Raw genomic sequence first — 115,277 nt, 5'->3', positions numbered from 1 at the left:
ATAATTAGTTGTTTTGAATCAATGAAGTCTCTAAAAATCATATTTATAAGTCTTTGGAATACAGCAGGTGCATTTTTTAATCCAAATGGCATTCTTAAATACTCATATTGCCCATTCGGCGTTACTAAAGCAGTATATTGAACAGATTCTGGAGACATTTTGACTTGATGAAATCCACTTTTTAAGTCTAATACTGTAAATATATTTTTCCCTTCTAAATATTCAATGCAGTCATCTATTAAAGGTAGCGGGTAATTATCCCTTACTGTTAATTTATTTAAACCTCTGTAATCTATACACATTCGCATTTTACCTTTTCTTTTAACTAAAACTATTGCTGAAGCATATGGTGAGTTACTAGGTCTAATAATCCTTTCCTTCATCAGCTCATCAATAGTAGTTTGTATCTCATTTTTTTCTAAAGCTGGAGACATTGGTGCTTTATCGGCAACCGTATCGGTAACCTTATAACAGCTGATTCGACCAATCTTATGAAAATCAATGCAATCGATTATTGGAGCCGCTAAAGTCGTAACCGTATCGTAGCCAACCAATTGGGTTTTGGTTTACCGTCGTAACGATAAACAGCTGATTACGTTAGGGATACGGATACAGCGATACGACATACGGCACCAATGACTCCGGCTTAAGTAAGATAAGCGTCGCGGGGTGCAATAAAACGGGGTTTCGGTCGTCAAATGAATTTTCATTTCATAATCGAGTGGGCGAACAGTTATATCCTTTGGTTTAAGGTAGGATTTTGTTATTATATCATGCAAAATTAATTTATTAGTTTTATCTAATTTAAGATTCACATCTGGTTCTGGAAAATCGGAAAAAATATCAATGCAAAATATATCATTAGTATCTGCACTTTCATTATGACATCCGTTTATTAGAGATAAAGTAGGCTTCGGACTATCATTGATTGATCTTAAAAGATCGTATCTTCTGACATTATGAGTTAAATTTTTTTCATTTACAATACCACAAATTTTCCTTATTTGTATTAATTTTTCTTTGGAATATTTTAGTTTAAGTTTTTTTAAACAAATATTAAATTTAGACAGGAAATCTCGACCTAAACTTACTGGCATGAGCAAACATTCATCCGATAGTATGAAAAACTTAATTGTTTTTATTTCATTTTTAAAATTTACTAAACAATCTAACTCATTTTTAATTGATAATTTATTTCCTCCAACACCAATAAAATTTGAATTTAATGGACGTCTGCTTGCTCTTGTCAGCTCAACTGGAACATCAGATTCACGAATCAAACTAACCGGACTACCGGTGTCAAAGAGAGAAATATACTTATTAAAAACTGCCTTTTCATTATTATGGAACTTAATACATACTTCATTAAAAGCGTCTAATACTTCATAATGGTCTACATCTTCGAAATCGTTAATTGCAGCTACTTGTTGCTTAACTAGCGTGTGTAAAATTTTCTGGGGATTTGGACATGAACGATACTCATGGCCCATTTCCCAGCATCGGAAACAAGATCCGTTTAGTCTCATAGGGTATGGACAGTTGCGCTTTATATGTCCTGTTTGTGAGCAATTAAAACAGATATTTGTATGCACTTTATTTTCAACTTTGCTTCCCTTGAACGGCTCAAATATTTCCTTTCATACCGGGACACCAACATCTTTAACTCATTGATTGTTCGAGTACTTAAAAGAAGGGTTATATTGTAAACATTATTCTCCAAACCATCAATAATAAATTCAATCACTTCTGATTCAGTGATATCAGAACGTCTTGCAATTGATTGCATGCACAGAATATAGCAATGAAGAGATTCATTCTTCTTCTGTCAACGTCGTTGACGCAACATCTTATATACATCCTGGCGGCTAACACTTTTGTCAAATTCATTTATGTATAAGTTGTTCACGAAGCTGTGCATAAGTTGTTGCAGATGTTGTAGAAAGAAATACCCTTGCTGTGTCAGTAAGAGAACGACGTAAAGTCAACAATCGAAAGTGGTCATCAGCGTTTATCGTATTCATTATTTCTTCAAAATCTTTTAACAAAAATCTAACAGGATATGTAATATCATCGCCACTGAATTTTGTAAGGGCATGTTCGATATCCCAAAAACTATTTTTATTATTAGCAGGCATTGCTATGGCTTGTTCTAATTCACCCAAACGTTTTTTTTTAAGTGCGTGGATGTTGGTTTTATTTTTTGTTTTATTTGAATTTTAGTTTTCCACGTTGTCGACGCTTTTCTCCTCTACTCGGAAGTGCTCCGCCATCCTCTTCTCTATTAGTATTTGGTGTTGCCAATATTTACAGAACATGTTGTGCTTATAGGGTTACCCTTTACTAACCTTATACTACGTTTACAATCTAACCTTATTATACGTTCACAATCTAATCTTAAACAATGTTTACAACTCGGCCATTCCTGACCATGGATCGCCCTCGATGCTATGTATAAATATATTAATGACAATTAAGCTAAAGGATCAGTCACTGCATCCTCTCTACCAATGTCGCAGTTATCGGCTTTACTCACCCATCATCGAATGCGATGGACTTCAATGACCCCATCATATGGAAGCTGGGTCAGTTGACAATTCTCAATGTCACGAATGACATAGCGATCATTCCCTAATACCTTGTGCACTACGTAAGGTCCTTTATACTGAGGCAAACATTTCTTATTGACACCTACGGACGTATCAACATTTTTTATGACTACATAGTCTCCTACTTCATAGGTTTTTCATTTTGTACCAGACGCGGAAAGCCGTTTTGAATCATATTCTTGCCTATTATTAATTTCTTTGGAGGCCTTTTCCCGTATAGTGACCAAGTCTCGATTTGCATCGGAATATAGTTTGTCCTGAAAGTATTCCGTGAATTCATCAATTAAAGTTCCATTTTGCTCCACCCCAAAAGCAGCCGACTGGGTGTGTTACGGCAGGTGCTATGAACCGAATTATTTATAGCGTATTCAACCTCCAGCAGCTTTTTACACCAGTCGGCATGGTTTATTGGATCCGTTAATTTCCCTATCATTGTTTTAATAATCCTATTTATGCGTTCAACTTGCCCGTTGGCTTGTGGAGAGGTGACAGCAACCTTAACATGGTATATATTTCGTTTGGAAACAAAATCGGCAAATTCCAAAGATGTAAAACTTGTTCCTCTATCAATATTAATTCTTCTAGGGCGACTTTTCAAGTGCGGCATTAACTTCTCGAGTGCTAGTGGAATTTGTTGGATACAACTTAACAAATTTAGTAAAGGCATCAACTACCACTAATATGTGCTTCCTCTTTGAAATTATAGATGATAATGGACCAAAATTATCAATATGCAATGTATCAAACGGAAATGGAACTTTTGGTATTGCATGAAAATTTCTCTCCTTGGCCCTGGGTTGAGTTGCGTACATTAAGCATTTGAAACAGTTTCTAACAAACATTTCTACCTTTGCTTTCATATTTGGAAACCAATAATACATGTCTAGCTTACTAACTGTCTTATCAACGGATTGATGTCCCAATTTTTCGTGAACCACTCGTAAGACATTTGTTTCCATTACGGAGGGTACATACAACCTCCTTTTTTGTCGTGCTTAATCTTATATATCAAACCATCTATTAGATCAAACCCTTCAACAGCGCTTTCGGTGAGACGGTTTCTCAAGGAAGCAATAGTCTCATCCCTCTCCTGTGCTATTTGAATCTGAAATTCTACGTCGTTAGTATCTATAATTAATGCTATATCTGCCCTACTTAAAGCATCAACATGTCCCATTGAGGCTCCTTTCCTATGTTGTATTTTATAATTGTAGTTCTCTAGTTCAAGCGCCCACCTAGCAATTCTTGAGTACAGCTGCTTCCCTTCTAAAGTCATGGCTAATGAGTTGCAGTCCGTGATTATTTTAAAAGGCATACCTTCCAAGTAAGTTCTGAATCTTAAGGCGTAAATAATCGCTAAAGTTTCGAGTTGGAAACTATGGTACCTGGGTTCAGCGCTTGACGTAGTCTTTGAGAAATAAGAAACTTGATGAAATTTTTTGTCGTCTTGCCTCTGTAGTAAGACAGCACCAAATCCAATTGTACTAGCATCACAGTGCAATTCTGTTTCTCTATCACGGTTGTATATTGCAAGTACTGGACTGTTGGACAGTTGAGATTTTAGTCCATTAAAGGCATTGAGGCAATTCCCATCGAAATTGAAATCAGAGTTTCTCTTAAGAAGGTTTTGGAGTGGCTTGGCTATTTGCGAAAAAGACTGAACAAAACGATGAAAATATGAAAAAAGTCCTAAACAATATTGTAGTTGTTTCTGATTGACGGGTATTTGGTCTGATACCTAATTGTGATACTTCATAGCTCAAGTAGTCTATTTCCCAATATCCAAATTTCGATTTAACAAGATTGAGTTTTAGTCCTCGCATAGACAACCGTTCCAAAACAGTCTTAAGTGCATCTTTGTGCTTTTCAAAATCCTGGCTGGCAAAAAGAATGTCGTCCATTTAGACTGTAAGCGTCATATTTTCAATCAAGTCAGGAAATACGCTGTTAATAAAGCGTTGAAAGACAGCGGGGGCATTTTTTAATCCGAATGGCATTTTAAGGTGCTCGTATTCACCATTCGATGTTACGAAAGCAGTATACGGAATCGAACCAGGTTCCATTTGTATTTGGTGGAAACAACTATTCAAATATAATAACGAAAAAAAAAATTTTTTTTCAAGGAACTCAATGCAGTCATCAATTAGAGTTAAGGGGTGGTTATCCCTAACTGTTATCTTGTTCAGGGCCCTATAGTCAATGTACAAACGAGTATTACCATTTTTCTTTTTCACCAGCACGATTGCAGAGGCATACGGAGGGTTACTAGGCCTAATTATATTTTCCTCTAACAGCTCGTCTACCATTGATTGAACCTCGCTTCGTTCTGAATAAGAAAGTCGTCTGGGATTACAATGAAATGGGACATCAGTTGTGAGATGTATCTTCATTTCATACTTATACGGTTCTACCTTAATAGTGGTATTTAAATAAGTCTCGTAAATAATTTGTTTTATCTCTAACTGGCGACTTTTCAATAACTTTATATCTACGTCGATATCTTTATGGGACGCTATGTCTATACCGAAAACATCTGGTATGTCAGTATCATCATTTGCATAATTTGGAAATATTTTTGGCTCATTTTCGGCTTCGATAACTGCGGCATGGTTTTCAATCACACTTACAAAATTAGTTATTTCCTCGGCATTTGGTTTCATCTCAAATTCTCTCTTAACCGGTCAATCGAACTTAACTTTGACCAATTTTATGTTAAACAATTCTAAAAAGTCACGTTCCAAAATAACTGTCAAAGACATATATTCATCTGATACTATTTTAAGTTCAACAGCTTTTATTTTATTTTTAAATTTTATAGGAAGTATAATAATTCCAAGAAAATTCAATTTGTTTCCTCCGATCGCCGTGTATTTAGACACTGTTTCCCTCATTATTCCCTTTGTCAGATGTTTTGGGACGTCTGACTTCCGAATGAAGCTAACCGGACTACCTGTATCAAAAACAACAACCACTGAATTAGATACTACTTTACTACCTATTTTATATTCTATGCTTACATAATTATAAGTGTCCACTTCAGTAAAGTCTTCGGCTCTTTCATCAAATACGGCAGCGACCTGGTCCTTACGCTTTAGCACTTTCTTCGATTTGAGCAAGCGGGATGATCGTGTCCTGTTTTCCAGCACTTGAAACACGACCCATCTGGTCTCAGTGGAAATGGGCAATTTGGCTTAATATGCCCATACTGAGAGCAATTATAACAGTGCGGTTTCACTTCTGGTTTTTGCTAGTTAGCTTGCTGTGCTCTCTGGCTCACTGCAACTGGTGAATTTCCGAACATGAAATATTTATTTTGCTATCGACATATAAGCATTTTAAGTTCGTCAATAGTACGCGCTGATAGTAGTAAATGAGCATTTGGTACGGCATTTCCTATACCATCAATCACAAAATCAATAACCTCTGCCTCTGTTATATTAGCTCGCTTCGCGATTGCTTGCATATGCAAAACATAACGATGTAAAGTTTCGTCTTTCTTTTTCCATTTACGCTCTGCTAACATCTTGAAAAATTTCCCGCCGGGACACCTCAAAGTCAAATTCTTTAATAATGGTTTTTTTCAAATCATTTTAGTTTAATGCTTTTGTAGAATTTAAAAATACCCGTGCTGTGCCAGTTAAGCAGCGGCGAAGAGCGAGAAGCTTAAAATGGTTGTTAGCACCTGTTGACTCCAAAATTTCATCAAAATCTCGCATAAAATGGTGAACCGGGTAGGTAACATCATCTCCGCTAAATTTTGGCAATGCTTGCTCAATTTCACCAAAGTCCAAGCGGCGTTGATTTCCATCAAATTTACGGTTTTCAAGCTGCTCAATTTCTTGCATCAACTGCATCATTTCTAGGCGTTTTCGAAGGGCCAAACCTCTTGGTCAATGTTAGCTAATGATCGCGGAACACGTTCGGTGACGGCAACGGCGGTGTGGGCAGTATAGGCCATAGTACAGGTTTACAAGTATGATATGTATGAGAAGGAAGCAATTCCTTTCCTTTTCTAACACATTGCAGTTTGACACTTCGGTCAGTGTCAAACTATTGTGGAACTCAGTGGAACCTGCGTGGAACATGCGTTTGACACTGAACGAAGTGTCAAAATTACCGGGGTTGCTGTCGTTGGAAGCGACGGAGGGCAACAAAAAAAGGAGCGGAATATCAGATATGGGTTGCTGTGATTGTAAATTTTTTGAACGAATTTAGTATGAAAATGTAGTGCAACTATATGGGTCCTACAGAAAATTATACAAAAGTCTTGAATTTGGATATCTGAGGACGCGTATTTATTCCAGTATTAAGATTACAAACACGGGTGCTAAGTTTTTCTACCCGTTCAAAAGTTCTCCGCAAAAAACCGTTTGAAACCGAGGTTGACTGCAATAACCCGTCCAAAAATGTGGAAAGAGAAATGAAGAGACGAGTTTTGTCTTCTTATCAATAGTTCAAAGGCGAAAAAGTATTCGAATTATTGGATGCGAGGAAAAAACGCGTCTATTAATACCTCCCCGACGGTTTTGGTCGTGTTTTAGCAATCGTCTCCGGTAATAAAGTATCACAATTTGTTAATTAAAATTGTCCAAAACATATGGATTTTAAAGAAAGTTGTAATTAAATGCTCGTTTGAAAGTAAATAAGGATATTTCTTTGTAATTTTGCAATAAAAATCTTACGCAGTTTTCGTTAGCAGCTACTACACTTTTCTTGGACCTAAGAAGTACAACAGTGCCAAATAGCATCCACAAAAAAAAACGAACAAGAACAAGCATTTTACCAGGTGAGCGTGGGTGTGTATGTGCGTGCTGCTACATATCCTACTTGTAGACCTTTACAATGGCCTATACCATTGTATTGTGTACTTTATTACCGGAGACGATTGCTAAAACACGACCAAAACCGTCGGGGGAGGTATTAATAGACGCGTTTTTGCCTCGCTTCCAATAATTCGAATACTTTTTCGCCTTTGAACTATTGATAAGAGGACAAAACTCGTCTTTTCATTTCTCTTTCCACATTTTTGGACGGGTTATTGCAGTCAACCTCGGTTTCAAACGGTTTTTTGCGGAGAACTTTTGAACGGGTAGAAAAACTTAGCACCCGTGTTTGTAATCTTAATACTGGAATAACTACGCGTCCTCAGATATCCCAATTCAAGACTTTTGTATAATTTTCTGTAGGACCCATATAGTTGCACTACATTTTCATACTAAATTCGTTCAAAAAATTTACCATCACAGCAACCAATATCTGATATTCCGCTCCTTTTTTTGTTTCCCTGCGTCGCTTCCAACGACAGCAACCCCGGTAATTTTGACACTTCGTTCAGTGTCAAACGCATGTTCCACGCAGGTTCCGCTGAGTTCCCCAATAGTTTGACACTGACCGAAGTGTCAAACTGCAATGTGTTAGAAAAGGAAAGGAATTGCTTCCTTCTCATACATATCATACTTGTAAACCTGTACTATGGTATAGGCATTTGTGGCAGCTGCATTTGCGGTAGCGGTAGTATCAGCATTCTCAAGATTTACAATAGCGGCAGTATCGGCATTTGCAGTAGCGGCAGTATCTGCATTCTCGATATTTAAAATAGCGGCAGTATCGGCATTTGTGGCAGCGGCAGTGTCGGCATTCTCGGAATTTACAATAGCGGCAGCGTCGGCACATGTGGCAGCATTTTCATCTAACCTTTTTTATTTGATTTGATACATGAACTACCGGCGCAGTTCGATTTTGACATTTGTCCATCGAATTCACAAGTACTTGGAATTTTTTTTGTTTGTAGGTATGTCACCATGTTCCCACCTTATATCGTTCCGCCATGATTGTCTGTCTCATCCTTCATACTAATCGAGCAGTTACTTCTGTGTGAAAGTATAATACTGTTTTCACACAGAAACTTAATGATCTCATTTCACCTGCTAATGAAATCGTAATTTTTTTGCTTTCACACAGAAGTAACTGCTCGTTTAGTATGAAGGATGAGACAGACAATCATGGCGGAACGATACAAGGTGGGAACATGGTGACATACCTACAAACAAAAAAAATTCCATGTACTTGTGAATTCGATGGACAAATGTCAAAATGGAACTGCGCCGGTAGTTGATGTATCAAATCATATAAAAAAGGTTATAATCAGCTGTTCGATGCGGCCACCTTGTATCGTTCCGCCATGCAGACAATGACATTTGCTTTGACAAATGACATTTTTAAGCACTGAACACACCAAAAACCAAGAAGCGGAAACGTAACGCTGCCAACAGAGTTGCATTGTGCTTTTGACTTCATTAGGCATTCGATTAGCTACTAATGAAATAATAATAGATTCGAATTTTGTAGGGAAGATTGAGCTCAATAAGTGTCTTAATGTAGAAAACTGCCTTTATTATTCAATAAGCCGTCTGTGTGAAAACAGTATCAGGCTGTTTCCACAAATGCATAACATGCTAACCTAATATAAACGCACGCAAGTCATTTTCTGTCAAAAATGTCTCATGCACATTAAACTTGTATGAGAGCAAACCAAATTGAATTTGCTGCGTGAAAACCTAACTCGATTTCCAATTTTTGTTCTGCGTGACATTTAGGTTTGACTTTTGCACACATGCTTTACATTGTCGCAACGCATGCTTATTTGGGTTAGGGCAAAAAACGCCGGTTGTATGCGTGCGCTAAAAAAACGCAGTGCGGTTTTATTAGGTTGGCATGTAAGGGCAAAATTATATAAACGCTTTGTTCGCTTTAAAGCAAAGATAACGTACAGCGTTTCATTGTTTTTCGTATGGCGTTGTCAAAGCGTAAGCACGCAACCAAAGCATTTATGTAAATTTTTCGATACTTCGCCCGACAGATGAATTAATGAATGCAACACAACCTAAGCGTCTGTGTAAATCAGCCTTAATTTTTATAGCTGTGAAAGTCTCCTGCAAATAAAATGGTGCTGTAAGTGCAAACAAATCAAACTCCTATATGACATTACTTTATTTTCTATGTAGTTTTCTTGTATTTTCTCTTATATTTTCTGTCGAGGGAGCCAATAAGGTTTCAATACCGGTGTAAGTGTGTGAACTATATTTAAAAAAACTAACGAAATACAAGAAAAATACAAAGTAGTTCATTAAAAACAAACAAGCCAGTTTGTATTTTGATAGGGTTTTTTGACAATAGGCCGTTTTTTCTTTATTTTTTCTGACAAATGAAAATTTTGTTTTTAGTTTCAAAATTTTGTGCATAAAAACACAACTAAATTCAAAGTGTAAATTGTGTGTGCAAATGAGTTTTCAATAAGTGTACATTTTTCAGTTTTTCATAGTTAAGGAATTGACCTCCAGATTCTTGTGTTACACAAATATAGTGAATTTGGGTACAGAAATTCAAATTAAAAAGTTTTTCACAATAATTTGAAAAACTCTACGTTTTCTCTGCTTTTTGCACTTAAAGGAGTAACCCTCCGTAATAAATTAAACTTCTAATAAAAATCAATAACTCTGAACTTAACACTTTTCGCCATGATATAAAATTAAAACACTGTGGAACAGGAGCAACACTTTTGGGACTACATAAACCCTGTTTCAATCTTTTACGTCTCTGCACAGAACCCTAATTGACCGTTTTCAACCGAAACAACAATGGCAACCCAGATTTCCTCGTTATGCTCACTTAAGCGAGTGCCTGTCAGAAAGAAGTCAACACACTTGTACTTGTACACTATGGTGTATATTGTGGTTTACACATGCATTATCATTGTTTACTATATAGTTTTACAGCTTAAATTGAGGTTATGTTGCGAATAGAGTGGAAGGCACTCGAATTCAGTGAAAGAGGACACTCGAATGGGGTGGAATGAAGAACAGCAGAAAGAGCAGAGTTGCATTGGATCAATATACCTTCAATCATAGTATCAATATTAAAGATAAATTTAGAAAAAATAATTAAATACTTGAGTATAAGCAAACATTTTCTTTCAATTACTGCAATTAAGGTGTCCTAGATGCTATATATTCCAAAATTATAACATTTTATTTCTGTTTAAAAATTTGACTTGAATTTCCATAAAGATTTCCGTAATATGGCCATTAGTGACGTTTGTGTGTGTGTGCTCATTTTGAGCGATCAGCTGTTAGTTGCGCTACTTGGTAAAGTTTACAATGTGCATTATATACATTATAAGAAGCTTCAAAAACGAACTTTTTACCATTTAAAGTGCAAAAATAGTAATAAAAAGTTGTTGTCCCGATTTATTTTTCCAGGCTAAACCTGGAATGGTTCAGTTTTTCGCAGAATAGACAAACTGGCCGAATACAATTTATTGCAAAAGAATAACATTTAACTATTATTGTTATAGGGTGCACCAAGCCAAGAAACACATTGAAGTACTGCTGAATAATGGATTTGATATTTGTCCCTATTATTTTTTCCAACACTGTATTTTCTGCCCATTTTGATTAAACAACATTAAATTGTTCCTACTATAACTGTAAGATTTCTCGTGTTCCAATGGTACATGAACCAGATACGCAAAGAAACCGAGTGCAGTCATCCAGTGAGTTTTACAGCTCCGGCTCACGCTCAATTCTCACGGGAATGCTCTGGATCACTGAGAGACTTGAGAAGCACATGTCGTGATATTTTCGCACACTTGAAATTTGATAGGTCGCTGCTGTTTTTCATTTAGTTCATTGCCGTCTTCCAGTGAGGTTTACAGCTCCGGCTCACGCTCAATTCTCACGGGAATGCTCTGGATCGTTGAGAGACTTGAGAAGCAAATGTCTGCGCCTTAGCGCCCTCCCCCCGCTACTTTCCAGCAGCCCTATACTCAGCAAGCCACAACAAGTACAAGTACCCGCTGTTGCTCCCGCGCCACGGCGCCACCAACTCACACGGCTGCTCCCACTCATACCTACAATCTCCGCAGTAGAGTTGGGAGCAATGCCGATGCATCAGCCCCTGCCCCGCCTTCTTCCCCCTCTTTTCCGCCAGCAATCGTGTAGGTCAGGGAAACAGACTCTTAGTCCCTACCTCCCTTTGCACCGTTTGCCAGCACAGAATATATACGCTTGCAACATCCGCCCAATGCAGCTCCTGCCATGGACGGTGCCACTTTCATAGATGTTCTGGTCTCCGCGACGGCAACCCCCCGACGGGTTTCACTGCGCCATGTTGCCAGGCCGCATACCCAAATACACCGGGTACCCCAATGCCTACCCAAGGACGTCTAGTCCCAGGGCCTCAACAGCAATCGCGTTCTGGCCTTCCACAACCCAGGCGTAGTCACCTGTCCCTTACTCCCAGAGTGACGAAGTCTCCCCCTAGTCGACTTCATGAAGCGGCACAACATCCGCATTGCTGCGATTCAAGAAACTAAACTCACTGCAAGATCTGCATTGCGGACCTGTTCTGGGTATAATGTCCACAGAAAAGATCGCGAGAGCGGAAATGGAGGCGCCCTCGCGTTTATCATACACCACACTGTGCAATATCATATATTTGATCCCGACATCGACCGCAGGGACAGTGTCTGAGAACGTCAAGGATTATCTGTCCGGTCGGGCGATGCAAATCTAGAAATCATCAACATCTACATCCCTCCTGTCACCTGTTGCCCCAGTTGATACCGCCCTGATATCAGCGGCGTACTCACTGGAAACAATCGCATTATCTTAGGCGATTTCAATGCCCATCACGATTTCTGGCATTCAAAATTGCGGGTGGACAGTAGGGGTGAGATGTTGGCGGGTCAAATAGAAGAAACGACGTTCTGCACTATAAACGGAGATGCCCCCACACGTATGGTAGGAAGCTGTCACAGTTCACCGGATATTTCAATCGTGAGCGCAGATCTCGTAAACTGCGTCAACTGGCAGCCGATGGTAACATTGGCATCCGACCACCTGCCTATACTATTTCGCCGACTTCATAGTCGCAGAAAAACGCACTTTCATTAACTTTAAAAAAGGAAAGTGGGACGAATACAAATCCTTTACAGACAGCCGCTTTGCTGCCCTCCCTATCCCAACTGATGCCCGCCAAGGAGAGCTTGGTGTCCGCAAGTTCATTGAATCCGCATCGGCTCGTTTCATTCCCGCCGGTAGAATTCCCGAAATTCGGGCCCACTTCCCGGCAGAGGCCGCAAGTTTAGCGAGAGAACGTGACCTTATAAGACAGCTCGATCCCGGCGACCCCCAAATAAGGGATATAAACCAACGCATCAGATTGCTTGTGGATGAACACAAGCGGGCGAAATGGGAGGAGCACCTAAGCGGTTGTAACCTCTCTGCCGGTGTAGGTAAACTTTGGTCCACTGTAAAGTCCCTATCGAATCCGTCTAGGCACAATGACAAAGTTTCCATCGCCTTTGGCGACAAAGTGCCGTCGGATGCGAAAAAATGCGCGAGCGTTTTCTGCCGACAATACATAATGCATTCTTCGGTCGACAAAAATAGACGGAAGGCCAACAGACACGCACGTAAACAAAAGTCAGCACGTCACCAATTACCATCACCGCCAAAGAGGTTGAGGAGGCCATCGGTCATGCTAAACCATCCAAAGCAGTGGGCCCAGACGGCATAGCCATGCCGATGCTTAAAAGCCTAGGGAAAGAGGGTTTCAAATATTTAGCACATGTCTTCAACCTGTCTCTATCCACCTTTGTCATACCCGAAAAATGGAAAATGGCCAAGGTGGTCCCGCTACTAAAGCCTGGGAAACCAGCTAACATAGGAGAGTCATAACGCCTGATATCTCTCCTATCGCCATTAGCCAAGACCTTGAAGCCATTTTGCTACCCCACTTCAAAGCAAATTTGCAGCTAGCCTGTCATCAGCATGGCTTTAGAAAACTACATAGCACCACCACCGCGCTAAATGCCATTAGCACCCAGATAAATTGTGGTTTAAATCAGAAGCCCCACCATAGAACAGTACTCGTAGCGCTAGACCTATCAAAAGCTTTTGATACGGTCAACCATGGCACGTCACTGCAAGACTTGGAAGGGTCTACCCTTCCCCCATGACTTAAAAGGTGGACCGCAAATTATCTGGGTGGTCGGCAGGCATGGGTGCAATTCAGAAACGAAATATCAAAGCCAAGAAGAATTAAACAAGGGGTGCCTAATGGTGGTGTCCTATCCCCACTTTTGTTTAATTTTTACATATCAAAACTACCTTCGCCACTAGAAGGAGTTACTATCGTTTCTTACGCCGATGACTGCACAATAATGGCCACAGGCCCGGGCTCAAAGACCGATGAGCTTTGCAACAGAATAACCGGCTAACTCCCTGATCTATTCAGTTTTTTGCCTCGCGAAACCTGGCATTATCACCAACTAAATCATCCGCCACCGTGTTTACAACTTGGACGTCCCAAATGTCGACTATTTTGAACATCCACGTCGATGGCAATACGCTACCGACTGTCCTACACCCCAAAATCTTAAGTGTGACGTTTGATCAGGATCTATATTTTGGTGAGCACGCAGCCGCAATTGTTCCGAAAATCTAGAGCCGTAATAAAATCCTCAAATCCCTTGCTGGTAGTACTTGGGGAAAGACAAAGAAACGCTCATTACCACATACAAAGCAATTGGCCAGCCGTTTGCGTGCTACGCGTCTCCTATATGGTCGCCAAGCCTAAAAACTACCCACTGGAAGAAGCTACAGGCCTGTCAAAATACTGTGGTCAGAACCACCACGGGCTGTCTTCTTATGTCCCCAGAACACCATCTACATAATGAGGCGAGAATACTCCCCATCAGGGAGAGAAATGAGATGCTAACCAAACAGTTCCTGTTGAATACCCAGAAACCTGGGCATCCCAACAGACATCTGATTGATGAGCCAGCACCGCGTAGGGACTTAAGGAGTTATCTCCGTAAGCATTTTGAAGAAATACGGCACATGAGAACTCAGCCGTATGAAGCAAAAAAACACAAGCAGGTCCGGTTAATCCAGTACTCGGGGAGCAGTACCCAAAACTTGCGGAAGAGGAACGTATACTCCCCAGGGAAACGCCAGTCACTTTGGCTCAACTTCTTTCTGGATACTGTAACAGGTTAAACTCTTACATATCCAGAATCAACCCCGACATACAAAATATATGCCCCGCTTGCAATGTGTCCCCACATGACACCAACCATCTCTGTAATTGTAATGTGGAACCAACGCTTCTAACAGCCCTTTCATTATGGTCCACCCCTGTCGAAACAGCAAGTTTCCTTGGACTCCCGTTAGAGGATATTGATGACAATTTGTGATCGGTTGCAGCTATTAGGTAGGGCGAAACATTGCTACAACAGAAACAGATGTAAAATTTTCGCACACGTGAAATGTGATAGGCAGACGTCGCCGCTGTTTTTCATCTAACTCATACGGCGAAAGGCTAAGCAGCGACATCTATTTTTCAAAAAGCAAGTTTATTAAAGGCCGCGTTGCCAACCTAAAAAGATGTAATTAAGGTAATAGTGCAGTTTACGGTACCCACCGAAATTTGGGCCGAGTGAGGTATCAACAGACGCGTATTCACGTCTAGATCAAGAATCCGAAAGCGGAAGTTAACTTTTTTTACCCGTTCAAAAGATATTAACGAAAAACCGAAAAAAGCTCCGCGGGTCCCTCCGAAACCGGGGGTGGGATCCATAGTATTTTTGCGCAGAACACCTTTCTGCGTTGGCGGCCTTCGGCCGCGCTTATAAAAAATAACTCTGGGCTATTCCATGCCAAGTCCAGGTGTGTGGTATAACCGTGGCTACCGCCACGGCGATGCACAATTTTTTTTGTGGGTAAAAACACAACAACAACCACACGAAAATCGCCAACTTCAACTGCAAATATCTCAGGACAGAGATACAATTTTTCTTTTCCGCCTTCGGATTATTGTTCTCGAGATTAATACGCGTCTTTTGATACCTCACTCGAAAATCTTGGCCCAACTTTAGGGTGGGTACCGTAAACTGCATTACTACCGTAATTAACAAATTATCTGGCTCACAAATTGAACCAGACTTCTATCTGGATTTCCCTTCAAAAAACGCGAGTACTCCATGAAAAATGTAAGGAATACTCCTTTGGGAGTATAGGAGTGTTCCAAAACAAATCTGTATTCATACAAAAAATGTGCTCCAATTAACATTGCGATGTCCTAGGAGAGGAGTAGGTGATCCCACTCTCGCTTTGGTTGTGAGTATTCCATAGTAGAGTATATACGTGAGAGTACTTTCCAAAGTACTTTCACTGTTGTACTCCATGGATCACCCAAAGAGGATCATATGCCAATGTACTAAAGAGGAATTGTGTCGGAAAGAATTATCGGAGTGAATTTAATTTAAAATGAAAGTAAATGAAGAGGGGCAATACAACTTTTATATTTTATACTACGAATATTCTTATGTTATTTAGCAATTGCGTGAATAAAGAAACTAATATTTCTCTATACTATAAGCTGGAGTCATTGGTGCCGTATGTCGTATCGCTGTATCCGTATCCCTAACGTAATCAGCTGTTTATCGTTACGACGGTAAACCAAAACCCAATTGGTTGGCTACGATAGGGTTACGACTTTAGCGGCACCAATAATCGATTGCATGGATTCTCATAAGGTTGGTCGAATCAGCTGTTAAAAGGTTACCGATACGCTTACCGATAAAGCACCAATGTCTCCAGCTATAGTATGTATACATAAAACCAGTGCGCTGTTGCATTTTATCAGAGTTGCCATAGTAAAATTTTATCATCACTTATTTGTATGCAATATTTTACTTTTGGCAACTCTGTTCGAACGTCATCGTGTTGTGATCACGGTCGTTAAAAACGAGCAATGATTGGCTGATGGTGTTCCGTAAACGCATTGCAAAGGAGTATTGTTAGAGTACGCCAACATGGAAAAAATGGAACACGTAATCCAACAATTTTGCAGGGTTATCTGGCTCAAATCGTTGTTGTTGCATTTACATGCAAAATTATTTATCTAGCTCAGGATCTTGCCACCGGATGATGGCTGATGATTATCAAAACTTCGAAGGCTAAAGAAATCGAAAGATTCTAGAAAAAAATCAACTCTTCATTCTTCGAAAAAAGATCGATTAAATAGATTAAAAATCGCATCGAAATCCAGCTCTATTTGGTTGTTGTGTTTCATTTGCTGCAACTGTTTTCTAGCTTAACGTACACAAAAAAATTTTCAACTAGCATGGACATGGATGAAGAGTTCACATTTCGAGATTATACTTCACTGAAACGTTGCAAGTTTGATGATGAACGAATATCAACAACAACATCTCGCGAACAGGTGAGTCCATGTGGTCACATTGGCCTTGTTCGCTATTACTTGCTTCTTTTAAACACCTCTTATATAGCAAAAAACTGAAAACTCAATCGAAAAATGTTACAACCGCTTCCAACAAATGCAGTACCTGGATCCAAAGGTGGCGAAATTTCATCGCGAAGAACACCAACGTTATTTAGAGTCAATGTTGCGCCGGTTACCAACAAATTACGAATGCCTAGACAGTAGCCGGCCATGGAATGTATATTGGATTTTACAGGCAGCACATTTGTTAAGCTTTACCTTCGAAGAGGAGACGCTAGAACATGTGGTGCAGTTCCTTACAAGGTACTTAGCTAAAGGTATAAACCATTCAACTTTATTTATATAAGTCTTATATTCACAGGTGTCGTCACCCAAATGGCGGTTTTGCTGGCGGCCCGGGACAATATCCACACTTAGCCCCAACATATGCTGCGGTTAATAGTCTTTGCATTATTGGCACTTTAAGTGCTTATCGGGCAGTTGAACGTGATTCATTAATTAAATTTTTATTTTCGGTTCGTGAACCAGATGGTTCGTTTCGATTGCACGATGATGGTGAGACAGACGTAAGAGGTGCTTATTGTGCAATCTCCTGTGCCAAGCTAACAAATATGCCTGCAGAAGTTTTAGAGAAACTATTTGATAAAACAGGTGATTGGATAGCTAGTTGTCAAACATATGAAGGTGGTTTTGGTGGTGCGCCAGATTTAGAGGCGCATGGCGGTTATACTTTTTGTGGTATTGCTGCACTCGCCCTGTTAGATGAGGGACACAAATGTGACACACAACAATTGCTGGTAAATATTACTTAAGAACTTTATACTTAAAATTAGTTAATATATAGGTATGGAGTGACTACCCAAATCGAACACTGCCGCAATATGTGGCAACTTCATAAAACAGCTGAGTTTTAGCAACTACAGCCAACGTGTAGTAATACTTTGAATTTCAACGTATATATAATTTTATGATTTTCCTTTTGAAGATAAGACATTGTTCTTTTTAGTTTAAGCTTGAGTTTTATTGAATTAAATATTATAGAATAAACATTAAAATTCTATAATTGGTGGCCCCGACGACAACAGAATAGTACAACCAAGCATTACTGAGGCATTTGCCACATCATGGCCAACGAGAACGAAGAAACATTTCACGAGTCAGTAGCTTCATTACAAGTGGCACCGTTGGCAGTAAAACCGCCACCGCTGTGGAAACCAGATCCGCGTTTATGGTTTGCGCAGGTGGAGGCTCAATTTGCACGAGCGGGAATTACTACAGACTGTCATCAGCATGGCTTTAGAAAACTCCATAGCACCACCACCGCGCTAAATGCCATTAGCACCCAAATAAATTGTGGTCTAAATCAGAAGCCCCACCATAGAACAGTACTCGTAGCGCTAGACCTATCAAAAGCTTTTGATATGGTCAACCTTGGCACGTTACTGCAAGACTTGGATGGGTCTACCCTTCCCCCATGTCTTAAAAGGTGGACCGCAAATTATCTGGGTGGTCGGCAGGCATCGGTGCAATTCAGAAACGAAATATCAAAGCCAAGAAGAATTAAACAAGGGGTGCCTCAGGGTGGTGTCCTATCCCCACTTTTGTTTAATTTTTACATATCAAAACTACCTTCGCCACCAGGAGTTACTATCGTTTCTTACGCCGATGACTGCACAATAATGGCCACAGGCCCGGCCCAAAGATCGATGAGCTTTGCAACAGAATAAACGGCTACCTCCCTGATCTCTCCAGTTTTTTCGTCTCGCGAAACTTGGCATTATCACCGACTAAATCATCCGCGACCCTATTTAAAACTTGGACGTCCCAAATGTCGACCATTTTGAACATCCACGTCGATGGCACTACGCTACCGACTGTCCTACACCCCAAAATCTTGAGTGTGACGCTTGATCGGGATCTACATTTTGGTGAGCTCGCAGCCGCAATTGTTCCGAAAATCCAGAGCCGTAATAAAATCCTCAAATCCCTTGTTGGCAGTACTTGGGGAAAAGACAAAAAAACACTCATTACCACATGCAAAGCAATTGGCCAGCCGTTTGCGTGTTACGCGTCCCCTAAATGGTCGCCAAGCCTAAAAACTACCCACTGGAAGAAGCTACAGGCCTGCCAAAATACTACGCGCAGAACCGCCACGGGCTGTTTTCTTATGTCCCCAGAACACCATCTACATAATGAGGCGAGAATACTCCCCATCAGGGAGAGAAATGAGATGCTAACCAAACAGTTCCTGTTGAATACCCAGAAACCTGGGCATCCCAACAGACATCTGATTGATGAGCCAGCACCGCCTAGGGACTTAAGGAGTCATCTCCGTAAGCAGCCGTATGAAGCAAAAAAACACATGCAGGTCCTTGGTGAACTCCACAAACAGGCCTCGGACATTTATGCCGGGAATTGCCCGGTGTATCCAGTACTCGGGGAACAGTACCCAAAACTTGCGGAAGAGGAACGCAAACTCCCCAGGGAAACGCGAGTCACTCTGGTTCAACTTCGTTCTGGATACTGTAACAGGTTAAACTCTTACATATCCAGAATCAACCCCGACACACAAAATGTATGCCCCGCTTGCAATGTGTATCCACATGACACCAACCATCTCTTTAATTGCAATGTGGAACCAACGCCTCTAACACCCCTTTCATTATGGTCCACCCTGTCGAAACAGCAAGTTTCCTTGGACTCCCGTTAGAGGATATTGATGAGAATTTGTGATCGGTCGCAGCTATTAGATGGGGCGAAACATTGCTACAACAACAACAACAATTACAGACGATACCAAATATTTTACGGTCGTTGCCGAAATCGATTCAGCTGTACTGGCACATGCCAGCGACATTATTTCCTTGCCACCCACTGCAAACAAGTTTCACTTACTGTCTCACATGTGTGGACCGGTTTTCAAGGTGGTTGGAAGTGATTCCTTTGACGGACATGACAGCGGAGACGGTTGCCAGAGAGTTTCTCAATGGTTGGATAAGCCGGTTCGGTACCACAGATCAGGGACGCCAATTTGAAAGCGCTTTGTTTAGGGAGTTGACCAAACTTTTAGGAGTCAAGCATATATATACCACCAGCTACCATCCACAAGCAAACGGTATGGTGGAAAGATGGCACCGAGTTGTAAAGGCAGCCCTTAGATGTCATGCAGCGGATGCAAACTGGGTGGAAGTCCTGCCTCTCGTCCTGCTGGGGTTAAGAACAGCTGTTAAGGAAGACTTGGGAGTATCTGTGGCAGAGATGATTTATGGCCAACCTATTCGTCTTCTTAGTGACGTAATGGACTCGGTGGAGGAGGGTCCTCCCCCAGCGGGTAAGGGGGTAAGAATATACCCGCGGTAGGTATGCCTGTCGTAAGAGGCGACTAAAATACCAGATTCAAGGGGTGTGTAGCGCAACCCTTCAGGTTGCCAGCGCAATATATAGCTTCTCCAAACCTAATTGTCAACCTCACCTATCCGCGACGAATCCTGTTTCACTAACAGACGAGGCTCTGGCGACCCCAAGCTCCTCATGGAACTTGTGGGTGGGGAGGGATGGGATGGCCTGAAGGTTTAATGTCGCCACATAAATCGTTCCCGAGATGGTCGGGCTAGCACTTTAATGGTGCTGTGTTACCGGAGCGTACCGGATCTGTATCCGGCAAAGGACCATCACATCGATAACACTCCCCAAAGCCTTCGGGGAGCAACCTTATCGCTACAACAACAACAACAGGAGGAGGGTCCCGTGGCTCAACATAATTTTTTACGAGAAAAAGGACGGCATTTCGAGACTGTTCGACCAATACAAACGTCACAGCATGGTAAACCTGCGGTATTTGTTCCCAAGGATCTGCGCTTTTGTAGTCATGTTTTTCTACGCGAAAGCGTAGCCGTTGAAAGCACCTTACGACGGGCCATATCTGGTTGTTAACATATACTCAAGACATACACGATAATGATTGGTTCGAGGCCGGTAACCGTATTAATCGATAGACTTAAACCAGCTCATTTCCCTAGAGATGAATTAGCAGCAATAACACAAGCTACAAGTATTGATGCCAGCACATCGGCGGATTTTCTGGAAAGGGGGTGGTGTATTGACTACCCAAATCGAACACTGCCCAATATGTGGCAACATCATAGAACAGCTGAGTTTTATCAACTACAGCCAACGTGAAGTAATACTTTGAATTTCAACGTATATATATTATTTTGGTGATTTTCCTTTTGAAGATAAGACATTGTTCTTTTTAGTTTAAAAAGTTTTAGTTTTATTGAATTAAATATTATAGAATAAACATTAAAATTCTATACGTATATATGTAAATTTGTTTTAGAAATGGAATTTGCAACGTCAAATGCCATACGAGGGTGGCTTTCAAGGGCGTACAAATAAACTAGTCGATGGGTGTTATTCATTTTGGGTTGGCGCTACAATACCAATAACTCAAGCCATTATTTGCCAAGAAGGTATGTAAAATAAGTTTTTCATTCATACAAGAGATGGGATTCAAGGGGTTGATAAGCGCAATACAAAGCTTCAAAGCTTACGCAACCCAATTGTCAATCTCACCTACGCGAGGAGAATCCTGCTACAAATATAAGTGTCACACACCTATTTAGCATGCGAGGCTCTATCGAACCCATGTTCCTGTGGAGGAGGGAGGGATGGGCTGAAGGTTTAATATGGCCATATAAATCGTTCCCGAGATGGTCGGGCTAGCACCTTAAAGGTGCTGTGTAACCGGAGCGTACCGGATCTGTATCCGGCAAAGGACCATCACATCGATAACACTCCCCAAAGCCTTCGGGAGAAACCTTATCGCTACAACAACACCAACACTCCCCGTTTTGGGGGTTTTGGAGAGCGTTATCGATGTTGATGGTCCTTTGCCGGATATAGATCCGGTATGTTCCGGTAACATGCACCATTAAGGGACAGCAACAACAACATTAAGGGAATGTACCATCTCGGAAATATGACCGATCCGATTTTGAAACTAAGCGTACCATCAATATCTTTAATAGTCCGTATAGTCCATTCAACAATAGATTAACTACTTATTGGTAGCAAGAATATAAGAAAATGAAGTCAGTTTTTCGAGTTTTCTAAGCATCGTGCTTTTGATTGAACAAATTGCAATTTAGATCTCGTATATATTTAACCTTAATTAATTTCATTTCAGGTGAATCTTTGAAGCATATTTTATTCGATAATGGCGTGTTACAGGAGTACATTTTACTATGCTGCCAAAAAGCGAATGGTGGTTTGATTGACAAACCTGGCAAGTAAGTTTTTTCTTATGCTCAAAATTACAATCACAACTCACAATTGAGGAATCCGAAGAGATTTTCAGGCATGTGCTCAAACTTACATACTTTCGATGTAATTGAGTGTTGAGCCTATTTTAATTTGCCTAATACAGCAAGCAAATTCAAGTGAAAGTGAGAGCATAGTGAGGCATAGTTCTTCACTTCAGATAGTTCTGTTCCATAAGAGACTATCGCTCTGAAGACTCCACCAAAAAAAAAAAACAAATTATAATCTGTCATTGTTGTTGTAGCAATGCTTCGCCCCACCTAACAGCCGCGACCGATCACAATTTGTCATCAATATCCTCTAACGGGAGTCCAAGGAAACTTGCCGTTTCAACAGGGGTGGACCATAAGGAAAGGGGTGTTAGCGGCGTTGGTTCCACATTACAATTAAAGAGATGGTTGGTGTCATGTGGGGACACATTGCAAGCGGGGCATACATTTTGTATGTCGGGGTTGATTCTGGATAGGTAAGAGTTTAACCTGTTACAGTATCCAGAACGAAGTTGAGCAAACCTAAACGGGGTCGCTCCTCGGCAGGTGATGGTCATCTGGATTTTTTAACTATCAGTCTAAACCAGAGGTGCACAACGCTGGCAGAGCTTCCAATACAAATGCAGATTTTGTGTGTGTGTACAAGGAGAATGTTTGAGCATGGAAATTACGTATTAGATGTTAACAGTTTCAAGTACAAGGGAGAACTGTTCTACTGATTACTTTGCTGAATCTGTCGCTGCGCTCACACGACGTATAGGTGAACCCCGAATAGTTTTCCGAAGCTCTCGAGGGCACCAAAGGTCTAAACCCAATATTTGGGTATACATATATTTAACAAAAAAGAAATTATATTTGCAGAAACAGATCATACTCTGGTATCCTGTATCCTAAATTATTAAATTGCAACGGAGGGGGGAAATTATGTACATACATATGTATGTAGGTGTAGACTATAATCAACGATCAGGAAATACATGGCGATGTAATAAAGCAGGAAGTTCTTTTTTGCATAATTGAACTTAGTTTTTAGACCTACAATATCGTCATTCCAATTCAGGATATCCTCTACATCTTATATTTTTTCTCTTTGAACACAATAGACCACAAGACCTTTATCACACCTGTTACACACTGAGTGGTGTATCTATTGCCCAGCACTCGGAATCATCACTCAATCCACAAGTCTTAGGAGATCCTGTAAATGAGCTTCTGCCAACACATCCGCTCTTCAATGTACCACCACGTGCTGTGGCCTTATCGCTAGCTCACTTTGAGCAGCTTAATATTAAATCGAAAGTAGGTACACGTTCACCTAGTAGCAAGTACGAATCAACTCCTAGTGACGATGAAGATAGTATTGACCAGGAAATTACATCGAGTGCAAGCCCTATGGAAGCGGAGGATGGATTAAATGGCACTGAAGGTGAAGACGATGTACCCATTTCATCCGTAAGCTCATCAATATCAAACTGATTCAACAATGTGTAAAGGCAATTTTGAAGCAAAGATTAAAAGGTCTTTGTAACTAAATCTCGTGTGTATTAAAATGACCAACCAAATCAATGCCGGCAATCTTGGTAAATTTATGTGTTATAATTTTATTGCATTCTAAGAAAAAATGTAAGTTTATAAATAATAAAATGTGCATGTAAAAATTAATAAATTATAAATTGTAAAATGTAATCAAATTCTTACCCTTACTTCACAGTGGTCCTGTATAAATTATTATCATGTATAGTGCTCGTTGCAGTTTATTATTTTTTCTTTTTTGATATAAAAGATATATTTTTTTCTATTTCTGTAGTGAAAAAATTCGGAAATAAATGTCAAGTTTGTAAATACTTAAAAAAACTTACTTAGTGCTTACAAACTTACAAAGTGCTTAACGGGGCTCTATTCAGATAGTATATTAAATAAAAGTTTAATGCCGTATGTTATATTGATCAGATGTTTGTGGCTTCCCATGTCAGCCGGTTCTATGTACCGGAACGAGTCGGGATTTTTTTTCACGACTAAGGCATCAATATCCTCTAACGGTAGTCCAAGGAAACTTGCTTTTTCAACAGGGGGGACCATAATGAAAGGGCTGTTGGAGGCGTTGGTTCCACATTACAATTGAAGAAATGGTTGGTGTCATGTGGGGACACATTGCAAGCAGAGCATACATTTTGTATGTGGGGGTGATTCTGGATAGGTAAGAGTTTAACCTGTTACAGTATCCAGATCGAAGTTGAGCTAGAGTAACTCGCGTTTCCCTAGGGAGTGTGCGTTCCTATTCTGTAAGTTAAGGGTATTGTTATCGATGTTGATGGTCCTTTGACGGATATAGATCCGATACAAAGCATCATTAAAATACTAGTGCGACCATCTCTGGAACGATTAATATGAATACATCAAACGTTCTAGGTCATCCCGCCCCTAGTTCCTCATGCTAATATGTGTATGATACATTCATATTTGTTACAGGATTCCCCTCGCGTAGATGAGGTTGCCAATTGGGTTGTGGAAGCTTTGAAATTATACAGCTTTGTATTGCGCTTATCAACCCCTGTTGTTGTTGTTGTGGCAATAAGGAAACTCCCCGAAAGGCTTGGGTAGTGTTATCGATGTTGATGGTCCTTTGAAATATTTAGATCCGGTACGTTCCGGTAACAATCATCATCAGGGTACTAGCCCGACCATCTCGGGAACGATTAAGTATTACCACATGAAACTTCGGCGCTCCTATCGGTGATAGAGAGACAAGTTGACAAAAATTTTACTGCTTTCCTGACTCTTCTCGACCATTCAAAAGCGTTTGACTCGGTCGACCACACCGTTCTCTGCAAGAAGCTGGACAACCTATTTAATTTCTCCAACTGTGCAACAGCCCTAATCAGATCGTATTTGGCCGACCGAACTCAGGCAGTAAGTGTTGGTAGCAGAAAGTCCGACTTCGTCAGTGTTTTAAGAGGAGTCCCACAAGGCTCAATCCTTGGTCCCCTGTTATTTGTTTTGTATATAAACGATTTGCCTGGTGTTCTCAAGTATTGTAATATTCACATTTATGCTGACGACGTACAATTATATATGTGCTGTCCTAGTGATCGTACCAGTTCATGTATTAATAACCTAAATTACGATTTGTGTCAAATTGGTACGTGGGCTTCTATGAACGGCTTATGTCTTAACCCTACGAAGTCGAAATGTATAGTCATTCATAGAAGGTCACTAGATAAAAGTGGAATGGAAAATTTAATTTTAGACAACACTATTATAGAATACGTTGACACGGCAAAAAATCTAGGTATAGTTTTTAACAAAACCCTGACATGGAAAGATCACATCTTCCGCATAGTGGGAAAAGTGTATGGGATGCTTCGTACACTCTGGCTTACACAATATTTTACTCCGTTACATATTCGTCTACTAATAGCAAAAGCGTACTTAATACCTACGCTCCTTTATGGATGTGAGGTTTACTCCAATTGTGACTATGTATGTAATAGGAAACTTAATGTTGTGTATAACAACATTGCTAGATACGTCTATGGGTTGAAAAGACTTGACCACGTCTCTCAACATGCTTACAGGTTGCTAAACATTTCTTTCGATAACCTTATTAAACTTAAAACGCTCACCACGCTACATAAATTAATATATATGAAGGAACCTGACTATCTGTATCGGAGGCTAAATTTTCTCCAGTCGTCTAGATCTGTTCTCCTTACCCACTTCAGACATCGTATGCTAATATCTGATCGCCAGTTCTTCATTAATTCCATACGTCTTTGGAACTCGCTCCCTTCTAGACTTAGGCTTATAAGCAATGCTCTGCTCTTCAATAAAGAATTAACAAGTTTCTATAATAACCTAGACAATTAAAATACTGATTCCTTCTAAGCAAATGTACTCTATCATTCCTTTATTTATCTATTTACTATTTATTAAATATATTATTTGTTGTAACCTTTTCTTAGCCATAGTCATTAGCTTTAAGTTTCAAGATTAGATTGTTCCTATTTTATGCCTTTTACCGACTAGCACTGTAAAATAATTTTTGTCAAATTGTTGTGCTGGGATGAATTGCCTAATAGATACAAATACAAATACACATACTTCAAGGCCATACCGCCCTCCCACCCCTAGATCCAAGAGGAACTTGGGAATGCCAGAGCCTAGGCTGCTGGAAAAACCAGGATTCGCCCGGGTAGGTGAGGTTGACAATTGGGTTGGAGAAGCTATATATTGTCATCCGCGAAGCAGCTGGGCTGCTCCATACCCTCCTGCTCCGGTATTTAACCTAACCCCGGTCCGGCGCACTCGTTTCACCGTACACAAGAACGGACACCAGGTACTCCAGCAGCAAGGGGTATTCACCTATCTCTAACTTCCAGAATGACGACCCGCCAAAACCTTAGAAAGTCAACCATCCGGTGATGTTGACCTAAAAATAAGTAACATCTATATCCCTTCTGCCACCTGCTGTCCAAGTGGCTATCGCCCTGATATCAGCACACTACTCTGGCGATTTCAACGCTCATCACTACCTCTGGCATTCCAGCTTGCCAGTCGACACCAGAGGCAGGCAGCTATCAAAGCAATTAGAAATACACCTTTCTGCATGAAAAACTGCAATGCCCCCACTCGATCTGCAGGTAACTGGCACAGCTCGACAGATATTTCCATCGTTAGCGCAGGGCTCATAAACTGCGCATACCCCTTTCAATACAGCGACCTGCTCATTTTATCACCTCTGAAAAGTGGACTTTTATTAATATCAAAAAAGCTAACTGAGAAGGCTATACAACCTTCACAAATAAAACTGTTGCTGCTCTTCTCATTCCGATTGATGTCCGGCAAGGCGAGCGCGCGTTCCGCAAGGTCATCACTTCAGCTTTCTGCACGCTTTATTCCGGCCGGTAGAATACCAGAAATCATACCGAATTTCCCGGCTGAAACTTCAAACTTAGCAAGAGACGAGACAAATTGGCTAGTAATTGAACACAAATGGGAGGAGCATCTAAAGAACTGCAACCTCTCTGCGGGTGTGTTCAACCGTCAACTCCTTGTCCAATCCAACAAAACACAATGATAAACTATCCATCGCTTTCGGCGATAAAACTTTATCGGATTTGAAGAAATGCGCGAGCGCCTTTTGCCGCCAATTTATAATACATCCTTCAGTATACAAGGCCAGACGTCGTGCAAACGGATGGGCACATAAACATAAACACGACGTGTTACCCATTACCAGAGGCTGAAGAAGCCACCCAAAAGGCCAAGCGCTCTGAATCAATAGGCCCAGACGGCATAGCCATACCAATACTAAAAAACCTTGGCGATGAGGGAATAAACTACATAACGCACGTTTTCAACCTGTTGGTGATGTCTTTTGCCATTCTCGCACAATGGAAAATAACAAAGATAATTCCACTACTAAGGCCTGGTAAACCAGCTAACGAAGGAGAGTCATATCGACCGATATCGCTCCTTTTGCCAGTAGCGTTGACATTAGAAAGCGTCGAGCTCCGCACTTAACCCCACAAGCACGGACTAAATCAGGAAAAATCACGACATAGAAGACTCACACCTTATCCCTTATCTAAAAAGATGGACCGCAAATTATCTGAATGGTCGGCAAGCGTCGGTTCAATTTAGGAACGAAATCGCAAAACCTAGGAGAATTAAACAGAGAGTACCACAGGAGGGTGTCCTATCCCCGCTTCTGTTTAATGATATTGTTAGGGTCTGCTGCTACGGTCTACGGTTACGGTCCACTTGGTAGCGTGTTCGCGCGAGCACACCTGGTGATGGGGCGAAAGTTGCGATAAAAAGTATCGAAAAACAAGGAAAAAAAACAGACCGGCCATCACTAGCGAAAAAAGCCACGAGTTTCCGGCAAGAAAACAAAGGAGGAAGGTTGGTAAATTGCTTGAGCAAAATTTTTGGCGGCCCTGCAATTATATATAAGGGATCATATAACACCTAGGGACACAACTTCAACAGCAAAGGCGTCAAGCTCAGTTAATATACTGCTTCAGTAACTTTATTGCTCACTTCAACTGCGCTTCCCCAACGATACTCAACTAATCACAAAACACCCTCGCCGGCTGTGCGCGTAAACAGGTAAATGCCCAGAAACTAGGAAGGAGTCGATAGCGCAAAGTACCGAAACCGTTCATTCCGACAAACCTCGCTTCTACGCGTCTAATTTTGGGTGGTAATAAACCTTACACCAAAATACAAATACAAATACCGGTTGTGTTGTGTTGACCCAAGATCCAGTTGAAGTAGATCGATGTTCACAGTCACACCTAGTGAGATAAACCCCTTCCTCTACGTTTACGAAGAACACTACCACCTGCGGAAAAGCGTCCGACACCACCTCCGCCTCCAGGGCCAGCAGTACGCTACCGCGTAATACAACTAACGTCGAAATGGCCAAGTCATCCGGCTCGTAAAGGCCAGCACGAAGCTTTATCGCCACCCGGGTCATTCGGTTACCTCGGACCAAAGCGCCAACCACCACCAACGGCGCTTACTATTACCACGGGCATCACCATCGGTAGTACCTCCCCTAACCCCTTCATTTGCACAACCACGAGCGCAACAACCACTAGACGTACCGCCACACCAGTTGCAACGCACGTAGCGGGGCCGCGAACATAGGCCTGCGGCCACTAATGTTAACACCAACAACAGGCGGTACCACCGACAACAATACTAGCCGCAACCTTATCAGCTACGACCTTACCGGCTACAACAATACTAGCCGCAACCTTATCAGCCACGACCATACGGGCTACAACAATACCAGCTACAACGACAACCGCAGGGCAGCGAACATAGGCCTGCGGCCATCCCGATTACGACAACGAATATCAGCGGTTAAAGCGGTGAGTTCGTTCCGATACCGACTAAATATACGTATTTGTAGCCTCTACCTTGTTCTTTCATTTTTTTTATGACTCTGCAACAACATATAGTACTAATATACAAACATGTTCAAATTTAAGGCTACAACCCTAGTATAGAATCTTAACATGTAATACATACATACATGCATATACCTAAGTTAAAGAGAGCAAGCAGCATCCACTTGTAGTAAAGTTAAAAAAGTAGACGTAACGTAAAGTTAAGTTAAAGAGGTTTAATTAACTTAGAAGCAAGAAAAAAAAGCAAAACAATACCAGCACTGACTGGTAAATGCAAAACAGTTTACGTTTTACTTGAACATGTAAAACGATTTCGTTAATTTTACTATAAATTTGAAAGTTCACGTTTTACTTGAACATGTAAAACGATTTGGTTAATTTTACTATAAATTTAAAAGTTCACGTTTTACCTGAGCATGTAAAACGAGTTCGTTAATTTTACTATAAATTTAAAAGTTTACATTTTACTCGAATATGTAAAACGATTTCGTTGACGAGTATGATTTACTATGAATTTAAATTTTACGTTTTACTTGAATATGTGAAACGATTTCTTCGAGGAGTATTATTTACCCCAAATTTAATCTTAATTGCTTTTATAACAAATTTTCGTAGTACACATTACATATTAGTGTCATTATACTATGCGTTATACCAATTTGATATTTTGTTAAACTCAAAATAAGTTCTACTACAACAACATAATAATTTTGTAAGGGGGCCCCAATTATCGGAATTTGTATCCAAACTTTATAGCCCTGAAATATGTTTTGTGAATAACAAAAAAAAAAAGGGCATTAAACCAAATTTTTACTTTGTATGTAGTATATTTACTATCCATAAGCACATTTAATTACATTTTTTTTCTCACACCAAGCGTTTATATCCCTTATCAAAAAAAAGGGGGTGACATAAATATAGGTATAGCTTGAAATATTACGAGCAAAAGTAAGAGAAAAGAAATGAACCCCCAACAGGACAAACTTACCCCGACTTAAATATTCATATTAGATTTCGTTTTCAATTTCAGCCCAATAAAGTGGGAAACTGTTGGATCATTTTTTTTCTCTCCCTTTATATGCTACACGCACTTACATACATTTTCATAGCGTAAATAGCTGCTCGTAGTTCAACATTTTTTTTTTGTTCTGAAGTTGTCTTGGGACGATGCTATAAGCAGCGTTGTTTTGGCTTTGGAGCCTAGGCGGTAGCCCTGGTTAAGAAACCTGTACTACCGTAAAATTTTTTTTTGTAGCATACATACGTTAATAATAATGAAATTTGAATAAACTTTGTAATTAAAATGGGAATGCTGGTGTTCTGGCTCATTTAGAAGGCACGTAGGGTTACCAGGTAAGGGGCCACCGAAATTCAGGTGCGTCGGTGGCCATGGATTTTGAGGGTGGGATATGCGCCGGGCGTCGCAAAAACACCCGCGGCGCCCACTATATATATTCGGCCCTTTTGTTTATTTCCCTTTTACTCGTATTTTTATTTTTGAGCCGTTTTTTTTAGTTTGATTTTCAACGTTGGTTATTTTTTTTTGCGCTTAGTTTTTTTTGAAGTTTCTTTTTTTTGAATTTTAAATTTTTGAATGTTTAACGGTCTGTCCGTGACATCCGGTTCGACCGGATATTGTTTTAGTTTGAATTTATAAGCGTTTTGAGTCGGTCTCTGCGCTTCTGTCAGGGTTTTTGATTTTGACAGCTTTCAGTTTTGATAGGCATGATAGGAACTTTTTTCTGTTTATGGCGCAGGAACAGTAAGGTTGGCAAGGACCCGCCCCAGCCGACAATGACTAGCCACTGTGCACCACCACATCATGCAGACCGCCTTCCTTACTGCTTCCATTGTAGATGCGATTCCATAACAGATGGCGCCCAACGTGGCGCCTGAGGCGCTGGCCGCGGGGGTCAGTCGGGTCAACCTGTGAAGTTGACCATCCCACCAGTCCGAGTGAGCAGCCACAGGAGCTGCCACCTACGTTGCGGTGGGATGGTTGGACGGATCAGGTTGTCCGGGCTGGTCATCGGGGGCAGTGGCCGAAGGAGCCACGGGACTGAACGTCGTGTCCTCCGGACTTTTGTATTCACCCGATGAGGCAGTGCTGAACGCACTTAGTTTTTTTGTAGATTTGGGGTTTTTATGCTGCCGGTTGTTGTCCGTTAGTCGGCTTGGAATAATTTTGTCCGCTAAATTGGGTTTTTTTGTGTAATGTTTAAATTTTTATAGTTTTTGTTCTCTTTTTCTCAGCCGAATTTTTGTTGTTAGAGTGAGTGTGTGTGTGTATGTGGTGAAAAAATCCCAGCTCATCCCACGTCCCAGGTGGTAAAGTAGAATACCACCTGGACTGTGACGGGTTGAGCTGGGATTCAGAGTGGCACTCCTTCCTGTCCCACCAGACTGGGGAGCGGTTTCGAAACCGGTCCACCTATTGCGGCGGAGGCAGGAGGGGTGTCCAGTAAGAATGGACGGGAGGACTCAACACCCCCAACCAGTCCCAGGGGCGAGCCCCTGGAGACTGCCTCTGCGTTGCGGCTTGGCGTGTTGAGACCAACCCATGTGTGCCTGGAGTGACCCTAGTGGCCCCAACCCGTCTCGGAGGGGGGCCTTAAGACCCCCTCGCATTGCGGTTGGGAGCACTAGGGACAAGAATGAATGGATTTGTGGTGTTTTTTTTTTGAGTTAAATTTTTTTTTTGCCTGTAGCCCGAGTGCCTTCGGGAAAGGGATGCCAGCATTCCCATTGATTATATAAAACATATATGTATCTAATCATTTTTTTTGCAGCTGATTTTTTTTTTGTAGGGCTATCTATTGGGTAATTATTATTTGCGAGTTTTTTTTTTGTATTTCCTCGCGCACCTTTTTTATATATATAAATAATTTTTTTTTAATCAATCATCGTTCGGTATACTAGGTGAAGGGGGTGGACTTTAACTTTTTTTTCTTCCCCCCCAATCCCTAACTGCCTTACGTGGCAAAAATTTTTCTTGACCTACGATTGGACCATTTCTTTTTTTGATATGTCGCGCGATCAGTCTTTCGGGCGACCGGGCCGGAATACTCCGTTCGGGAGTGCGGGGAATTTCCGGGGAAACCAGAACCGGGCGGTAATAATAAGGGGGCTTTCTCCATGGCCAGGCGTCCCTTGGTGGTGCACACCCCAGTAGGGGGACAATACGGAGATCCCGCGGTAATGAACATGGGCTCGGATCTGAATGACCCTTGCGATAAAATGGACAGACCTGTAAGCACCAGTAACCTTAATGCGCCCCTGTTAAACACGCATGATATCTCGGGGCTATTTACCAATGTGTCGACCTATGCACCTGATGGAGCTGGTGCCTTACCATTACACCAAGGAGTTGGAAACTCTGGAGAAGCTGCCGGTGATCGGACGAATACCCCAGGAATGCAGGACGAAGCTACTCGTGGAGGCTCGTGGGTGGACGTGCTACACCAGCTGTTCCAGGCTTCGCAGGAGGAAATGCGGAGGGAGATGGGTTCAATCAGAAACAATATGGACCAGCTCAACGCCGCTCTCGAATCTGCGCAGCAATCAATCCATCAGAACCGAAAAGCAAATAGGATGGACCGTAACCCACTTCCAACAGTAATACCGCCAATATACCCTGCTCCGAGCAGCATAGTAGTGAAGCCGCAGGAGTGGAAAATCTCGTTCGACGGCACTGGGAGCGTAGCCGATTTCCTTTTTAAACTGAACACCTTTTGTGAGCGCAACCAATGCACGGACGAACAAATCATGGCTAGTTTCCACCTGTTTCTTTCCGGGCCGGCCGAAGAATGGTACTGGCTATTCACAAAACAAAACCCTAATGCGACATATGCCTTTTTATGCTACTCATTGAAAAGAGAGTTTGGCACTTTGAAAACTGACCACGAGATCATGATGGAGATCTCCATGCGAAAGCAAAAAGCAAGTGAGTGCTATGACGTGTTCCCCACGGACATAATTTCCTTGAACGCGCGCTTAAGAGAACCCATGTCGGAGCTTCTACTGATTGACATAATAAAAAGAAACGTCAACAGTAGCCTTAAGCTGATGCTTTTTAACGCAGATGTAAGGACCCTTCATGATCTACGCGATGTAGCACGCAGAGGTGAACAAGTTCTGAAAGAAAGCAAGCTGTTGGGAGCCACTTACCCAGGACGGCATGTAAACGAAGCACGCGTGACAGCCCCGGACAGAAGGATGGAAGGCGAGGACGGTATAAACAAATAAGACATACCATCTTCGAACAATACCCGGTATCGGACAATATTTTGAAGTGTAGGAAGAGATACCACAGGAGAGTACAGGAGCGAAGACTGCTGCAAGCCACCACGTTAGCGCTTACAGAGGATGAAAGGCCTCTCGTAAAGGCCAAAATTAAAGATAGTTTTCTTGTAGGGCTGTTGGACTCGGGAGCCAACGTCTCCATCTTAGGGAAAAATGGATTAGAATTCCTAGAGGATAACGGCTTCGAATATCAGCCCCTACATGCGTTCGTATATACCGCGGGCGGCAACAAGCAACACATTTTAGGCTCAGTATCCCTACCAGTCACCTTCAAAAATATCACAAAGGTTATTCGTTTTTACCTTGTTCCCTCATTGCTCCAAGAAGCGTATTTCGGGGTAGATTTTTAGAAATATTCCCAAGCGTAGAGTGCATAGAGATTAGACTTGAAAAGGAAGAGGAACTTAACCTCCATGAATTGTCACCAGACCGGAAATTAGAATTACAAAAGGTCATCGAGACGTTTCCTTCGTACGAGAAGTTAGGCCTAGGGCAAACTAAATTAGTGGAGCATCACATCGACACCGGTGATTCCGTTCCCATAAAAAGCAAACATTTCCCTCTTTCGCCACCGAGGCAAGCCGAAGCTTTTAGCGAACTAGACATTAAATTAATTTGTCAAATATTGTAACGCATTTAACTCACAGTGAAAACCATATATTCTTTTCAAATTCCAGTAAATCGGACCTATGATATAATAGTTAACATCATTTAAAGGATAGGGCTTATCTTACATGTCTGACGTTCCAGGTTCTGTGATCAAAATGGACTGGTTGCATCGGGACTTCATATTTACAAAACCTGTTTTTAGTGATAACTTTTGAATGAGAAATAATATTTACCCTCCGCCTTCGAACTAATAATATTTACACTAGAACAAGTATTTTTATCTTTTTTACCATAATTGTTGAAGGCATTTCTACAGTTGTAGGTCAAACTAAAGTTTACCGAAATTTTTGGCCCGTTTTTCGTTTTAGCTGGCACATTTTTTGTTCTGGCACCCGCTTCAGCTGGCGCGAGGGATTTATCTGTGATTGTTGCCAGCACAAATTTGAGATAAATCCCTCGTGAGAGCGCAAAAACTGAGTGAGTTTCGTATGAAGTCATCTTTGAATTAGTGTTCTGTGCAGGGAAGGGACGTAAAAATTGAAACAGGGTGGGCTAATTAATGGTGACTTATCCATAACCAGATAGAACAGCTGATCGAACCTACCTTATTGTTGTTCGCTGTAAAAAATGAACCAATTTCTACTCGAAGGTAGGAATTTCCATCATCCGGTGGCAAAATCCTGAGCCAGATAAATAATTTTGCATGTATGTAAATGCAACAACAACGATTTGAGCCAGATAAATGCAGATAGAAGTCTGGTTCAATTTGTGAGCCAGATAATTTGTTAATTCTTTTTAGTTTAGCAACGCTGCCCTTTAATAAACCTACTTTTTCAAAAATAGATGTCGCTGCTTAGCCTTTCGCCGTATAAGTTAAATGAAACACAGCGGCGGCATCTGCCTATCACATTTCACGTGTGCGAAAATTGCACGACATCTGCTTCTCAAGTCTCTCAATGATCCAGAGCATTCCCGTGAGATTTGAGCGTGAGCCGGAGCTGTAAAACTCACTGGAAGGCGGCAATAGACATATATTTCAGTTACATCTGAGGATAATGCGTTGTTGTTGTTGTTGTTGTTGTAGCGATTAGGTTACTCCCCGAAGGCTTTGGGGAGTGTTATCGATGTGATGGTCATTTGTCGGATACAGATCCGATACGCTCCGGTAACACAGCACCATTAAGGTGCTGCCACGACCATCTCGGGAACGATTTATATGGCCACATTAAACCTTCAGGCCATCCCTCCCTCCCCACCCCCAAGTTCCATGAGGAGCTTGGGGTCGCCAGAGCCTCGCCTGTTAGTGAAACGGGATTCGCCGCTCGAAGGTGAGGTTGACAATTGGGTTGGAGAAGCTATATATTGCGCTACACAACCCCTTGAATCCCGAGGATAATGCGTATTGAAATTTAGTAGTACAAATTTTATGCACAGCAATTTCAGAAGTGTTTGACGCTTAAAGGCGGAGTCATTGGTGCCGTATGTCGTATCGCTGTATCCGTATCCCTAACGTAATCAGCTGTTTATCGTTACGACGGTAACCAAAACCCAATTGGTTGGCTACGATACGGGTTCGACCTTAGCGGCACCAATAATCGATTGCAATCATTCTCATAAGGTTGGTCGAATCAGCTTTTAAAAGGTTACCGTATCGTAGCCAACCAATTGGGTTTTGGTTACCGTCGTAACGATAAACAGCTGATTACGTTAGGGATACGGATACAGCGATACGACATATGGCACCAATGACTCCGGCTTTAGTAGTCCACATAAAGTTTAAGCCATTGTTTACTATAGTCATAGTGTACAAGTACAAGTGTGTTGTTGTTTCGGTTGAAAACGGTCAATTGGGGTTCTGTGCAGAGACGTAAAAGATTGAAACAGGGTTTATGTAGTCACAAAGGTGGTGGTCCTGTTCCACAGCATTTTAATTTTATATCATGGCAAAAAGTGTTCAGTTCAGAGTTATTGATTTTCATTAAAAGTTTAAATTATTAGGGAGGGTTACTCCTTTCAGTGTAAAAAGCAGAAAAAAACGTAGTTTTTCAAATTATTGTGAAAAACTTTTTAATTTGAAAGTCTGTACCAAAGTTCACTATATTTGTGTAACACAAGAATCTGGAGGTCAATCCCTTAACTATGAAAAACTGAAAAATGTACACTTGTTGAAAAGTCATTTGTACACACAATGTAAACTTTGAATTTAGTTGTGTTTTTATGCACAAAATTTTGAAACTAAAAACAAAATATTCATTTTTCAGAAAAAATGAAGAAAAAACGGCCTAATGTCAAAAAACCCTATCGAAATACAAACTGTGGCTTGTTTGTTTTTAATGAACTACGTTGTATTTTTCTTGTATTTCGTTAGTTTTTTAAATGTAGTTCACACACTTACACCAATACTGAAACCTTATTGGCTCCCTCGACAAAAAATATAAGAGAAAATACAAGAAAAATACACAGAAAATAAAGTAGTGTCATATAGGAGTTTGATTTGTTTGCACTTACAGCACCATTTTATTTGCAGGAGACTTTCACAGCTACAAAAATTAAGGCGGATTTACACAGACGCTTAGGTTGTTGTGTTGCATTCATTAATTCATCTGTCGGGCGAAGTATCGAAAAATTTACATAAATGCTTTGGTTGCGTGCCTACGCTTTGACAACGCCATACGAAAAACAATGAAACGCTGTACGTTATCTTTGCTTTGAAGCGACCAAAACGTTTATATAATTTTGCCCTTACAAGCCAACCTAATAAAACCGCACTGCGTTTTTTTAGCGCACGCAAACAACCGGCGCTTTTTGTCCTAACCCAAATAAGCATGCGTTGCGACAATGTAAAGCATGTGTGCAAACGTCAAATCTAAATGCCACGCAGAATAAAAATTGGAAATCGAGTTAGGTTTTCACGCAGCAAAATCAATTTGGGTTGCTCTCATACAAGTTGTATGTGCATGAGACATTTTTGACAGAAAATGACTTGCGTGCGTTTATATTAGGTTGGCTTGTTATGCATTTGTGTAAACAGCCTTAGAAGTGAAATTTTTCCATGTTACACGCGTGGCGCTTTATATTTTGACTCTAATTTAAATAAATTTTGCTTTCTGTATGTTTCCGCATTGTTGCGGGCTACAAATCTTCTAGTATTCTTATTTCCGCGGAAATATATGCAACTATTTCATCTGTAAATACTAAAAAAGTTTTATTAAACTATCAAATGCAACTCAGCTTGAAGTACTCTTACGTACCAAAAATGCAACTCTAGACCTGAGATTTGCATCAGGTGAGCGAGGCTGTTTGTAGTTTTGACGTTTATCGCTTAGCTGACACACTTGTATAGGTACACTATGACTATAGTTTAAGCGTAAACATCTGTAGCGGGGAGTTGTATACACATATTTTAAATTTTCCTATTTGGATTAGTGATGGACGATATGGCGATTTTGAGCTATCAGCGAAAATAGATATGGCTATTTTTGAATATCGGCTATTTTTTATAGCTATAGCGATCGATTTATTTCAACAAGCGATTCCATACAGAAGAGCGATTTTGAGCTATCAGTGAATATAGGTATGGCTATTTTTTACAGCTATGGCTATTTTTTACAGCTATGGCGATCGCTTTAATTTATCTTTAATAAGCGAATCTGCAATTATTTGTATACTTGTATATAAAAAATGAATGTTTAACTCTTTTTACCAGAGTAGTTTGAATGTTATACATTAATTTATACTAAATTAAATTTTATTAGAATATATGAACCAAAATTGGAATAAAAAGAAAAAAGTATGTACCTTTAATTGTAAACTAATGTAATGTGAAATTCTAATTTTCTGAGATGTTATGATATATATTATTAACTAGCTGACGACTATATGTTCAGACTCGTATTACACTCAATGAGATGAAACTAGCTGAAATAAATGTATATGCATCTTTGTTTTATAATTTTGTTAATTGAAAATGCTTTGATTTTTAAATGTAAGATGAATCAACCCGAAATAAATCTGTATATGTAACACCATAAAAACATGATTTATTTACTATATTATACTACACCGATGTATTCAGAAATACTCCGTATGAATTTATTCTGAAAGTTGTATTTGGCTGCATAAATTTGTACAGTAAAGTGAATCAATTTTTAATTAAAAATACAGAGGAAAAATATAGCAAATTCTTCAAACTATTATAAAAATATTCTTTAGCAGAAAATTAGCCACCCACTGCAGTGCCCTAGAAATTAGCCGGAGCATTCAACCATATACAAACCATATGACAAATCTTGAATTGCATTCTCCCAAAAACCTTAAATTTTGAGTTAATCTGTTTACAATAAGACGAGTGATATATGTTTCTATAATTCTTTTATTTTACCATCAAAAACACAAATTTTATAAAACTGTTAACGGCTACTGCCTAGAAGTATGAACTTATGAATAACACAGGCAATCAATCTTAGGCCAAGTCTAATGACCCATGTCTATTTGGCGTCACATAGTGTAATTAAAAACAAAAAAATTCAGTCATTCCATTTCTTTTATACATTTCATGAAATTAAAGTTTAAACTTATATTGCTTGTTTAATATTTTGACAAATATTAATTATTTTATTATAAATACTTAAATATAAAATCAAAATATAACGAATTTTATATTTTATGATTGGCGTTTAAAAAGATAAGGATTTTAGCCTTTTCATCATCTAAGCGCATTCTTCTCTCGCTTAAAATAAGGCCGGCTTGAGAAAAAAGTCTTTCACAGGGAACCGATGTTCCTAAACACCACAACTTTTCGCGAGCTATAGGAGATAGATTGGGATACTTGTAATTGTTTTTCTGCCACCATAAAAAAGGATCAACTTTTCGTGCAATTACAGTTTCTTCTATATACCTCTGCACTTCGATAATTGCTTTTGAATGAGTTGTGCCTTGCGGTCTCTTTGATCTTTGCGTTGATTATTTTTGAGTTCGATCTTTCGCTTGTCTGTAAAAATTACCCAAACCACGTGGCTGCTTTTCTAGCCGACTTCACAATGTCGTCGTTCTAGTTGTTGCACAAGTTTGCTTTGTTCCGTTCGCTGTTTCGGAAAGGAAAGCACACAGATGAGCAATGATGAACGATATCTCCCTATCGATGATTGCATCGCTGCTATTAGTATTAGAATTTCATGCTGAAGGAAAATCGCCAATCGCTATAATCGCTATTGGCGATATTCTGCCAGAGGTGATTGTCATTCAAAAGAATCGAATGAAGGAAAATAGCCAATCACTGATATATTTGGATTGCAATAGCTATAGCTATTAGCGATTTGTCAATAGCGGCGATGCAATCACCAATAGCGAAACATCGAGCCATCACTAATTTGGATACAATACGTTTAAAATTTGGAAAAGGATGGAATAGTGTATAATTCCATCACTCAGGCTACAATAGCAACCCTGTTTATCATTCGCATCATTGTACAGGTTTACAAGTATGATATGTATGAGAGGGAAACAATTTCTTTCCCTTTCTAACACACGGCAGTTTGACACTTCGGTCAGTGTCAAACTAGCGTGGAACCCAGTGGAACCTGCGTGGAACATGAGTTTTGACACTGAACGAAGTGTCAAAATTACCGGGGTTGCTTCGTCGAAAGCGACGCAGGGAAGCAAAAAAGGGATCGGATTTTTAAGATATGGGTTGCTGTGATGGTAAATTTCTTTTAACGAATTTAGTAGGAAATTTTAAGTGCACCCATGTGGGTCCTTCAGAAAATTATAAAAAAGTCTTCAATTGGGGTATCTGAGGACGCGTAGTTATTTCAGTATTAAGAATACAAACACGGGAGTTAAGTTTTTCTACCCGTTCAAAAGTTCTCCGCGAAAAACAGTTTGAAACCGAGGTCGACTGCAATAACCCGTCCAAAAAAGCGGAAAGAAAATTGAATAGACGCGTTTTGTCCTGTTGTCAATTGTCCGAAGAGAAAAAGTATTCGAATTATTGGAAGCGAGGCAAAATCGCGTATATTAATACCTCCCCCGACGGTTTTGGTCGTGTTTTAGCAATCGTCCCCGTAAAAAAGTATCACAATTTGTTAATTAAAATTGTCCAAAATATATGGTTATTAAAGAGAGATGTAATTAAGTGCTCGTTTGAAAGTAAATAAGTATATTTCTTTGTAATATAAGACAAAAAAATTTTAAGCAGTTTTCGATAGCAGCTACTAAACTTTGTTTGGTCCTAAGAAGTACAACAGTGCCAAATAGCATCCACAAAAAAAACGAACAAGAACAAGCATTTTATCAGGTGAGCGTGGCTGTGTATGTGCGTGCTGCTACATCTCCTACTTGTAGACCTGTACAATGGTAGGAGATGTAGCAGCACGCACATACACAGCCACGCTCACCTGATAAAATGCTTGTTCTTGTTCGTTTTTTTTTTGTGGATGCTATTTGGCACTGTTGTACTTCTTAGGACCAAACAAAGTTTAGTAGCTGCTATCGAAAACTGCTTAAAATTTTTTTGTCTTATATTACAAAGAAATATACTTATTTACTTTCAAACGAGCACTTAATTACATCTCTCTTTAATAACCATATATTTTGGACAATTTTAATTAACAAATTGTGATACTTTTTTTACGGGGACGATTGCTAAAACACGACCAAAACCGTCGGGGGAGGTATTAATATACGCGATTTTGCCTCGCTTCCAATAATTCGAATACTTTTTCTCTTCGGACAATTGACAACAGGACAAAACGCGTCTATTCAATTTTCTTTCCGCTTTTTTGGACGGGTTATTGCAGTCGACCTCGGTTTCAAACTGTTTTTCGCGGAGAACTTTTGAACGGGTAGAAAAACTTAACTCCCGTGTTTGTATTCTTAATACTGAAATAACTACGCGTCCTCAGATACCCCAATTGAAGACTTTTTTATAATTTTCTGAAGGACCCACATGGGTGCACTTAAAATTTCCTACTAAATTCGTTAAAAGAAATTTACCATCACAGCAACCCATATCTGATATTCCGATCCCTTTTTTGCTTCCCTGCGTCGCTTTCGACGAAGCAACCCCGGTAATTTTGACACTTCGTTCAGTGTCAAAACTCATGTTCCACGCAGGTTCCACTGGGTTGCACGCTAGTTTGACACTGACCGAAGTGTCAAACTGCCGTGTGTTAGAAAGGGAAAGAAATTGTTTCCCTCTCATACTTGTAAACCTGTACAATGTCTCCTACTTGTAGACCTGTACAATGCATTCGCATTAGTGTTGGGAACTATCGAATGAATTCAACTATCGATAGTTAGTTACTGATTGATTTTAACTATCGAACGAATATCTTCATTCATTCATTCATTCTTTTAATTTGTTCTTTAGCTTGCCAGAAGCCAAAAGAACAATTTCTGGATTGTTTTAGTTACCCCTCGGGGTAGCTAAAGAACAAACCTATATAAGACAAAAAACGTCGTGTTCCAATGAAACGAGATCCAGATACGGCTAGAGATTTAACATGCAAATGCGACAACAATGTGAACCATATGGATCAATTTGTTGTTGCATTTGTATGTTAAATTTCTATCCGTATCTGGATCACGCTACATTGGAACGTAACAAAAACGTTAAATATGACTAAAATGGTGTAAATTGTGCTTCAAGTAAATAATGAAAATATTCAATTTAAATGCCTTTGTTACATGTTATGCAAAGCGTATGAATGATATGCAAATGACCTTGGTTCGCAACCCACAGTTTTTTGGGCTCCCCAAATCTGTGGGGAGATTTCATGCCTCTACAACAACAACAACAACAACAGGAAATAAGGTTACTTAAAATGGATTTTCATCTGTATTATTCAAATCTGTTTCAGAGGCATTATTGATTGCCTTAACTTATACATAAGCTACTGTTTTTTTTTTTTTTTTTCAAAATTCAGGTCACGTTTAATTAATATAAAAATTGCACATTAAATTTCACTTATAAAAGAAACATAAAACAAATATTTCAAGCACTTAAATACTAAAAGTCGCTATGGTTGTTCTAGCCAAAATCGGATAGTGCATGAGGGTCTATATTAAATTTTCGCCGCAGAGATGGCAACTGATTGTGTTATTAAACCCCTAAAAAAATTGATTGTAAAGTAAATAATACAAGTATGTACATTGAGTTGACATGAAAAATACCTTCAATGTTTAAATTGCTGTTCAAAAATATTATCATATCTAGTTTATCTCGAGAAAACTCGTTCTGACGGAACCGATGTTGCGGGTATACATAAATATTTTTTCGAAAGCATATATAGTTCCGGAAATGTTGGCTGGCTACGATTCCAATAGTCTAGGGGATTATTTGAGCGATCAACAAAATTTTGCCTTAGATATTGCTCCAACTGAATATTTGCATTGACATTGGGCGCGTTTTGACAAATTGTTTTTGCTTCAGCAACTTTTTCATCGAGAAGGTCCCAGAGGGATACTTCGCTTTTATCGACCGATACTTCTCTTGGCGGCCACCGTGGTGTGATGGTAGCGTGCTCCGCCTATCACTCCGTATGCCCTGGGTTCAACTCCCAGGCAAAGCAACATCAAAATTTTAGAAATAAGATTTTTCAATTAGAAGAAAAATTTTCTAAGCGGGGTCGCCCCTCGGCAGTGTCTGGCAAGCGCTCCGATTGTATTTCTGCCATGAAAAGCTCTCAGTGAAAACTCATCTGCCTTGCAGATGCCGTTCGGAGTCGGCATAAAACATATAGGTCCCGTCCGGCCAATTTGTAGGGAAAAATCAAGAGGAGCACGACGCAAATTGGAAGAGAAGCTCGGCCTTAGATCTCTTCGGAGGTTATCGCGCCTTACATTTATTTTTTTTTTTATTTATTTACTTCTCTTGGGGTGTTGGTAGAAACACTTGTGTTTTGTTGCCGGATTAGGGAAGTTACTTCTTCCACTAGCCATTTTGTTGTATTATTTGCATTAATTTCGTTACCGAACGCAATTTTTTTAAACCAAGGATCTAGGAATGTTGATTTGGCGAACATTTTGTTAGACTCCAACTGCCCTAATCATCTCCAAACTACCTCTAACAATCTGCTCTTCAAACTTTCTCCCTCTACAGTTTTCATTTTGCGATTTCGTACTGCGTATTGAAGCCTCTGATTAGGGGCACTACCAGTGACATCGTGGGATAATTTTCTCCTGACAATTCGGATGTCATGGCCTCTACGGGCTTGAAAAGATTAGTGTAGTCCAACAATGTTTCCCATTCTGATGAATTGAGGAAATCAGGGGCATTTGGTAAAGAAGTTATTATGGCAGAGAGTGGTTCTTTTACCAAGCATATGCGCTCCATCATTATAAGGGTGGAATTCCACCGGGTAGGGACATCTTGTTTTAACCTCAGTTCAGTAACGCCCATTTGCTTTTGCATATTTTTTAATTTTTCCGTCGCTTGAGAACTATGGTTAAAGTAAGTGACTATGGCACGACACTTGTTTATGAGCACAGTAACTTGTGGAACAGCTTTGATGGCATCAATTACACATAAATTTAATGTATGCGCTACACATGGGTGGTGGTGCTTCTGTAGCATTTCAATTATATCCTTTTTAATATTAGCCCCGTTATCACATACTACAGTAACTATTTTGTCAAAAACGGACCACTCATCAAATATTAACTTCAATTCTGTAGCTATATTTTGGGAGGTATGATTTCCTAAGATTTCCTTTGTTGATAAAACTGTAGAAATCATTTTGTTATCTCGAACGAAATGACTAGTAACTGACAAAAAAGATTTTTGACTATCAGAAGTCCACATATCAGTTGTAACTGAAATATGTGTTACAATGTTGAGCAAGTCATGCAGTTTCTTTCTTACTTCATTGTATTTAAAAGGTAGCATTGTATTTGATAAAACTTTTCTGTTTGGCAAGTAATATAATGGCTGAAGCTTTTTTGTATATTCTACAAATCCTACATTGTCAACGATGGACAGCGGCTGCAAGTCTTTTGTAATCATCTTTAAAAGAGATTCATCAATATTATTTTTTTCTGGCTCTGAGAGCTCAGAACGTGTGCTGGTAACAAATAATTTTGTTTGAACAGTCCTTCTCAAACATCCACTATTGGAAATGTCTTCGGTAGGTACTGTTAACGAACTGCGCGCTGCACTCCCTGCAGTAGTTGACGAAAGAGAAGTGGAACTACGTTCCTCTTCTGAAATTACTGGCGCTATTTCTCCTGAAGTTAGATTCCTATGTTCTGAGGAAGACTGATGCTTACGGCGTAGATGGTCATTTAAATTTGATGTGTTGCCAGAAAATTTAAAAATTTTTTTGCATATATGGCATTTAACTTCATTGCCATTTTTGGTAAAAAACTCCCAAACAGAAGATCTCTTCAATCCAGGCCGCATTATAAATATCTACACAAATTAAATTGTTAAAATCACTTCCTCAGTTAAAAATATTTAACAATTACCACGCTTAAAACGTTTGTCGATTAGGTTGACGTATGCTAAATTTATTTTAATATCTTTTTAACACTGATATATGCACAGCAAAAATTTAAATAGAACGAATGATTCGAAGAAATAGTAATGAGCGAATCATTCATACCAAAAACTAGTAGTTCGATAAAATAGTAATGAACGAATCATTCATACATAAAACTAGTAATTCGAAAAAATAGTAGTGAACGAATCATTCATGCCTAAAACTAGTAATTCGAAAAAATAGTAATGAACGAATCATTCATACCTAAAACGAGTAACTCGAAAAAATAGTAGAGAACGAATCTTTCATACCTAAAACTAGTAATTCGAAAAAATAGTAATGAACGAATCATTCATACCTATAACTAGTAACTCGAAAAAATAGTAGTGAACGAATCATTCATACCTAAAACTAGTAATTCGAAAAAATAGTAATGAACGAATTTCAAATGACTATCGAATGAATGAAAATTATTGAACTATCGAATAACTCGATAGTTTTCATTCGATAGTTCCCAACACTAATTCGCATTCCGCGCGCATTCAATCCAATTTGTTGTCATATCCTTCTGTGCACGATTTACTTGCAAATATTTTGTTTGCGGAATAGACTGTCGCTAGATTTTATTTTTTCTCAAAAAAAAAAACAACAAAAAGTAAACCATCACCATGGGATTATTAGATTTATGTGACGAATATTTTGGCGAACGGGATATATATAAGCTGCTCGAACTGGAAAAATCTGCATTACCCAAAGATATAAAAAAGGCCTACTACAAATTATCGCTTCAAGTGCATCCCGATCGTGTTAAGGATGAGGAGAAATCCACTGCAACAGAAAAATTCAAAGTTCTATCAAAGGTATATCAAGTACTTTCGGATAAACAAAAACGTGATTTATATGACGAACAAGGCGTCATAGACGACGAAGATGATATGGAGGGTAAACTGAACTCGTGGTTGGAATTATGGCGTCAAATATTTAAGCCGCTCACTGTAGAGGACATTTCGAATTATCAAAAATCATACATAGACTCCGAATTGGAACGAAATGATATGAAAAAAGCATATTTAAATGGCAAAGGTTGCATAAATCATATGATGAATGAAGTGCCATTCCTTAATGTGGAAAATGAGCCGCGCATGCAAAAAATCATTCGCGAAATGATTGATGCCGGGGAAGTGCCAGAATTTAAAATATTTACCGATGAGCCAACTCATAAACGCCGTCGCAGGCACAAGAAATATGCACGTGAATCTGAAGAAGCAGAAGAGATTAAGAAAAAAATGCAAAACAATAATAATCTAGAAAGGCAAATTATGGAACGTAATAAGTCGCGAGCGTCTAACTTTGATTCGTTCATGGAAAAATATGGTCGCGAAGATGCTGAGGACGACTCAGAGGTGTTCGATATTTGCGGTAAAGTTAAGTTAAAGAAATCATCTTCAAAAAAGAAACCAAAGGGTACACCTAAAACGAATGGCGTATAAAAAGGCAGGGTTCAAAAAAATCGCAAGTAGACTTGGTATAAAATTTATAGATTTGTATTTAAGGATAAGCGATTCACTGGTCACTCAATTATAGTTTGTAAAATACCTATAAACATAATAAAACAAATTACATATATAAGATGTCAGACACACTAATGGTGGAGGATGGAGAAATTTCAGAAGTTATAATATATATGTGTGCCTATGTGTATGCATTTGAGGTGCGCAGCACCAGTGGAAGTCAGCCGTGCCTCACAGTGTTCCAAACCACATCGGATATAATTAGGTAAATCACCGGCCCACCATCTGTGCGCACCGTTAGTACCAAATATTGCATTGGGTGAGAAATACAATCTACCTTGGTGTGGTGCGAGGCCAACCTTGAACTTCTGTAATTTTTTGGATAATGAAATTCGGTTGCCAGCAACTCCGCCGTGAGTTTCAATACCCATTCATAGCCACTCTTAAATTGTCGCTGCATCTTAATCTGACCCTGGCCATCGTAATTAAGATACAAATTCACAATTACAATAATTGTACTAACGGATGTCTACACAAGATGATGCCAGGGACTAGAGTCTTTGGACCCAGATCCAAAATATCAGTGCCTCTGGGAGTACACCCGAGCATATTTGAAGCGGAAGTGTTCGCCATAAGTGCGCTGAGGTGAATCTTCAACACGTATACTCCGACGAAACACTTCCCACACTCAGTGACAGTCAAACCACACTCAAGGCAATTTCGGAGATCGAAATAAAGTGAGCACTGGTCCTTGAATGTGTGGAAAAGCTAAATAAATTAGTAGCACACAATGTAGTTCTGCTGGCCTGGGTCCCGGCCACAGGGGAGTGTAGGGCAATGAGCAGACAGACAGCTTGGCTAGAGATTCAGCGACTTCACAACCGATTGGTCCTGAGCCGCTTCTTCCAGTTAGCCCACAGGAAACTAGGCGTCAACATTGTAGACAACAGCCATATGCCGAGATTGGGCTACAAGACGTAAGGCTAAGTTTTTGGGCTCACCATGCCCAGAGCATTATCACATTCAATCCCTCAAGCCTAGAGAACTACTAGGCTTCATCAAGGAAATCGGCTTTGATGAGGTGCTGTAAAGGAGATTAGGGCACAATAGACCAATGGTCGCGGTGCAATCCTCAATAATTATCTATATAAGGGACGTGAACAATCTTTTCTGAAAACCGCAGTACGAATGAAATGTTTACTAGCCTGATCACAATTACGAGTTGTGAATACAACTTTTCCTAGCATCAGAATAGTATGAAAGTGTCTCCATCATTGTATGCTATGGTCTCCACTTGTAGTTCTTGTTGTATTAACAGTGCTGCGCCCCATTCAATGAGCACGACCACTCACAACTTGTTGTTGTTGTTGTTGTAGCAGTGCTTCGCACCATCCAATAGGTGTGACCGATCACAACTTGTCATCAAAGTCCTCTAACGGGAGTCCAGGGAAACTGGCTGTTTCAACAGGATCAGCCCATAGGGAGATAGGTGTTAGAGGCGTAGGTTCTATATTACAATTGAAAAGATGGTTGGTGTCAAGAGGGGACACATCGCATGCAGGACATACATTACGTATGTCGGGGTTGATTCTGGACAAGTGAGAGTTTAACCTGTTACTCTATCTAGGGCGAAGTTGGGCCAGGGTGAGCCGTGTCTCCCTTGGTTGTTGGTGTAGTGTGCTTTCTTCTTCTGCAAGGGTAGAATATTGCATATTAATAACGGGGTTCACCGGGCGCGTCCTGGCAAAAGCGTTTACCGATTCAGTGTGGCTTTGGCTTAGGGCCTACTTATGTTTGTCTGGATCAAAGGATGTGTTGGCAGGTGCCGAATCTTCTCATAGTACTTATGGAGGTGTTCCCTTAACCCGCGTGGAGACGGTGCTAGATCAAGCAGTTGTTTGTAGGATGTCCTGTTTGTGACAATTTAGAAAAAACTGCTTGTTCAGCATTTCGTTGTGCTCTTTCATATTGAGCTCTTTCCTGCAGCCTTTTCCAGTATGTGTTTTTAAGACCAGGCGACCAAACTGGTGACGCGTAGCTCATGAGCGGCCGGCCAATTGCTTTGTACGTGGTCAGCAACGTTTCTTTATCTTTTCCCCAGGTGCTGCTGGCAAACGACTTGAGAATTTTGTTGCGGCTTTATATATAATTTCGGCGGCATGCGCCTTGAAGGTTTGAGTAAGATCGAACGTTACCCCTAAGATCTTTAGTTGACTTACAGTCGGTAGTGTCCCGCGAGGACAGGCACCTTGTAGTGGTGCATGGACTTACGCCAATCGTAAATTGTTGCGAGCCGGCCGGATGGGGGCAGCCTGGCTACCCACTCCGGCTAATTCGCCGCGCATGAGAGTGGTAACCAGGAACTGTTACCTCCTAATCCAGGGTGTTATGCGACACCATTGGACTAGTTTGCGACCAGGAGGTTTACAACACCGGCTATATTATAACGGCACCTCCCTGATACCGGGCCGCCTTCGGGAGTAACTATGGCCTTACCGCGTCAAGGGACTCTGCCGCGGTGGACGAACCGAGTTTCCCTATATATTAAAATAGATCACTACGTTTGCCATGTCAAGCATGTCATCGTAAGAACAAGATGATGAATACAAACACAAATACAAAGAACAAAAATAAACCGCAGGGTGGGAAAGCAAGCTAAATGCCAAGAGCGGCGGTAACAACAAACGCCGAAGGGAAAAACAGGGCGAGAGAACCTACCCCTGAGCCATCTAAACTTGACGGCGTAAGAACTTGCCATTTTTGAGGAGCATGCCAGGGACGACGATGACCAAACGTCCGGGAGCGAGACGGTCAAAAAATCAAAAAATGGGCACTGCAGTCAAAATCCAGCACCAGAGTGGGCAGAGCACCACCAAGACGGTTAGCGAGGATAAACAACACAACGGTGGGTCAACCACCACCGTCGGGAACAATATGGCCAGCAAAATTCAACAGCACAGTGGGCAAAGTACCACAAAAACAGAGCAGCATCAAACCACACAATGGTGGGTTAATCACCACCAGTTGGCCAAGCCGAGGAGAGGCTAGGAAAAGCGACAAGAGCCCAGGAAAGGGGCACCCATCCACCCAAGGAACGGAAAAAAGCGCAGCCAGAGACAGCCCTTGCGAAAACTGGCAAAGAAGACCCCGAGGGGATATGGAAGAGCGGCGGGAGAGTCGCAAACGCTCACCCTCAAGAGAGAGGCATCGACACAGCCAGGGCCGTAGAGAGAAAATCCAGGCCCGGGACTAAACAATTTACGGGCCCTATAAAAAATCCACTAATACATTTGATTAACTTGAATTAATGACGTCTCATTCATGAACCATTATTCATGGATTACATCAAAACAAAATTTTGCAACATCAACTAAATGATTTTTGGACTAAGAGCTGAAAATAAAATAATCACAAAATATTTACTATTTATACTATTTTATTGTAACGTAGAAATAAAATTCTCTTTTAACAGCCACGTATTGTTTTAAATAATCTTTTCTAGTTATTTGGTAACATTATAGGGTAATTGTTTACTTTAGCTCACAACTGCTAAAACCCGACCAAAAATATCGGGAGAGGTGTCAAAAGACGCGTTTCGATCCCAGGACCACGAATCCGAAACGGAAATTCAAAATTTTATTTCGTTTCGGAGATATTTGCAAACAAAATTTAAAAATTTCATGTGGTTGTTGTTTTGCTGATTTTGTAGTACCACACACAAGAAAAACTGTGGGTAAAAGTGTTTTGCGCGGATATAGTTTTGGTCTCCAAACCGGTGTTGGACCCACCCAGGGTAATTTTTTATAAGCGCGACCGAAGGCCGCCAATGCAGAAAGGTGTTCTGTGCAAAAATACTATGGATCCCATCCCCGGTTTCGGAGCGTTCCGGGCCATTTTTCGGTTTTTTGGAAATAAATTTTGACAGAAATAAAAGTTTGAATTTCCGCTCTCGGATACGTGGTCCTGGGATCAACACGTCTCCCGATATTTTTGGTCAGGTTTTAGCAGTTGTGAGCTAAAGTAAACAATTACCCATTATAGTACATTTCTGATAAATATATAATGATGATATTAATATAATGTTTTAATTATTCAATATAGAAGGTGTGACGGACTTATTTCTGCTGAGGTATGCCCAGTCCATCCAGGGTTCCTATGGTTGGTGGGAGAACCTATTCCGATTGAAATAAGTAAACAAAGGAGTTCCGAAAACGGTATAAGATTTATTTAAACATTCAATGTCCTTAATAGCTACTCCTATTCTGTGGCCCTGTCTCGTTAAGAGTAGCTGAGGTAGAACCCCTCTGCTAAGCTCCCCGTCAGTTGGAGAGTAGAAACCTCCTACTGAATATAAAACTAATCACGAAATGAAGAAACCTTCAGGTCGTGTTTTGGTCAGTGTGGTAGAAGTCCACTGACTCATATGCCTATCTCAAAGCTTCTGGCCTTACAAGCTAATTTGTCGCCCTTATATACGATTTCGTACGCCGGCGGACGGTTATTTCCTAAAAACAATTCATTAGTAACAATTCCAACGTTATAAAATTATGTAGGACTGCGCGCAGGCAGTCAGTAATTTTACAATAACAATTATGAAAAGTAGAAATGCAAAAATCGAATACTAGTCCAACGCTACTTTCGCTGCATTCTATTAGTATATCCATACGCTTACATGCTAACATACGTGTTCCCTTCCTCCATTATCATGCCTATGGTTTGTATGGCTACAGGACCATTGTACAGGTTTACAAGTATGATATGTAATGGAGGGAAACAATTTCTTTCCCTTTCTAACACACGGCAGTTTGACATTTCGGTCAGTGTCAAACTAGCGTGGAACCCAGTGGAACCTGCGTGGAACATGAGTTTTGACACTGAACGAAGTGTCAAAATTACCCGGGTTGCTTCGTCGAAAGCGACACAGGGAAACAAAAAAGGGATCGGAATATCAGATATGGGTTGCTGTGATGGTAAATTTTTTTGAACGAATTTAGTAGGAAATTCTAAGTGCACCCATATGGGTCCTTCAGAAAATTATAAAAAGTCTTCAATTTGGGTTATCTGAGGACGCGTAGTTATTCCAGTATTAAGAATACAAAGACGGGAGTTAAGTTTTTCTACCCGTTCAAAAGTTCTCCGCGAAAAACAGTTTGAAACCGAGGTCGACTGCAATAACCCGTCCAAAAAAGCGAAAAGAAAAATGAAAAGACGCGTTTTGTCCTGTTATCAATAGTCCAAAAGCGGAAAAGTATTCGAATTATTGGAAGCGAGGCAAAAACGCGTCTATTAATACCTCCCCCGACGGTTTTGGTCGTATTTTGGCAATCGTCCCCGGTAATAAAGTATCACAATTTGTTAATTAAAATTGTCCAAAACATATGTATTTTAAAGAGAGAAGTAATTAAGCGCTCGTTCGAAAGTAAATAAGGATATTTCTTTGTAATTTTACAATAAAAATTTTACGCAGTTTTCGTTAGCAGCTACTACACTTTTCTTGTACCTAAGAAGTACAACAGTGCAAAATAGCATCCACACAAAAAACGAATAAGAACAAGCATTTTATCAGGTGAGCGTGGCTGTGTATGTGCGTGCTTCTACATATCCTACTTGTAGACCTTTACAATGTACAGGACCTGGCCCTTCAGTTGATGTACTGGTTTCTAAAATAAACAGCTATCTTCCCGATCTTTCCGGTTTCTTCACCTCGCGTAAAGCGCCAAATACACGACACGAACATTTCCGCGAACATTCCCGTTATGTCATGTTTCTGCGACCTTTTCTGTCGTGTATGGTGGTGTTTGCCAGTTCCCGCAAATGTTCGCCAAAAATCAAAATATTTTAATTTTTGGCGAACATTTGCGCGAACTGTTCGTGCGTGTATGGCGAAATAGCTCATAATCGTAGTAATTTCTGAACGGAACAGACGTGCGCGGGAAAGTAAAATGGACAATAAAAAATTTCTGAGTGAATTTATTGAAATGTATAAATTTATTTTACGCTTAATTGCCACAGCGCGCAATATTGCTGCAGCACAATTGTTGTCCGTATTCATCGCTGTCTGAAAGAGAACTAATGTTCGGCCAAAAGTTCGTATGGTGTATGGCCAAAGCTGCGAACAAGGTTGCGGAATGTTCGCGGAAATGTTCGTGTCGTGTATTTGGCGCTTAACTTTATCTGAATAACGAGAAAATCTTGGTTGCCATTGTTGTTTCGGTTAAAAACGGTCAATTAGGCATAGATTGTTACGGTCTGCTGCTACGGTCTACGGCTACGATCCACTTGGGAGCGTATTCGCGCATGGTTCAATTATGTACAGGTTGGCTCATCTCATCAGCTGATTTTATTTATGTCATTGCATGGGCGAAGGGATTGTCAAAAGGAGATGGCAAACTCAAAATAAAACCAACACATTGGCAACATTTTACTTACACATACAAAAACTGCTAAGTTTTATGTTTCCATTCCATACCATTCGCACCAACACCAGTACACAGATTTTGACAATTTGAACAGACATGTTTTGTTGCTTTACAGATGAGCCAACCTGTATATAGTTGAACCATGGTATTCGCACGAACACACCTAGTGATGGGGCGAAAATTGCGATAAAAAGTATAGAAAAACAAGGAAAAAAAACAGACGGGCCATCACTAGCAAAAATTGCCATGAGTTTTCCGGCAAAAAGAAAAAGAGGAAAGGTGAAAAATTGCGTGAGCGAAATTTTGGCGACCCTACAATTATACAAACGGGATATATAACATCTAGGGGCATAACTTCAGCAGCAAAGGCGTCAAGTTCCGCCAATATAGTGCTTTAGTAACCTTATTGCTCATTTCGCATCCCCAACGATACTCAACTATACTGCTTTGGTAACCTTATTGCTCACTGCGCATCCCCAACGATACTCAACTAATCACAAAACGTCCTCGCCGGCTGTGCGCGTAAGCAGGTGATTGTCCAGAAACTAGGAAATAGTCGATAGCGCAAAGCACCGAAACCGTTCTTTCCGACAAATCTCGTTTCTACGCGTCTATTTTGGGTGGTAATAAACCTTGCACCGGTTGTGTTGCGTGGACACAAGATCCAGTTGAAGTAGGTCGGCGTTCGCAGTCACACCTTGTGAGATAAACCACTTCCTCTACGTTTACGAAGAACCCTACCATCTGCGGAAAAGCGTCCGACACCACCTCTGCCTCCAGGGCCAGCAGTACGCTGCCGCGTAATACAATCAACGTCAAAGAGCCAAGTCATCCGGCTCGTAAAGGGTAGCACGAAGCTTTATCGCCACCCGGTTTACTCGGTTACCTCGACCCAAAGCGCCAACCATCACCAACGGCGCCTACTATTATCACGGGCACCACCGACAACAATATTAGCCGCAACCTTATCAGCTACGACCATAACGGCTACAACAATACTAGCCGCATCCTTATCAGCTACGACTATACCGGCTATGACAATGCTAGCGCAACCCTATCAGCTACGACCATAACGGCTACAACGATACTAGCCGCATCCTTATCAGCTACGACTATACCGGCTATAACAATTCAAGCGCAACCGTATCAGCTACGACCGTACGGACTACAACAATACCAGCTACAATAACAACCACAGGGCAGCGAATACAGGCCTGCGGCCATACCAATTGCGACAACGAATATCAGCGGTTATAGCGGTGAGTTCGTTCCAATACTGAACTAAATATACGTATTTGTAGTCTCAACCTTGTTATTTATTTTTTTTTTGACTCTGCAACAACATATATTGTTAATATACAGACATATTCAAATTCAAGGCTATCACCCTAGTATAGAATCTTAACACGTAATACATACATACCTGCATATACCCAAGTTAAAGAGAGCAAGCTGCATCCACTTGTAGTAAAGTTAACTTATTATATCATGCAAAAAAAAAAGTAGACGTAACGTAAAGTTAAGTAGATTGGTTTAATTAACTTAGAAGCAAGAAAAAAAAAACAATACCAGCACTGACTGGTAAATGCAAAACAGTTTACGTTTTACCTCAACACGTAAAACGATTTCGTTAATTTTACCATAAATTTAAAAGTTCACGTTTTACCTGAACATGTAAACGATTTCGTAAATTTTTCGATGAATTTAAAAGTACGCGTTTTACCTGAACATGTAAAACGATTCCGTTGATTTTCCTATAAATTTAAAAATTATGTTTTACTTGAATATGTGAAACAATTTCTTAGAGGAGTATGATTTACCCCAAATTTAATCTTAATTGCGTTTATAACAAATTTTCTTAGTACATATTACATATTAGTGTCATTATACTATGCGTTATACCGAATTGATATTTTGTTAAACTCAAAAATAAGTTCTACTACAACAACATATTAATTTTGTAAGGGGGCCCCAATTATCGGAATTTGTATCCAAACTGTATAGCCCTAGAATAGGTTTGTGAATGAAACGAAAACGGGCATTTAACCAAATTTTTAATTTGTATGTAATATATCTACTATTCATAAGCACATTTATTTACAATTTTTTTTTTTCACACCAAGCGCTTATAACCCTTGTCAAGAAAAAAGGGGGGTGACATAAATATAGGTATAGCTTTAAATATTTCTTTTATAGCATACATACGTTAGTAAAAATGAAATTTGAATAAACTTGTAAATAATATGGGAATGCTGGCGTCGCCATTTATTTAGAAAGCACGTAGGGTTACCAGGTAAGGGGACACCGAAATACAGGTGCGTCGGTGGCCATGGTTTTTGAGGGTGGTATCAGCACCGGGCGTCGCAACACCACCCGCGGCGCCCCCTATATATATTCGGCCCTTTTCCTTTTTGCATTTTAATTTTCAGCGGTTTTTTCCATTTTCAGGGTTAGTAACCGGCCATGTCCGGTTCGGTAACATTTTTTGCGTTAGTTTTTTTGAATTTTTAAGTTTTGAATTTAACGGTCTGTCCGTGGCATCCGGTTCGACCGGATGTCGTTTATTTTGTATTGATAAACGTTTTGAGTCGGTCTCTCCGCTTCTGGCAGGTTTTTTTTTTTTTAATTTGACAGCTTTTAGTTTTGATAGGCATGATAGGAATTTTTTTTCTGTTTATGGCGCAGGAACAGTAAGGTTGGCAGGGACCCGCCCCAGCCGGCAATGGCTAGCCACTGTGCACCACCACATCATGCCGACCGCCTTCCTTACTGCTTCCACCGTAAATGCGATTCCATAACAGATGGCGCCCAACGTGGTTCCTGAGGCGCCGGGTGCGAGGGTCACTCCAGGTCAACTTGTGAAGTTGACCATCCCACCAGTCCGAGTGAACAGCCACAGGAGCTGCCACCTACGTTGCGGTAGGATGGTTAGACGGATCAGGGTGTCCGGAGTGATCATCGTCTCCGGTAGCTGAGGGATCCACGGGACTTCACGTCAGTCCTCCGAATTTTTGTATTCACCCGGTGAGGCAGTGCTGCACGCACTTTATTTTTTTTGTAGTTGGGTTTTTTTTTTGTTGCCGGAATGTTGTCCGTAGTCGGCGTTGGTAAATTTTGTCCGCTAAATGGGTTTTTTTTTGTAACGTCTAATTTTTATAACTTTTTACCTACCGAATTTGTGTTGTCATGTGTGAGTGAGTGGGTGAATTGTAAGGACCCCAGCTCATCCCACGTCTCAGGTGGCAACACCTAGTGCCACCTGGATTGTGACGGGTTGAGCTGGGATTCAAAGTGGCACTCCTTCCTGTCCCACCAGACTGGGGGAGCGGTTCCGAAACCGCTCCACCCATTGCGGCGGAGGCAGGAGGGGTGTCCAGTGAGAATGGACGGGAGGCCTCAACACCCCCAACCAGTCCCAGGGGCAAGCCCCTGGAGACTGCCCCTGCGTTGCGGCTGGGCGTGTTGAGATCAACCCGTGTGTGCCTGGAGTGACCCTAGTGGCACCAACCAGTCTCGGAGGGGGGCCTTAAGACCCCCTCGCATTTCGGTTGGGAGCACTAGGGACAAGTATGAATGGATTTGTGATTTTTTGTTTTTGCCTGTGGCCCGAGTGCCTTCGGGAAGGGGATGCCAGCATTCCCATTGATTATATAACTAATCATTTTTTTCTTGCAGCTTGACTTTTTTTTTGTACGGCTATCAATCGTAGCAATTATTATTTGCGAGCTTTTTGTATTTCCTCGCGCACCTGTAGATATATATATAAAAATTTTTTTTATCAATCATCGTTAGGTATACGAAGTGAAGGGGTGGAATTAAACTTTTTTTCTCCCTCCAATCCCTAACTGCCTTACGTGGCAACAATTTTTTTTTTAATCTACGTTTTGACCTTTTTTTTTGAATATGTCGCGCGACCAGTCTTTCGGGCAAGCGGGCCGGAATACTCCGTTCGGGAGTGCGGGGAATTTCCGGGGAAACCAGAACCGGGGCGGTAATAATAGAGGGGCTTTCTCCAAGGCCAGGCGTCCCTTGGTGGTGCACACCCCAGTAGGGGGACAATACGGAGATCCCACGGTAATGAACGTGGGCTCGGACCTGAATGACCCTCGCGATAAAATGGACAGACCTGTAAGCGCCAGTAACCTTAATGCGCCCTTATTAAACACGCATGATATTTCGGGGCTAATGACCAATGTGTCGACCTATGCACCGGATGGAGCTGGTGCCTTACCATTACACCAAGGAGTTGGAAACTCTGGAGAAGCTGCAGGGGATCGGGCGAATACCCTAGGAATGCAGGATGAAGCTACTCGTGGAGGCTCGTGGGTGGACGTGCTACACCAGCTGTTCCAGGCTTCGCAGGAGGAAATGCGGAGAGACCATGGACCAGCTCAACGCCGATCTCGAATCCGCGCAGCAATCAATTCATCAAAACCGGAACGCAAATAGGATGGACCGTAACCCACTTCCAACAATAGTACCACCAATGTACCCGACTCCGAGCAGCATAGTAGTGAAACCGCAGGAGTGGAAAATCTCATTCGACGGCACTGGGAGCGTAGCCGATTTCCTTTTTAAGCTGAACACCTTGTGTGAGCGCACTCAATGCACGGACGAACAAATTATGGCTAGTTTCCACCTGTTTCTTTCCGGGCGGGCCGAAGAATGGTACTGGCTGTTCACAAAACAAAACCCTAATGCGACCTATGCCTTTTTATGCTACTCATTGAAAAGAGATTTTGGCACCTTGAAAACTGATCACGAGATCATGATGGAGATCTCCATGCGCAAGCAGAAAGCAAGTGGGTGCTATGACGTGTTCCACACGGACATAATCTCCTTGAACGCACGCTTAAGAGAACCCATGTCGGAGCTTCTACTGATTGACATAATAAAAAGAAACGTCAACAGTAGCCTTAAGCTGATGCTTTTTAACGCAGATGTAAGGACCCTTCATGATATACGCGATGTAGCACGCAGAGGTGAACAAGTGCTGAAATAAAGCAAGCTGTGACAGCCCCGGACATAAGGATGGAAGGAGAGGACGGCGAAATGGATCCACAGATAGAGGCGCTGGAATATCGACGCAACAGGAGGCCAGACTATTCGGGAATCCAATGCTGGAATTGCCAGGCAATGGGCCACTCATACATATACTGCGAGGAACCCATTAGGAATCCTTTTTGTTTTAAATGCGGCCATAGGGGAGTATTAACTCCAAAATGCCCTAGGGACCATCGCAGGCAGGGAAACCAGTACCCGAGCGAGAAGGCGGGGGATCCTCGTTCGGCTTCATAGCTCCCACACTAGCCGGTGCTCGAAGTGTCGTCCCGTGCACCGAACCAGAGGGTGAATCTCTGCATGGAGGTGGTGAGCTTCCGAGGTGCAGTAGTACCCTGGCAAAGGAACACCCAAACGTGATAATAACTTACCCTGACAGTACGGACAATTCGAATAGTTCTGAATCCGAGAGTCAAACATCCTCATCAGCGATGGGAGAGCCGACCAGAATTCTGCAACGCCAGCATAGGGATGTCGCTTGCCAAACGCATTTTTCACCAAACCTTGAAGAAAGGGAACATAGGTACGAACAAATAAGACATACCATTTTTGAACAATACCCGGTATCGGACAATATTTTGAAGTTTTGGAAGAGATACCACAGGAGAGTACAGGAGCGTAGACTGCTGCAAGCCACCACGTTAACGCTTACAGAGGATGAAAGGCCTCTCGTAAAGGCTAAAATTAAGGATAGTTTTCTCGTAGGGTTGTTGGACTCGGGAGCCAACGTTTCCATCTTAGGGAAAAATGGATTAGAATTCCTAGAGGATAACGGCTTCGAATATCAGCCCCTATATGCGTTCGTATATACCGCGGGCGTTTTTACCTTGTTCCCTCATTGCTCCAAGAAGCGTATTTCGGGGTAGATTTTTGGAGAGCATTTGCGTTAGCTCCCGAAATATTCCCAAGCGTAGAGTGCATAGAGATTAGACTTGAAAAGGAAGAGGAACTTAACCTCCATGAATTGTCACCAGACCGGAAATTAGAATTGCAAAAGGTCATCGAGACGTTTCCTTCGTACGAGAAATTAGGCCTAGGCCAAACTAAATTAGTGGAGCATCACATTGACACCGGTGATGCCGTTCCCATAAAAAGCAAACATTTCCCTCTTTCGCCACCGAGGCAAGCCGAAGCTTTTAGCGAACTAGACAGGTTACTCGAGTTAGGAGTTATAGAAGAATCAAACTCCCCGTGGTGTAGTCCTGTAGTACTGGTCCGGAAACCAGGTAAAGTTAGGCTGTGCATAGATTCCAGGAAGGTCAACGCGGTGACTAAGAAGGACTCATACCCTCTTCCTCATATCAACGGCTTATTGAGCAGACTAAAGGATACGCATTTTATTAGTGGCATTGATCTGAAGGACGCGTTCTTCCAGATCAAATTTACAGAGTCCTCCAAGGAAAAAACAGTATTCGCAGTTCCGGGGAGGCCTCTGTACCACTTCAAAGTAATGCCATTTGGTCTGTGCAATGGACCGCAGACTATGAGTAGGCTGATGGACAAGGCAATCCCTTCGCGTTTGCGAGAGAACGTCTTTGTCTATCTGGACGACCTGATGGTATGCAGCACTAATTTTGAAGACCACCTGAAATTGCTAGCGGAAGTGGCCCAATGTTTGAGAGACTCAGGGCTGACAATAAACGTGAAGAAAAGTAAATTTTGTCAGAAGGAAATACGCTACTTAGGGTACTTGATAGGCAGCGGGTGTCTGAAAGTGGATCTGGGAAAAATAGAAGCAATGCAAAACTTCCCGATCCCTAAATCCCCTCGGCAAGTGCGTAGGTTTGTGGGCATGGCGAATTGGTACAGGGCGTTTATTACCAACTTTGCTGACTTGGCAGGTCCCTTGACCGATTGTCTCCGTAAGTCAGCAGGCCCGTTCAAGCTTACCTCTGAAGCTATAGAGGCCTTCGAAAAGCTAAAAGTAGCTTTGAGTTCCGCCCCTGTCTTGGCCCAACCAGACTTTTCAAAGGAATTTGTAATACAATGCGACGCTTCCAAAATAGGTGTTGGCGGAGTGTTGTTCCAGGTCGATGACGAGGGCGCTGAGCATCCGATCGCGTTTGTGTCGAAAAAACTGAATAATGCTCAACACAATTACACGGTAACCGAGCTGGAATGTCTCGCCGCCATAATCAGCATGAAGCGTTTTCGACCCTATGTTGAAGGATTACCGTTTCGTATCATCACGGACCACTCTAGTCGTAAGTGGTTAATGACATAAAAGGACTTGAGCGGGAGCTTGGCGAGGTGGTCGCTCTTACTGCAAAGATACGACTTTAAAATGGAACATCGTAAGGGCACCCTGAATGTAGTACCAGATGCGCTGTCGCGGTTTGTTGCCGATGAGTTGACTTTCACTACCACACCCGGGAAAATAGATTTAGCCTCTCCCGAATTTAGCAGCAACGAATATTTGGACTTGATTCGGACCGTCACCGAAAACGAGGAATCGCTTCCGGATTTACGAGTGGTGGACGGGGTAATTTTCAAACGAGTTAAATTTCGTAAGGGGGTGGAAGGGGAAGAAGACTCACTGTGGCGATTATGGTTGCCGAAAGGGTTGACTGAGGAAGCAGTGAGATTAGCACATGACGCTAACCGGAGTTACCATGGCGGGTGGCAGAAAACCTTAGAACGTGTTAGGCAGAAGTACTTCTGGCCGCAGCAGGCTAAGGACGTCAGGGACTACGTCCAGCGTTGTGATACCTGCAAATCAGTAAAACCTACTAATCAGCAGTCGAGACCGCCTATAGAAAATACCTTTGTATCCGAGAGGCCATTTCAGCGATTATATTGCGATTTCTTAGGCCGTATCCGAGATCTAAGCGGCGAAATCAATTTCTTTTCACGGTCTACGGCTACGATCCACTTGGGAGCGTATTCGCGCATGGTTCAATTATGTACAGGTTGGCTCATCTCATCAGCTGATTTTATTTATGTCATTGCATGGTCGAAGGGATTGTCAAAAGGAGATGGCAAACTCAAAATAAAACCAACACATTGGCAACATTTTACTTACACATACAAAAACTGCTAAGTTTTATGTTTCCATTCCATACCATTCGCACCAACACCAATACACAGATTTTGACAATTTGAACAGACATGTTTTGTTGCTTCACAGATGAGCCAACCTGTATATAGTTGAACCATGGTATTCGCGCGAACACACCTAGTGATGGGGCGAAAATTGCGATAAAAAGTATCGAAAAACAAGAAAAAAAACAGACGGGCCATCACTAGCGAAAATTGCCATGAGTTTTCCGGCAAAAAGAAAAAGAGGAAAGGTGAAAAATTGTGTGAGCGAAATTTTGGCGACCATACAATTATACAAACGGGATATATAACATCTAGGGGCATAACTTCAGCAGCAAAGGCGTCAAGTTCCGCCAATATACTGCTTTAGTAACCTTATTGCTCACTTCGCATCCCCAACGATATTCAACTATACTGCTTTGGTAACCTTATTGCTCACTGCGCATCCCCAACGATACTCAACTAATCACAAAACATCCTCGCCGGCTGTGCGCGTAAGCAGGTGATTGTCCAGAAACTAGGAAAGAGTCGATAGCGCAAAGCACCGAAACCGTTCTTTCCGACAAATCTCGTTTCTACGCGTCTATTTTGGGTGGTAATAAACCTTGCACCGGTTGTGTTGCGTGGACACAAGATCCAGTTGAAGTAGGTCGGCGTTCGCAGTCACACCTAGTGATATAAACCACTTCCTCTACGTTTACGAAGAACCCTACCATCTGCGGAAAAGCGTCCGACACCACCTCTGCCTCCAGGGCTAGCAGTACGCTGCCGCGTAATACAATCAACGTCAAAGAGCCAAGTCATCCGGCTCGTAAAGGGTAGCACGAAGCTTTATCGCCACCCGGTTCACTCGGTTACCTCGACCCAAAGCGCCAACCACCACCAACGGCGCCTACTATTATCACGGGCACCACCGACAACAATATTAGCCGCAACCTTATCAGCTACGACCATAACGGCTACAACAATACTAGCCGCATCCTTATCAGCTACGACTATACCGGCTATGACAATGCTAGCGCAACCCTATCAGCTACGACCATAACGGCTACAACAATACTAGCCGCATCCTTATCAGCTACGACTATACTGGCTATAACAATGCTAGCGCAACCGTATCAGCTACGACCATACGGCTACAACAATACCAGCTACAATAACAACCACAGGGCAGCGAACACAGGCCTGCGGCCATCCCAATTGAGACAACGAATATCAGCGGTTAAAGCGGTGAGTTCGTTCCAATACTGAACTAAATATACGTGTTTGTAGTCTCAACTTGTTCTTTATTTTTTTTGACTCTGCAACAACATATATTGTTAATATACAGACATATTCAAATTCAAGGCTATCACCCTAGTATAGAATCTTAGCACGTAATACATACATACCTGCATATACCCAAGTTAAAGAGAGCAAGCTGCATCCACTTGTAGTAAAGTTAACTTATTATATCATGCAAAAAAAAAGTAGACGTAACGTAAAGTTAAGTAGATAGGTTTAATTAACTTAGAAGCAAGAAAAAAAACAATACCAGCACTGACTGGTAAATGCAAAACAGTTTACGTTTTACCTGAACATGTAAAACGATTTCGTTAATTTTACCATAAATTTAAAAGTTCACGTTTTACCTGAACATGTAAACGATTTCGTTAATTTTTCGATGAATTTAAAAGTACGCGTTTTACCTGAACATGTAAAACGATTCCGTTGATTTTCCTATAAATTTAAAAATTATGTTTTACTTGAATATGTGAAACAATTTCTTCGAGGAGTATGATTTACCCCAAATTTAATCTTAATTGCGTTTATAACAAATTTTCTTAGTACATATTACATATTAGTATCATTATACTATGCGTTATACCGAATTGATATTTTGTTAAACTCAAAAATAAGTTCTACTACAACAACATATTAATTTTGTAAGGGGGCCCCAATTATCGGAATTTGTATCCAAACTGTATAGCCCTAGAAGAGGTTTGTGAATGAAACGAAAACGGGCATTAAACCAAATTTTTACTTTGTATGTAATATATCTACTATTCATAAGCACATTTATTTACAATTTTTTTGTTTTCACACCAAGCGCTTATAACCCTTGTCAAGAAAAAAGGGGGTGACATAAATATAGGTATAGCTTTAAATATTTCTTTTATAGCATACATACGTTAGTAAAAATGAAATTTGAATAAACTTGTAAATAATATGGGAATGCTGGCGTCGCCATTTATTTAGAAAGCACGTAGGGTTACCAGGTAAGGGGCCACAGAAATACAGGTGCGTCGGTGGCCATGGTTGAGGGTTGAGGCGCCCCCTATATATATTCGGCCCTTTTCCTTTTTGCATTTTAATTTTCAGCGTTTTTTCCCATTTTCAGCGTTAGTAACCGGCCATGTCCGGTTCGGTAACATTTTTTTGCGTTAGTTTTTTTTTTTAATTTTTAAGTTTTGAATTTAACGGTCTGTCCGTGGCATCCGGTTCGACCGGATGTCGTTTACTTTGTATTGATAAGCGTTTTGAGTCGGTCTCTGCGCTTCTGTCAGGTTTTTTTTTTAATTTGACAGCTTTTAGTTTTGATAGGCATGATAGGAACTTTTTTTCTGTTTATGGCGCAGGAACAGTAAGGTTGGCAAGGACCCGTCCCAGCCGACAATGACACTGTGCACCACCACATCATGCCGACCGCCTTCCTTACTGCTTCCACCGTAAATGCGATTCCATAACAAGATGAATTATTGTTCTGTGCAGGTAAGGGACGTAAATATTGAAACAGAGTGGGCCAATTAATGGTGACTTATCCATAACCAGATAGAACAGCTGATCGAACCTACCTTATTATTGTTCGCTGTAAAAAATGAACCAATTTCTACTCCAAGGTAGGAATTGCCATCATCCGGTGGCAAAATCCTGATAAATAATTTTGCATATAAATGCTACAACAACGATTTGAGCCAGATAAATCCAGATAGAAGTCTGGTTCAATTTGTGAGCCAGATAATTTGTTAATTACTTCTTTTTAGTTTAGCAACGCTGCAACGTTAAATGAAAAAAGGCAGCGGCATCTGCCTATCACATTTCCCGTGTGCGAAAATTTCACGATATCTGCTTCTCAAGTCTCTCAATGATCCAGAGCATTCCCGTGAGAATTGAGTGTGAGCCGGAGCTGTAAAACTCACTGGAAGACGGCAATAGACACATATTTCAGTTACATCTGCGGATAATGCTTTGTTGTTGTTGTTGTTGTTGTAGCGATTAGGTTACTCCCCGAAGGCTTTTGGGAGTGTTATCGATGTGATGGTCCTTTGTCGGATACAGATCCGATACGCTCCGGTAACACAGCACCATTAAGGTGCTGGCCCGACCATCTCGGGAACGATTTATATGGCCACATTAAACCTTCAGGCCATCCCTCCCTCCCCACCCCCAAGTTCCATGAGGAGCTTGGGGTCGCCAGAGCCTCGTCTGTTAGTGAAACGGGATTCGCCGCTCGAAAGTGAGGTTGACAATTGGGTTGGAGAAGCTATATATTGCGCTACACAACCCCTTGAATCCCGAGGATAATGCGTATTGAAATTTAGTAGTACAAATTTTATGCACAGCAATTTCAGAGGTGTTTGACGCTTAATCTGGAGACATTGGTGCTTTATCGGTAACCGTATCGGTAACCTTATAACAGCTGATTCGACCAACCTTATGAGAATGAATGCAATCGATTATTGGTGCCGCTAAGGTCGTACCCGTATCGTAGCCAACCAATTGGGTTTTGGTTACCGTCGTAACGATAAACAGCTGATTACGTTAGGGATACGGATACAGCGATACGACATACGGCACCAATGACTCCGGCTTTAGTAGTCCACATAAAGTTTAAGCCATTGTTTACTATAGTCATAGTGTACAAGTACAAGTGTGTTGTTGTTTCGGTTGAAAACGGTCAATTGGGGTTCTGTGCAGAGACGTAAAAGATTGAAACAGGGTTTATGTAGTCACAAAGGTGGTGGTCCTGTTCCACAGCATTTTAATTTTATATCATGGCAAAAAGTGTTCAGTTCAGAGTTATTGATTTTCATTAAAAGTTTAAATTATTAGGGAGGGTTACTCCTTTCAGTGTAAAAAGCAGAAAAAACGTAGTTTTTCAAATTATTGTGAAAAACTTTTTAATTTGAAAGTCTGTACCAAAGTTCACTATATTTGTGTAACACAAGAATCTGGAGGTCAATCCCTTAACTATGAAAAACTGAAAAATGTACACTTGTTGAAAAGTCATTTGTACACACAATGTACACTGTGAATTTAGTTGTGTTTTTATGCACAAAATTTTGAAACTAAAAACAAAATATTCATTTGTCAGAAAAAATGAAGAAAAAACGGCCTAATGTCAAAAAACCCTATCGAAATACAAAATGTGGCTTGTTTGTTTTTAATGAACTACGTTGTATTTTTCTTGTATTTCGTTAGTTTTTTAAATATAGTTCACACACTTACACCAATACTGAAACCTTATTGGCTTCCTCGACAAAAAATATAAGAGAAAATAAAAGAAAAATACATAGAAAATAAAGTAGTGTCATATAGGAGTTTGATTTGTTTGCACTTACAGCACCATTTTATTTGCAGGAGACTTTCACAGCTACAAAAATTAAGGCGGATTTACACAGACGCTTTGGTTGTTGTGTTGCATTCATTAATTCATCTGTCGGGCGAAGTATCGAAAAATTTACATAAATGCTTTGGTTGCGTGCCTACGCTTTGACAACGCCATACGAAAAACAATGAAACGCTGTACGTTATCTTTGCTTTAAAGCGAACAAAGCGTTTATATAATTTTGCCCTTACAAGCCAACCTAATAAAACCGCACTGCGTTTTTTTAGCGCACGCAAACAACCGGCGCTTTTTGTCCTAACCCAAATAAGCATGCGTTGCGACAATGTAAAGCATGTGTGCAAACGTCAAATCTAAATGCCACGCAGAATAAAAATTGGAAATCGAGTTAGGTTTTCACGCAGCAAAATCAATTTGGGTTGCTCTCATACAAGTTGTATGTGCATGAGACATTTTTGACAGAAAATGACTTGCGTGCGTTTATATTAGGTTGGCTTGTTATGCATTTGTGTAAACAGCCTTAGAAGTGAAATTTTTCCATGTTACACGCGTGGCGCTTTATATTTTGACTCTAATTTAAATAAATTTTGCTTTCCGTATGTTTCCGCATTGTTGCGGGCTACAAATCTTCTAGTATTCTTATTTCCGCGGAAATATATGCAACTATTTCATCTGTAAATACTACAAAGTTTTATTAAACTATCAAATGCAACTCAGCTTGAAGTACTCTTACGTACCAAAAATGCAACTCTAGACCTGAGATTTGCATCAGGTGAGCGAGGCTGTTTGTAGTTTTGACGTTTATCGCTTAGCTGACACACTTGTATAGGTACACTATGACTATAGTTTAAGGCCCGATTAATGGTGACTTATAACCATAAAACCATAACCAGATAAAACAGCTGCTCTTACCTCCTGAAATATATTACTCGATGTGATTTTGAAACGCTACTGCACCATCGGTCATAAAGTATTTGGTAAGGTATTCCCGATACTCGTATGTACTATTTCGGCCCCTTCTTCGAAATGAGTGTACTGTCCGCAGCGGACCTCCACAAGTTCTTAGTTCGTTCCTCCATTCTGCACTCGCCCATTCTCCGTCAGTGTAGTTTTCTGGGTAATACCATCGACTAGTATCGTGGAACATAATGAAATTATGCAGCACACATGCGAGACTATTTTTTCTGCAATTTCAGGATAAAACTCCATTTTGGTTTTCAATACTCTCCATCGCGCAGTCAAAATCCCAAATGCGTTTTCTATAACGCGGTGGGCCCGCGACAGTCTGTGATTAAAAACTCGCTGTTCCCTTGTCGTATTCATTCCACTATATGCTTTCATTAGATTGTTTTTTAAGGGAAATGCACAATCTCCAACGAAGAAATGCGGAAAGGGTTGTGACGATAATGGAAGAGGAGTATCTGGTGGAAGTGTTAATCGATTTTCCAACAGATCTTCCCCAAACCTTGTTGCATGAAAAATGCCTCCATCGCTTTGACTTCCATAAGCTCCTACGCTTACAGCGGTAAACTGGTATTTAGCATCGCATGCTGCGAACAATACGATGCTGAAAAACTGTTTATAATTAAAAAAACAGTGATCTTGACTTCGGAGGGCATTTTATAGCAACGTGCTTTCCATCAATAGCACCTTCACAATTTGGCATGTTCCTCATTTGGGAAAAAGTCAGTTGTTATATCTTTTTATTGCTGCTCTGTGGGTTCACTTAAATATATTGGGGAAAGCGTTTGCCAGATAGCCTCGCAAGTCTCCAACACAATTATCCTCACAGTGCTCTTTCCAATTTTGTGGCTCCAAGCTATTTTTTGAAAGGAATACCATGTGCCAAGTACCTAAAAATCATACTAATTAATACAATATACGATGCTAATATCTGGAAATTTTTTACTGAAGTGTAATTGATAAACGTTCTTCCACACCAAATTGTTGTTTGAAGCTGGTTAGTGATGGAGTCATTAGTTTTAGCAAAGTTTCATAAACCGGCAGGGACATTCTTGTATGCGCAAAAAACTCGCTTTCGTCCATATCCTTAATTCTTAAGAAAGTCTTTGGTGATATCCGGCTTGAGCCCTATTAGCATTAATGGGGCGGGCATGCCATCGTCTTTTTTGTCTTAATTTCCTTCTTTCAGCATATAACGCCATTATGCTGAGGAACAAGTTGTCAATTTCTTCGTCACTGCTCATGTTAGCTTAAACAGGAATAGATATATATGTTTTATTTACTTCTTTTCTTAATTATCCATTATATATAGTGCGGTTCATAGATGCGATAGCAAGGAATCGCCGGCAGACGAAACCCCAACCCAGGAGATAAGAAAATTATTGCTCTCAATGCCGAGATCAAGCAATTGGTCGACCAACAGACAAAACGGTAAGAGCACCTCAGGATATGCAACCGCTTTGCTGGTGTTGGTATATATGGTCAACCGTCAATCCCTAACAGACCCTACCAAATATAACGACAGAGTATTAATGCACTTCAAATATATATAAATCTTCGCCTATATGTAGTGATATATTTAATTAAATCTGTAAGAATACAGAAATATTTATTCATTTGTTAAACTTTTAATATGTGAACAGCTTACATTGAGATACTTGTAGATATGGGGCTTTATTCACCACCTAATTGTTTCACTATGTAGATATGCACTCAATTTGTTGCAATATTAATAAAAATACTATTAAAAATGTTTTCTTTTACTTTATTTTGATTACAAATTACCAAATTTTGCAATCACTTTACACAATCACTTTTTATAAACAACATTCCCAGCTCGCGACAGCAATGGTCAGCTGTTTACGGTTATGGCACCATTAATCGATCACAATAGAGATGGTTATGGATATGGGTATGGTTACGACTATGGCGTTAGGGTTAAGGAAGTTTGGCTTTTAAGCATTGTTTACTATATAGTTTGGCAGCTTAATTCGAGGTTATGTTGCGAATAGAGTGGAAGGCAATCGCAGGCCGTGAAAATAGGCACTCGAATGGAGTGGAATGAAGAACAGTAGGAAGACCAGAGTTGCATTGGATCAATCATTGCATCAATATTAAAGATAAATTTAGAAAAAATAATTAAATACTTGAGTATAAGCAAACATTTTCTTTCAATTACTGCAATTAAGGTGTCCTAGATGCTATATATTCCAAAATTATAACATTTTATGTCTGTTTAAAAATTTAACTTCAATTTCCCTAAGATTTCCGTAATATGGCCACTAGTGATGTTTGTGTGTGTGTGCAAATTTTTAGCGATCAGCTGTTAGTTGCGCTACTTGGTAAAGTTTACAATGGTTTAAGCGTAAACATCTATAGCGGGGAGTTTTGTACACATATTTTAAATTTTCCTATTTGGATACAATACGTTTAAAATTTGGAAAAGGATGGAATAGTGTATAATTCCATCACTCAGGCTACAATAGCAACCCTTTTTATCATTCGCATTCCGCGCGCATTCAATCCAATTTGGTGTCATTTCCTTCTGTGCACGATTTAATTGCAAATATTTTGTTTGCAGAATAGACTGTTGCTAGATTTTATTTTTTCTCAAAAAAAAAAAACAAAAAGTAAACCATCACAATGGGATTATTAGATTTATGTGACGAATATTTTGGCGAACGGGATATATATAAGCTGCTCGAACTGGAAAAATCTGCATTACCCAAAGATATAAAAAAGGCCTACTACAAATTATCGCTTCAAGTGCATCCCGATCGTGTTAAGGATGAGGAGAAATCCACTGCAACAGAAAAATTCAAAGTTCTATCAAAGGTATATCAAGTACTTTCGGATAAACAAAAACGTGATTTATATGACGAACAAGGCGTCATAGACGACGAAGATGATATGGAGGGTAAACTGAACTCGTGGTTGGAATTATGGCGTCAAATATTTAAGCCGCTCACTGTAGAGGACATTTCGAATTATCAAAAATCATACATAGACTCCGAATTGGAACGAAATGATATGAAAAAAGCATATTTAAATGGCAAAGGTTGCATAAATCATATGATGAATGAAGTGCCATTCCTTAATGTGGAAAATGAGCCGCGCATGCAAAAAATCATTCGCGAAATGATTGATGCCGGGGAAGTGCCAGAATTTAAAATATTTACCGATGAGCCAACTAATAAACGCCGTCGCAGGCACAAGAAATATGCACGTGAATCTGAAGAAGCAGAAGAGATTAAGAAAAAAATGCAAAACGATAATAATAGTCTGGAAAGGCAAATTATGGAACGTAATAAGTCGCGAGAGTCTAACTTTGATTCGTTCATGGATAAATTAATGGAAAAATATGGTGGCGAAGATGCTGAGGACGACTCAGAGGTGTTCGATATTTGCGGTAAAGTTAAGTCGAAGAAATCATCTTCAAGAAAGAAACCAAAGGGTACACCTAAGACGAATGGCGTAAAAAAAGGCAGGGTTCAAAAAAATCGCAAGTAGACTTGATGGTATAAATTTATAGATTTGTATTTAAGGATAAGCGATTCACTGTTCACTCAATTATAGTTTGTAAAATACCTATAAACATAATAAAATAAATTAGTTGTAGATTTATAAAAAAAATTGGTAATTAATTACACACATTATGTATATATATAACATGTCATGGAGGGTGGAGAAATTTCAGAAGTTATAATACATATGTGTACCGATGTGTATGAATTTGAGGTGCGCAGCGCCGGTGGAAGTCAGCCGTGCCTCACAGTGTTCCAAACCACATCGGATCTAATTAGGTAAATCACCGGCCCACCATCTGTGCGCACCGTTGGTACCAAATATTGCATTGGGTGAGAAATACAATCTACCTTGGTGTGGTGCGAGGCCAACCTTGAACTTCTGTTATTTTTTGGATAATGAAATTCGGTTGCCGGGAACTCCACCGTGAGTTTCAATACCCCTTCAAAGCCACTCTTAAATTGTCGCTGCATCTTAATATGACCCTGGCCATCGTAATTAAGATACAAATACACAATTACAATAATTGTACTAGCGGATGTCTACACAAGATCGTTTGGTACACAGATGTTTCGAAGATGCCAGGGACTAGAGTCTTTGGACCCAGATCCAAAATATCAGTGCCTCTGGGAGTACACCCGAGCATATTTGAAGCAGAAGTGTTCGCCATAAGTGCGCTGAGGTGAATCTTCAACACGTATACTCCGACGAAACACTTCCCACACTCTGTGGCAGTCAAACCACACTCAAGGCAATTTCGGAGATCGAAATAAAGTGAGCACTGGTCCTTGAATGTGTGGAAAAACTAAATAAATTAGTAGCACACAATGTAGTTCTGCTGGCCTGGGTCCCGGCCACAGGGGAGAGTAGGGCAATGAGCAGACAGACAGCTTGGCTAGAGATTCAGCGACTGCACAACCGATTGGTCCTGAGCCGCTTCTTCCAGGTAGCCCACAGGAAATAAGGCGTCACTTATTATAAAAAAAAGAGGGAAAGGAGACAATCGAAGTTACTCGTAGGAGGTTATAGTACAAATCACAATGACAGCCCTTTCGAAAAATAACCTAAGAATTCAAACAACTATTCTTACAGGACATTGTAGACAACAGCCATATGCAGAGATTGGGCTTAAAAGACGTAAGGCTAAGTTTTTGGGCTCACCATGACCAGAGCATTATCACATTCAATCCCTCAAGCCTAGAGAACTACTAGGCTTCATCAAGGAAAGCGACTTGGATCAGGTGCAGTAAAGGAGATTAGGGCACAATAGACCAATGGTCGCAGTGCAGTCCTCAATAATTATCAATCTAAGGGACGTGAACAATCTTCTGAAAACCGCAGTACGAATGAAATGTTTACTAGCCTGATCACAATTACGAGATGTGAATACAACTTTTCCTAGCATCAGAATAGTATGAAACTGTCTCCTTCATTTTATGCTTTGGTCTCCACTTATAGTTCTTGTTGTATTAACAGTGCTGCGCCCCATTCAATGAGCACGACCATTCACAACTTGTTGTTGTTGTTGTTGTTGTAGCAGCAGTGCTTCGCCACATCCAATAGATGCGACCGATCACAAATTGTCATCACAACTTATTGTTGTTGTTGTTGTAGCAGTGCTTCGCCCCACCTAACAGCCACGACCGATCACAAATTGTCATCAATATCCTCTAACGGGAGTCCAAGGAAACTTGCTGTTTCAACAGGGGTGGACCATAATGAAAGGGGTGTTAGAGGCGTTGGTTCCACGTTACAATTAAAGAGATGGTTGGTGTCATGTGGGGACACATTGCAAGCGGGGCATACATTTTGTATGTCGGGGTTGATTCTGGATAGGTAGAGTTTAACCTGTTACAGTATCCAGAACGAAGTTGAGCAAGAGTGACACGCGTTTCCCTTGGGAGTATGCGTTCCTCTTCCACAAGTTTTGGGTACTTTTCTTTGAGTACTGGATTCACCGGGCAATTCCCGGCATAAAGGTCCAACGCCTGTTTGTGGAGTTCTCCAAGGACCTGCTTGTGTTTTTTTGCTTCATACGGCTGGATTCTCAGGTGCCGTATTTCCTCAAAATGCTTACGGAGATGACTCCTTAAGTCCCTAGGCGGTGTTGGCTCATCAATCAGATGTCTCTTGGGATGCCCAGCTTTCTGGGTATACAACAAGAACTGTTTGGTTAGCATCTCATTTCTCTCCCTGATGGGGAGTATTCTCGCCTCATTATGTAGATGGTGTTCTGGGGACATAAGAAGACAGTCCGTGGCGATTCTGAGAGCAGTATTTTGGCAGGCCTGTAGCTTCTTCCAGTGGGTATTTTTTAGGCTAGGCGACCATATAGGTGACGCGTAGCACGTAAACGGCTGGCCAATTGCTTTGTATGTAGTTGTTGTAGCGACAAGGTTGCTCCCTGAAGGCTTTGGGGAGTGTTATCGATGTGATGGTCCTTTGCCGGATACAAATCCGGTACGCTCCGGTACCATAGCACCATTAAGGTGCTAGCGCGACCATCTCGGGAACGATTTATGTGGCCACATTAAACCTTCAGGCCATTCCCTCCCTCCCTACCCCCAAGTTCCATGAGGAGCTAACGAGTAACGAGCCATGGTTGACCGTATCAAAAGCTTTTGATAGGTCTAGCGCTACGAGTACTGTTCTATGGTGGGGGTTTTGATTTAAACCGCATTTATCTGGGTGCTGATGCCATTTAGCGCGGTGGTGGTGCTATGGAGTTTTCTGAAGCCATGCTGATGACAGGCTAGCTGCAAATTTGCTTGGAACTAGGGGAGCAAAATGGCTTCAAGCGTCTTTGCTACTGGCGATAGGAGAGATATCGGACGATACGACTCTCCTATGTTAGCTGGTTTCCCAGGCTTTAGTAGCGGGACCACCTTGGCCATTTTCCATTTTTCGGGTATGAAAAAGGTGGAAAGAGACAGGTTGAAGGCATGTGCTAAGTATTTGAAACCCTCTTTCCCTAGGCTTTTAAGCATCGGCATGGCTATGCCGTCAGGGCCCACTGCTTTGGATGGTTTAGCGTGACCAATGGCCTCTTCAACCTCTCTGGCGGTGATGGTATTTGGTGACACCCTGAATTTATGTTTATGTGCGTGTCTGTTGGCCCGCCGTCTATCTTTGTCGACCGTAGAATGCATTACATATTGACGGCAGAAAGCGCTCGCGCATTTTTTCCAATCCGACAGCACTTTATCGCCGAAGGCGATGGAAACTTTGTCATTGTGCTCAGACGGATTCGATAGTGACTTTACGGTGGACCAAAGTTTACCCACACCGGCAGAGAGGTTACAACCTCTTAGGTGCTCCTCCCATTTCGCCCTCTTGTGTTCATCCACAAGCAATCTGATGCGTTGGTTTATATTCCTTATTTGGGGGTCGCCTGGATCGAGCTGTCTTATAAGGTCACGTTCTCTCGCTAAATTTGCGGCCTCCGCCGGGAAGTGGGGCCAAATTTCGGGAATTCTCCCGGCGGGAATGAAACGTGCCGAGGCGGATTCAATGACCTTGCGGAAAGCACGCTCCCCTTGACGGGCATCAGTCGGGATAGGGAGGGCAGCAAAGAGGTTGTCTGTAAAAGATTTGTATTCGTCCCACTTTGCTTTTTTAAAGTTTACGAAAGTGCGTTTTTCTGTGACGATGAAGTCGGTGGTACGCTCGAACGAAATAAGTTTAGGCAGGTGGTCGGATGCCAATGTTACCATCGGCTGCCAGTTGGCGCAGTTTACGAGTTCTGCGCTCACGATTGAGATATCCGGCGAACTGTGACAGCTTCCTACCATACGTGTGGGGGCGTCACCGTTTATTGTGCAGAACGTCGTTTCTTCTATTCTATTATCCGCCAACATCTCACCCCTACTGTCCGCCCGCAAGTTTGAATGCCATAGATCGTGATGGACATTGAAGTCGCCTAAGATAATGCGATTGTTGCCAGTGAGTAAGGCGCTAATGTTAGGGCGGTATCCACTGGGGCAACAGGTGGCAGGAGGGATGTAGATGTTGAGGATTTCTAGGTTTGCATCGCCTGACCGGACAGATAGGCCTTGACGTTCTAAGACATTGTCCCTGTGGTCGATGCCAGGATCAAATATATGATATTGTACAGAGTTGTGTATGATAAACGCGAGGCCGCCTCCATTTCCGCTCATGCGATCTTTTCTGTGGACATTATATCCAAAACAGGTTTGCAGTGCAGATCTTGCTGTGAGTTTAGTCCCTTGAATCGTCCATTACGGTTTAACTTCAGAATTCTAAAGTGTATAGGGGGAGACGTCGCCACTCTTGGAGTAAGTGACGGGTGGCTACGCCTGGGTTGAGGAAGGCCAGGACGCAACTGCTGTTGTGGCCCTGGGACTGGGCGTCCTTTGGCAAGCATTGGAGTACACGGTAGATTGGGGTTTGCGACCTGGCAACATGGCGCAATGAAACCCGTCGGGGGGTTGCCGTCGCGGAGACCAGAACATCTAGGAAAGTGGCGCCGCCCAAGGCAGGAGCTGCATTGGGCGGATGTCGCAAACATATATATTCTGTGCTGGCAAACGGTGTAAACGGAGGTAGTGACTAAGGTCTGTTTCCCTGACCTACACGATTGCTGCCGGAAAAGAGGGGGGAGAAGACGGGGGCAGGGGCTGATGCTCAGCATTGCTACCGACTACTTCGGAGATAGTAGTTATGAGTGGTAGCAGCTGTTTGAGTTGTTGGCGCCGTGGGGCGCGAGCAGCAGCGGGTACTAGTTGTAGTGGGGCTGCTGGATGGTAGTGGGGGGGGGGGGGGGGGCGCTAAGGTGTAAACTACGGGACGTCCTTGGACGTGAACAGCAGGGAGTCACAAAAGATTTATAAAAGTTACGTGGACGTCGGGTTTTGGGATCAAGTCCAGAACAACCTGTCCAATGCAACCATCCCTTACACGAGACACACTGAACCGAGTATGACCGTCCTAAAAAGATTCTTTTCCGGCAGATGCAGCAAAACCATTTCTCAGGACCGGGGTCAGGAGACGGACCCGGATTGGATTCGATACCTTCCTGGAGCAAGAGAATATGGAGCAGACCCGCTGCAAGGAGCTGCTGGGTGGATGACAATTTGTGGGAGGGACGCAGCAAATTAAATGGGGTTACACTGAAATGACAGTCCTTGGTCGGGAAAAATCCCGAGTCGCTCCGGTACATAGAACCGACTGCCTTGGGAAGCGTCATCTTGTCATCAAAGTCCTCTAACGGGTGTCCAGGGAAACTGGCTGTTTCAACAGGATCGAACAATAGGGAGATAGGTGAAAAGATGGTTGGTGTCAAGTGAGACACATCGCAGGACATACATTACGTAATTCGGGGTTGATTCTGGACAAGTAAGAGTTTAACCTGTTACAGTATCTAGAGCGCAGTTGGGCCAGGGTGGGCCGTGTCTCCCTTGGTTGTTGTTGTTGTAGTGTGCTTTCTTCTGCAAGGGTAGGGTATTGCATATTAATAACGGGGTTCACCGGGCGCGTCCTGGCAAAAGCGTTTACCGATTCAGTGTGGCTTTGGCTTAGGGCCTGCTTATGTTTTTCTGGATCAAAGGCTGTGTTGGCAGGTGCCGAATCTCCTCATAGTACTTAGGGAGATGTTCCCTTAACCCGCGTGGAGGCGGTGCTAGATCAAGCAGTTGTTTGCTAGGATGTCCTGGTTTGTGACAATTTAGAAAAAACTGCCTGTTCAGCATTTCGTTGTGCTCTTTAATATTAAGCTCTTTGGCCTCACTATGTAGGTGGTGTTCGGGGGTCATAAGGAGACATCCGGTGGCATTTCTGATTGTAGCATTTTGACAGGCCTGCAGCCTTTTCCAGTATGTGTTTTTAAGACCAGGCAACCAAACTGATGACGCGTAGCTCATGAGCGGCCGGCCAATTGCTTTGTACGTGGTCAGCAACGTTTCTTTATCTTTTCCCCAGGTGCTGCTGGCAAACGACTTGAGAATTTTGTTGCGGCTTTATATACAATTTCGGTGGCATGCGCCTTGAAGATTTGAGTAAGATCGGACGTTACCCCTAAGATCTTTAGTTGACTTATAGTCGGTAGTGTCCCGCGAGGACAGACACCTTGTAGTGGTGCATGGACTTACGCCAATCGTAAATTGTTGCGAGCCGGCCGGATGGGGGCAGCCTGGCTACCCACATCCGGCTAATTCGCCGCGCATGCGAGTGGTAACCAGGAACTGTTACCTCCTAATCCAGGGTGTTATGCGACATCGTGCCCATTGGGCTAGTATGCGGCCAGGAGGTTTACAACACCGGCTATATTATAACGGCACCTTACTGATACCGGGCCGCCTTCGGGAGTAAATATGGCCTTACCGCGTCAAGGGACTCTGCCGCGGTGGACGAACCGAGTTTCCCTATATATTAAAATAGATCACTACGTTTGCCATGTCAAGCATGTGATCGTAAGAACAAGATGATGAATACAAACACAAATACAAAGAACAAAAACAAACCGCAGGGTGGGAAAGCAAGCTAAATGCCAAGAGCGGCGGTAACAACAAACGCCGCAGGGAAGAACAGGGCGAGAGAACCTACTCCCTGAGCCATCTAAACTTGACGGCGGAAGAACTTGCCATTTTTGAGGAGCATGCCAGGGACGACGATGACCAAACGTCCGGGAGCGAGACGGTCAAAAAATCAAAAAATTGACACGGCAGTCAAAATCCAGCACCAGAGTGGGCAGAGCACCACCAAGACGGTTAGCGAGGATAAACAACACAACGGTGGGTCAACCACCACCGTCGGGAACAATATGGCCAGCAAAATTCAACAGCACGGTGGGCAAAGTACCACAAAAACAGAGCAGCGTCAAACCACACAATGGTGGGTTTATCACCACCAGTTGGCCAAGCCGAGGAGAGGCTAGGAAAAGCGACAAGAGCCCAGGAAAGGGGCACCCATCCCCCCAAGGAACGGAAAAAAGCGCAGCCAGAGACAGCCCTTGCGAAAACTGGCAAAGAAGACCCCGAGGGGATATGGAAGAGCGGCGGGAGAGTCGCAAACGCTCACCCTCAAGAGAGAGGCATCGACACAGCCAGGGCCGTAGAGAGAAAATCCAGGCCCGGGACTAAACAATTTACGGGCCCCTATAAAAAATCCACTAATACATTTGATTAAGTTGAATTAATGACGTCTCATTCATGAATCATTATTCATGGATTCCATCAAAACAAAATTTTGCAACATCAACTAAATGATTTTTGGACTAAGAGCTGAAAATAAAATTATCACAAAATATTTACTATTTATACTATTTTATTGTAACGTAGAAATAAAATTCTCTTTTAACAGCCACGTATTGTTTTAAATAATCTTTTCTAGTTATTTGGTAACATTATAGGGTAATTGTTTAAATGATGTATATTGGAACGATTTTCCGTCATCCCTTGTCAAATTTGGTTTTGAGACAAACCGGTTTCGGCGTTGTGCCATCATCAGTGTCGATTTTCGTTCTGGTCTGTTGTTGTCATTTGTCCTGTATTTATAGTTCGTAGGTATATGAGCAGGTATTGTCAAATTGATGCTTGTGTATATTTAGTTATGTGTATGTGCTGTGTGTTCGTTCAGAACCGAGGGTGGTTTACTAATCGATTTGTGTGGCTGACTGGGGTAGGTAGAAATCTGTGATTTTAGTCGTTTGACCTTCTTTGTCGGTTTTTTGTTTTGGTGTGTTAATTGTTTTGTGTTTATTTGTTGTTGTGCGTTTGTCTGTTGTACCTGTGTGATTAAGTTGTTTCCTGTAAACAAGTTTTAAAGGCTCGAATATTGTGTCAGAAATGGTGTTTATCTGTTCGTTTATTATTCTACCGTCGAATGTTTTCTGTTTGTAGATTTCCATGTTTTCGAGTACGTTGAGACGTCGGCCCTTTTCTTGTATGTGAAGAACCCTAACTGTTTTATTGATGTTTGCTGGGGAACATTCATTCTCGACCATGTGATTCGCGAAGTTAGACTCGGGTATAATGTTTGGATTCCGTATTTTTTTGTTGTAATCTCTAATATGTTCTCTGAACCTCGTTCTTATTTGCCGTCCTGTTTGTCCTATGTAACTATGCTGGCATCCGCAGGTAAGCTTGTATACGCCGTGGCTGCTAAACGGATCCTCTGAGTTAATGTTAGTTCTTAGTTTTCGCCCTAGATTGTTCGATGTTTTGAATGCTGTGTTAATGTTGTATTTTTTAAAGAAATTTGCCAATTTATATGTCGCTTTTCCAGTATATGTCATAGTCGTCCAGCTATTATTTTCTTTTTCATTATTTCTTTTTGGTTCTCCATTTGTCCTTCTGAGCTTATCTACTAGTGCTTTTTTATATCCGTTGTTTGCAGCGATATTATATATGACCTCAAGTTCTCTCTTATATGCCTCTTGTGTAAGAGGTGTTCTTTCAAGTCTATGTACCAAGTGCCTTAATGCTGCATTTTTATGATGTTGAGGGTGATTTGAGGTATTGTGTATTATTGTGTCGGTGGCCGTTGACTTTCTATATATGACATAGTTAAATCTTTTGGCTTCTTTATCAATATTTATCGTGAGGTCTAGATAGTTGATTCCTCCGTCTTTTTCGGTTTCCATTGTAAATTTTATATTGCCGTGCTGTTTGTTGAGGTACTCCAGTACGAGCTCTTCGTTATTAGTAGTTAAAACGCATATTATGTCATCCACGTATCTAGCATAAAATGACACGCCTAATTTGGACTTCAGCTCCTGTATGTACTTTTCTTCCAGATTTTGCATGAACACTTCCATAAGAATTGCTGATGTGGGGCTTCCCATTCCAAGACCGTTTGTTTGTCTATATATTTTATTGTTGAATTTAAAATAGTTTTGACGTAAAGTGGTTCTTAGCGTATTTGTGATTTGCATACTTTTTACTTTGTTTTTTGTGTTATGAACTATTGTTGAGCTAACTATGTCCAAAGTCTCCGATAGTGGTATAGATGGGTATAGATCTTTTATGTCAAAAGATACCAATTTGCTGTTTCTTGTTAGCTCTACGGTCTCGAGTCTCTCTATTAGTTCTGTTGTGTTAGCTATTGCATATTCGTTCCTTAGCTCCAGAGTGTCTATCAATATCGTTTTTAAATATTTGGACAGTTTGTAACATGGTGCCGATTTAAAATTAATGATGGGCCTCATTGGCGTGTCCGGCTTGTGGATTTTTGGTAGCGCAACCAGTGGAGGAGCCGAAGGGTTCATTTGGACCAATCTATGTGCCATGTTAGAATCTACTATATTTGTTGCATTTTTTTATAGCAACTTTGATTTGTTTTTGGTATTCATCTGTGAGATCCTCTCTCATTCTACGACATTTCATTTCCTCTATGAGATCCTCGGTTTTGGATATATATTTCTCTTTTTCGATTAGCACAGTGGTGTTTCCTTTGTCCGCTTTAGTTGTGACAATATTGTTTTTCCTTAGTTTATGCCGTAGATTCTTTATTGTTTTCTCCTCTGTATTCGGTTTTTGTCCTTCCTGTGCTTTCACCTCCTTTCTTATGATTTCTCTGCACATGTGTCTTGCGTGCTCCTGTTCTTCCTGTGGTATCAATGATATTGCGATCTCCGCATCTACAATCGCTTGCTCCGTTTTTCTTACTGTATTCTGGTCCATGATATTGTGCTTCAGGCCCTTTTCGAGAAGTTGTGCCTCTTCCTTGGTAATGGCCACTGTTGTGAGGTTAACGAACTTGTCATGAAACTGGTGAGTGTTTTGGTTTTGGTTACCCTCTCGTCGTCCTGCCAGCTTGTCCAATTTTCGGTTCAGCGACCTGTATTTTTGTTGTAGTTCCTGATCGACCTCTGTCTTAATGCGGTCGAAGCATTCCATTAATACAGTCGTAGGTAGTTGTTCTGCCAATCTTAAATGGATAGATAATAACTCGGCATTTATCTCATCCTTCTTCGAGTATAAGCTTTCCAACTCATATTTTAAAAAATCCTTTTCCGCTTTTCTAACTGTTTTCCTGCTAGATTTGGTATTTGCCTTTATTGTTATTTTTGCGAATTTCGGAGTAACATTCAATTCCAGGCATTGTTTGTTGAACCAAATGCTCGCCTTTGCTTTATATATTTTCAGTAGGCGTCGCTTGTAAATTGTTAGTAGTCCGTTCGCGTTCAAGTTAAAAGCCTGACAAGCAATAACTGACTTATCTTGTTTGGTTGATTTTCCGACAGGGTGGATAAATGATGTATATTGGAACGATTTTCCGTCATCCCTTGTCAAATTTGGTTTTGAGACAAACCGGTTTCGGCATTGTGCCATCATCAGTGTCGATTTTCGTTCTGGTCTGTTGTTGTCATTTGTCCTGTATTTATAGTTCGTAGGTATATGAGCAGGTATTGTCAAATTGATGCTTGTGTATATTTAGTTATGTGTATGTGCTGTGTGTTCGTTCAGAACCGAGGGTGGTTTACTAATCGATTTGTGTGGCTGACTGGGGTAGGTAGAAATCTGTGATTTTAGTCGTTTGACCTTCTTTGTCGGTTTTTTGTTTTGGTGTGTTAATTGTTTTGTGTTTATTTGTTGTTGTGCGTTTGTCTGTTGTACCTGTGTGATTAAGTTGTTTCCTGTAAACAAGTTTTAAAGGCTCGAATATTGTGTCAGAAATGGTGTTTATCTGTTCGTTTATTATTCTACCGTCGAATGTTTTCTGTTTGTAGATTTCCATGTTTTCGAGTACGTTGAGACGTCGGCCCTTTTCTTGTATGTGAAGAACCCTAACTGTTTTATTGATGTTTGCTGGGGAACATTCATTCTCGACCATGTGATTCGCGAAGTTAGACTCGGGTATAATGTTTGGATTCCGTATTTTTTTGTTGTAATCTCTAATATGTTCTCTGAACCTCGTTCTTATTTGCCGTCCTGTTTGTCCTATGTAACTATGCTGGCATCCGCAGGTAAGCTTGTATACGCCGTGGCTGCTAAACGGATCCTCTGAGTTAATGTTAGTTCTTAGTTTTCGCCCTAGATTGTTCGATGTTTTGAATGCTGTGTTAATGTTGTATTTTTTAAAGAAATTTGCCAATTTATATGTCGCTTTTCCAGTATATGTCATAGTCGTCCAGCTATTATTTTCTTTTTCATTATTTCTTTTTGGTTCTCCATTTGTCCTTCTGAGCTTATCTACTAGTGCTTTTTTATATCCGTTGTTTGCAGCGATATTATATATGACCTCAAGTTCTCTCTTATATGCCTCTTGTGTAAGAGGTGTTCTTTCAAGTCTATGTACCAAGTGCCTTAATGCTGCATTTTTATGATGTTGAGGGTGATTTGAGGTATTGTGTATTATTGTGTCGGTGGCCGTTGACTTTCTATATATGTCATAGTTAAATCTTTTGGCTTCTTTATCAATATTTATCGTGAGGTCTAGATAGTTGATTCCTCCGTCTTTTTCGGTTTCCATTGTAAATTTTATATTGCCGTGCTGTTTGTTGAGGTACTCCAGTACGAGCTCTTCGTTATTAGTAGTTAAAACGCATATTATGTCATCCACGTATCTAGCATAAAATGACACGCCTAATTTGGACTTCAGCTCCTGTATGTACTTTTCTTCCAGATTTTGCATGAACACTTCTATAAGAATTGCTGATGTGGGGCTTCCCATTCCAAGACCGTTTGTTTGTCTATATATTTTATTGTTGAATTTAAAATAGTTTTGACGTAAAGTGGTTCTTAGCGTATTTGTGATTTGCATACTTTTTACTTTGTTTTTTGTGTTATGAACTATTGTTGAGCTAACTATGTCCAAAGTTTCCGATAGTGGTATAGATGGGTATAGATCTTTTATGTCAAAAGATACCAATTTGCTGTTTCTTGTTAGCTCTACGGTCTCGAGTCTCTCTATTAGTTCTGTTGTGTTAGCTATTGCATATTCGTTCCTTAGCTCCAGAGTGTCTATCAATATCGTTTTTAAATATTTGGACAGTTTGTAACATGGTGCCGATTTAAAATTAATGATGGGCCTCATTGGCGTGTCCGGCTTGTGGATTTTTGGTAGCGCAACCAGTGGAGGAGCCGAAGGGTTCATTTGGACAAATCTATGTGCCATGTTAGAATCTACTATATTTGTTGCATTTTTTATAGCAACTTTGATTTGTTTTTGGTATTCATCTGTGGGATCCTCTCTCATTCTACGACATTTCATTTCCTCTATGAGATCCTCGGTTTTTGGTATATATTTCTCTTTTTCGATTAGCACAGTGGTGTTTCCTTTGTCCGCTTTAGTTGTGACAATATTGTTTTTCCTTAGTTTATGCCGTAGATTCTTTATTGTTTTCTCCTCTGTATTCGGTTTTTGTCCTTCCTGTGCTTTCACCTCCTTTCTTATGATTTCTCTGCACATGTGTCTTGCGTGCTCCTGTTCTTCCTGTGGTATCAATGATATTGCGATCTCCGCATCTACAATCGCTTGCTCCGTTTTTCTTACTGTATTCTGGTCCATGATATTGTGCTTCAGGCCCTTTTCGAGAAGTTGTGCCTCTTCCTTGGTAATGGCCACTGTTGTGAGGTTAACGAACTTGTCATGAAACTGGTGAGTGTTTTGGTTTTGGTTACCCTCTCGTCGTCCTGCCAGCTTGTCCAATTTTCGGTTCAGCGACCTGTATTTTTGTTGTAGTTCCTGATCGACCTCTGTCTTAATGCGGTCGAAGCATTCCATTAATACAGTCGTAGGTAGTTGTTCTGCCAATCTTAAATGGATAGATAATAACTCGGCATTTATCTCATCCTTCTTCGAGTATAAGCTTTCCAACTCATATTTTAAAAAATCCTTTTCCGCTTTTCTAACTGTTTTCCTGCTAGATTTGGTATTTGCCTTTATTGTTATTTTTGCGAATTTCGGAGTAACATTCAATTCCAGGCATTGTTTGTTGAACCAAATGCTCGCCTTTGCTTTATATATTTTCAGTAGGCGTCGCTTGTAAATTGTTAGTAGTCCGTTCGCGTTCAAGTTAAAAGCCTGACAAGCAATAACTGACTTATCTTGTTTGGTTGATTTTCCGACAGGGTGGATAAATGATGTATATTGGAACGATTTTCCGTCATCCCTTGTCAAATTTGGTTTTGAGACAAACCGGTTTCGGCGTTGTGCCATCATCAGTGTCGATTTTCGTTCTGGTCTGTTGTTGTCATTTGTCCTGTATTTATAGTTCGTAGGTATATGAGCAGGTATTGTCAAATTGATGCTTGTGTATATTTAGTTATGTGTATGTGCTGTGTGTTCGTTCAGAACCGAGGGTGGTTTACTAATCGATTTGTGTGGCTGACTGGGGTAGGTAGAAATCTGTGATTTTAGTCGTTTGACCTTCTTTGTCGGTTTTTTGTTTTGGTGTGTTAATTGTTTTGTGTTTATTTGTTGTTGTGCGTTTGTCTGTTGTACCTGTGTGATTAAGTTGTTTCCTGTAAACAAGTTTTAACGGCTCGAATATTGTGTCAGAAATGGTGTTTATCTGTTCGTTTATTATTCTACCGTCGAATGTTTTCTGTTTGTAGATTTCCATGTTTTCGAGTACGTTGAGACGTCGGCCCTTTTCTTGTATGTGAAGAACCCTAACTGTTTTATTGATGTTTGCTGGGGAACATTCATTCTCGACCATGTGATTCGCGAAGTTAGACTCGGGTATAATGTTTGGATTCCGTATTTTTTTGTTGTAATCTCTAATATGTTCTCTGAACCTCGTTCTTATTTGCCGTCCTGTTTGTCCTATGTAACTATGCTGGCATCCGCAGGTAAGCTTGTATACGCCGTGGCTGCTAAACGGATCCTCTGAGTTAATGTTAGTTCTTAGTTTTCGCCCTAGATTGTTCGATGTTTTGAATGCTGTGTTAATGTATTTTTTAAAGAAATTTGCCAATTTATATGTCGCTTTTCCAGTATATGTCATAGTCGTCCAGCTATTATTTTCTTTTTCATTATTTCTTTTTGGTTCTCCATTTGTCCTTCTGAGCTTATCTACTAGTGCTTTTTTATATCCGTTGTTTGCAGCGATATTATATATGACCTCAAGTTCTCTCTTATATGCCTCTTGTGTAAGAGGTGTTCTTTCAAGTCTATGTACCAAGTGCCTTAATGCTGCATTTTTATGATGTTGAGGGTGATTTGAGGTATTGTGTATTATTGTGTCGGTGGCCGTTGACTTTCTATATATGTCATAGTTAAATCTTTTGGCTTCTTTATCAATATTTATCGTGAGGTCTAGATAGTTGATTCCTCCGTCTTTTTCGGTTTCCATTGTAAATTTTATATTGCCGTGCTGTTTGTTGAGGTACTCCAGTACGAGCTCTTCGTTATTAGTAGTTAAAACGCATATTATGTCATCCACGTATCTAGCATAAAATGACACGCCTAATTTGGACTTCAGCTCCTGTATGTACTTTTCTTCCAGATTTTGCATGAACACTTTCATAAGAATTGCTGATGTGGGGCTTCCCATTCCAAGACCGTTTGTTTGTCTATATATTTTATTGTTGAATTTAAAATAGTTTTGACGTAAAGTGGTTCTTAGCGTATTTGTGATTTGCATACTTTTTACTTTGTTTTTGGTGTTATGAACTATTGTTGAGCTAACTATATCCAAAGTCTCCGATAGTGGTATAGATGGGTATAGATCTTTTATGTCAAAAGATACCAATTTGCTGTTTCTTGTTAGCTCTACGGTCTCGAGTCTCTCTATTAGTTCTGTTGTGTTAGCTATTGCATATTCGTTCCTTAGCTCCAGAGTGTCTATCAATATCGTTTTTAAATATTTGGACAGTTTGTAACATGGTGCCGATTTAAAATTAATGATGGGCCTCATTGGCGTGTCCGGCTTGTGGATTTTTGGTAGCGTAACCAGTGGAGGAGCCGAAGGGTTCATTTGGACCAATCTATGTGCCATGTTAGAATCTACTATATTTGTTGCATTTTTTATAGCAACTTTGATTTGTTTTTGGTATTCATCTGTGGGATCCTCTCTCATTCTACGACATTTCATTTCCTCTATGAGATCCTCGGTTTTGGATATATATTTCTCTTTTTCGATTAGCACAGTGGTGTTTCCTTTGTCCGCTTTAGTTGTGACAATATTGTTTTTCCTTAGTTTATGCCGTAGATTCTTTATTGTTTTCTCCTCTGTATTCGGTTTTTGTCCTTCCTGTGCTTTCACCTCCTTTCTTATGATTTCTCTGCACATGTGTCTTGCGTGCTCCTGTTCTTCCTGTGGTATCAATGATATTGCGATCTCCGCATCTACAATCGCTTGCTCCGTTTTTCTTACTGTATTCTGGTCCATGATATTGTGCTTCAGGCCCTTTTCGAGAAGTTGTGCCTCTTCCTTCCAGGGCCTGAAGCACAATATCATGGACCAGAATACAGTAAGAAAAACGGAGCAAGCGATTGTAGATGCGGAGATCGCAATATCATTGATACCACAGGAAGAACAGGAGCACGCAAGACACATGTGCAGAGAAATCATAAGAAAGGAGGTGAAAGCACAGGAAGGACAAAAACCGAATACAGAGGAGAAAACAATAAAGAATCTACGGCATAAACTAAGGAAAAACAATATTGTCACAACTAAAGCGGACAAAGGAAACACCACTGTGCTAATCGAAAAAGAGAAATATATATCCAAAACCGAGGATCTCATAGAGGAAATGAAATGTCGTAGAATGAGAGAGGATCCCACAGATGAATACCAAAAACAAATCAAAGTTGCTATAAAAAATGCAACAAATATAGTAGATTCTAACATGGCACATAGATTGGTCCAAATGAACCCTTCGGCTCCTCCACTGGTTGCGCTACCAAAAATCCACAAGCCGGACACGCCAATGAGGCCCATCATTAATTTTAAATCGGCACCATGTTACAAACTGTCCAAATATTTAAAAACGATATTGATAGACACTCTGGAGCTAAGGAACGAATATGCAATAGCTAACACAACAGAACTAATAGAGAGACTCGAGACCGTAGAGCTAACAAGAAACAGCAAATTGGTATCTTTTGACATAAAAGATCTATACCCATCTATACCACTATCGGAGACTTTGGACATAGTTAGCTCAACAATAGTTCATAACACAAAAAACAAAGTAAAAAGTATGCAAATCACAAATACGCTAAGAACCACTTTACGTCAAAACTATTTTAAATTCAACAATAAAATATATAGACAAACAAACGGTCTTGGAATGGGAAGCCCCACATCAGCAATTCTTATGGAAGTGTTCATGCAAAATCTGGAAGAAAAGTACATACAGGAGCTGAAGTCCAAATTAGGCGTGTCATTTTATGCTAGATACGTGGATGACATAATATGCGTTTTAACTACTAATAACGAAGAGCTCGTACTGGAGTACCTCAACAAACAGCACGGCAATATAAAATTTACAATGGAAACCGAAAAAGACGGAGGAATCAACTATCTAGACCTCACGATAAATATTGATAAAGAAGCCAAAAGATTTAACTATGTCATATATAGAAAGTCAACGGCCACCGACACAATAATACACAATACCTCAAATCACCCTCAACATCATAAAAATGCAGCATTAAGGCACTTGGTACATAGACTTGAAAGAACACCTCTTACACAAGAGGCATATAAGAGAGAACTTGAGGTCATATATAATATCGCTGCAAACAACGGATATAAAAAAGCACTAGTAGATAAGCTCAGAAGGACAAATGGAGAACCAAAAAGAAATAATGAAAAAGAAAATAATAGCTGGACGACTATGACATATACTGGAAAAGCGACATATAAATTGGCAAATTTCTTTAAAAAATACAACATTAACACAGCATTCAAAACATCGAACAATCTAGGGCGAAAACTAAGAACTAACATTAACTCAGAGGATCCGTTTAGCAGCCACGGCGTATACAAGCTTACCTGCGGATGCCAGCATAGTTACATAGGACAAACAGGACGGCAAATAAGAACGAGGTTCAGAGAACATATTAGAGATTACAACAAAAAAATACGGAATCCAAACATTATACCCGAGTATAACTTCGCGAATCACATGGTCGAGAATGAATGTTCCCCAGCAAACATCAATAAAACAGTTAGGGTTCTTCACATACAAGAAAAGGGCCGACGTCTCAACGTACTCGAAAACATGGAAATCTACAAACAGAAAACATTCGACGGTAGAATAATAAACGAACAGATAAACACCATTTCTGACACAATATTCGAGCCTTTAAAACTTGTTTACAAGAAACAACTTAATCACACAGGTACAACAGACAAACGCACAACAACAAATAAACACAAAACAATTAACACACCAAAACAAAAAACCGACAAAGAAGGTCAAACGACTAAAATCACAGATTTCTACCTACCCCAGTCAGCCACACAAATCGATTAGTAAACCACCCTCGGTTCTGAACGAACACACAGCACATACACATAACTAAATATACACAAGCATCAATTTGACAATACCTGCTCATATACCTACGAACTATAAATACAGGACAAATGACAACAACAGACCAGAACGAAAATCGACAATGATGATGGCACAACGCCGAAACCGGTTTGTCTCAAAACCAAATTTGACAAGGGATGACGGAAAATCGTTCCAATATACATCATTTATCCACCCTGTCGGAAAATCAACCAAACAAGATAAGTCAGTTATTGCTTGTCAGGCTTTTAACTTGAACGCGAACGGACTACTAACAATTTACAAGCGACGCCTACTGAAAATATATAAAGCAAAGGCGAGCATTTGGTTCAACAAACAATGCCTGGAATTGAATGTTACTCCGAAATTCGCAAAAATAACAATAAAGGCAAATACCAAATCTAGCAGGAAAACAGTTAGAAAAGCGGAAAAGGATTTTTTAAAATATGAGTTGGAAAGCTTATACTCGAAGAAGGATGAGATAAATGCCGAGTTATTATCTATCCATTTAAGATTGGCAGAACAACTACCTACGACTGTATTAATGGAATGCTTCGACCGCATTAAGACAGAGGTCGATCAGGAACTACAACAAAAATACAGGTCGCTGAACCGAAAATTGGACAAGCTGGCAGGACGACGAGAGGGTAACCAAAACCAAAACACTCACCAGTTTCATGACAAGTTCGTTAACCTCACAACAGTGGCCATTACCAAGGAAGAGGCACAACTTCTCGAAAAGGGCCTGAAGCACAATATCATGGACCAGAATACAGTAAGAAAAACGGAGCAAGCGATTGTAGATGCGGAGATCGCAATATCATTGATACCACAGGAAGAACAGGAGCACGCAAGACACATGTGCAGAGAAATCATAAGAAAGGAGGTGAAAGCACAGGAAGGACAAAAACCGAATACAGAGGAGAAAACAATAAAGAATCTACGGCATAAACTAAGGAAAAACAATATTGTCACAACTAAAGCGGACAAAGGAAACACCACTGTGCTAATCGAAAAAGAGAAATATATATCCAAAACCGAGGATCTCATAGAGGAAATGAAATGTCGTAGAATGAGAGAGGATCCCACAGATGAATACCAAAAACAAATCAAAGTTGCTATAAAAAATGCAACAAATATAGTAGATTCTAACATGGCACATAGATTGGTCCAAATGAACCCTTCGGCTCCTCCACTGGTTGCGCTACCAAAAATCCACAAGCCGGACACGCCAATGAGGCCCATCATTAATTTTAAATCGGCACCATGTTACAAACTGTCCAAATATTTAAAAACGATATTGATAGACACTCTGGAGCTAAGGAACGAATATGCAATAGCTAACACAACAGAACTAATAGAGAGACTCGAGACCGTAGAGCTAACAAGAAACAGCAAATTGGTATCTTTTGACATAAAAGATCTATACCCATCTATACCACTATCGGAGACTTTGGACATAGTTAGCTCAACAATAGTTCATAACACAAAAAACAAAGTAAAAAGTATGCAAATCACAAATACGCTAAGAACCACTTTACGTCAAAACTATTTTAAATTCAACAATAAAATATATAGACAAACAAACGGTCTTGGAATGGGAAGCCCCACATCAGCAATTCTTATGGAAGTGTTCATGCAAAATCTGGAAGAAAAGTACATACAGGAGCTGAAGTCCAAATTAGGCGTGTCATTTTATGCTAGATACGTGGATGACATAATATGCGTTTTAACTACTAATAACGAAGAGCTCGTACTGGAGTACCTCAACAAACAGCACGGCAATATAAAATTTACAATGGAAACCGAAAAAGACGGAGGAATCAACTATCTAGACCTCACGATAAATATTGATAAAGAAGCCAAAAGATTTAACTATGACATATATAGAAAGTCAACGGCCACCGACACAATAATACACAATACCTCAAATCACCCTCAACATCATAAAAATGCAGCATTAAGGCACTTGGTACATAGACTTGAAAGAACACCTCTTACACAAGAGGCATATAAGAGAGAACTTGAGGTCATATATAATATCGCTGCAAACAACGGCTATAAAAAAGCACTAGTAGATAAGCTCAGAAGGACAAATGGAGAACCAAAAAGAAATAATGAAAAAGAAAATAATAGCTGGACGACTATGACATATACTGGAAAAGCGACATATAAATTGGCAAATTTCTTTAAAAAATACAACATTAACACAGCATTCAAAACATCGAACAATCTAGGGCGAAAACTAAGAACTAACATTAACTCAGAGGATCCGTTTAGCAGCCACGGCGTATACAAGCTTACCTGCGGATGCCAGCATAGTTACATAGGACAAACAGGACGGCAAATAAGAACGAGGTTCAGAGAACATATTAGAGATTACAACAAAAAAATACGGAATCCAAACATTATACCCGAGTATAACTTCGCGAATCACATGGTCGAGAATGAATGTTCCCCAGCAAACATCAATAAAACAGTTAGGGTTCTTCACATACAAGAAAAGGGCCGACGTCTCAACGTACTCGAAAACATGGAAATCTACAAACAGAAAACATTCGACGGTAGAATAATAAACGAACAGATAAACACCATTTCTGACACAATATTCGAGCCTTTAAAACTTGTTTACAAGAAACAACTTAATCACACAGGTACAACAGACAAACGCACAACAACAAATAAACACAAAACAATTAACACACCAAAACAAAAAACCGACAAAGAAGGTCAAACGACTAAAATCACAGATTTCTACCTACCCCAGTCAGCCACACAAATCGATTAGTAAACCACCCTCGGTTCTGAACGAACACACAGCACATACACATAACTAAATATACACAAGCATCAATTTGACAATACCTGCTCATATACCTACGAACTATAAATACAGGACAAATGACAACAACAGACCAGAACGAAAATCGACACTGATGATGGCACAACGCCGAAACCGGTTTGTCTCAAAACCAAATTTGACAAGGGATGACGGAAAATCGTTCCAATATACATCATTTATCCACCCTGTCGGAAAATCAACCAAACAAGATAAGTCAGTTATTGCTTGTCAGGCTTTTAACTTGAACGCGAACGGACTACTAACAATTTACAAGCGACGCCTACTGAAAATATATAAAGCAAAGGCGAGCATTTGGTTCAACAAACAATGCCTGGAATTGAATGTTACTCCGAAATTCGCAAAAATAACAATAAAGGCAAATACCAAATCTAGCAGGAAAACAGTTAGAAAAGCGGAAAAGGATTTTTTAAAATATGAGTTGGAAAGCTTATACTCGAAGAAGGATGAGATAAATGCCGAGTTATTATCTATCCATTTAAGATTGGCAGAACAACTACCTACGACTGTATTAATGGAATGCTTCGACCGCATTAAGACAGAGGTCGATCAGGAACTACAACAAAAATACAGGTCGCTGAACCGAAAATTGGACAAGCTGGCAGGACGACGAGAGGGTAACCAAAACCAAAACACTCACCAGTTTCATGACAAGTTCGTTAACCTCACAACAGTGGCCATTACCAAGGAAGAGGCACAACTTCTCGAAAAGGGCCTGAAGCACAATATCATGGACCAGAATACAGTAAGAAAAACGGAGCAAGCGATTGTAGATGCGGAGATCGCAATATCATTGATACCACAGGAAGAACAGGAGCACGCAAGACACATGTGCAGAGAAATCATAAGAAAGGAGGTGAAAGCACAGGAAGGACAAAAACCGAATACAGAGGAGAAAACAATAAAGAATCTACGGCATAAACTAAGGAAAAACAATATTGTCACAACTAAAGCGGACAAAGGAAACACCACTGTGCTAATCGAAAAAGAGAAATATATATCCAAAACCGAGGATCTCATAGAGGAAATGAAATGTCGTAGAATGAGAGAGGATCCCACAGATGAATACCAAAAACAAATCAAAGTTGCTATAAAAAATGCAACAAATATAGTAGATTCTAACATGGCACATAGATTGGTCCAAATGAACCCTTCGGCTCCTCCACTGGTTGCGCTACCAAAAATCCACAAGGCGGACACGCCAATGAGGCCCATCATTAATTTTAAATCGGCACCATGTTACAAACTGTTCAAATATTTAAAAACGATATTGATAGACACTCTGGAGCTAAGGAACGAATATGCAATAGCTAACACAACAGAACTAATAGAGAGACTCGAGACCGTAGAGCTAACAAGAAACAGCAAATTGGTATCTTTTGACATAAAAGATCTATACCCATCTATACCACTATCGGAGACTTTGGACATAGTTAGCTCAACAATAGTTCATAACACAAAAAACAAAGTAAAAAGTATGCAAATCACAAATACGCTAAGAACCACTTTACGTCAAAACTATTTTAAATTCAACAATAAAATATATAGACAAACAAACGGTCTTGGAATGGGAAGCCCCACATCAGCAATTCTTATGGAAGTGTTCATGCAAAATCTGGAAGAAAAGTACATACAGGAGCTGAAGTCCAAATTAGGCGTGTCATTTTATGCTAGATACGTGGATGACATAATATGCGTTTTAACTACTAATAACGAAGAGCTCGTACTGGAGTACCTCAACAAACAGCACGGCAATATAAAATTTACAATGGAAACCGAAAAAGACGGAGGAATCAACTATCTAGACCTCACGATAAATATTGATAAAGAAGCCAAAAGATTTAACTATGACATATATAGAAAGTCAACGGCCACCGACACAATAATACACAATACCTCAAATCACCCTCAACATCATAAAAATGCAGCATTAAGGCACTTGGTACATAGACTTGAAAGAACACCTCTTACACAAGAGGCATATAAGAGAGAACTTGAGGTCATATATAATATCGCTGCAAACAACGGATATAAAAAAGCACTAGTAGATAAGCTCAGAAGGACAAATGGAGAACCAAAAAGAAATAATGAAAAAGAAAATAATAGCTGGACGACTATGACATATACTGGAAAAGCGACATATAAATTGGCAAATTTCTTTAAAAAATACAACATTAACACAGCATTCAAAACATCGAACAATCTAGGGCGAAAACTAAGAACTAACATTAACTCAGAGGATCCGTTTAGCAGCCACGGCGTATACAAGCTTACCTGCGGATGCCAGCATAGTTACATAGGACAAACAGGACGGCAAATAAGAACGAGGTTCAGAGAACATATTAGAGATTACAACAAAAAAATACGGAATCCAAACATTATACCCGAGTCTAACTTCGCGAATCACATGGTCGAGAATGAATGTTCCCCAGCAAACATCAATAAAACAGTTAGGGTTCTTCACATACAAGAAAAGGGCCGACGTCTCAACGTACTCGAAAACATGGAAATCTACAAACAGAAAACATTCGACGGTAGAATAATAAACGAACAGATAAACACCATTTCTGACACAATATTCGAGCCTTTAAAACTTGTTTACAGGAAACAACTTAATCACACAGGTACAACAGACAAACGCACAACAACAAATAAACACAAAACAATTAACACACCAAAACAAAAAACCGACAAAGAAGGTCAAACGACTAAAATCACAGATTTCTACCTACCCCAGTCAGCCACACAAATCGATTAGTAAACCACCCTCGGTTCTGAACGAACACACAGCACATACACATAACTAAATATACACAAGCATCAATTTGACAATACCTGCTCATATACCTACGAACTATAAATACAGGACAAATGACAACAACAGACCAGAACGAAAATCGACACTGATGATGGCACAACGCCGAAACCGGTTTGTCTCAAAACCAAATTTGACAAGGGATGACGGAAAATCGTTCCAATATACATCATTTATCCACCCTGTCGGAAAATCAACCAAACAAGATAAGTCGGTAATTGTTTACTTTAGCTCACAACTGCTAAAACCCGACCAAAAATATCGGGAGAGGTGTCAAAAGACGCGTTTCGATCCCAGGACCACGAATCCGAAACGGAAATTCAAAATTTTATTTCGTTTCGGAGATATTTGCAAACAAAATTGAAAATTTTCATGTGGTTGTTGTTTTGCTGACAAGAAAAACTGTGTAAAAGTGTTTTGCGCGGATATAGTTTTGGTCTTCAAACCGGTGTTGGACCCACTCAGGGTAATTTTTTATAAGCGCGACCGAAGGCCGCCAGTGCAGAGAGGTGTTCTGTGCAAAAATACTATGGATTCCACCCTCGGTTCGGAGCGCTCCGGGGCCATTTTTCGGTTTTTTGGAAATAACTTTTGACAGAAATAAAAATTTGAATTTCCGCTCCCGGGTACGTGGTCATGGGATCAAAACGCGTCTTTTGACACCTCTCCCGATATTTTTGGTCAGGTTTTAGCAGTTGTGAGCTAAAGTAAACAATTACCCATTATAGTACATTTCTGATAAATATATAATGATGATATTAATATAATGTTTTAATTATTCAATATAGAAGGTGTGACGGACTTATTTCTGCTGAGGTATGCCCAGTCCGTCCAGGGTTCCTATGGTTGGTGGGAGAACCTATTGCGATTGAAATAAGTAAACAAAGGAGTTCCGAAAACATTATAAGATTTATTTAAAAATGCAATGTCCTTAATAGCTACTCCTATTCTATGGCCCTGTCTCGTTAAGAGTAGCTGAAGTAGAACCCCTCTGCTAAGCTCTCCGTCAGTTGGAGTAGAAACCTCCTACTGAATATAAAACTAATCACGAAATGAAGTAGAAACCTTCAGGTCGTGTTTTGGTCAGTGGTAGAAGCCCACTGACTCATATGCCTATCTCATAGCTTCTGATCTTACAAGCTAATTTGTCGCCCTTATATACGATTTCCTACGCCGGCGGACGGTTATTTCCTAAAACAATTCATTAGTAACAATTCCTCCGTTATAAAATTATGTAGGACTGCGCGCAGGCAGTCAGTAATTTTACAATAACAATTATAACAATTATGAAAAGTAGAAATGCAAAAATCGAATACTAGTCTAACGCTACTTTCGCTGCATTCTATTAGTATATACATACGCTTACATGCTAACATACGTTTTCCCTTCTTCCATTATCATGCCTATGGTTGTACATATGTATATATGCATACTTTTGATCATGTAGGATAATCCGCTATCCCGGCATTTAGTATCCCAATTTTCGGGAGCCCTAATATACATAGCGAACAGTGTACCTAATCTCGTACATACGTTTGTTGTATGCCTGTCGTGTTTTCCAATCTTCGCTTTACCAAAGAGGATAGTCGACCCCTCAACCAGAGCTGTAAAAAGATTGAATCAATTGAGTGTGCATTCTCTCAGCATTCTTTTAAAAAATTTTGATTTATTGGTTGTCACGTACACCTACTTTCAGCTCTTTGGGGTACCCTTTACTAGCTCAGTGTAACAATGGGTAGTGGTCCTTAACCCTGCCCCCCCAAAGAGCCAGACGGACACATATTCATATCTCCTCTTCGTTCATTTTTACCCACACACCTTCAAACCCCAAGAAGCCCACCCAACCTTGGACTGCTCGCCTCATTTTTTTGCGGTCACCCTAATGCCATGCTCCACCCACCTCTACTTACCTCTTCATCCTGCCATCCTCACACCCCGCCCAAAAAGAAATCAGCAAGCCATACTACTGCTCTTTTCAGTTCAATGACGTATTTTAATAATTAACATGATCTTCAACTCTACACACGAAGGAAATAAAATCTTATTCACAAATACTCAAGCTTCGTTTAAATTAAACAATATTTTCCTTCAAACACTTAACTTCCATATACATACATGCAAATTTGAATTTACCAAATCTGGGTTTTTTGCTTTATCTCGCAAAAAAAAACGTACATATATCAATTTACACAGATTTATAGGAGCAGAAAAATAACGTATGGAAACTGTATTTCTAACGTATACAAATTTTATAATAAACCAAAAAAAATCACAATGTACATGTAAATTCCGTATATAATAAAAATATCTATGATCAATATTCTTTTGGGACTATGTTCCCGGGTCTTTCCGTCACCAAAAAGATACCAAACTCTTATCTAACCAGCTGGAGTTATGAGAAAAAAGGAATAGTTTTAAACACACCCTAATGCCTGTCTAAAAGAGCTCTTTTATGTGGGGATTGGGGGGCTTGTTGATGCAGGGTTCATACCCTCTGCCATAAAAAAAAAGGTAAGACAAAAAAAAAAAAACAGTCTAAATCGTTTCGGTATCTATTGTGACTGACAGACACCTTACAATTTTCTAGAATTTCCGATATACTAGGAACATTATGTTTAAGACTAAAACGGACCATTGACTCGGACGCATGCCAAGGCACATCCAGCTGATATTCAGATTTTTACAGCATGTACAATTTGGGATACAAAAAAACAATTTTTAGATTACCCTGACTTGTTTATTAATTCCTATCTCACCTAAACTATGGTGAACTTTTATGCTGCGTGCTATAACGAGGTAGGTCGCTCCAACGTTAAGGTAAATGGCGAGACGAACAAATAAATCCAATTGGATGCAGCTTTCCGAGATGCAAGATTTGTTGTAGGGTTTTGAATAAATCGGCGATCGAATGTGTAGCGGATTTGCCCGCAATAACGCCGAGTACGTATAAAAATGACGTCAACTACGTAGAACGAATAGGGACTTTGCATCAAAAATGGTGTTGAATTTTATCAAAAGGTTGATACTCGCAACACTTTGACGTCGAAGTTGCACAAAGAATTGTTGTATTTGAAAAATTTTGATGCCGAATTCGTGGAAATTCGTAGCTTCGTAAAATTGGATTTTTGTACGATACGTGATTCGCAAAGAACTGTGATTCGTGAAAAATTCGTGATTTGTAGAAAATTCGTGGTGCGCAAAAAAAACTGTGATTCGCAACAATGTGATTCCCTGGCGCTTCCAGAAGGCTTCACTGGCCACCTCCGGTTCCCACTGCGAGAATAAAATCTCAATTAGCGCCACCTAAAACAAATTTCCTTTTTTTTTTTTCTTCACTACGGCTCCCAAACACGATTTGGCGTTCACGCGCCTTATGTCCCACATGCATCACTGTTATATTGCCCTCATACCTACGCACAATATGACATGAATGCATCCACAAAAATTTATTATTTTGTTCAAAAAAAAAATCAAAGCGATAGTAAATTCTAGAGTTTGGGATTATGCAAACGAAAACAATGCTTGAGTGGGAATCTTCACCCAAGAGAATCCGTGCCTGCGGATTTAATGAGGAGGCTGGTGACCGAAGTCAAACTTGAGGTCGCGTGAACCCCAAACGGCGCGGAAGTCTAGATGACAAAAAAAAATCCTTTAACATTTACGGACTCACCTGCTTATTAATTATTCCACCTCTCTCTGCCGCGATGAATCCTGTCCTGGTAGTTGGGTTTTGGTGTTGCCCTTCTCCCTCCCGATTATCGACCGAAACCGCGTTCAGAACCGAAGGCACTTTGTCTTATATCAAAACTACCGAATTGTTATTCTCGGCACTACACTGACCATTTCTGGGTCTCCGCGCACAGGGAATTTTAAAAAACTTGAACCACACACAAAATTTTCGAGGATATCTTCCTTACAAAAAAGCGGCGCGCGCACTTCAGCTTGATATGCTGCTATACTTTACTTTATTTTTGTTCTCCTTCAGTTACCCCCTTTTATACCATCCGAACCGCTGAAAAGAACCGTTTCCTTATGCCGTTTCCCACGGTCTTTCTTTTGTCTATTCCAATCCTGACCACCCTATATCCATCCCTGTCCTTATTCTCACCATATCAAGCACGCCCATCTGGCAATCTTCCAAATGAAGCTTTTTTCATCATTGTGAACTTATGTGAGTTCACCATGGTGTTTTATTTTGGGACATTTCATTTGACATTTCTCGTGTTTACATTTTTTTGTAAACACAATTTTATAAAATTTTATTAAAGTTTCGAGTTTAGGTGCGAGGTCGACTGCTGCCTAGAAGGTCGAAAGAGGTGTCCCACGACGCGTCTTAATCTCGCGGACAATATACCGAAAGCGGAAATTAAAAATTGTATCTCTATCCGGAGATATTTGCGGTGAAAGTTTGTGCTCTTCAGGTGCTTGCTGTTAAGTACCCACCAAAAAAAAACTGTGAACATAAGTGTGTTGTGCGGATATAGTTTTGGTCTCCAAACCGGTGTTGGAACCACCCAGGGTACTACTTTCTACGCGCGGCCGTAGGCCACCACGTAGAGAGGTGTTCTGCGCAAACCTACTGTGGATACCACCCCTGGTTTAGGAGGGGGGCCCGAGGGTAAATCTTTGGTTTATTTGTTCATATATTTTGAACAAGGAAAAATTTAATTCCATCTTGCTGTTTTTACCAGCGTACTCCACCTCGACATGCGAGGCTCCCTACATCCAAGCGGGCCAAGGTGTGAGTGAAGCCCAACGCGGGGACGACCCACGACCTGACATGGTTTCATATTATAAATCTCCATTCCTGAATGGCTCAAAATACCTAAACTCAAATCTAAAGTGTGTGTGTTATTGAATGGTAAAATATAATTCAATATAGAGTGGGAATGTAGGAACCATTCCCAATCTTTTTTTTTTTTGTAGTTTGATTTCTGAATGGCTAACTCAAAAGCTTTAAAACGCCAATTGTCCCTCTTATTTAGTAATTATTGTCTTCTGGATTCTTAATATGTGTGTATCTGTCATCTACTTGAAGCAGCTGTTTGGTTAGCGTAGAGACAGTAGAGATCATGGCGGAACGGTACAAGGTGGCAGCATGGGACAGCTGATTATAAACTTTTTTTATTTGATTTGATACCTCAACTTCCGGCGCAGTACGATGTTGACATTTCTCCATCGAATTTACAAAAACAAAGTACATGGAATTTTTATTTATGTTTGTGGGTATGTCACAATGCTGCCACCTTGTATCGTTCCGCCTTGTTTGTATTGTTTCCGCTTGTTGATCATTGTAAATTTTACCAAGTAGCGCAACTAACAGCTGATCGGTGAAAATTCGCACATTCGCACGCACAGTTCTCGACTCAGTTTCAAAAAAACTTTAGATTATTTAATTAAAATTTTAGAGTGAGATAATCCTTTCAAATTTATGTATACAGAATATATACGGCGTTTTTGTTGTTATTGAAACAATAGTTTTATTTATATTAAAGCTTTTATCATTTTTTTTTTTTAACTTTGAAAAATCTCCGAACACCGTTCCTTCATTATATGACATTTGACTGCCTAGTCCACTGCCTTCCACTCTATTCGCAACATAACCTCTACTTAAGCTGCCAAACTATATAGTAAACTATGTTGTTGATTGTTGCATTAAATCGCTTGGTTTTAGTAGTTGATTTTTGTTGATCATAGTGTACCTATACAAGTGTGTTCACTAAGCGATAAACGTCAAAACTACAAACAGCCTCGCTCACCTGATGGAAATCTCAGGTCTAGAGTCGCATTTTTGGTCTCAACGACAACATTTTTGACTACCAATCGTATCGACTTTTTCAATTTTCCAATCATTCGGCGCACTCGGTAATGGTATCCATTTTGAATTCGCTGTCATTCCGAATCCAGCGAGTGCCTGTCAGAATGCTTGACAGATAAGTCAACACACTTGCACTTGTATACTATGTTGTTGATGTACTCCATTTATATGGACAGATGTATGCTTTTTTTTTAACGTTTACTTTGTGCGAAGGGCGTGGTGGATGGTATCATAACACCGATAAACCAATTTTTCTTAATAATTTTTTTTTTTTTATATATCTTAATCTTATATTATTACTGTACTACCTACCCTTGCAATGTCCCCTTTATTCTTATTTCTGTTCTGTGTCCCTAGGCTAAGCTCTTTAAAATTTATTGTAACCATTAAGTCTTATTTTACAAATTATTTATTGTTTATCTAAGTTATTGAAACATTTTTTGAATTTTCGCCTTTGTTCTGTCACTGTTCTGACTAGCACTATAAAATAATTTTGTCAAATTGTTGTGTTAGGAAAAAATTTAATAAAATACAAATACAAATACAAAAAAAAATACAAATTTTGCTTCTGTTTTTGATAGGAATTCAACTAATTGAGAAATTTTGCAAGATTTCATATTGTTAAAAATGTCATAAAAATTTGAATTATTTCGAAATAAACTAAAATCATTTCTTATATTATCCAAAAGGTTACAATGAAACGCTTTATGTACATAGCTGTCAATCTGACCACATCTGCAGTTATAATAGATTATTGCATTAATTTTGTACAGATAAGCCATGTCATAGGTAAAGCCTGTGAAAATTCTGTTTATTTGTTTAATTTGAAAGGGTGTAAGTGGACATTTGTGAAACCACGACCTCTTTTTAATATTTGGGAAAACTTGAAAAAACAGATTTGGTTTTTTTGACGAGTAGTCTGTAAAATCTTCATGCCATTTTTGCCTGATTTGATTTTTGATGGCATTTAAGGCTTCATCACTAGATAGTTTTGTATTTATTACTTGTACACAATTTGTTGCATTTTTAGCTAAGAGATCCGCCTTTTCATTCCCTGGGATACCTTTGTGACTAGGTGTCCAGATAATGTCCACTAAGTCAAAGTCGGCAGTACTTAATATTTGATGTATGTTATATACACACGAGTTTTTGGTTGAGCTTTTAGCTAGTAGTTGACATGCAATAAGACTCCCTGCAAAAATTGTTGGATTACGTGTTCCATTTTCTTCATGTTGGAGTACTCTAACAATATTCCTTTGCAATGCGTTTGCGGACCACCATCAGCCGATCATTGCTCGTTTTTTAACGACCGTGATCACGACACGATGACGATCGGACAGAGTTGCAAAAAGTAAAATATTGCATACAAATAACTGATAATAAAATTTTACTATAGGTACTCTGATAAAATGCAACCGCGCACTGGTTATATGTATACATAGTATATTATAGAGAAATATTAGTTTATTCACGCAAATTCTAAATAACATAGGAATATTCATAGTATAAAATATAAAAGTTGTATTGCCCCTCTTCATTTACTTTCATTTTAAATTAAATTCACTCCGATAATTCTTTCCGACACAATTCCTCTTTAGTACTTTGCCATATGATCCTCTGTGGGTGCTCCATGGAGTACTACAGTGAAAGTACTTTGGAAAGTACTCTATGGAATACTCACAAAGAAAGCGAGAGTGCGATCACCTACTCCTCTCCTAGGACATCGCAATGTTAATTGGAGCACATTTTTTGTATGAATACAGATTAGTTTTGGAACACTCCTATACTCCTAAAGGAGTATAAAACTTGATGAGGATATAAAATCCAACTTGAATTGATATTCCTCTTTTTCTGTGTAGTTGTATATTCCACATCCCGTGGTCCTTGTGCCAACGCACGCATCCGTGAAAAAAACTTTAAATTGTCTAGAATCATACTCCTTTATCATTTGTGTATATGTGGTTTGCGCACATCTAGAGCTGATGTTTTCTGTTTTGTCATTAAAGGTGTTTGTAATGATCTTTAAACATGGAGAAAAAACAGTGGAATCAATGACCTCAAGCCTGTCGAAGACCTGCCTGAACTCATTGAAAACTTTGCTATAGCTGAAAGTTGAGCGTATAAAAAACGCTTGAAGTCTTCGTTCATTGAGTGAGCCATTTTGCCCTTTCCGCAGGGTGTAATTCATTTGCCAGAACATAAATCAAAGGGATAGGCGTCGAGGGAGTCACCCCTAGCGTCCACCTGAGAAAGCTGTTCTGAAAAATTTGAATTCTATTGTTTATTGATTCAGGACAATTTGCTGTAGACGATATTCAATTTTACTTCTTACTAGTGATTTGTAAAGATTTAGTGCAACTTGTGGGTGTAAGCCCGCTTTTACAGTAGTTGGGCATTTGAAAAGGCTTGAATTTTTGTATGACCTTTTAATTATTTCACCGTAGTGGTCCTTGACTGCTAGTGAAGCACTAATGTGTCTACCTAAAAATTTTATAGCAGGCACTTGATCAATTCTTGTATTTTGAATAAAAACATCTATTATGTTCTTGTAGATTTTGTTTAGATACATAATTTTCATCTTTGGTGGATTGGAGGAAAGATTGAGATCCTCACATTTGTTGTAAAATTCCGGTATTTAGCAGTCACTGGCAAGTGCGTAAGTGGCCTCGAATTTACAATGTTCTCTTCCTCGATTAACAGACAATTCAATGTGTGCTCCTTTGGCGCGATCTCTTTTAGCGTCTGACGCAGCACTCTTTTAACACACTGTACCATCCTCTCCCAAGCGCCACCTTCAGATGGGTTGAACGGCGAGTTGAAAATCCAGTCGACTCCCTTTTGAGATAGCTCGCTCTGTATACGCTCACAATCGAACACCTCGTTGAAACGCTTTGCCTCATTATTGACACCGACAAAATTTTTCCCGTTGTCGGACCTTATGCGGATGGGGACACCCCGAATATTAACGAAGTTACGTATTGCGACGATGCAGGCATCAGTGCTTAGGTCATGCGTTATCTCTAGGTGCACTGCTCGTATTGTGAGGCACGTAAAGAGGGCCACCCATCTTTTCTCCGTACTTCGCCGCACTGCCACATTAATCGGCCCAAAGTAGTCCAGCCCCGTGTACGTAAATGGCCTTACATACGGGGTAACTCTGTCGACTGGAAGTGATCCCATTAAAGGAGGAACGGGTGATGTCTTGCGAATGCGACACACGAGGCAACTGGCGATGATATTACGTAAGAGGCTTTTTAAACGTGGTACCCAATAATTCTGACGTATGGAGCATATAGTCGCCTCTATGTTTTGGTGGCACATGAGTATATGATGATGCATTACGAGTAACTTCGTGAACAGATGTGTTGGCGAAAGTATTATGGGGTGCCGGGTATCGGCTGGAAGACAGCTGGCAGCATCTATACGGCCGTGAACGCGCAGTAAACCGTCGCTGTCGAGGTAGGGTGACAGCTGCAACAATGTACTGTCTGATGATACTCCTTGCCCACTTCGAATACCAAGAATTTCTGCGCGGAATGACTCGGCTTGTACAAGACGACAAAGAAGATGCTTGGCGGTTTGTAGATTGTCGGAAGTTAGCCCATACTGATTGCCTTGCTCTCGATGGCGACATGATTCAACAAAACGAATGACCCAGGCTGTAGTTCTCAACAACCTGTTGAATGAAGAGAAGCGATTAAAATTTATAAATTCACAACTTACAGTGACTAATGCGTATCGTGGGCGGAGTTCTTCCTCGCAGTCTTGATCAGTCGTGGTGATGGTTTCTTCGTAAGGCCACATCGACTCATTATGGCGAAGAAATGCGGGACCATATAACCAACGGGCGGCTGGGCTGAAATCGACTTTGTTGTTGAAGCGTGTGGCCTCATCAGCTACGTTCTCCTTGGTGGGTATCCACTTCCAATCAGATACCTTTGTGGCGGCCAAGACTTCAGCGATTCTATGTTGGACAAATGTTTTGTATCGGCGATGTTTGCTTCGAACCCATGATACGACGGTTTTAGAATCGCTCCACAGTATGCACCTTTCAAACTTTAGATTGTGTTCGTCGCGTATAGTTTGCATCAAACGCGTACCCAGAACGGCTGCTTGGAGCTATAGCCGTGGTACAGACAGTGGTTTTAAGGGAGCACATTTTGATTTCGCGCATATAAAGGATATTTCGACGTCACCATGACAATTGGTTGCTCTCCAGTACGCAACGGCTGCGAATGCATTTTCGCTGGCGTCCACGAATACATTGAGCTGTAGTTGTGCTGGACTGCCATTCCGGAAAAAAAACGAGGAATTGCATACTCAATAACGGCGTCTAGTTGCTTATACCACATTTCCCACAAATCGGCAATGTTTTCGGGCAGTGGATCATCCCAGCTGGTTTCATGGCGCCATACTTCACGCATGACGAGTTTTGCACCAACAAAGAAATTGGTGAGAAGTCCTAGTGGGTCAAATATTGACATGACCACACTTAAGAGTTCTCGCTTAGTAGGCCGCCTGTCACTTCGCAACACCTCTTCGCTGACGTTATTGAATTTCGGACTGAAACTGAAGCAATCCGTAGTTGGGCACCAATGCAGACCCAATACACTCTCCGTGGACAAATTTTCTTTCTTACCGAGAAATTTTGTAAGATCCATCCCATCCAGTGCAGCGGATACCTCTTGTGAGCTCGACGAGAAATCACGTAACTCAAACCCGGCATCCAGGTGAATGGCCTTAACTTTCTTGGCGATGGCAATTGCTTCGGTTGTGGTATCGAAGCTGTCCACAAGATCATCAACGTAATGGTTGTCTACGATCGATTTTATGGCACGAGTTGTAATAGGATCGTCATTTCGGTGATCCATGGCATTTCGGATCTTTACGTAGTGAGCTGCACTGGGTGAGCAAGCTGCGCCAAATGTCATCACGCACATTTCAAATACATCGGGTTGTTTGCTTGAGTCCCCGTCTCGCCAGAAATCTTTGGGCACACCTGTCTTCTTCGCGTATCAACACTTGATGGAACATCTCTTTGATGTCGCCGTAGACACCTATTGCTAGCTCACGAAACTTAAAAAGGATCGCAGGCAATGGCCTATACTCTTGCGGCCCTTTCAGCAGATAACGATTCATAGACACACCGTTTACTTCAGCAGCGGCATCAAAGACTAATCGCAGTTTCAAAGGCTTGTTCGGATTAACCACCGCAAAGTGCGGTAGGTACCAAGTCCGAGGCGTTAACAGGGCGGCTGCGGATGGCGTTAATTTGCGTGCATAACCACTAGTGATGTATGATTGGATGATTCGCTTGTAGGACGCAGCGAAACTTGAATCATGACTCATTCGTTTTTCAACACTCACCAATCTTTTTATCGCCATGGCATAACTGCTGGATAGCGTGAATTTGTCTTGTTGCCATAAAAGACCGGTCTCGAATCTTGTACCAACGCGACGTGTGGTTGCCTCTAGTATTGCTCTGGCGCGAACATCAGCTTCACTTTCGATAGGTGGTGCGGCTCTTACACCGAAACTTTCGACTTCAAAAAAGTCGGCTACAATATCGTGAAGCGATCTATTCACATTGGTATTAACGAATAAGCACTTTGATGGAACTTGAGACTCCTTACCAGTTGGTCCAAACACTACCCAACCAAGCTCTGTGTTTGCTGCAAATGGACCATACTGTTTCATTGCGATGGTGGTAGATTCCAGACCTAAATGGCAATTGTCTATGCCGATGAGCATTTTTGGCACTGCGTCAATAAGTGGCTCTACCGGAAGTTTACTTATTTGATTATACTCACACTGTAGATCGGCTGAACTAAGGCTTTGCATAGGCAGCTGTAGGTTTTGCACGGCATAGACGTTTTGCAGCTTGTGCTTTTTTGCCATACCAAGACCACTTATGGATAGGTCGACCAGGTTTACTTGCTCGCGTAAAGCATGTCCTCCGAACCATTGGACACTGAGGTGGTGCGGTCGGCATCGCAAGTCTAACTCCTTGGCGATACTGTCATCCAGCATGGTTATAGATGAACCTTCATCAAGCAGAGCATACGTGTCGATTCGGTGTTGTCGTCCGTATAATGTTACGGGAAGGATGCGAAAAAGTAGCCTATTCTTGGTAGAGCTTGATGCACAGCTCATTGTGATTGCACGCAACTCAATTTTGTATTACCTGTACCATTCGACGCTTGTTGGTGGTCTGGCTGAGCAAGTGGTACTAACGCATCACGATTGGTGATCATTAACGGCTGGGCTGACTGTGACGGTGAAGACTTTGGCTCTGCTTCATGAAGAAGTCTGTGGTGGACTCTCTTACATCCCTCTATGGAATCAAGTGGAAAATTTTTGTACATAAGTATACTTATAGCTAACGTGACACGCATACATACGTACATACTCAAACGAAAGAATTTAACAAACGGAATATTACAACAAAAACATAGTTGACGAATTCGTACATAGATAAAAAAGGTAAACGGGTTATTACAGGAACAATGCATATTTGACAAAGTATATGAAAATAATTTGCATGTTTTTATAGGGTAGTTGGGCGCTGCTTTGATGACATAATTGGTTCGGTCAAAAGGACTTCTAAAACATTTAAAAGGTTATATGCCCAGAGAGCTTCAGTTCAATAAATTAAAAGAAATTAAAACAACTGAGTCAAGTCGTCGTACTGCATAAAGTTGCGCGCACATTTAGAAAAAAAAGAAAAAAATTCGTCTCGTCGTAGCGTTAATAAAATAGAGCATGTGGAAATATTGCTGTGTTACATCGTCGCATGAGGTAAAATCTAATTTCACTACCTTAAAAAAAATTGCATCTACACTTATAGGATTCCCGCTATCACGTTTCTGCATACAATAATGTACATATATTCATTCGCAGATTAGTAGGCACAATAACAACAAGTTTTATGTAAAGTTGCTTTGTCGTCGCAAAACAACTAAAGTTCGGTTAAAATGGATGGAAATAAAAATGAAAACAATTTTAGTGGCCACGTATTATATGGTTCAAACTATCGCTTATGGAAATTCCAGATAATGGCTTTCTTAAAAGCACGTAATTTGACCAAGAATATAGAAGGGATAGTACCGGCAGAAAATGCACCAGAGGATGAAAGGAATATTTTTGAAAGAAAGGAAGGTAAAGCCATGAATGTTATATTTCAATCGCTGGATATAGAACTCGCAAATATTGTTCTAACATGCAAAACCGCTAAAGAAATAATGAACAAATTGCAAAGTGTGTACGAAAAAATTCGGAAATTCGTGCCATGACTTTGTATGAAAAATATTTTTCACTCAAGATGAAGGATGATGAAACTGTCGCTTCGTACGTAGCCAAAGCAAATCAATTAGCATCAGAGATTGAGCAACAGGGTGAAAAATTGTCTGACAAATTGAAGATGGTGCGTATTATTAGTAGTCTGCCTGTAAAGTTCAGCAACTATAAAACTGTTTGGTATAATATAAAAGAAACTCGTACAATTGATACGCTTATGGCATCTTTGCAATTAGAGGAGGATAATTTGAATCGAATGAACAATGAACAGAATGATATATCAGATGCGGCATTTGTTGCTAAGTTTAAACACAATAAACACAAAGACTCCAAAAAAAGATTTCAATCCAAAGTCAAATGTTGATGAATTGAAGAAGGGAACGAAATGCAATGCTTGTGGTCAAATGGGCCATTGGCAAAAGATAAAAAATGTCCGGAGAAAACAAATACGTCGAATAGCAATAAAACTGCAAATAAAAACGAACTGGCATGGTGTACAGTAGTATATTCGGACAAATCAAACGAATTAAATTCAGATTACTGGTGTGCTGATTCAGGTGCAACAAGTCACATGACTTTTCGTCGTGAGTGGTTCTCAGAGCTAAGAGAACATAGTGGTCAAGTAAAATTAGCCGTTCGACATCGTGTCCAGATTCATGGAATTGGTACCATTCTTATAGATGCGAAGGTAAACAGTCAGTGGTAGCAGCGTCGTCTTGAAAACGTGATGTATGTTGCAGAACTTGGTGAAACTTTGTTTTCGACAATAGTTATGACAGATAAAGGTTTTCAAGTTTTATTTGAAAGTGGTGGTTGCAAAATACTTGATCAACAGCGTAAAATCGTTGCACTAGGTAAGCGTGATAAATGAAACAAATACGCATGGAATTTCGTGTACGTACAAATGAAGTTGCAAATGTTGCAGCTGTTTCGCTTGAGCTGTGGCATTGTCGATTGGGCCACGTCAACATCAATTCAATAAGAAAAATGGTTACATTGAAAGATTTTTTTGTAAAAAATTACGAGATCAACTCATAAGGAATCGATCAAGCGACCATCAGTTGCTGAAGAATACATGCATGCAGATTTATGTGATCCCATGGAAGAAATTGGAATTGGTGGCGCTCGTTACTTCTTGTTGATTAAAGACGAAGCAACAAAGTTTCGTTTCACATATCTCATAAAGTCGAAAAGTTAAGTACATGGATGCTTGAACTCTTTCATTCCAATGGTACAGAAGGCTTTTGGTTTTCAAATTAAATTTTTTCGTTTCGACAACGGTACTGAATTTGTCAACGAAGAAGTCAAGACATTGTTAAGAAATGAAGGTATTCAAATCGAATATATTGCACCGTATACTCCAGAGCAAAATGGGAGAATTGAACGTGATAATCGAACAATTCAAGAATGTGCAAGAACTATGCTTATTGCTAGTGGTTTACCAAAATATCTATGGTCTGAAGCTGTTCGTACAGCAACGGATTTATTGAACCGCACAACAAATAGCAAGTGTCCAGGGAGTACACCTTATGAAAAATGGTTTGGTCGAAAACTACGTTTGGATCACATCAAAATATTTGGAACAGAATGTTTTGTTCAAGTTCCAAAACAAGCGGGTTGACAAAAGTGGGATCCAAAAGCGAAGAAAGTATTTTTGATTGGATTTGAGCCCACAACCAAAAACTTTCGACTATTTGATCCGAACAACAGAAAGATATTTCTCAGCTGTAATGTCCGTTTTAATGAGCAAATATCAAAAAATGTCCGTTTTAATGAGCAAGTATCAAAAAAAATGTGTACTTCGGGATGACATTGATACTGATGATGAAGAAGTGTCTGAAAATGCTTCAAGTGAAAACGTCGTTGAATCAGCTGATAATAATGATGTTTTTCTTGACGCTGAAGGAGAATCAACTGCGGAAACTCATGAACGGGTTCGACCCCAGAGAAGTAATCAACGCTACGATCTGCGAGAAAGTGTAAAGAGTCCAGATCGGTTAATTGAAAGCGGATTTTCAGCAACAATTGTTGAACCAAAAACATTTGAAGAGGCAATGTACTCACCCGATGCACAACAATGGAAGAGTGCAATGGATGAGGAGTTTAATTCATTGATCAAGAATCACACATGGGATTTGGTAGAGCCACTAGATGATCAGAAAATTATTGATAATCGTTAGGTGTTTAAAATGAAAGAAAATACCGATGGCTCAATTGAGAGATATAAAGCGCGTCTTGTGATTCGTGGGTTCACTCAGCAATACGGTGTCGATTACGAAGAGATTTTTAGTCCTGTCGTCAAATATACATCGATTCGTGCAATTTTGTCTCTAGCGGCAATGAATAAAATGCGGCTAAAGCAGTTCGACATTAAAACTGCATTTTTGTACGGTGAGCTGAGAAACGGCGAGAAAACGTTTTTATGAAGCAGCCAGTTGGCTATAATGACAACAGTGGACGCGTATGCAAGCTGATCAAAAGTTTATATGGTCTGAAACAGGCATCACGATGTTGGAATGAAAAATTTACGTCATTTCTTTGCAAATTTTATTTCACACAAAGTGATTCAGACTCATGTGTTTTCATTCGGCGAAAGGATAAGACAATAACGATCATCGCGATTTATGTAGATCATGGGTTGATGGTAACAAATAACATTACTGAAATTGATTCGATAGTTTCACACCTGCAAGACAATTTTGAAGTAAAAGTTATCGAGGCAAAGCGATTTTTGGGTCTCGAAATTGATCAACGTCAGGATGGTTCAATACGCATACATCAGCAGGCTTATGCTAAAAAGATATAATTTTTTTCACTAAATATATTATTTTAACTAAATAATATTAAAATATAATAATATAATAAACAAAAACAAATAATTCACAGCAACAATTTTTTTTAAATACAGGTACGTATAAAATATTTCAAAATTCTTTTCAAAAACACCGCACCTCAAAAATTGGTTCAACAACGTCCTAACTCAGAATCTGATCAAAGAACACCGTACTTCAGAATTTGTTTCAAAAATCCCTTGAGGATAATTCGATATATTTTGAAATGAGATCGGGCTTTTTTAAATGAATTTTTAGATGGGGCGAATTCATTTAAAAAACGCCCCATCTCATGTCAAAATATATTTAATTTATACTCTGGAGCTTTTTGAAACAAATTCTAAATTAGGGTGTTCTTCGATCAAATTCTGAGATAGGGCGTTTTCGAACCAATTTTGAAGTGGGGCGTTTTTGAAAAGAATTTTGAAATAGGGTGATATATACATACATATACATTATAGTATATGAGCAAAAATAAAAAGAACACAAATAATTCACAGCATTCATTGCTCAGTCATGGAAAATTCTGATGTAGAAAATCAATAATTCCGTTCTGATTTCTACATCAGTTTTTCCATTTTTTCATTCTTAAGCCTAGATAAAAAAAATTGTTTTTATTTACGAAAAATTCTCTTACAACTAGATAAAACAATATTTTTGCTAAGTATAGCGATGTTTTAAACTACTTTTTAAGGTGATAGAGAGCCCATAAATGAAAAAAATTAAAGGAAGTCCGTCGACACAAGTCACATCTTCAGTCTTAACAGCTCTTCCAAAACTGCATTGTGCCGCCGCATTTCCTGAATTTCCTCCATTTTAAGGCTCTCCATCGCCTCAAAATGTCGTTTTTCAACTTGGTTGTGTTCGACAATATTGTTGACAGCTAGCGAAATATTTTCCAGAAGCTCTTTTTGGACTCCAAGCTCCGCTTCAAGAGCATCTGCAGCAGATCTAGTGGGCTTCCTCTTTCTTTTTGCTGCCCTTGAGGTCTCTGGTAGCTCGCGAATTGCCCGTGGAAGGGTGGTTGGTGGACTGGATGGTAACTCTAAGTTTTCTTCAGTCAGGACTTCCAAATATTCTATTGGAAACTCCGACTCGTCTTCAGAAATTCTTTTTGTCGTGGGTAGCCCTATTTTTTTTGCCTCGACTCCTTCCACATAGTCCTTCAGGGATATGAGGCTATATATAGCTTCCTCTATATCCGAGAAGGCTTGCTGAGTGTTTGGACCACCACCTGTTGCTTTGCTCGCTTTCGCATTTGTCGCTGCTTTCTGCCGCACATATTTCTTTTGGTCGATCCAAACCTAAAAAGAAGGTAAATCATTTTATTTATAAAGAATTTTTTAAATACATTTTTTATGCTAATATGAACCTTTTTCCAATCGCTAATTGTTTTCATTGGAGGTCCTGCGGCATTCAATTCTACTTCTGCTTGTTGCGAAAAGCGAGCAACTTCTTCCTTGCCGCCTTTTTTGCAATTTCGGGCTATGTCATGCCTACCCTCCATTAATTCAACCAGCAATTTTAACTGCTGTTTATTTGTGTATTTATTGGACCTTGAACACACAAAAAGGCTTTTTATTTTAGGAAATTAAAAATTTAAACAAAAAACTTACATCTTTTAATTTTTGTTAATTTGCTGCTATTACGATTCTAGTTCGAGTAAATTTTCAAAACTCTCTTATTTTAAATTATTACTAGAAAAGTAAATGTACACAGCTATTATTATTTTTAATTTAATTAATTAATAGACTAATGTTTTTCTCCCTTCAAAATCTCTAGGGAATTAACTCCCAAAACCAACAAATCAATTCAAATTTTTTATTGTGTTCGTGATGCCTACTTTTCTCCCAAAACACTTTTCCCCTTTTTCGAAGTTCGTTTGTGATAGCGGGAAAGGGAAATGGGAAAAAACCCCCAAGAAATTTGTGTTCGTGATTGCAGGAATGGGAAAAGGGAAAAATCTCCCAAAAAATAAATGTTCAGAATTGGGCTGATTGAATCGTTTGGTATGATTGAAAGCAAAACTGTATCAACTCCAATGGATAACAATCAGAACCTTGGTGATTTCGCAAGAGATGAGCATGATGCTGTATATCCATATCGTGAAGCGGTCGGTAGCTTAATTTACCTGGCTATTGGGACACGACCAGACATAAGCTACGCAATTGGTGTGGTAAGTCGATATTTGGAACCGCCTAGCTCAGCACACGTAACTGCGGTGAAACGCATATTCAAGTACATTAAGTACATTTGGTCGGCTACAGTGATTCCGATTATGCTGGCGATAGCGAAACAAGACGATCGACAAGTGGGTATGTTTTACATATTGAGTCCGGTGTCGTAACCTGGGCATCAGTAAGGAAAAAATTTCAAGATGGTCAATTCAACTTGAAATATATAAATACTGATGAGCAGATCGCGGATATATTTACGAAAGCATTGAATAAGAATCGTCATAGATACTTGTGCAGTTTGATGGAGATGACATCATAAGAGAACGTCGCCGATTTTGTTTACAACAATGAGTGGGAGTATTGGAATTATCCATTGTCGAAACAAAGATAGCAACCCTTTTTTCTGTATTCTATTTTACTATTTTTACCTTCGTTAACTACCATGGTTCAACTATATATGGTTGGCTCATCTGTACAGCAACAAAATATGTCTGTTCAAATTGTCCAAATCTGTGTATTGGTATTAGGCGAATGTAATAGAAACGTCAATTGTTGTGTCAAGCATTGCAACCATTGTTTACTATATAGTTTGGCAACTTAAACAGAGGTTATGTTGCGAATAGAGTGGAAGGCAGTGGACTAGGCAGTCGAATGTCATAAAATGAAGGAATGGTGTTCGGAGTTTTTTGAAAATTAAAAAAAAAATTGATAAAAGCTTTAATAAAAATAAAACTACTGTTTTAATAACAACAAAAACGCCTTATATATTCTATGTACATAAATTCGTAAAGATTATCTCACTTTAAAATTTGAGTTAAATAATCTAAAGTTTTGTTTTGAAACTGAGTCGAGAACTGTTCGTGTGAATGTGCGAATTTTCACCGATCAGCTGTTAGTTGCGCTACTTGGTAAAATTTACAATGATTGCAACAATGTAGTCGACTGGATTTTGAGATATTGAATTCGTAAACAAAAAATCGTGATTAGAGCAATAACTTTTCACGAAAAACATGAATTGATGTAATTGCAAATTATATCATCGAAATCTTCATAGCATTAATTGCTAAGCGATTGCTATCCATAGCGCATTCAAATTGGACAGCAAATTAATAAACAGCTTGAACTCTTCAGAGAAAATATGCAATCTCATCTCTGCCGAAGGACCCAAATTGATTTACACACAATAAAAATCAAGGAAAGGATCTCCATTTTCGTTGCTGCAATCAATAAAATTGTACGAGTTTCTCATAAGCTTTTAATATTCTCTGAAAATTTAAGAACCACACTGCCCTTATCCCGATCATTACAAGCCATAGAAGTTAATATACGTTCTACAATTTAGTTTATTACATTAAAGAAATCAGGCTGAGGCCATCACAAATGAAATGGGTACAGTAATCAGAATCACCAGTCATCAAAGAAGTCGGCCAAGCATTCAGACTCAATCAGATGAAGATTATTACCAAATTTAAATATATATCCCTTTTTAGCTTAAATGTTAGATCAGGCATTCCAGGCTCCCTATCGCCCCACGCAAAGAGTCGGACAACTGCAAAATATGATGTACCATAACTTTAGCGACGAAGATGTAGAGAATGTTTTACAAAACCCAGAAGTATATAAAGCAAACCTTTACGTTCCAGGTATTAAAAGAGATGGAGCTATAAGTTAAGCATCAGACGACAAAAAATATCCCAGCAACGGTGCTGCCATGTGAACTCTTTGCCTCGTTTCCACTGACTACCATAAGCCATTTTCTCCCTGTTACACCATTTCGCAACAGGGTGAAACATGAAAGCTCTTTTAATAAATATTTTGGAAAAAATCGAAGCGTTTAAGGTCTTTAGGAGCTTGGAAAAATAGGCCACTTCCTGGTTTGGCTCGTTCTCCACATATCACACACTTGGACAGGTTTCTTTTTTATATTACAAATTTGAATTTGTAAATATATTAAGTTTGAAAATGAATTTATTTAATTTTCGAAACAGACTTCAAAAACAACAGCTTTTTGGTTGTTTTTGTAACCTTTGTTTACGTTTTGCATATCGACCATGCAATGAAAATAATAAAATCAGCTGATGAGATGAGCCAACCATATAATTGAGCCATGGTTAACTACAGTTGAGTCGGCAGTCGGTTCTATGTGCCGGAGCGACTCGGGATTTTTCCCGACCAAGGACTGTCATTTCAGTGTAACCCCATTTAATTTATTGCGTCCCTTCCACAAATTGTCATCCTCCCAGCAGCTCCTTGCAGCGGGACTGCTCCATATTCTCTTGCTTCGGGAAGGTATCGAATCCAATCCGGTTCCGTCTCCTGACCCCGGTCCTGAGAAATGGTTTTGCTGCATCTGCGGGAAAAGAATCTTTTTAGGACGGTCATACTCTGTTCAGTGTGTCTCGTGTAAGGGATGGTTGCATCGGAAAGGTTGTTCTGGGCTTGATCCCAAAACCCAACGTCCACGTAACTTTTATAAATCTTTTGTGGCTCCTTGCTGTTCACGTCCAAGGGCGTCCCGTAGTCTACGCCTTAGCCCCCCCCCCCCCCACTACCTTCCAGCAGCCCAGCTGCTCAGCAAGCCAAAACTAGTACCCGCTGCTGTCCGCGCCCCGCGGCGCCAACAACTCAAACAGCTGCTACCACTCATAACTACTATCTTCGTAGTAGAGTCGGTAGCAATGCTGAGCATCAGCCCCTGCCCCCCTTTTCTCCCCCCCCCCTCTTTTCCGGCAGCAATCGTGTAGGTAAGGGAAACAGACTCTTAGTCCCTAACCCAGCTACTGCCTTGGGCTGTGCCACTTTCCTAGATGTTCTGGTCTCCCCCGACGGGTTTCATTGCGCCATGTTGCCAGGTCGCAAACCCCAATCTACCGGGAACCCCAATGCTTGCCCATGGACGCCCAGTCCCAGGGCCACAACAGCAGTTGCGTCCTGGCCTTCTTCAACCCAGGCGTAGTCACCCGTCACTTACTCCCAGAGTGGCGACGTCTCCCCCTATGCACTTCAGAATTCTGCAGTTAAACTGTAATGGATTAACTGGGAAGATCACGGAGATAGTCGATTTCATGAAGCGGCACAACATCCGCATTGCTGCGATTCAAGAGACTAAACTCACAGCAAGATCTGCACTGCAAACCTGTTCTGGGTATAATGTCCACAGAAATGATCGCATGAGCGGAAATGGAGGCGGCCTCGCGTTTATCATACACCACTCTGTGCAATATCATATATTTGATCCTGGCATCGACCGCAGGGACAATGTCTTAGAACTTCAAGGCCTATCTGTTCGGTCAGTCGATGCAAACCTAGAAATCATCAACATCTACATCCCTCCTGCCACCTGTTGCCCCAGTGGATACCGCCCTAATATTAGCGCCTTACTCACTGGCAACAATCGCATTATCTTAGGCGACTTTAATGCCCATCACGATCTATGGCATTCAAACTTGCGGGCGGACAGTAGGGGTGAGATGTTGGCGGATCAAATAGAAGAAACGACGTTTTGCACAATAAACGGAGCCGCCCCCACACGTATGGTAGGAAGCTGTCACAGCTCGCCGGATATCTCAATCGTGAGCGCAGAACTCGTAAACTGCGTCAAATGGCAGCCGATGGTAACATTGGCATCCGACCACCTGCCTATACTTATTTCGTTCGAGCGTACCGCCGACTTCATCGTTACAGAAAAACGCACTTTCATAAACTTTAAAAAAGGAAGTGCTCTGCTCTGTAGGAAGCTGGAAAACCTATTTAACTTCTCTGGTCATGCAGTTGCCCTTATAAGATCATATCTTGGCGATAGGACTCAAGCAGTATGTATAGATGGTGAAAAGTCTGACTTCCTTCATGTCTTAAGAGGCGTCCCTCAAGGCTCTATGCTGGGTCCTCTGTTATTTGTTCTGTACATCAATGACTTACCCGATGTCCTTAAGTATTGTAATGTTCATATCTACGCTGATGATGTGCAGTTATTTACGTGTTGTCCTCGTGATCAAACTAGCTTGTGCATAAGTAACTTAAACCACGATTTGAATCAAATATTTTCATGGGCTGCTATGAATGGCTTATGTATAAACCCGAATAAGTCAAAATGTATTGTTATTCATAGAAGGTCTTTTCCCACTAATGATTTAGAGAATGTAGTGTTCGACAATTCCGTTATAGAATACGTAGATACGGCGAAAAACTTAGGTGTAATTTTTAACAAAACATTGACATGGAAAGACCATATTTTTAGAACGGTTGGGAAAGTGTATGGAATGCTTCGTACACTATGGTTAACACAGTATTTCACGCCTTTGCACATACGACTACTTCTGGCTAAAGCGTACTTAATACCTACGCTACTCCATGGTTGTGTGATTTACTCAAACTGTGACTATCTGTG

The 115,277-nt window shown here is 40.4% G+C and overlaps 3 protein-coding genes and 1 long non-coding RNA gene across 4 annotated transcripts; 3 read left to right on the top strand and 1 right to left on the bottom strand.

Moving 5' to 3' along the window:
* The first annotated feature begins 16,511 nt into the window (after nucleotides 1-16,511).
* Fntb (Farnesyl transferase beta subunit) lies at nucleotides 16,512-23,919 on the top strand. The gene is made up of 6 exons (XM_067759311.1): nucleotides 16,512-16,895; nucleotides 16,963-17,219; nucleotides 17,278-17,713; nucleotides 21,256-21,388; nucleotides 22,105-22,207; nucleotides 23,332-23,919. The coding sequence occupies exons 1-6, from the start codon at nucleotides 16,797-16,799 to the stop codon at nucleotides 23,702-23,704; spliced, it is 1,401 nt and encodes a 466-aa protein (XP_067615412.1). The 5' UTR covers nucleotides 16,512-16,796; the 3' UTR covers nucleotides 23,705-23,919.
* A 14,665-nt stretch (nucleotides 23,920-38,584) lies between these two features.
* LOC137236563 (uncharacterized) lies at nucleotides 38,585-67,943 on the bottom strand. Its single transcript, XR_010948491.1, has 4 exons — nucleotides 67,785-67,943; nucleotides 67,083-67,725; nucleotides 66,086-67,026; nucleotides 38,585-39,143 (listed from the first exon to the last, which is right to left on the bottom strand). It is a non-coding gene; the product is annotated as an uncharacterized lncRNA (long non-coding RNA).
* On the top strand, nucleotides 45,058-46,168 carry LOC137236552 (J domain-containing protein CG6693-like). The gene has a single exon (XM_067759309.1). The coding sequence runs from the start codon at nucleotides 45,206-45,208 to the stop codon at nucleotides 46,025-46,027; it is 822 nt and encodes a 273-aa protein (XP_067615410.1). The 5' UTR covers nucleotides 45,058-45,205; the 3' UTR covers nucleotides 46,028-46,168.
* Nucleotides 67,944-68,480: 537 nt separating the features above from the next.
* On the top strand, nucleotides 68,481-69,769 carry LOC137236813 (J domain-containing protein CG6693-like). Its single transcript, XM_067759823.1, has one exon. It carries the CDS (start codon nucleotides 68,780-68,782, stop codon nucleotides 69,644-69,646), a length of 867 nt encoding a protein of 288 aa, XP_067615924.1. The 5' UTR covers nucleotides 68,481-68,779; the 3' UTR covers nucleotides 69,647-69,769.
* Nucleotides 69,770-115,277: the final 45,508 nt, after the last annotated feature.

This window comes from Eurosta solidaginis, chromosome 1 (assembly GCF_040869045.1).
Source record: "Eurosta solidaginis isolate ZX-2024a chromosome 1, ASM4086904v1, whole genome shotgun sequence".
Classification (NCBI taxonomy): domain Eukaryota; kingdom Metazoa; phylum Arthropoda; class Insecta; order Diptera; family Tephritidae; genus Eurosta; species Eurosta solidaginis.
The sequence above is the reverse complement of the archived record's forward strand: the minus strand, read 5'-3'. Positions and strand labels throughout refer to the sequence as shown.

Bases quoted from the DNA above. Each gene is read 5' to 3' on its own strand.
- Fntb (XM_067759311.1), top strand. From the start codon at position 16,797: ATGGACATGGATGAAGAGTTCACATTTCGAGATTATACTTCACTGAAA. The intron at 17,220-17,277 runs GTACTTAGCTAA...TTATATTCACAG, and splicing joins GTGGTGCAGTTCCTTACAAG to GTGTCGTCACCCAAATGGCG. The intron at 22,208-23,331 runs GTAAGTTTTTTC...TGAACACAATAG, and splicing joins TTGATTGACAAACCTGGCAA to ACCACAAGACCTTTATCACA.
- LOC137236552 (XM_067759309.1), top strand. From the start codon at position 45,206: ATGGGATTATTAGATTTATGTGACGAATATTTTGGCGAACGGGATATA.
- LOC137236813 (XM_067759823.1), top strand. From the start codon at position 68,780: ATGGGATTATTAGATTTATGTGACGAATATTTTGGCGAACGGGATATA.